At 47.0% G+C, this 140,195-nt stretch overlaps 7 protein-coding genes and 1 pseudogene across 34 annotated transcripts; 3 read left to right on the forward strand and 5 right to left on the reverse strand.

The window, feature by feature from the left end:
* Positions 1-660: 660 nt before the first annotated feature.
* Positions 661-10,522, reverse strand: ZYX (zyxin). Of its 7 annotated transcripts, none has more exons than XM_030931876.1 (10): positions 10,371-10,522; positions 9,996-10,220; positions 9,328-9,527; positions 9,092-9,184; positions 8,461-8,976; positions 3,381-3,501; positions 3,099-3,268; positions 2,832-3,010; positions 1,818-1,938; positions 661-1,206 (listed from the first exon to the last, which is right to left on the reverse strand). In XM_030931876.1, the coding sequence occupies exons 2-10, from the start codon at positions 10,201-10,203 to the stop codon at positions 1,102-1,104; spliced, it is 1,713 nt and encodes a 570-aa protein (XP_030787736.1). In that variant the 5' UTR covers positions 10,204-10,220; positions 10,371-10,522; the 3' UTR covers positions 661-1,101. The 7 variants fall into 7 exon arrangements, with proteins under 7 accessions (XP_030787736.1, XP_030787734.1, XP_030787737.1 ...); XM_030931874.1 differs by having other exon boundaries at positions 9,996-10,223; XM_030931877.1 differs by having other exon boundaries at positions 10,366-10,522.
* LOC104674922 lies at positions 9,491-28,006 on the forward strand. 10 transcript variants are annotated; one of them, XM_030931885.1, is made up of 4 exons: positions 10,694-11,220; positions 11,341-11,467; positions 15,945-16,013; positions 27,709-28,006. In XM_030931885.1, the coding sequence occupies exons 1-3, from the start codon at positions 11,003-11,005 to the stop codon at positions 15,981-15,983; spliced, it is 384 nt and encodes a 127-aa protein (XP_030787745.1). In that variant the 5' UTR covers positions 10,694-11,002; the 3' UTR covers positions 15,984-16,013; positions 27,709-28,006. The 10 variants fall into 10 exon arrangements, 9 of the variants coding, with proteins under 9 accessions (XP_030787748.1, XP_030787745.1, XP_030787741.1 ...); XM_030931888.1 differs by lacking the exons at positions 10,694-11,220; positions 15,945-16,013; positions 27,709-28,006 and adding exons at positions 9,491-9,856; positions 12,333-12,585; XM_030931881.1 differs by having other exon boundaries at positions 10,694-11,467.
* A 3,844-nt stretch (positions 28,007-31,850) lies between these two features.
* On the forward strand, positions 31,851-41,222 carry FAM131B (family with sequence similarity 131 member B). 8 transcript variants are annotated; one of them, XM_030931893.1, is made up of 8 exons: positions 31,890-32,027; positions 34,462-34,571; positions 34,841-34,876; positions 34,979-35,058; positions 35,189-35,282; positions 35,584-35,781; positions 37,198-37,341; positions 37,599-41,222. In XM_030931893.1, exons 5-8 carry the CDS (start codon positions 35,195-35,197, stop codon positions 38,069-38,071), a joined length of 903 nt encoding a protein of 300 aa, XP_030787753.1. In that variant the 5' UTR covers positions 31,890-32,027; positions 34,462-34,571; positions 34,841-34,876; positions 34,979-35,058; positions 35,189-35,194; the 3' UTR covers positions 38,072-41,222. The 8 variants fall into 8 exon arrangements, with proteins under 8 accessions (XP_030787749.1, XP_030787753.1, XP_030787754.1 ...); XM_030931889.1 differs by lacking the exon at positions 34,979-35,058 and having other exon boundaries at positions 31,851-32,027; XM_030931894.1 differs by lacking the exon at positions 34,979-35,058 and having other exon boundaries at positions 35,090-35,282.
* A 1,036-nt stretch (positions 41,223-42,258) lies between these two features.
* Positions 42,259-79,036, reverse strand: CLCN1 (chloride voltage-gated channel 1). The gene is made up of 23 exons (XM_030931985.1): positions 78,857-79,036; positions 75,335-75,455; positions 74,403-74,534; positions 73,728-73,856; positions 73,373-73,506; positions 71,836-71,913; positions 70,728-70,806; positions 63,866-63,991; positions 63,479-63,563; positions 63,143-63,244; positions 62,297-62,381; positions 61,883-62,032; positions 55,405-55,474; positions 55,079-55,189; positions 52,506-52,719; positions 52,143-52,276; positions 48,711-48,952; positions 48,234-48,345; positions 47,827-47,906; positions 47,539-47,577; positions 43,964-44,068; positions 43,786-43,872; positions 42,259-42,842 (listed from the first exon to the last, which is right to left on the reverse strand). The coding sequence occupies exons 1-23, from the start codon at positions 79,034-79,036 to the stop codon at positions 42,471-42,473; spliced, it is 2,967 nt and encodes a 988-aa protein (XP_030787845.1). The 3' UTR covers positions 42,259-42,470.
* Positions 79,037-82,209: 3,173 nt separating this feature from the next.
* On the forward strand, positions 82,210-82,586 carry LOC104674920 (annotated as a pseudogene).
* Positions 82,587-87,856: 5,270 nt separating this feature from the next.
* CASP2 (caspase 2) lies at positions 87,857-107,880 on the reverse strand. Of its 5 annotated transcripts, XM_030932071.1 has the most exons (12): positions 107,626-107,733; positions 106,943-107,036; positions 104,451-104,601; positions 103,660-103,827; positions 103,433-103,514; positions 101,660-101,754; positions 101,211-101,387; positions 95,252-95,380; positions 95,008-95,098; positions 91,387-91,536; positions 90,539-90,648; positions 87,857-90,381 (listed from the first exon to the last, which is right to left on the reverse strand). In XM_030932071.1, the coding sequence occupies exons 3-12, from the start codon at positions 104,580-104,582 to the stop codon at positions 90,250-90,252; spliced, it is 1,266 nt and encodes a 421-aa protein (XP_030787931.1). In that variant the 5' UTR covers positions 104,583-104,601; positions 106,943-107,036; positions 107,626-107,733; the 3' UTR covers positions 87,857-90,249. The 5 variants fall into 5 exon arrangements, 4 of the variants coding, with proteins under 4 accessions (XP_030787931.1, XP_010377697.2, XP_010377698.2 ...); XM_010379395.2 differs by lacking the exon at positions 106,943-107,036 and having other exon boundaries at positions 107,626-107,880; XM_010379396.2 differs by lacking the exons at positions 106,943-107,036; positions 107,626-107,733 and adding an exon at positions 106,503-106,928.
* A 224-nt stretch (positions 107,881-108,104) lies between these two features.
* TMEM139 (transmembrane protein 139) lies at positions 108,105-110,426 on the reverse strand. The gene is made up of 2 exons (XM_030932074.1): positions 109,917-110,426; positions 108,105-109,686 (listed from the first exon to the last, which is right to left on the reverse strand). Exons 1-2 carry the CDS (start codon positions 110,159-110,161, stop codon positions 109,284-109,286), a joined length of 648 nt encoding a protein of 215 aa, XP_030787934.1. The 5' UTR covers positions 110,162-110,426; the 3' UTR covers positions 108,105-109,283.
* A 14,895-nt stretch (positions 110,427-125,321) lies between these two features.
* On the reverse strand, positions 125,322-131,029 carry GSTK1 (glutathione S-transferase kappa 1). Of its 2 annotated transcripts, XM_010379391.2 has the most exons (8): positions 130,851-131,029; positions 130,269-130,350; positions 129,748-129,876; positions 129,332-129,432; positions 129,113-129,148; positions 126,708-126,824; positions 126,257-126,350; positions 125,322-125,646 (listed from the first exon to the last, which is right to left on the reverse strand). In XM_010379391.2, exons 1-8 carry the CDS (start codon positions 130,920-130,922, stop codon positions 125,597-125,599), a joined length of 681 nt encoding a protein of 226 aa, XP_010377693.1. In that variant the 5' UTR covers positions 130,923-131,029; the 3' UTR covers positions 125,322-125,596. The 2 variants fall into 2 exon arrangements, with proteins under 2 accessions (XP_010377693.1, XP_030787933.1); XM_030932073.1 differs by lacking the exon at positions 126,257-126,350.
* Positions 131,030-140,195: the final 9,166 nt, after the last annotated feature.

A 140,195-nucleotide genomic window follows, 5' to 3' on the forward strand; every position in this document is an offset into this window, starting at 1 on the left:
CAGGGTGACTCTTCGCCTGCCCAGCCTGAGCGGCTCAGATGGGATCCCGTATCGAAGCGTCTCTGAGTGGCTCGAGTCCATACGCATGAAACGCTACATCCTGCACTTCCACTCGGCTGGGCTGGACACCATGGAGTGTGTGCTGGAGCTGACCGCTGAGTAAGGAGCTGGGCTGTCTGGGCAGGGGAGGGCTGTGGGGGTGGAGCCTCCATACTCATGCCCCCACCCTTCCTTGCCCACAGGGACCTGACGCAGATGGGAATCACACTGCCCGGGCACCAGAAGCGCATTCTTTGCAGTATTCAGGGATTCAAGGACTGAGCCCTCCTCTCACCCCACACCCAATCAGGGAGCAAGGAGCAAGGACGAGGCCAAGGTCACTCATGGTCACTCCCTGCGCCCCTTCCCACAACCTGCCAGACTAGGCTCTCGGTGCTGCTCCTACCCACTCTCAGGAGAACCCTACTCTGCACCCCAGAAAACCTCTTTGTTTTAAAAGGGAGGTGGGGGTAGAAGTAAAAGGATGATCATGGGAGGTGAGGGGTTAATATATATATATACATACACATATATATTTTTGTAAATAAACAGGAACTGATTTTCTGCCTCCATCCCACCCACGAGGGCTGTAGGCACTACAAAAGAGCTGACTACTGAGAATTCTGGAAAACAAGGTTTTTTTTTTTTTATTTGTAGCTATAGCTACAACCTGGCAGCACGGGGGAGGGTGGGAATGTCCTGGAGGGTCAGGGCATCTCCCAAGCCTCCGCTAGCAGAGTACAAAGGCTGCTCCAGGGGCTGGCCGAGAGCGTGGGTGCAGCAGTGAAAGCAGCAGCACTAAACCTGGTGCCCCCCTCAGGTGGGGTGTCTGGAGGACGGTGGGCAATCCCTGCAGGATGGGTGAGGACTAGACCCCAGGGTGGGGACCCTGCCTCCCTAGGCCATCTTGGGCCCTGGGTCAGGGCACCTGGGATGCTCGAGTGGGGTCGGGAATGGGAGGGGCTAAACATCAAAACAATAACTGAGGTGAGGGCAGGTGGTCTCAGTGTGGGTGGTCCACGATGGGGCATGGACTGCGGTTTGAAGAGGGCCTGTCCTCACTCAGCTCTGGGCTCTAGCAGTGTGGCACTTCCGACAGAGCACGTGACCGTCCAGGGGGAAGCAGCCATTGTCATCTGCCTCAATCGACAGGGGCTTCCCGCAGTCCTGGGAAGAAGGAAGGGTGAGGGGCACTGGACCAGAAGGCCCCTGCTCTGCTCCACCCTACCCCACCCCATGCAGCTCCATCGTGGAATTAGAAAGATGCTTCATGGCTCACAGCTGGTGTCATCGCATTTTCCAGCCACACCCAACTCCCCATCCCTATCCTACTTCGTCACCCACTAGGACATTCCTGCAGGAGGGCAAGCAGTGGGTAGAACTGCTTCCAAGGTGTCTGCTCCCCTGCCCACCACCGCCCTAATAAAAGAGAGGTTTGGGGGCCTCTTCCAACCTGGCTCACCTCCATTCGAAGACTTCTCTCAACTCCTGTCTCCCCATCCCCTACCACAGTAAAACACCATGCCCTTCCCTCCTATTGGCTTGTCCTGTTTCTTGGCTCATCCATGACTCAAAGTGACCTCAGAAGTCCCACAGCCCTGTTTCCTGCAGCGGCAGGAAGCACTCAGGCAGGGCAGATGGGGTGCCACCATGAGCCACCCTCAAAATCACAGCCCTGTTTCCTGAATGCTGGTGCTTTCCACCACCCGGTTAGTAAGCAGCATCTCCCGCCACCTCCTGGTCGGAACCAGCCCAAGTAGCCCAGAGGGATGGCTGACCTCACACTTGTAACACTTCATGTGGAAGTTCTTGTCCAGGGCAACCACTCGCACAGTCTCATCTCGGCCAGGCTCAGGCATGATTGGCTCAGAGCAGACGGAGCACCTCGGGGCGTACTGCCTGAAGGGGCAGAAAGGGCCAGCAGTTAGCCAGGGCTTTCATCCCCTGTGTGCACACACATAAGCCAGGTTGTGCAGCAAGGAGGCAGACTTTTTTGCCCTGCATCTCTAGGTGGAGGAAGCTCACCAGAAGGGCCTAAGACTGAGCCACCATGACTGGCCCTCATCAAAGGGAATTTCCTGCCTCACCAGTCACTCTCCCAAAGCAAGGTAGCCTCCCACACACCTGCCACAGTGTTCTCTCCCACTAGATCCTTACTGTCCCATTCACACTGCAGCTCCTGCAGAAAGCCAGCCCTGAGGTACCCCTCCCATCCGAGCCTGGTTCCCTGACCCTCACCTTCCCCCAATCCTTCCACCCCAACGCACGTTGCCTCTGCCCTGACTGCCTGGCACTGTGGAGGGATATGAAGTTGGGGCCACCCCAGGTGGAATCCTAAAAGTGTCTACCCAAACACCCTATCAGAGGTGGGGGTCAGATTCTGCACTGTTCCCACAGCTGCACTGAGGTTCTGTGGGTCAGCCTGGGAAAGGAGTCGCCTTCTAAACACTGTTTCTGGGGAGAAACCAGAATTCCAAAAAGCTGATCTCCAGAAGCACTTTTAGAACCCAGCCTGTGTGAAATGAAGGCACTCCAGCACACTTCACGAAATGCTGACATAGACACACAATAAGCTTCAGTGATCAAGGGCGAGGGAGGGACCAGCCAGCAGCAGGACTCGATGTCCAGGCCTAAGGCCGCTGGACAGCTACATCCAGATGACTGGTCCCTGCTGTCTACACACAGGACATGGGACCAGAAAGCAACACCAAGGGTTTAGGGCTGTCCTGAGGCTAGGGTGACTACCAGACCAAGTGCGGCAGGAGCCCAGAAGGCAGATATCAGGTCCTCACTTGTGGTAGTCGGGGACACAGTGGGGCCGGTTGGCCTGGTCCACAATGAAGGAGGTGCCCTCCAGGGGGCGGGCACAGACCACGCAGGTGAAGCAGTGCGGGTGATAGGCCTTGCCCGTGGCCCTCAGCATGCGGTCAGTGATGGGCTCCCCGCAGGTGTTGCACTTCTCCAGGGTGTCCTGAGGAGGCAGCAGGAGGAGGTTGGCAGGGAACCGGCACCCCACAGCCAGCTTCCAGGGCCTGACTGCCCAGCACAGCCCAACTCACAGTGTAGCAGCCCTCGCAGTACGGCGCCCCCTCCAGGCTGTAGAACTGCTGGCCCTGGAGCTGCTGCACGCACTGGTGGCAGGTGAAGCAGGCGATGTGGAACAGCTGCCCCAGAGCGCGGACGGCCGGCTGCGCCCGGGCCAGGGGTTGATGGCATCGACCGCAGAGTTCTGGGAAAGCCGGAGAAGACAGCAGTAAATAGAAAGAAGTATGTAGGGCTGTGAGGTATCAGCCCGCTCGGATAGGGGGCAGAGTGGGGCTGTCCCGGTGAGGTGGGCTCACCGTTGACGGCCACGTTCTGCCTCTGAGGATGCTCCATGTCCTGCATTAGCTGCTGGGTCAGCTGCTCCAACTCCTCCACCTCCTTCAGAGTCAGGGGCCCTGGGGCCCCAGGGGAGCGCACCTGCAATCCCAACACTTTCTTCACACTCTTGAGGGTTGCTGCCTCCAAGAACCCCCCCAGGCCAGCCTACCCGGCTTCTTCCGATGAGGACTTAGCTCCCAGCTCATGTCCCAGATGCTCAGGCTTGACCCTTAAAGCTTCTCCCTTGTTCCCCTAGCCCCGCCATCCCCAGCACCACACAAGTAACAGGGGAAGAGGACCTAAGCCTGGATCTCGTACAGCAAGACATTTCCGCCCGCTCTGCCCAAACCCCCTGAGCAGTCACAGACAGGCCAGAATGACTGAGCAGACGGAGGCCACGCACACAGCAGCTCGGGTCACTGAAGCACCGGACACTCCAGGGCCACGCATCAACTCCACAGAGCATGCTCGGACATCGCCCCCATAGGACAGGGGCACGCAACAGGGTGCACACACGCACGCACACACACCTACCCGGCCTGCCTGCTGCTGAGCAGCCCCTGTCAGCGTGGAGATACAACACAGGCAGGAATTGCAGGTTAAACCCACTGAGCTGTCTGCAAGAACCCAGCCCCACCCCTACAGAGAGACCCTGTCCCTCGAGTGAGGGACTTCTGGACTACCTTACTCAGGTCCCTCCCAGCAGCCTCAGAGAAGGTCCAAAGGCCGTCCCCTAGGCCAGTCCAACCTTTCCATTTAGGGGATCCTCGGGACTGGGGTGGGGAATGGATGAAGGACAGCGCTGCCAGTAACCCTGAGAGGTAACCCTGAGAACTCCAGGAGGGGCTGTCTGACCTGCACCAGGACTGCCAGGAGACACGCCCACAGGAGCAAGTGCACTGGGTAGGTCTTTTCTATGTCTGGAAAAGCCTACCCAGGACGGTGTCCCCATCACCGAGTGTGCTACCTGCGGATGCCTTCACTCCCGTAACACCTGGAACCTCCAAAGACCCCTGCTACCTCCTCCCATAGCCCCTCTCCCCTCAGCCCTGGCTTCACTGCCCCTCACCCTGACCCCCATCTGTACCCAGAGTTGCATCCTTTCTGCCCAGTGAAGCATGCGTCCATAGAAGTCCAACTCCCCAGATCTTAGCCATTTTCCCTTAAGATCCTGCCATCTCTTAACTGACTCATTCCCTGGAACACTCACTTCAACTCTGTCTCCTCCAATCTTCCCTTCCTGGCATCTTGGGGACAGAGTGAAGGGCCTCAGTCAGTCCTTGCTCTCCAGTGCCATTCTAAATGCCCAGCTCCTCCTTCAGAAGCGCAGAATCCTCACCTGCATCACCTCCCATGGGTATTCCCGTTCATCAGGACCCTCTATCCAGAACTGTCCCCTCTGCCAGCCTGCACCAATGCCACCGCTTCAAACCAAACCTCCCTCCAACTCAGTCATCGTCCACCATGGGACATCCTTGACCTCAGATTTACCTCCAAGTCCCCTGCCGGCCATGATCTGCCTCTCCTCCTCCCCATCCACATCTACTACGTGAACCCAGAAAAGCCTTAGTCCCCCCACCCGCAACCCACCCCTGGACTTTGTCCACCATGCCCCAGCCTGGTCCCTTGACCATGTACTCCTACAAGGTTCACTGTCCCTCCGGGCACCTGCAGCCACCCGCAGCTATCCGGCCCAGTCTCTAACCCCAAGTCACACCACCGCCCGCTTCCTGTTTCTGCTTCCAAGCTGCAAAAAGCAGTGGAGAGGTTGCTGAACACTGCAGAATGAGCTCACAACACCGCAGCGCCCGCACGCCCTCCAGCCCGGCCTTCCCCACGACAGCTGTTCTAGACCTCTCCATCTCCTTAGCCGCGACCTGCTTCACCTGCTTGCTGGCACCATGACCTCACCTCCCACATGGCTGAGGACATGGAAGCCAGCCAGCTTAAGCTCCCTCATCGTCCTTCCTATCCACACCGCAACCACTCTGTCCCTGCTGTCTGGGATGCCGCTAGGGGGAGGGGACATCACCAAGATCTCTTCCAAGGACCGAAGCAGCCTGCCCCTGCTCTCCCACAACACTCACCCTCCATCACCTGCTTCCCCGGGTTACACATGTACTCGAGCCCTTCTCCCCTAACTTGCAAAAACCAGATACACTATACCACAAACTCTCACACCCTCACACATACATACCCACACACCACTCACATACACACACACATACAACACCACACACCACTCACACATATACCACACCACACATATTCACACTCACACATATACCATACCACACACACAAACACCACTCACATGCACACACACATTCAGATATACCACACCAAGCCAGGCACGGTGGCTCAAGCCTGTAATCCCAACACTTCAGGAGGCTGAGACGGGCAGATCACTTGAGGTCAGGAGTTCAAAACCAGCCTGGCCAACATGGTGAAACCCCGTCTCTACTAAAAATAAAAAAATTAGCCAGGTGTAGTGGCACGTGCCTGTAATCCCAGCTACTTGGGAGGCTGAGACAGGAGAATCGCTTGAGCCTGGGAGGTGGAGGTTGCAGTGAGCACGGGCGACAGCCTGCACTCCGTCTCAAAAAAAAAAAAAAGATATACCACACCACACACACCACTCACATACTGACATATATACACGTACACCACTTGTGTGTATATGTGTGAAAGTACGTATGTGCTCATTCACTTGTGCATACTTTCACACATATATACACAATGAATGTATATGCTCATTCGCTTGTGCATACTTTCACACATATATACACAATGACACACTATACACATCACACTGACACACCACTCACACATGCACACACCTTCACTCACAAATGCACACATACACTCATATACACACTTTCACACAATCACACCACACTCACGCCACTCATACATTCATGCTCACACATGCACATATACTCACATACACATATACCATACCCACACCCACACACTAACACACACACACCATTCACACACACGCGCCACTCATATATTCACATATGCATACACACACACACACACACACCCCACACTCACATCACTGATACACAGTCCTTCCCTTAGTCCTTTTCCCTGCCAATCTTTAAGACCAGGCTACACCAGTAGCCCCACTTCTCACCACCCACTCTCTCCTCAACTCCTCACATTGCGTTCCCACCACAGGGCACAAACAGGCCATCCCAAGACCGGTGACGATTTCCCAACAGTCTAATCTCTAGCCTTGAGTCCTCACTCCCTCAAATACTCCGCTGAAGAGCTCAGCTCTCTTCTCCAAGTGCGCCCTGACTCTCCTCCTGACTCTTCTTCCCACACCTCCCGGTCCCTGCTGTCTGTACTCCCTGGGAAGCTCCTCAGCTCAGACCCTGACCCTCCAGCGTCACAGTGTCACTGTGTCCCACTACCATGCTAGACATCTCTGGCCCTCTCCTGAAACCTGGCCCTGATTTTCTAACTGAATGACAGCCCCAGCTGAAAGTCCTCCTGGGACCTGTTGCTCAATACGCTGACAGCTGGACCCCTCCTCTTCCCGTCCAAACCATTTCCCCTTCTGGACTTCTCTATTTTGTCAGCAATCTTGTCATCCGCCCACACCCCCAATCTCCAAATTGCCCTGGAGACTTTGTTTTTCCTCTTCCCCTCACCCTTGTCTTCCAGTTGCTTATCCCTGGCTAAGTCCTGGAGGCTGTGCCTTCCCAACAGCTCTGGCACACAGCTCTCACACACGAGGCTTAATGTTCATTACAACTAATATTACTAGTCCCCAAAAGTGAACTCATACCCATCACTGACCTCCCTCGAATACACATCTCTGCTGGTGAAACTTTCCAGAAAGCTTCCAAAAACACTGCTTTCACCAGCCCTCCTGACCCACCCCACACCTACTCAAAAATCATGAATGCCTCTCCAGTGCTCAAGAGCTCCTTGGGCGAGCCACTTCACCTCCTACGCCCTCCAGCCCCGCTTGCCTCTCCAAGTATAGCTCCATCATTTTCCTACAGGAACCTGCCACTTTCTGTTCTCCAAACATCCCTCTCCTCTCAGGATTCTTACGTCCTGCCCATCCTTCGAAGCCTTCCCTAATTTGCCAGGCCCCAAGTGCACTCCCTGGTCTGAGTGCCTGTGACTCACAGGACTCTGCAAAGCTCACTGGTCCTTCCTGTGCTGTGTCTGAGTGTATGTAGACATCCACACTATCAGTGGACTCTATGGATGCTTGGACTAGATGACCGTCAGGGTCATCGTCACCAGAAATTGGACGATCTTACTTCCTGAACTAGAAGGCAAGAACCATTTTGTAATTACAGCTTTTGTATTTTGAGCGTTCATGTGCTAGATACAGAACCCAACACTCTCTAGGTATTAGCTCACCTAATCTTTACAACCACTGTATGGAGTAGATAATGTTAAAGATTGAGAAACTGAGGCTCAGGGTTCACCTAACTTGCCCAGTCTAAGGACTTGGGAGAAGCCCAAACCAGGAATTCCATTCCAGGTCTATCTGACACCTGAAGGCTGAGCTTCTTGCAGAGATCTCTTCCCTCCCATGTCCTACTCTCTTGAGCACAGAGCACAGTGCCTGGCACGTGGTAGATGCTGGCTCAGCCAGTGTTTACCGGGGCTGACTCTTATCTCCAAGCCCTCAGGCAGAAAGAGTGCTCAGAGGAGCAGGGAGATTAACTCAAGACCCAAGAATGGGAAAAACCAAGGTGGGACTGGTGATCTCATCCCTCCCTTTAACTTTCTGGGGTAAAGGCACAAGGAAAGGTCCACCAGATCCTCCTAACTCAGAGCCTGTGCTCTCTGTGCCCTCCCAGCCAGGCCCCACCCAGCCCCACACCCAGCCAGGCCTCTCCTCCAGAAGAGCATTTTCTTACCATTGTTCCATCAGGCTAACCTCAGAGGATGAAACTTCCTATCCTGCCACCCCCATGTCCACCCTGACTCTCCAATCACCTTCAAGCTTATGTTCTGGCTCCTGACTCTGCCCCGCCCCAGCACCCCGGTCCCAAGCCTTGTCCTATCACCATCCCTTACCTGGTTTTGGTTCTGAGCCGGTGGGGGCACGGGGTGCTGCTTCTCCTGCACTCGGGGCTTCTCCCTCTGCTGAGCATAGGTGAAGCTGGGAGGTTGAGGGGAGCCTGTGCTAGCGGAAAGAGCTTCGGGATGCCCCAATTTTTGATTTGGCTGTGACCCAGATCCACCTGGGGCTCCAGGACTGAACTTGGAAGCCACAGGAGTAAACTTAGGAGTCACTGGAGAAAACTTAGGGGCTGGAGCCGGAGATGAGGCCGGGGGACCTCGGGGCTGAGTGTTAGCCAAAGACACAGGCTGGGGCTGGGACTGGACATGGAGTTGGACCTGAGGCTTGGGCTGGGGCTGAACATGGAACTGTGTCTGGCTCTGAGCTGGAGCCGGAACCTGGGGCAGAGGCTGGGAGCTGGAAGGGGCCTTCCAAGGAGGCAGGGGTGCTGTGCCCCCAGCTGCAGGCTTAGTACTGGACTTAGAAATGAATGGAGTGGCCACTGGTGGGGGTACATATCCAGATGATACCTGCAAGGGGTGGGAGAGGGAAGAGAGATGCAGTCAGGAGGACACCATCCTCCATAGCTCTATCCCCAGTCTCTCTGGCCCTGGGCCCTGCTTTTCCTACTCTGCGGTCCCTTACCCGAGCTTTGAAAGGATCATTCTTGGTCATGTCATCCAGCAGTGAGGACAGAGAGTCTATCTCCAAATCAATACTGCTCACCTTCTCCCTGGGCTAGAGGATCAGAGGTCAGAGCACCTATTCCATGCCTCCATCCCCCCCACCCCCAAGGCAGAGGTGCAGGGGAGGTAAGAAAGGGCCCTCTTCTCCTCGCCTTGGGGGTGTCCGGTACAGCCGCCCCTCCCAGGCCTCCATACCTGCGGTGGGGACGGTATGGGGGCCTCAGGCCCTCCCTCCTCCTCCAGAGGAGGCGGCGGGGAAGGGAAGATCTCCTCCTCCAGAGGCGCAGGGGGAAATGATTCCTCGATCGGGGGAGGGGGCGGCGGGAAGGCACCTCCCAGAGCACCTTCCGCATCGTCGCCATCCCCAGCCAGGGGAGGTGGAGGCAGGGGAAAGTCTGGGGTAGGAAGGAGAAAGACGTCGCCCGGGGTCCCTCTACCCCTCACCCAAGCTCCCCTCGGTTTACCGCTCTAAACCATAACCCAAGAACTCTCTCGGGGGTCCCAGAGCGTGTGGGGACGCAAAGGCGGGGCGCAGGGCGCCCTGGGAGTACCAGGTCAGGAAAGGCCGGGGGCACGGCCGAGGAGTGGTGCAGCTCCCGTTACACTTCGGAAAACGGACCCGGAGGGGAAGATTCGTGCCCCACATTCCCGCCTCCCACCCCCAAGCCGGGGACTTGGAACGGTCCCAGGAGCTCTGGCTCCCAGCCACGAGCTCCACGATGAGGTAAGAACATCTGCTCGGGACAGGGTGGCTGCGCCCAGCCCCCTCGGCAACAACCTTTCCAGACATCCCCAGATTCCCGAAACCACTGCCCCCCACCCCGGCGCCCGCTGGGGTCCAGCTCCCAAGCCCCGCCGCATACCTTCCGGGGGCGGCGGGGGAATCTCGCCCACCCGGCCCATCTGTGCGCGCTGGGCCCCGGGTGCCGGGGGAGGCTCGCTGTCCCCGGGCCGGAAGGGATTCACTTTGGGCTTTGGGGCCACCACAGGGCCGAACTTCTTCTGCGGGGCGTAAAAAGCCGGAGCCGAGACCGAAACGGAGATCGCGGGAGACGGGCGGGGGGCCGCCATGGCCGGGCCGGGCCGGGCTGCTGGGGTGGGTCGCCGGGTTACGCAGCGCGGAGCCGGGCTCAGAAGCCCCGGGCGGTCCCAGCTCCCCTTGGCGACCCCCATGCGCCCCCTCCCGGCGCCCCGCGCCCCCTCCCCGTGGGGCCGCCCTGCCGCTCCCCGCACCTCACCGCGGGCCGGAGCGTGCGCGCCGCGTCTCGGGTGGCCTCCTCGGCGCCGAGTCCGCGGACTCTGCGTCCCGGTCCGGAGCAGCCTCCAGCCGGGCGGGGAGGGACACACGGAAGGAGGAGGGAGGGAGGAGGGAGGGGGCGGGGAGAGAGCGGCGCCCAGACCATACAAGGAGCGGCCCGGAGAGGGGGCGGGGAGAGCGGGGAAGGGCGGACCAGGCAGGAAACTCCCCCAGGAAGGGGCCCTGATCCTGCCTCAGGCCAGAGGCTCCGCCGGGGTCCGCCCGCCCCCACCCCACTCCACTCACTGCCGCCCCCGCCGCCCCGGCCCGGCTCAGACCCCCGCTCCCTGAGCACAGGCCTCTGATGTCATTTCCTGACCTGCCCTCCCCCCGCGCCCGACCCGCGGGTGCCCGAGATCTGACTCACCGTCCCCCTCCGGGCTTAGCCGGCGGAGGTAGGGCGGGTGCCGCAGAGGTAGCCACGCAGCCCCTGTGCGCCTCCGGCCCGGCCCAGCGACCTCCTCTCGGGCCTGCCGTTACCCGGTCCCCTCCAGCCACCACCCGCTACCCGACCACCTCCGAGTCCGCCTGGGGTGGCCGAACGTATGGAGCTGGGCTCCAGGGTGCACGAGAATGGGGGATGAGGAGCGGGGCGTTCTCCCACCCAGCACCCCCCAGCTGACTCTGTGCCCGGAGGGGGTGTGTGAGCCGGAACCTCCAGCATTCTCGGGGATACGAACTTCCAACGCTGGGCAGCCTCTTAAGGCTTCTAGGAATTCGCATCCTCCGCGCCCCCGCCAACGGATCGGTTGCGAGAGGGACCGTTCGGGCCCGCGGGGCCGGGAATGGAGGTGGGAGGGCGGGGCCGAGGCCGCGGCCGCCTGCGGACTGGGGACCCGGGAGGACGGACGCGGACGCGGGCTGCTAGTCTTTTACGGCTCTTCAGCGCCCACCACTACCCACTCCTCTAGGAGAACCCGGGCGACGGTGGGGCTCTTGGGCATTCTGAGACTGCGCTTGGTGGAGCCCCCTACTGGCCCGACCGGATTTCTCAGCCTGCTACTCAGCCCCAGGCTACGCGAAAGAGGCCGGACCCGGGTAATTCTTCTAGTTCTTCTTCTTCTTCTTTTTCTTCTTCTTCTTTTTTTTTTTAATTGCACTGGGAAACTTACCCAATCTCGGCCCCAGTTCTTTCCCACTCACTATCTGCAAACTAAGAGTCATGGCCTTTCGCCCGCTAGTCCAATATGCATCCCTAGGCGCTTCATTTTATCTCTTGTCAGCTTTTACTGCCTCCTGAGGCCTTCCTCTTGTTCACACTGAGTGTCCAGTCCCTCCAAATCTGACTACACTCTACTGGCAAGGAACACCTGGGCCATGTTTTAGAGATCATCCGAAGACTAACCCCAAAAGTTTATGAAGAGAAAGCGGAGGACAAGCTGGAGATGGACCCGGGTCACACCCAGGTAGAGGCAGGATCTAAACTGAAACTGGTGTCAAATCTGGTTGCCTTGCACCCCTGATACCAGGTGAAGCAACACTGGGCAGGATAGAGCAGAGTGAGGTCAGAGTGTGAAGATCCAGCCTGATGCCCAAACTGACGCCTCTTCATTCTCCCCCGCTCCATCTGTAAAAGTCAAGGGTTAATCCATCTACTTTATTGCATTATATGGAGAAATAAATGAAATGTCATAGCTGTATGCTCTATAAGACTTAGTATTATTATTCAAATTCCAGTTCTGCCCAGAATGAAAATTCTGACCCGGTTACACTAAGGCGTTTTCTCCCATATGTCCCTTTCTGGGTTGCCAGGCACATCTCTCAGGGGCCTTGGTATTTGTAATGTCCTCTCTTTCCTTCAACCTTATTAAGTCCTTAATTATACCTAAGACGACATCTTAATCACCTTCACAAACCCCACTGATCTTTTTCTCTACTATCTCATTGTCTTTGTCACCACCAGTATTTCTCACAGCCACAGGCATGTGTGGCCATGTATGATGGGAAGTACACAGTGCACACCTCTCTGACACGCTCAAGCCAGTCCTGGGCCTGTCTGAAGACCTGTTAGAAATTTGATACTGGAGTTCCTGTGCATGTTGGAGATTGTGTCTTGGGCTTCACAGACCAAAAGTCTCATCACAAATCCTTCAAAATATGGCCCCTTTGGGGAAAAAAAAGATAGTTAAGAAGATGATTTCCAGATAACTTCATAGGAATAAAAGCCATCTATCCTCTAAATGTCTCCTTAAGTAATGTGTGTGTGCAAAATAGAGTATGTGTAATTGTTAGGCAGCTGAACCTATTTATAAATCAGAAATAGAAGAGTGCGTAGGCAGGCATAGTTTTACTGACAACTAAGAGCATTCAGGATGCAGAATATTCAAACAAAGACTTTTAAGCCAGCCATTCTAAATACAACTAGAGACATCCAGAGTATCCCAGAAGAACAGAATCACTGCCCAAGATGTCTCAAGAGGAGCAGCAGAGTCATTGCTCTTAAAATGAAGACAATGGGCTGGGCACAGTGGCTCATTCCTGTAATCCCAGCACTTTGGGAGGCCAAGGCAGGCAGATCACTTGAGGTCGGAAATTTGAGACCAGCCTGACCAACATGGTGAAACCCCATCTCTATTAAAAATACAAAAATTAGCCTGGCGAGGTGGCGGGAGCCTGTAGTCCCAGCTACTGGAGAGGCTGAGGCAGGAGAATCACTTGAACCCAGGAGGCGGAGGTTGCAGTGAGCCGAGATCACGCTACTGCACTCCAGCCTGGGCAACAGAGTAAGATTCTGTCTCAAAAAAAAAAAAAAAAAATGCAGAAAATGAACAAGAGTGGTCTTAATGACTGGGCTTTTTTCTTAAGTAGGCAATTCTAATTGATATCCTTAGGCAGTATGTGCGAAGTACAGCAAATAAGTTCCTGATTAAAGAATGTCCAACAGCTTAAGACCAGGGCAGGGAGACAGTGAGAAAGTGGCCACTGCCCTTTACTACCTAAAACATCTCCACGCACCTCCAAGGATTTATAACCATCAGGTACCAGAAAGTTTTATTCAAGAGTGCACAGCATAAAGTACGAAGTTAAGAGCAGTCATGGAAGGAAAAGGAAAAGACAGTGTCACGACAAAAAATGATTTCTAAAATGGAAAGAGAAATGCAACCAGGAGGTTCTTTCCATATGCCAACTGCAGATGGATAGAGGTTCAATAATAGGCCAGGCACCATGCAAAGCATTCTGAAAACAGCAACAATAGCAGCACCCTAACAATGACATCAACAACTATAATAGCAGCACACGCTGAGAGAATGCTTAGAATATTGTTTGAGGTGAAATGCTAAGCACTGTAAATATATTAGCCCCGGCCAGGCACAGTGGCTCATGCCTGTTATCCCAGCACTTTGGGAGGCCGAGGTGGGTAGATCACCTGAGGTCAGGAGTTCGAGACCAGCCTTGCCGACATATAGTGAAACCCCATCTCTACTAAAAATACAAAAATTAGCTGGGTGTGGTGGTGTGTGCCTGTAGCCTCAGCTACTCAGGAGGCTAAGATGGGAGAATCACTTGAAACTGTGACACGGAGTTTGCAGTGAGCCAAAATGGTACCACTGCACTCCAGCCTGGGTGACAGATAGAGACTCTGTCTCAAAAAACAAACAAACAAACATATATATATATATATATATATATATATATATATATACCCCATCTAATGATCACTATAAACCTGTGAGGAATATACATCATTACCCCATTTTTAATTTAAGGAAACAGGCTAACTGGATGTTGGATTTTTCACTCTCTAAATTGCAAAAATTTTTTGCAACACAAATATTAAGACTCTCCTGCCCCATCCTTGCTTCTATCCTTGTATTCCATCACTTCTCCTCAGGCCTTCCTACCTCGTCCATCAACAGCCCCTTTCAAGTCTGCCTTCACCCCAACACCCCTACTTTATACCTGTGGGCCACCATTTTCTCTTTCTGTCTCATGACACCATCAAATTCTGTCTGTCTGTTTATGTATCTGTCTATCTGCATGTGAACACATACACACATTTTGTATATGCAAGCTATATGTATACGTGCTTTTGTAAAATAGCACATTTCCAGAAGACGTCAAGAATTGTTAACAGTACAGTCAGGTTCAGTGGCTCACACCTGTAATCTCACCACCTTGGGAGGCTGAGGTGGGCGGATCACTTGAGCCTGGGAGTTCAAGACCAGGCACGGCCAACATGGAGAAACCCCGTCTCTAGAAAAAATACAAACATAAGCTGGGTTGGTGGTGTGCGCCTGTAATTCCAGCTACAAGAATTGCTTGAACCAGGAGGCAGAGGTTGCAGTAAGCCGAGATCGTGCCACTGCACTCCATCCTGGGCGAAGGAATGAGACTGTGTCAAAAAAAAAATAAATAAATAACAAAGAATTGTTAACAGTAGTTAATGTTGGAGAGTAGATAGGGGAGGACAGAAGGCTTTTATACTGTTGTATTTTGTCCCTGTGAACATATATTACTTTATAATCTGAAAAAAAAAAAAAGAAAGAAAGGAGAGAAATGAAAGAGCCATTGTATCTTTTTCCTGATATCGGAGCACCTCCCTTGCACTGAGTACTGTGTGCACTCGGCCTGCGGCTTCCCACTTGCTACCAGATTTACTGCCCCCCTCATCCCACTGGCCTGCGTGCTAGTACAAAAGAATCTCTCCCTGGAGGGACTGCAGGCACGGTGGGTGATGAACCATGGATGGGTTGGGCAGGCATCAGGATGAGATTAGGGTGAAGCACACAGCAAGACCCAGAGATCTTTGCAGTCAAGGCCGAGGTTGAGCAGCCTCTTGCCCTGTCCAAGGGCCACTCCCCCAAGAAAGGAGTGGGACTGACAACCACAAATGCCCAGTTTTCCTTCTTTCTTCAGGGTCAGCCCAGGAGGCTGACATCAGAGCATCATCCCCCATACACTTTCCCTCCCATTCCCAACCTCAGTTCAGCCAACATTTACCAATTAACTTCTATATTCCAGGCACTCTGGATATAAATAAAAATAAACTCAGTTCTTGCCCTCAAGAAACTCTCCATCTTGGGGGGGAGGGGTGGTGGGAAATACTTAAGTAGATAGTTTTAGTATAATAAGTGTTAAGGTTAGAAAAAAAAAATTTTTCGCCGGGCGCGGTGGCTCAAGCCTGTAATCCCAGCACTTTGGGAGGCCGAGACGGGTGGATCACGAGGTCAGGAGATCGAGACCATCCTGGCTAACCCGGTGAAACCCCGTCTCTACTAAAAAATACAAAAAACTAGCCGGGCGAGGTGGCGGGCGCCTGTAGTCCCAGCTACTCGGGAGGCTGAGGCAGGAGAATGACGTAAACCCGGGAGGCGGAGCTTGCAGTGAGCTGAGATCCGGCCACTGCACTCCAACCTGGGCAACAGAGCTAGACTCCGTCTCAAAAAAAAAAAAAAAGAAAAAAAAGAAAAAAAAATTTTCTAATCACCCGCCCAATAGAGCTGGCTTGGTTTGGCTACTAATTACAATACCTGGATGGCCTTCTCACCGTGTAACCTCATTATTATTCCACCAGATCAGAAGCAGCAGTGAAGATTCCAGGACCAGGGAATGAGAGTCAACATAAGACATCCAGGGAGCAGAGGTCAGAAGGCAGGAGTCCCCTCATCCCAAGGGCTGGGCCAGCAAGCGTCGGCAGCCAGAAATGTGTGGTGGGTGGAAGGGGCAGAGTGAAGCAGATGGTCAGATGGCGAGGAGTCAGCAACCAAGGGAGCCCAGAAGGACGGACAGGAAAAGAGACCCAAGGCACCAACAGCAGCACAGCCAGGTTGCTGGCACCGAGGCAGCCGCTAGTGGAGCATCAGCTGCCTTCATCCTTCCTGCACCCAGAGGAAGCCAAAATCAGAGAGCCTGGCCCGGAAGCTGGAGTGTTTGTCACTGAAAATAGTCGACTAAGTCACTGGTGGGAGTAAACACTGCAGAGTAGAGGCTGAATGTAGGTAGATAACCCATCTTGCTTGACGTGACAAATACTAGTTGCTTCTAGTTGCTCCCCTACCTCCACTTCCTTTAATAAGGTGGGCTTCATATGAAGAAACCCAGTAGGCTGAACAGACACAGTAAGTGGGTGCTTCTCAGCCACCCTCAGAGCTTGCTCAAGCTTCCTTAGGCTGCCCTTCCTGCCACCCGGTTTGTAGTTATTTATGCCACCCACAGAGATGTGACCCATGTAGCCAATGGACACTGTCTCAGAAAAAGGGAGCAGGTGGACCCATTAAGGTCTACCAACAACAGCAGACTCAGACTCTCAACATGCCTGAGCAAGCCAGTAGACAGGCCTTTGTACCCAAGTGTGAGATACTACCAGAAGACACTCATGCCATTCAATCAGCTCCCTGGTTCCAGCAAAGTCGTTCCAGTGTGCCTAAGAATAGTGGAGTAGGGCACAGTGCGTTTGCTCTATACATTTGCTGACTGAAACTGAGTTCCAGAACCATTGAAATCTCACTCTAGATCAAGGCAGGCCCTGTATTTGGTAAAGCTTAAGGACCTTTATTGCATCACTAATTATTCATTCATTTATTCAGTAAACATTTATTGAGCACCTACTATGTGCAGGACACTTTGTTAGGTGCTGGGGACATAATAATGAGCAAAGACAGGCATGATCTCAGCCCTTGGTGAGTTCAGGCCTTTGGAGGGTCTCCTAGGGGAGAAAAACACTAATCAAATAATGACAAATGTGAAACTGTAACTGTTACAGAAACCTCAAGAGAAAGGAATAGGATGCATCTGGTAGAGCCTGTACGTGGGAGATGTGACCTGTTTGGGGAGTTCAGGAGAGAGATATCCAAGCAGAGATCTGAACAATAAGTAGAAGTTAATTATGCAAAGTGGGAGGAGAGAACTATTCCATGCAAAAGGAGAAGTGTTTGCAAAACCCTGTGACAGCTGTGGGCACACTAGAGACCCAAAGGCAGGTAGGTGTAGCTGGCGTGTCAAGAGGGAGATTCCTCACCGGAGGCACAGGCTGAGGAAAGGCTGGACAGGTGGGTGCAGAGAAGTTGCAGAGCATATGAAAGGATTTCAACTTGATCCTGAGAGCAATGGGGAACCACTGCAGAGTTTTGGGTTGAAAAGAGGGGCATGAAGAGACTTGGGAATTTTGGAAGTGTCCCCCTAGGGGCAGTGTGGAGAGTCACAGGAGGGGTCAGTGCAGATGTGTGTAGGACAATTAAGAGGTTCTGGTAGAGCTCGAGGTGAAAGGGAGGAGATTTGTGGAAATGGACAAAAGGGGATCGATTAGAGAGCTTTGTAGGACATGAACTCGTCCACAGAAAGAGTAGGATAGAGAGAAAAAGAGACATCACAGGCCCATCCCAGCTTCTGGTTGGTACCTATGTGGAGCGTGGTACTCTCCACTGAAAAGTACACGTCTGGGATTGAGATTGTGTGTTTCATTCTGGACGTACTGAGAACAAGTAGGCGTACAATGGGCAGTAGGATATCCAGGTCCAAGGCAGAGAACAGAAAATTATACTGAAGATCCACATTTATGAGTCATCTGACTCCACATAGCAATTTGAAGCTGTTATTGGCTGGAAAAAAAAAAATCACCTATCCTATCAAGTATTGCATGAGCAGTCGAGAGGGCTAGGATATGGGCTTTGCTGGATTCTAGCATTTTATGGATAGGTGGAAGAGGGAGGTATGCACTTTCTGAGTAAAAGTCACCCTTACTCAGATGCAAGGCACATCTGCTCTTCCCCAGACCTCTGTGTCTCTGCCAGGGGTGAAGAAAGGATGCTTACTCCTCCCACTTCTCCTATACTGTGAGTGTAGGAGTGCTTTGCCCACAGTTGCTCGCTTGGAGACCACCAGAGCTAATTTTAAGTCCCTTTTATTAACCCCAGAATGTCACTCATGGGAAGTAGCCCTAAATTCCTAGCTCCCGCTAAACCTTGGGCCCTGGCTCGACTCCTGAAAACCGGTCCAGGGTGCCTTCAGAGCATGTAGGCCCTTTTCAGCAAGCAGTCCTCTTTTTTTGAGCACCCTCTCTCCTTCTTACTCTAACCTGGATCATCCCCGAGGACACATCTCCTCGGCACCCGCCGCCAAGTGGCAGGCAATGTTTTCCCCATAGCCCTGAATGTGGAACAGATATCTCTTTGAACTCTCATTGCTACATCCAGACAATTCTCCCTCCCTCCTTCCTAAAATCCCCCAGTTTTGAATGTCATGTGATTAAACTACATAACTACTGCCCATCCTATATAGTCATCTGTTGCCCTGGGTCACACAACCTCATTACTTTCTCTTGCTCTATCGCCCAGGCTGGAGTGCAGTGGCGTGATCTCGGCTCACTGCAACCTCTACCTCTCGGTTCAAGTGATTCTCCTGCCTCAGCTTTCCGAGTAGCTGGGATTACAGGTGTGCACCACCACACCCAACTAATTTTTGTATTTTTAGTAGAGACGGGGTTTCACCATATTGGTCAGGCTGGTCTCGAACTCCTGACCTCAAGTGATCTGCCTGCCTCGCTTCCCAAAGTGCTGACATTACAGGCATGATCCACGGTGCCTGGCTGAAAGTAAAAATAAATGAATAAAAAGAAAAAAATAAATGAGTAAGCCTACATACCCAAACATGTAACTACTAGTGGTGTAACCACTATTTTTAAAATTATTTATTTATTTATTTATTTATTTATTATTTTTTAATGGTTTTGAGATGGATTTTTGCTTTGTTGCCCAGGCTGGAGTGCAGTGGCATGATCTCGACTCAACTGCAACCTCCGCCTCCCGGGTTCAAGCGATTTTCCTGCCTTAGCCTCCCAAGTAGCTGGGATTACAGGCGCCCACCACGATGCCTGGTTAATTTTGGTATTTTTAGTAGAGACGAGGTTTCACCGTGTTGGCGAGGCTGGTCTCGAACTACTGATCTCAGATGATCCACCTGTCTCAGCCTCCCAAAGTGCTGGGATTACAGGCATGAGCCGCTGTGCCAGGCCTTAAAAATTATTAATGAGGTATTTTACTGTTCTGGCACTAACTCATGGGAATTTGGTGTGCAGTTTACACTTACAGCATGTCTCAAGTCGCACTAGTCTCATTGCAGGTGGTCAAAGGTTACACATTGCTGGTGGCTCCCACATTACATAGCAAGTTCTAAATAGACCCTGAGCCATCTCTTTACAATCCTAATTTTAAGCCACACTTTCTCCAACCAGCTCCTTCTATTTTTCTAGTCATTCTTTTTTTGTGCTTCAACAATCCCTTGACCCACTGGGACCTACCGTTCTTGTCCATACCAGCTCACATTTCCTGGACAATCATTAGAGTCACTCCCTTGCATCTGTCTCAACTTCCTGTGCCTCTTTCTCACCCTGTGGTGCTCACTTGGCAAAACCCCAGCCTGGGCTGAGTCCAATTCTACCAACTCCATGCCTGCACCCATGCAGCTCGGTGCCGCTAGAGAAAAACACACAGCCCTTCTGACAGATCTCGTTGTAAACTCCATGGCTGTGAGCTGCAGATGACAACTAACCATTCTATGTCCTGATAAACATACCAGTCTCGTTTTTCCATCCAGTCTCCTACTCTCTCGGAAGGCTGCTAGACCTTCTCCTCTCTCTCTACGTCTCCTTCCACATCCTCATGCATAGCTGATGCCTTGCTTCCTGTTGCAAGGAGAAAATTAAACAAGTTGAAAAAAAACCTTTCCTAGGCTCCACCTACATCGAATCAAACTAATTCCACATGCTCTCTGGCCTCATCTCCCAGCAATCATTTTGCCTCAGCCACAACGGCCTTGTTACTGTTCCTCCAATGTGTAAGGCACATTCCCATCTCAGGGCCTTGCATTTGCTAGTTTCTCTGCTGGGAAGGTTCTTCCACAGATCTGTATGTTCTTCCACAGATCTGTATGGATCACCCCATTATCTCCATTATAGCCTTCCTCACATGCTGACCTCTCAGTGAAGCCTCCCGTGACCATCCAGTGTAGAATGACATATACCAGCCCTTTCATTATTATCCACCTGTTGTTTTTTTTTTCTTGTCTTTCTTTTTTCTTTTTTTTTGAGACAGGGTCTTGCTGTGTTGCCCAGGCTGGAGTGCAACGGCATAATCATAGCCCACTGCAGCCTCTACCTCCCAGGCCCAAGCGATCCTCCCATCTCAGCTTCCCAAGTAGCTGGGACCACAGGCATGTGCCACCAGGCCTGGCTAGTTTTCTTTTTCTTTTTGTAAAGACAAGGTCTCCATATGTTGCCCAGGCTGATCTTGAACACCTGAGCTCAAGCAATCCTCTCACCTCAGCCTCCCAAAGTGCTGGGATTACAGGCATGAGCCACCGTGCCTGGCTCTTCCTTAATTTTTCTTCATAGCAATTATCACCTTAAATATATCATTCCATCCTGGGTTTTGCCACCCCCCCAAACAATTCAGTCTCTTAATTGTTGTATTGCTGTTTCTTCCCCACCACTTCTCACTAGACTATAAGCCCCATGACAGCAGAAGTTTTGGACCATAGCACCTAGAGAAGTACTGACATAGAGTAGGTGCTCCCTAAATACTTGTAATATGGAATGAATGAATGAATAATGAATAATGGAAAAAACTAACAAAAAAAGACAAAGAAGGAGCAGTCGGAAAGTCAAGAGGAGAACCAGGAAAGAGTGTTTGGAAATGAGGAAGTAACCATGAGTCCCTCACGAGGGTATGAAATACCCCTACTGTGCCACTTAAGGTTAGAAATGAACAAAATATGTTGACATGGAGGCTAAGGGTGTTACAGGAAAGAGGTCCCAATCCAGACCCCAAAAGAGGGTTCTTGGATCTCACACAAGAAAGAATTCAGGGCGAGTCCATAGAGGAAAGTAAAAGCAAGTGTATTAGGAAAATAAAGGAATAAAGAAAGGCTACTCCACACGCAGAGCAGCCCTGATAGCTGCTGGTTGCCCATTTTCATGTGTTTTTTTAAAATTATATGCTAAACAAGGGGTAGGTTATTCATATCTCCCCATTTTAGACCATAAGGTAACTTCCTGACATTGCCATGGCATTTGTAAACTATCATGGAGCTGGTGGGAGGGTAGCAGTGAAGACCGGAGGTTACTCTAGTGGCCATTTCGGTTTTGGCGGGTTTTAGTCAGCTTCTTTACTGCAACCTGTTTTATCAGCAAGATCTTTATGACCTATGTCTTGTGCTAACCTTTTATCTCATCCTGTGACTTAGAATGCTATAACCGTCTGGGAACACAGCCCAGCAGGTCTTAGCCTTATTTTAACCAGCTCCTATTCAAGATGGAGTTGCTTTGGTTCAATCGCCTCAGACAGGGGAGTCCCCTGTGTGAGCTGCTTCAGTAGAGTGAAGATGCCAGATTGGGTGAGTTGAGGAGTGCAGAGAAGTGAGGAAATGGAGAAGATGAGTGTTGGCAGCTCTTTCAAGAATTTTGACGGTGAGAGAAACTAGAAATCCAGGAAGAGAAAGATCAAGGGGCAAATTCCAGCTCCCACCTTAGAAGGAAGACATTGCTTGCATTCCTTGGCCCTGCCCCCAACACGGTTTTCCACCATCAGTAATAAAATTCGGCCTTGACTACCACTAGCCACCTCATGCATATACATGAACAAAGAAGTTGGAAAGGAAATTTTTCTTTAAGTTAAAGACAGAAACACACCCATCACGTGGCATTCAAAATTTCCAGTGTCCTTTGGACTTTCCTGCCCATGTAGGTCCTCTGGCAGGATAACTGTGATTGATTGATTCAGTGAGTGAACAGCTTTCAAGTAGATCCCCACCCAGGAGAGTAATGCGTTGTCCCTATTAGCTAATCACCGTCACAAAACCTTAACCAAACAGTGGTCTGAACCTACACACTAGGATTACATAGCCATTCTTAAATGAGCTCTGAACCGCTAAGTTAGAAAGAACAACGGCTTTTCTTTTTCTTTTCATTTTATTGTGGTTGGTAAGAATGCTTATGAGGAGATCCACACTCTTAAAACTATTTTTTTTTTTTTTTTCGAGATGGAGTCTCAGTCTGTCGCCCAGGCTGGAGTGCAGTGGTGCGATCTCAGCTCACTGCGACCTCCGCCTCCAGGGTTCAAGCAATTCTCTTGCGTCAGCCTCCTCAGTAGCTGGGAATACAGGTGTGCGCCACCATGCCTGGCTAATTTTTGTATTTTTAGTAGAGACAGGGTTTCACCATGTTGGCCAGGCTGGTCTCGAACTCCTGACCTCAAATGATCCATCCGCCTCGGCCTCCCAAAGTGCTGGGATTACAGGTGTGAGCCACTGCACCTGGCCAAAACATTTTTTTAACTCGTTTTATCCGCAAGGAGTTGAACAGTCTCCATGAGCAAAAAGATTGTGAGGCCTGGGCTTATTTCAACAGGGCTTAATGTTATAATAAAAATCATAGAAAAATAATATAACATAGCTTTAGAGATGCATCATAGGATAGGGAGAAGAATGTTAGACTAAGAATTAGAAGACCTGAATTTTGGTTGCAGTTCAGCCACTTAGTAACTCAGCCACTTACTAACTGTGTGACTGTAAAAATCTGACAGGTGGATTTTCCTTGTCTGTGGAAGTGCAGCAAGGAACTTGATTTCTTTTCTTTCTCTCTTTTTTTTTTTTTTTTTTTTTTTTTTTTTGAGATGGAGTCTTGCTCTGTCACCCAGCCTGGAGTGCAGTGGCGCAATCTTGGCTCATTGCAAGCTCCGCCTCTTGGGTTCACGCCATTCTCCTGCCTCAGCCTCCTAAGTAGCCGGGACTACAGGTGTCCGCCACCACACCTGGCCAATGTTTTATATTTTTAGTAGAGACGGGGTTTCACCGTGTTAGCCAGGATGGTCTCGATCTCCTGACCTTGTGATCCGCCCGCCTCGGCCTCCCAAAGTGCTGGGATTACAGGCATAAGCCACTGCACCCGGCCAAGGAACTTGATTTCTAAGTACTCACCCAGTTTTAACACTCAGTCATCTGTAACTAATGCCCTATATATCCACCACTCTTTCATTGTCAGGAAAATGCCTTCACTGTTTTTTCTCTGGACTTGATTGTCTCACTTAAATAAGGACATAGCCAACTGAAGCTACAACTACCCATTATGTATTAAACACACTGTTTAGGAACAGGACCAGTTGCAGGAAAGGATAAAAGGTTTCGGGTAGTTAGACTTCGTAGCTGAAACAGATCTCCGCCCAAACAAGTGTTTGCAAGAGGAATCCAAGCTGAGGTTGCAGGATATTCCAAAAGCTAGCGAAGGAAAAGAATTGGGGAACCCAGAAGGAAAATATATCCAGGAATCTGAGAGGTAGGCTGTCAGCTGTGCCTGGTGATAGGGAAGTCTGACAGGTAGTAATAGAGCCTCAACCATCAGGCTGTGGTTTAGAGGCAGAAGCTGGGGAGGATGGCTTATAGGCGTAAAGCAGGAGCTCTCTCCTAGAGGAGTGTGCATCAAGGTGAGGGCTAAGGGGTCTCAGCAGGGGAGACAGGGAGGCTCCAGAGGTGTGATATGACATCCGCTGCCCCTCTCGCCTGAGTTCATAAGTACTAGACAGGCAGCCACGGGAGACATCAGGACAAGCCTTCCAGTTCCGGTTCTCATTGGTTCCCCATGGAGGAAGGAGCATAAAACTGGCAGATAGGCCTACTGAGGCTGGAACAAACAACTGCCTTGTATTCCATATTTGATCTTCCCCTCTCTTTGTCAATGCTCTGGGATTTGCTTGAGCTCTAAAGATCCCATCTGGTTCCTCTCTCTGGGATTGATGAACTCCATTTTTTACTGCCCACCTGACCTCTGACTCATGGTTGCCCAGACTCTATGCCCTGCCTCCTTGGTCCTGGCATCCTGCCTGGTCGCTGCTGCTTGTGGCCTGGTCATGGCAAGGACGCCTCGAGGCGCACGGTGTGCTTTGGGCCTGACCAGGAAGCAGCAGGAAAGCGCTGACATTCTTCCAGGCTCTCTGGCAGATATGCAGGATCCCTGGCTTGACCTTTCTCATCAGAGTGTTTGGATGGAACCCCTAAATCTGCAGTAGGGGTTGCAGGCTTTCCCACAAACCTGCTTCCCAAAGAAAACACAGGGCAAATGCATCCCCTTGGTCACCTGAAGCATAGGCTCTGTGACAGTCACCAAAGAAGCAGTTGTCTGGGCACTCTCTTCTGCTGAATCCTACGGAATGTGATTTGGGGACGTTGACCTGCCCATGCAGGAGGGCTTTGACTCATGGAGACCTGTGGACTGCACCAAGGAGAATGTGCCTGCCACCTTTGCCCATGCTGGTAGGCTTTCTTTTTCTTTCTTTCTTTTTTCTTTTTTTTTGAGACAGAGTCTTGCTCTGTTACCCAGGCTGGAGTGTAGTGGCGTGACCTCGGCTCACTACAACCTCCGCCTCCTGGGTTCAAGCAATTCTTCTGCCTCAGCCTCCTGAGTAGCTGGGATTAAAGGTATGCACCACCACACCCGGCTAATTTTTTTTTTTTTTTTTTTTTTGAGACGGAGTCTCGCTCTGTCTCCCAGGCTGGAGTGCAGTGGCCAGATCTCAGCTCACTGCAAGCTCTGCTCCCGGGTTTACGCCATTCTCTCGCCTCAGCCTCCCGAGTAGCTGGGACTACAGGCGCCCGCCACCTCGCCCGGCTAATTTTTTGTATTTTTTTTTAGTAGAGACGGGATTTCACCGTGTTAGCCAGGATGGTCTCGATCTCCTGACCTCGTGATCCGCCCGTCTCGGCCTCCCAAAGTGCTGGGATTACAGGCTTGAGCCACTGCGCCCAGCATACCCGGCTAATTTTTGTATTTTTAGTAGAGACGGGGTTTCACCATGTTGGTCAGGCTGGTCTCAAACTCCTGACCTTGTGATCCGCCGGCCTTGGCCTCTCAAAGTACTGGAATTATAGGCGTGAGCTACCGCCCTTGGCGATAAGCTTTCTTATCTAACTAAAAATGGGAGTGAGCTCACCTTAGATCCCCAATATTTTACAAGATTTCAAACTTTATCTAAAAGTCAAATGAGCATGACCTGTGCTGGTCTATCTTTCATAGTGTCCAACAGATCAGAGATTGGTAATGTGAGGCCTATTTGTCTCTACCACCAACACTGAAACCACAGAACCTCTGCCATGGACCCTCTCATCCTCTATAACTGGCTGAGCCATCCTTCCTCAGCAAACTTGCTGTGCCCCAGCACAATGGCCAGGACCCTCATCTGTTGATTACTCCGGAACCCAGCTGGGGATGGCAGGTAGGGGTCGGGGAGAGAACTATATCGACCACTAGGACAGATTCTGTGGCCACTTTCTACTCTGTGGGAATACAGCTTACACACTACAAACACCTGCACTCATCCATTACTTACCTCCGAGTCTGCCCCTGTGTATGAATGGGGTCCCTTGTCAGCAACCTAATGCCCCTAAACCCCACTCTTGGTCCCCCTGTTGACTGAGTGTTTAGGAAATCACTCTGATTTTAAAGAAAATAGACCTCAGGCTGGGTGCAGTGGCTCATGCCTGTAATCCCAGCACTTTGGGAGGCTGAGGCAGGCGGATCACCAGAGATCAGGAGTTTGACACCAGCCTGGTCAACATGGTGAAACCCCATCCTACTAAAAACACAAAAATTAGCCAGGTAGGTGCCTGTAGTCCCAGCTACTCTAGAAGCTAAGGCAGTAGAATTGCTTGAACTTGGGAGGCGGAGGTTGCAGTGACCCGAGATCTCACCACTGCACTCCAGCCTGGGTGATAGAGCAAGACTCCATCTCAAAAAAAAAAAAAAAAAAAAGAGAATATAGACCTCTGTTACTGACCCTTGTGATTTCCACCCAGTCCCCAAAACTGTTCTTACAAGTTCTCCAGCATCAGTACTCTCACTTCTGACCTTTAGCAAATAGGGTATTTGAGAACCACTAGGAGCGCCCCAAAGCTGACTGATCTTCAGGGCTGCCTGAAGATAGAGACTCTGACACCATACAAGGACATTGATAAGTAGGGACTAAGACACTTATCATCAGTATTTTATGAAAGCACCAAAGAGTTATTGCTACAAATCACTCTGAAGAAAGATCATTGCTTTTCCATTTCAAAATTCAGAAATGTAGATAGATGTATTCCTCTCTTCAGCTTATGGTCCCACCTTAATTAAAGAAAGACAAGCATGAAAGAATGTGTATCCACTTAAATGTCCTGAGCTGAGTAAGTTTAATTTTTTTTTTTTTTTTTTTTTTTTTTTTTTTTTTTTTGAGACGGAGTCTCGCTCTGTCGCCCGGCTGGACTGCAGTCTGCAGTGGCCGGATCTCAGCTCACTGCAAGCTCCGCCTCCCGGGTTTACGCCATTCTCCTGCCTCAGCCTCCCAAGTAGCTGGGACTACAGGCGCCCGCCATCTCGCCCGGCTAGTTTTTTTTTTGTATTTTTTTAGTAGAGACGGGGTTTCACCATGTTAGCCAGGATAGTCTCAAACTCCTGACCTCGTGATCCGCCCGTCTCGGCCTCCCAAAGTGCTGGGATTACAGGCTTGAGCCACCGCGCCCGGCCAAGTTTAATTTTTTTAAGTGAACAAATAAAGCACTTTCTCCAACATCCGGAATGGATTTTCCATCTGAGGAGCTGAGTTTAAATGCCAGCTCTTTTGGCCAGGTGCAGTGGCTCACGCCCATAATTCAGGGACTTTAGGATCCCACGGTAGGAAGATTGCTTGAGGCCAGGAGTTCAAGATCAGCCTGGGCAATACAGTGAGACCCCCATCTACAAAAATAAAAAGTTCAAAAATTAGCCGAGTAGGCCAGGTGTGGTGGCTCATGCCTATAATCCCAGCCCTTTGGGAGGCCAAGGCGGGTAGATCGCTTGAGGCCAGGAGTTCTAGGCCAGCCTGGGCAACATGGTGAAATCCCATGTCTACTAAAATATGCACATACAAAAAATTAGCCGAGTGTTGGGGCACATGCCTGTAGTCCCATCAACTTAGGAGGCTGAGGCAGAAGGATCACTTGAGCCCAGGAGCTCCAGGCTGCAGTGAGCTATGATCACGCCATTGCTCTCTGGCCTGGTGAGCGTGAAACCCTGTCTCAAAAACAAAAGAAAACAAAACAAAACACACACACACAAAAGGTGCTAGCTCTTTCTCTTTCCAACTGGGAAATCTTAGGGAAAAGGAAGTTAACTGAATTCTCAGTCCTAGTTCTCTCAACTGCAAGGCAGAAAGAGTATCTTTCTTAGAGGTTTGTAAGAATAGACTGAAAACTCTATTCTTTAAATCAATTGTAAATTGATATTTGCACTTTAAAGTGCGTTTTATTTTTTTCTCTATCTCTCTCATTCTGACTCTCAATAGATGATCTCGCCTCCTACTTGTCAGAGAAAGTAGATGACGTCAGACGGGAATCCCTCGTTCTCCCGACACCAAACATGCAGCCCACTGGCATCTTCCCTGCTGCTGGAAGAAGAGCTGGACTCCTCCCATATAGTCTTATCCCCCTCCCTGAGCTCTGCTCCCATCTCTTGAGGTGGTTTTAGGAATTTACATTCAATATTGATTAATCTTCCCCTCTCTTATACTTTGAGCCTCCCCTTCTCAATTGAATATTTTCATACACCTTTAACTTTGATCTAATATATCCCAATAAAATAAAAGGAACACTTGATTAAGTTGTGTTTTGGAGCCATCTCTCCATTTGTTGGGATGGATGTGAAGCTTTGGTACCTTCTTTCAATCCTGCAGGTACCACCGAAGTACCTACAGTTGTCCCTGGAGACCCCAGCTGCAAAATGGGATAAGTGTCTTGCTGATCATTTTATCTGGGGGTTAAGCCCCTGCAGAATTAGTGAACCCCCCCCAACTGAATATGTATTTAAAGTCCAGAAGTTCTTAAACATTTATGTGCCCCAGACCTCTTTGGCAACCTGGAAAGTCCATGCTTCCCTCTCAAAATAGTATTAAAAGTGTAAAGTAAAATACATATAATTACAAAGGAAATCAACTATATCAAAATGTAGTTATAAAATTGTGATATCATAATACATCTGCTTCATTTTATAGAAGCATTAAATCAGAAAAGGTAGAGGCAGGTTTAATACTACCATAATTTCAAAGTAGTGATGGACATTAAAGGATATTGTAAAAAATCTTCAGGTAATACAAACATCTGTGACTTCTATTGGTGATTAAGACACAGTATGATACAATACCTCAAACACTACTGTGGTTTTCTGTCTACTTGTATAACTGATGTAAATGGGGAATTCCAGTTACAAGTGACTGAATGTAAAAATGGATTTTTTCCCATCCACGGTTATAGACTCTGGGTTCTGTCCATGGGTCCTGGGACAAGAATCTCAGTTTTAGATAGTACTGTCGCTGAACTTGATTGGTTCCTTTTGTCCAAGAACTATCCACAGGAGATTAGGAACACACACCAGCAACAACAGAGAGAACGGAAGGCGTAGTCTCACCTTAGGGCTGTGTCTCAAAGGGGAAGGGTTAGGAAGTGCCAGCGCCACAGTGGGGGCATTCTGCCAAAGTCCTGTATTTTTAGACTTTGGAAATGAACTGGTTAATATACTGATTTCATTGTCGAACTAAAACCTTTGAGTGGCGGCAGAGACTTACATAGGCTTTCCCATAAACTACTTGGGATGGAAAGAACGACAAGACAGGAGGAATGTGTGTGTGTGTGTGTGTGTGTGTGTGTGTGTGTGTGTGTGTGTGTGTAATTTGTTTGTCACCCAGGCTGGAATGCAGTGGTGCAATCCTGGCTCACTGCAGCCTCGACCTCACTGGCTCAAGCAATCCTTCCACCTCTGCCCCCTGAGTAACTGGGCCCACAGGCACCTGGCACCACACACCCCGCTAAGTTTGTAATTTTTGTAGAGACAAGGTTTTACCCTGTTGCCCTCTGCTTTCAAACTCCTGGGCTCAAGTTATTTGCACACCTTGGCCTCCCAGAGTGCTGGGATTAAAAGCGTGAGCCACGGCGACTGCCTGTGTGTAATTTTTAAAGAAAAATGGGTATACTCTAATTCTTATAGCCTATTGTTTTACAGTGTCACAATAGGCCATGAACAAGTTTCCATGTCAACAAATGCAGTCATAAAATATTATTAATGTCTGCCTAATATTCTATTATGGACATATACCATAATTTATTTAATACATCCCCAAGTTTGAATGTATAGGTTGTGTATAACCTTCCTTATTATGTAAACAGTGCTCTGATGAGTGCTGTGGTTAAATTGTTGTCCACATTCTATTTTTATTTCTTTGGAATATTCCTATAAAGGGAATAGTCGTATGACAATTCAGTAACAACCACAACAGCGATGGATATTTTAAAGATTTTTTTTTTTATCAGTACTGTCAAATTGTCCTCAAGAAGGGTTGTTCCAGTTCATACTAGAACTAGGATCTTTGGCCTTGGCTTAGAAGATGGCAAGGAGACTGGGACAATGGCCCTAACTAGTGAGAAGTAGCAGAACCTTTGTATAAGAAGCCCTGCAGGGAGCAGGAAGGAAGCTGGCCAGGAATGTGCCTAGAATATTCTACTTCTTTGTGTGTGGGTAGCGGGGAGGGACTGGAAATACCTTCAAGACAGAATGAGAGATGGGACTGAGTCTCCAAGACCTGGAATCCCTCGTGTTAAATCATTTGGATAAATGCAGCCTTATATAGTTGTGTTAAGGAGACCAAGGGGAGGGGTTTGCATTCAAGTTGGGACCACAGTAAGAGATACATAGTCATATATAAATATATGTATTACTCAGGGAGAGCCATAAGGAGACAGAAGTTTCAGGTGGGAAGGCAAGAGCATAATGGCCATGTGGTCCATTGCCTCATTACCTGGTCAGTCCCCTGTCGTGTTTTCTCTGCTCAAATAATAGGGATGTGTGGGCAACTAGAATAATGGAGGCTCTTTGTTCTTTTTTTTTTTTTTTTTTTTTTTTTTAATCATCTCTCCATCTTCTTTCCTTTGCAACTGGACAGCATATTCCATGAGAGCAGAAACCATTTGATACTTCTTTTATATAACGAACAATGATAGATATGAAAAAAGAAAATGCTTTCTAATTCTCTCCACTGTTGAAATAAGGTAGCAGATCCTGCCACAAGCTACACTAAACGATTAAAATCTAAGCATACCTGCAACTGATTATTATCTCTTTCCTTCCCGCGGTTTTATAGATGTAGATTTGGTTTATTTCTTCATGCACATACACCAAAGATGGATTCTCTCACCATAATCCCATCTCCCCAATCTGCAATTCAATTGTTAGTGTCTTCACCCACATCTTCATCTGCCGCCCCATGGGATGTAGCTCTCCACTCACAATGTAAAGGTTACAAAGTTACATCCGTAAGACTTAGTTTCCCTGTTAGGAGCCCACACCAGGGACCCCTGGCCCGTTGCCTTCTCTCTCTGCAACCTCGGAGGGACCAAAAAGTCGGCGAGGTGCAGTCAGAGCCTGGATGGGCACTTGCTTCTGTGAATGCCCGCCTGCCCACTCTCTCACACCTTCGGCTTTCTGGGTACAGCTTAGACAAAAAGGTCTCCTTGTCCTTTCTCAAACATCTTTTCTGGACTCCACTTCTTGCCTGCTGTAACCAAAGTGCTCACTTAACCCTTGCAACTTAGACCTTCATCTCCTCCCCATGGGGCCTGAGGTATGTACCTGGCCCCGTCCCACGAGCCAGAGGCCAATCTTTCTCTTTGCTGCTTCGGGACCGCCTTGCTTTCATTTGTCCGAGAAGACCACGTCTCAGAAAGTTAAATTGGATTCAAGACGATGTCTTCTAGCCAGCCTCGGGTCCTGACATTGTTGTTAGTCTACTGCGAATAAACTATCCTCGTCATACTCTCCCATCCCCAACCAGGCCTGGAGCTCGACTATCTGCATATCCCCACACCCACCCCTGAATGTCCAGCGAGCATAGAGAAGTGGCCCACACGATCCACTTTCAAAGACTTCACGTTCTGTTTGGGTGGACAAAATAGCGCACTTGAAACGCAGAGCCCAAAGCTGTGTCCAATCACGTTTCTGTGTGTGTCCCAGATGCGGCCCCAGGAAGAAAACAAGTGTTTGCGGAATTTGGTGGCCAAAGGCCCTTCGGCCCGGCTTTATTCTCACCACCGCCCCCGCCCCCCCTTCCTCTCAGGGCATCCCCTGCCCCCGGCCCGCAAAATCCATCAACCAGAACCTCGGGGTAGGCCCTGGGTTCGTGCCCCTGCTCCTGAAACCCAAGCTGGGGTTCTCCAGGCGAGAGCCCCGGGAAAGGGGCTGGGCACGGGCAGGCAGGGGGGCGCGGCGGCGGGGGCCCCAGATCCCGGAGGGAGCGCCGCGGCTCGGCCGGGGCAGGGGCGGGGAGGCGTGGGGCGCAGCCAATCCCCGGGCCGCCCCCTCCCCGGCCGCGGCGAGCCGAGCCGGGGCGGGGGAGCCAGGCGGCGGCGGCGGCGGCAGCGGCGGCGGCGACGGAGCTGCGGTGGGGAGGGATGGAGAGGGGAGGGGGGAGCGGAGCCGAGCGGAGACAGCCGCGGCGCTGCAGAGCGGCTGGGGCGGCGGCGCGGCTCCCGGTGCTCCCCCCGGCGCGCGCCCCGAGTCGGTGAGGGCCCGGCCCGGCGGCCCCCGGAGCCATGGGCTGCATCGGCTCCCGGACTGTGGGTGGGTACCGCGGCCGGGCGGGGACAGGGCTGGGCCCCCCGGGCCGCCCTCCCACCCCCTCCCCCATCCCTCTCCTCGCGCGTCCGGGCGCCCCGCTCCGCACCCGCCTTGCCCTGCTAGCTCCTTCACTTTCCCTCCGTCCGCCCGCGGTCCCTCTGTCCCTCCTTCCTGCCCGCTCTCCTCTTGTGCCTCCGGGGCTGCCATCCCGCTCGGCTCGGTTCGTTCTCCCCGTCGCCCTCCCGCAGGCGCGGTCCTCTCCATCCTCTCCATCGCCCTCCTCTCCTCTCCTCCGACGCTCGGCCCGACGCTCGGTCCCCTCATCCCTGCCCCTCCAGGCCATCCACCTCTGCTCCACCGTCCCCAGCGCCTCCTCGCATTCCCCACTCCGGAGCAGCCCCCCGCGAAGGACCCCCGGCCTCCGCGCCAGCCCGGAGTCTCTTTCGCACGCCCCCCCACGCCACCCCCCGCCGCCGCCTCCATCTGGCTCGGGTGCTTTGCCCCATCTCTCTCCCTCTCCGTTGCCTTTTTCTGTCTTTCCTGCCTCCTCCGATTCGCTTTGTTCACGTGCGTTTTCCCTCTGGGGCGGGGGCGGGATGAGCCCGGGTTCCACGCCCGGAGGGACCGGGCCAGGGCCAGGTGGAGGGAAGGGGCTGGGGGACGCGGGGAGGAGGTGGGGGCTTCCAGGCGCTGAGAGGGGTCGGAAGCCCGCGGCCCGGGAGGGTGGGGCCGGCCCTGCCTCGGCAGCCGGGGACCCGCCGGCACCTGTCAGCGGGGGCCGGCGGGGCGGGGCAGGCTCTTTATTTACCTTTGACGCGGGGAGGGAAGAGAGGCGCCTCCTAATCCACCTTCTCCCTCCAGCTTCTGCCTGGCTACCTCCCCAGACCCCCACCCAGGCATCCACTCCACTCTCGCCGCTCAGGAATTCATCCAGCCCTCTCCCACCCCCCTCCCATTCTTCCCCTTTCCAGCTCCCAATTTCTCCCGCCCACACCTCCTGGTGACCTCAGGCTGAGAGAATAATTCGTATTATTATTGCAAACAAACTCACTCTCCAGAGGCCTGATTTCCCTGAGACCGGTTTATTTCCATGGATACCCCCTCCTCCTCTGCTTTCACCCCTTCTCCCTGGCTCTCTCCCTCCCCGCTGCCCCCCACAGCTCTGACTCAGCTCTCCGTCTCCCACAAAGGCCACCTCCCGCTCCCCTCTCCCCCCGCCGCTGCCCTCCCCTGTCTCCCTTCTCCTTAGGCTCTTCTCCGCCTGCCCCATTCCTGCTGTGTCCCGAGGGCCATCTTTTCTCTTTTCCCCCAGTCACCACCCCGCGGAGCCCCAGGGAAGAGCAGGCCAACTTTGGAGGGTCCTCCCTCCTCAGTCCAGTTCACCACAAGCCCCTTCCTTTCCCCCACCCCTGCTGATGTGCGGAACGCCTCCTCGTGCCCAGCCCCATTCAATGCTCCCCTTCCCAAAAATGGAGCCGACCTCTAAACTCACAATTGTAAAACCTCGTAAGTATAGAGGGTCTGTATGGTCAGATGGTTCAGGCAGCCATCTGATGCTTGAATAGTCCCTTTACGAAGACCCAAGCAGTTCTTTCCCAAGACTTCCCAAAGCACCATCCTGCCCTCAGTCCAGGAGTCTCCCTCCACCAGGAGCTCTGTCCCGGCTCTAACAAGGACCCTCCTTCCCCTGGGTCCTGCAGTTTCCCACTCAGCCCTCAGACCCTGTCCACCCCTCCCACCATCTTCTGTCTTCTCTCTGACTTGAATTCCTATTTTCTTAATTCCTATTTTAAAAAGTTCTCTTTTCTCCTTGTGCTCCCCACCTTCCCTCCACTTTAATCCATCACTTGTCTCCCCACAGTCAGGTGGAATGCCTCCAGGTCATCCTTGGCTTCTCTGTGCACTGTTTCTGGGAGGACACACCCAGCTCCTTGCTATCCAACTCCTGCCTCAATTCCCAGGAAGTCCTCTTCCAGTCAGTCAGACCCACGGACTCTTAGGAAGGGCCCACAGTGGGAGACACATCCCTGCCACCCTAAGCATAGAGAAAAGCCCTTCACTAGAGCAGTTCTGCCCTTACCTATAGACTTGTAATAGAGAAAAAGCCCAGCTCCCATACAGAAACCCTCCAAGAGTCCTCAGGAAGGAATAAGAATTGATTTTCTGATAAAACCTCTGACCCCTCTGACCCCTCCACATAAACAACAACAAATAAGGCCATATATCACTTTTTCTGAGTAAGCTATTCTTGGTTGAGCTAAAACTGGATATTTGGGCTCAGCTTTACCACTTGTCTCTCCTAGAATTTGGAGAGCGCAGGAATATAAGAAGAAATGGGCAGCTGGGGTAAGGGAGGAGTGTGAAGGGCTGACCCCAGGGTGTCACCTCGGCTGCACAGGGAGGTGAGGGCAGGCAGCTAACTTTCTGGCCCCCTCAGGGAACGAGGTGATTGCAGTGGATTGGAAGGGCCTGAAGGATGTCGATCAAATCAACATGGACAGCACCAGCTCACTGCACGGGAGCAGCCTTCATCGGCCATCGACTGAGGTGAGACCTCACTCAGCCACCCCAAGTCTCTAGCTGCCTGCACTTCCTCAATTCCAAGGCAACAACCCAAACACTCCTTCAGACTGACACTTCTACAGAACATTTCTCACAGCACATGCCAAGCAGTCCACACGGAGAACCCAGTCAGTGGTGTCAACCTCAGGAAAGCCCTCACATCCCGCACTCGTGGAAGACCCTCTGAGGAAGGGGGCTTCCTTGCATTCCTGCGAGTGACTGGGATGCCCATTCCCTTTCCTCTCTCCTCACAGCAAACTCGAACTGATTTCTCCTGGGACGGCATCAACGTGAGTGCAGCTGCCCCCAGACCTCCCCATCCTCCCGAACTCCTCCTCCTTATCTTCTCCCTTGCACCTTCCAACGAGCACGGTATTCCTTGGCTCCAACAGGCACTGTGAGCCTTCACACTCTCAACCTGTGCCCCAGCTTCCCAGGGCACTGGGGGTATATCCCTCCTTGGGACTCTTGGGTATAGTAGCTTTCCTTATCATCTGCCCTAGCTCAAATGCTTTTTCCTGGAAACCATGAACCTTCTCCAAGTATAAAGCACGCCCGTACCTTCTTATTTCTCTGCCCTTCCTCCCACGTTCCCATCCCAGCTCTCCATGGAGGACACCACTTCCATTCTTCCGAAGCTTAAGCGAAACTCTAACGCCTATGGCATTGGGGCCCTGGCCAAGTCGTCGTTCTCAGGTGAGACTCCCGATGTAGGAATGCCTTCAGACAAAATAATGCTGACAGACTCCTTGGCTCAGTCTCCCTGCTCCTTCGAGGTTGATGAAGACCCTCATCCTCACACCCTGACCTATTCACCCTTCTGTCAAGCCTCCCATCTTCCAGGCCATTCCCCCCACCACCCTATCTATGGAGTCCTTAGGGGAGCCTGCCCCAGTGGGATGGAGTCTCATGGGGCTGCCGTGGGAGGAATGGGGAGGGTCTGGTTATGGGTACTGTGTGATATTCTGGAGGATGTGGGAAATGTCTGGCCCTGTAGGGATCTCACGGAGCATGAAAGACCATGTGACAAAGCCCACAGCCATGGGGCAAGGCCGGGTGGCCCACATGATTGAGTGGCAGGGCTGGGGGAAGACACCAGCTGTTCAGCCACAACACAGCCATGAGGCCGTGCGCAGGGATACGGATGCCTACTCCGACCTCAGCGATGGCGAGAAGGAGGCACGTTTTCTAGCAGGTACGTGTACCCTAAAGCCTCAAGAGACACATTTTCAGGATGAGGTGGATGGCCTCCAACCTCATCCCCTGTGGCAGAATTAGCTCCATCCATATTTTGACCATGGATTCACATTTCCCAAACAGCTCTAATTCTAAATATTTTGATGTGCTAATTCAAATAAGTGCTCTTAAACATATTTTATAATCATCTCAGAAAATCAGTGGAATTAGATGGGGATTTGTGGGTTCACCCATCCCAGATGCCTTCTCTCCTCATCATGAGACTGTCCAAACCCTGAACTCCCTCAAGTGCAGGAAAAAAAATGGGCAGGCCTTGGTCTTTGAAAGAAAGAAAGAAAGACCTTGGGGATCTCTTTTAGCCTTTGCCGCTTAGCATTTCGAGTCATGAATTCGCCTACTAGACTCATTACTTGTGACAGCCACTAGAAGATTAAGGGAACTGTGTGAGGAGATGGGAGGCCTACAGAAGAGGTTTAATTCCAGGAAAGTAGTGTAGGTCTGATAACAGGCATGCAATGTGCCTACAAGAGTGGCCAAGCCCTAGTGCAGCTCTAAATAAGATGCCTAGAAAGGGATAGGTCTGGAAGAGAAAGGAAGTATCGTTGTGTTGGTGATATGGGTGGGAGGAGAAATATCAGTGAAGAGGGTCACAAACATGTAGGGTGGGGGGGCAGGAGCAGTACCAGCTTGAACGCACTCATGGATTTGACTAGAATAGGGATCCTCAAGTCTACCCATCCCCTTTTCCTTCCAATCCCTTGAACTTCCAGTTTTATATCATGGTGGACCCACAAGCCCATGATGCTCTCCTGGGGCTCTCTGTTGATCTTGAAATCTACTCTCTAGATTGCAATTCCTAAAAACCTCCAAAGATAAATTTCTGGAAATCCCGAACTTGAATCTCTTAGGATATCTCACCAGAAGACCCCTAACTCTTTCCCCTAGGAATCCTAAATCTGACTTTTTAGGAAGTCCCCCACAATACTCCCTTCTCTGGGGACATACACAAAGGCTGTGCTGTCCAGTACATTAGCCACTGGCCTCATGTGGTTATTGAGAACTTGCTATGTGGCTCTTCTGAATGGAGATGTGCTTTTAAGTGTAAAATACCAGCTGGATCTCAAATGCTTCATATAAATAAAAGAATGTAAAATATCTCACTAATGACTTTTATTTCGATTATATGTTGAGATGAAAATCTTTTTATATATCGAATTAAATAAGTTCTATTATTTCAATTGATTTAACCTGTTTCTTTTTAATTTTAAATGTGGTGACTGGAAAACTTAAAATGATATAAGTGGCTTGCACTGTATTTCTACTGAACAATGCTGCACTAAGATGTCTTCCTACCCCACGCACGTGTCTAAGGATTTCCTGAGGTATTTTGTGGTCGTTGCATTTCTTCCCGCAGGTGTCATGGAGCAGTTTGCTATCTCTGAGGCCACACTCATGGCCTGGTCTTCCATGGATGGTGAGGACATGAGTGTGAACTCCACCCAGGAGCCATTGGGCTGTAACTACAGTGACAACTACCAGGAATTGATGGAGAGTCAGGGTGAGAGATGTTCCGGAATCCAACCTCTGGAGCCTGAAAGGCCTCCCCAACTATCTCAGCTGCCTCCACTCAGCTCCATTCTTTTAAGACTTCCTTGTCCATCTCGGCTTTCCCATTGTCTTCCTTCCTCCCCGTGGGCTTTGTGTCTTACTCCCGGTTCTCTGTGCTGTCTCTTAGCTGTCTCTTGTGCTGTCTGTGCTGTCGTTCCTGCCCTTGACATTTTGTGACCCCACTGACCCCCAGGATTCTTTTTCCAGATGCCCTGGCTCAAGCCCCCATGGATGGATGGCCTCACTCTTACGTGTCCCAGGGTATGTACTGTCTGGGGTCGTCAGATGCCTGGGAAGCCAGCGATCAGTCCCTCATTGCCTCTCCAGCCACAGGATCCTATCTTGGGCCTGCATTTGATGACTCACAACCCAGCTTGCATGAAATGGGACCTTCCCAACCGGCTTCAGGATACTCTGCTCTGGAGCCTCCACCTTTGCTGGGGGGAGACACTGACTGGGCTCCAGGGGTAGGTGCGGTGGACCTGGCAAGAGGCCCTGCCGAGGAGGAGAAGAGGCCATTGGCCCCTGAGGAGGAAGAGGATGCAGGATGCCGGGATCTGGAGTCACTTTCCCCAAGAGAAGACCCTGAGATGTCTACCGCTCTCAGCCGGAAGGTGTCTGACGTCACATCCTCAGGTGTGCAGTCATTTGATGAGGAGGAAGGCGAGACCAACAACTAGCTTCCTCCCCCAATGCCCTGCCTTCCACTCCCACCTGAGGGCCATGGCTGTGACCCATACATTCCCTCCCCCCAGCAGTACAGCTGAAACCGGGCAGACAACATTGGGGAACCCAGGAGCTTCCAGTCCTCTCCCGGAAATGGAGGACCAGGATGGGATTTTATCCAGGCTTACACTCTAGAAACCCACAGGCCTGGGAACTGAGACCTGGGCAACTAGATGGCCATGAGCTTGATGTGGCTATGGAGAAGGACCTGGGCTGCGGGCTTCTGGGTTTGTGCTGACAAAGCCTCCAGTGTGTGCACCCTGAGGACGGGGGCAGTGCAGCTGTGCTCAAGACTGGATCGCAGTTCTTCACTCCCCGATTTCGTCTTCCAGGAGCCGTAACTGTGCTGTCTGAATGCCTCCTTTCTCCATTTCACTCTTGCTTTTCCCAACTCTGTTTTCTCTGGCTGTGGCCCCAGCTCATCCTTACTGAGAGAACAGAACTTAGGGGCTGTTGGACATGGCTGGACAGGCGCAGGGGAGGCTGCCTGAAGGGCACATCCATGTGGAGGGTGGAGAGGCTGCCTCAGCGGGTCATTTGGCTTCTGAGATCAGGAGTCGAGGAAGAGGTGGACGTGGCAGCTGAGATCTACAGGGGGCACAGACGTGGTTCTTTCTATCAAGGCTTGCCCAGAGACAAGAGAGTCACTGAGGAGACCAAGAACAAACACAGCCCCTTGCTCTGGGATCTTGAATATCCCATGGCTGAAAGGAGGATCCTAAGGATCTGGGAAAAGACCCAGCTGGGGCTGGCTGCTCCAGCTCTTGCTTCCCTTTCAGCTTTCTTCCATCCCTGCTCCCGGAGTCTGGCCCTGAGGAGGGTGCAGGGACACCCATCTTGGATACACCAACGCAGGATGCAGGTGTCGCCAACAGCGGGGGGAGCATGAGGGCTGTCTCCCCCCATCCACCCCTGTCCTCTGAAGCTGTTTACATTTTTCTCTTTGCCTTTTCTACATTTTTATAACTTCTTGGGCACTCAGGGTTGAGTGGGGTGGAGGGAGGAGTCCGGTGCTGTCACTCCCTCAGCCAGTCAGGGTTGCAGCTGAGGGCCAGGGTGGGCACTCGGCACCTTCTGCCCCTTCTTCAGCTCCTCCCAGGACTCCCAAACAGCTTCACAGCTGTCCTCCCTGCCTCCCCAGGCCTCCTACCGGAGGAAGACAGGAAAATTCACGGATTCTTCCTTCCAGGATGGTGTATGGTGAGACACAAGCTTGCCCTCCCACACTTGGCATCCATGCTGGTGGGGACTGAGCAGCATATGCACCCCAGCACTACTGTAAGAGCACAGGCAGAGGATGGGCGGAGCGAAGCAGCGGTGCTGTGGGGCTGGAGAGCACTTGGCCCTGCCACTGCCAGGGTAGTCCCTCCCCAGCCCTTGGCGCAGGCAGAGTTTGGGTAGGAGAGAGAGGCCTAAGAGGCTCACTGCCCTATCTCCTTCTTTCTTCACGCCCTTCCAAGGCTCCAGCTCCCAGGCTTGTGTCCTACCCACACTCTGTCAGGAGTTCTACCACTTGCATCCCCTGCTGGAAGGGAGCACTGTCGTCTTCTCCCAACCCTGGGCACAAACTTTGCCCTCACCCCCAGGTCCTGGAACTTATTATTTTATAATGAGGAAGTTGAGAGTTGGGGTGTTTCTGTCCATCTCTGATCCTGTTCTGCCACCAAGTTCATACTCTCCTACACATGCTCCTGGGATGCAAGCAGGGCAGGGGGTTCCGTGTCTTCTCTGGAAGGGGGACAATGGTTATCCTGAGGATGGTTTTTGGAGGAAACGTGGGCTTAGGCAAGGTGAGCCAAGGCAGGTGCAGTCATCGAACTGAATCCTGCCTGTACAGGGGAAGAGTCCTCTTGCACTTGCTAACATGTGCTAACTCCGTGTCCCAGGACCTCATTTCCAGGAACTCTGAGAGGTGGTCTAGCATGCCCGCCCTGGCAGCTGTTCCCCACCCATCTCCTGCTGCAAGCCCTGGGGTTTTGCATGTTCATGTGACCTTCCTTCCTCGGGGTCCCTGGTTCCTCACCTTCTCCAATGTGCGCTATTCCCACATCACCTCTTCCTGTCATCTCATCCTCTCAGTGCCCATATTATCCCCCCAGACCACAGTGGACATCTCACCCACTGAATGCGTTCATTCATTAACAGTTCCTTTTTGCTCAGGCCTGGGGGTTAGGAAAGGTAGATCACAGCAGCTTTCGTTCCTCCTTCCCTTTCCCAAGGAAGCCACATGGTCCCTGACAAAAGATGACTAAAGGTCTGAAGGACTCTAGCAGGGTTCATACATGAACCTGGTGTCCCCAGGGTGCTGGCATATTGCTGCAGACAGAAGTCAGGTGGGGGTCTGTCTTCTGCAAGGAGCTCCCACCCGCTCTGAAGAGAGAGACTGAGGAGCTGGCCTGGGACCATCTTAGGACTCTTCTGGTGCTGGGGGCAGGGTGCATGGGGGTTGCTTATCGCCTATTTCAGGGGGTGGGGAGGGGCATGTGCAGGAAGAGGCTGTTGCGGGGTGGGAAAGGGTGGCTTTTCCTTTGGGGTTAAGGCTGTGCAGCACGTTTTACAGCAGTCCTGGAACAGGGCTGTTTTTATATTCTTGTGAATGAAACTGCTCTTGCTAAATGATTTTCTTTTTTGGGGGGGGGTGCACTTTCATTTTCAAATGACTTTATTAAATGAAAATCCAAATCTTCCATTCCTCCCCTCCATTGCCCCCTCCACCCCCACACACCTTCCTTCTTGTCCTCGTGTTGAAGCGGGGATCCTGGGGAATGAGTTTAGTATCTTCTCCTCGACCTCACCTATACATCCCACATACCATCTTCCAGGTCTGGGAAATATCCATTTTTATGGCCAGTCTTAGCATGTTTTCTTAATGTGACATTCCCACCCCAGGCCCAAGAGAGATTCTATGACATATATTACAGAGAGAATTCTATATCAATATATATAAATACTATAGATTATGTACACAAGGGCATGGGCTCAAATGCCCACTGCCAGTCCCCTACCCAGGCTTCAGCGTCTCTCTTGGCCTGGGAAGTAGGAGGGATGTGATGCTGGAGAAGGTTACAGGCTGTGTTCAATGACACTAAACAGAACATGGTGGCATCCTCTGACTGTGACTGTCTTATTTGGGGGATGGAGGAGACTGGGAACAGGGGAGGCAAAGGAGGAGAATGTCGGAGTGGGGGCACAATGGCAGAATTAAGCAAGGCATACGGGATGGCAAGGTTGGGGAGAAAAACCTTGGGTACGGAGCAAGGGTTTGGGGATGCTCACAACACCTGGCCTCCCTTTGTAGAGAAAACGCGCTAATGGAGTGCACAGCCAGGCTTCCTGCTGCTGATCTGGGGAGGATGAAAATGTGACTGTCCCAAGTGCAGGCAGCACTCAAGAGCCCTGCCATCTTGACGCTTAGCTCCTAACTCTCCACCCCTAGGAGAGGCATCTCAAGAACCAGTCTAAGAGGGGGCTGGTGTCTGAGTGACCCAGTGACCTAGCTGCTCTGAGCCCTGATTCTTGGCAGGAGAGGCCCTGGCTAGAGCAGCTCCAGGGCAGAGCTGACCTTTGGCAGGACAAGTCAATAACTACAGTGGAGAGAGGGAGGATGTGTTTCCTAGGGAGTAACCTGGACACTGGAGGGCGAGGAAGCTGTGCTGTGGAATAGAAGGTTTTCTGCCAGAGGGAGTCAGCGGACACCATGGGGGCACGATTGTTGGGCAACAGGGCACCTGCTTCTCTCAGTGCCCTAGTCACGGCCTGGCCTGGAGACGCATCGGGGTCAGAGGCAGATTGCAGGAGCGGATGTGGGCCAGCGCAGGGCTCCAAGAGAAGCGGCTGTGGCTGGCCCGGAGGCACATTCTGGGGTGGTCAGTGCCTGAGGCCATAGGATGGTCCCATCCCCTCCTCCAACATGGCACTTACAGGGCCACAGTCATTCTGGGCCTCCCCTCACCCCACCTCTTGTAGACACTGAGGCACAGATAGCACAGTACTGGGACAAGAGCACTGGGGAATTGTTGCGGGGGGGCGGGAGGCAGAGAGAGGCAGGGGATTCCCTTCCTGCATACCAGGAACACTCAGGAAGCCCCATGGAATATCAGGGGTGCTTTGCTAGGGTTAGGGCCACCTGCCTGGCTGGGAATGGGGAGAATAGTCGAAATAATTGACCAAGGCTCCTCCCTGCCTAAATGCTGATTCCTCCTTTAAGACTATCACTATCACATTAAAAAAATTCCTGAAAGAGGCATGGAATGTGGCATGACCTCGCCACATTCAGGATGCACCCTGCCCCACACAAGTTCACCCTCAGACTGGGCCTCTGGACTGTCTTTATGAGGAGGTCGTGGGAGGGGGTCAAAGGATCAGTTCATCCTCATCCTCCTCGTCTGTGGATCGCAGGCTGGGGCCCTGCAAGATGTCAGCCAGCTCCTCTTCCACCCCTGGACTCTCCACCAGTTCCAGCTCCTCCAGCTCACCCTCTATCTTGCCTAGGGCCAGGGAGAGAGGGGGCTCTGGGGAAGGGGATGGCACAGGGGTCTCTGGGGAGGCAGCAGTCACATCCCCTGCTCCAGTGGCCCCAGGCCTATCCTCAGGCAGGTTCCAGTTCTCTGCAGAAGGTGGGGGTCCCCCGGGACTCTTTCGAGTTGAAGTCGTGTTCCGGAAGCTGGCAAGGGGAGGGCGGAGCTGCACCCCAGACTTGGTGTGCCCCTCAATGGCCTTCTGTAGCTGAAGAGCAGTGGGAAAGGAAAAGAGGGTAAAAAGTTGGAAAAAGAAAAAAGATGGGGGCAGTGAGAGACAAACAGAAAAGAACAGATACGATGAAAGGAGAAAAGAACAGGACAGATACAGAGTGGCAAAAGGGGGAGAAAAGAAACAGACAATAAGGAACAATCAGAGAAAGAAGACAGAAGAAGGACAAGAAAAGGGGCGTGACAAAAGATCCGCCTGCCCAGACTCAGACCCTTGGGTGAACTCTTCCTTCCTAGTCACCACCTGCAGCCACATCCCCCCACTGCCCTATTTCCACAGCTTTCCCCAAAGCACATCCCCGAGAAACAGTGACTCATGCCTGGAACCCCATCTCAAACCCACACTATCTACGGAAGATCACATGGGCCCCATCTGGGGTGGAGAATTCCATTCCCTTCAGGGCTGTGGCCATAACGGGCTTTGTAGTCTCCTCTACCTCGGCTGGCTGCTTCCTCTACCCCCTCCAATCTCCGCATAAGAAATAGAGAGGGGAGCCGGGCCCTGGTGGCTCACGTCTGGAATCGCAGCACTTTGGGAAGCCGAGGCGGGCAGATCACCTGAGGTCAGGAGTTCGAGACCAGCCTGCCCAACATGGTGAAACCCCATCTCTACTAAAAATACAAAAAATTAGCCAGGTATGGTGGCAGGTGCCTGTAATCCCAGCTACTCGGGAGGCTGAGGCAGGAGAATCACTTGAACCCGGAAGGCAGAGGTTGCAGTGAGCTGAGATCATACCACTGCACTCCAGCCTGGGTGACAAGAGCGAAACTCTGTCTCAAAAAAAAAAAAAAAAAAAAGAAATAGAGAAGGGAATCTGAGGGGACTTCTGAGATGCTAATATCCCCTCTGTCCTCCCTGCATCCCCTTATCCTGTGCCCAGCCTCCCTCCTGTTGCTCAAATGGGACACATCGTGATTACCTCCTCCAGGGCCAAGACGCCCCTGAGCTTCCCCATGCTGGTCACATAAGCGAGGTGGAGGCCGAGGAGTGAGAACAGGGTGTGAGTCTGAGGATAAAGAGCACAGGTCAGTGCATGTTCCTTGGCCCACAGCTCTCCTGCCTTCCCCGCAGCCCTGAGCAGTCAGCAAAGGACTCACCTTGTGCAGGGTTGTCTGCTCCACCAGCTGGAAGGGAGACTGGTCAATACAGCAGGAATCAAAACAGACAGGTTGGCTCAGCTGCTCCTGCTCCCAGGCCTCAATCTGTCAGCCAGAGGATGAAAGTCACGAAAATCACGGAACCTCCTTTCACCCCAGATACCTGATTTTCATCCCAAACAGCCCTCCTAACCCCTGCCCAGAATCTGGAAACATGCAAGAACTGATCACAGATCCCCCAGATCAGAGGCCCTCCTCCTTCTTCCCGGGAACAGAGCCTCTCTGCCCTTCCTCATCAGGAACCCCCAACCTACCCTGCAACCCCCAGGTACCCAGAACATCCCTCCCTGTTCTAGGCCCCAACTCTCCCATCCCCTGGCATCCCAAACATTTGTTATTCCCAAACTATCTTTCCCATCTATTTTCCACTACTACTATAAGATGTGGGGCTCCAATCAAACCAGACTGCTTTCTGCTCTTCAAACACGCCTTCCCCTTTGTCTTTGCTGTTCTGACCATCTGGAGTTCCTTTACCTGCCCTACCCTGTCCCTGCAGTGTATGTATTTCCTGACTCTCCCAATCAGACATGCTTCTCCCCTTTTTTAAATTCTCATAGTATTAGCTGGTCTCACCTTTTCAGAAATGACATTGGCCATACTTCCTGCTGTATTGGCATTTGTCTTACCTTTGCACTTGTCTTGAGTGTTATGTGGTATTGGCTGCTGTATATTGTGAAGAAACTAGCACATCACCTCTCATGCAGGGAACCATGGTGAGCACTTGTTGAAACTGAAGAGCTATACTGGACCTCATGGCACTTAGTTGACTTGAGCAAAGCCGGTTTTTGTTTGTTTGTTTTTGTCTATGACAGAAGCATTAAGGCACAAAGGCCAACCATCCTCTTGACTTTAGATATGCACACCAAAATTCCCAAGAGTCCAAATAATCCATTACATACCTGGCTCTCATACATTTTTCTAACATTTCTAAAATCTCTTTTCAGTCAGTACCCTCTGAATGATCTAGAACTCTATTTTCCTATTTGTCCAAATCTACACCTCTCAGACTTCAGAGAACATCACCAAAGGGCATTATATAGATTTAGGATCTAGTGTGTAGCCCATAGTGATGCTCACTCCACCTGTCCTGTCCTGATATTTCTGGATTATAATCATGCCTCCTCTATACTCTCATCTTCCTGACTAATGGATTACACAGGGTTACATAGCATAGGATGGATGACCACTTAGCAGGTGTGTTGTAGAGAAGATTTAGATATAGGATGGGGGCTAGACCTTGCCAAATGGTTTGGTCCATCCCGTCCTCTTGGTCTTTTCTATGATTATCTGTGGCCTTACGTTCCATTTTTGCCTTTCCTTAAAAATAACACGCCAACATTTTCAGTGAATGATTATCAAGTACATCCTCTTTGCCAAGCATTATTCTAATTGCCATACCCGTCTTAGCTCATTTACTCTTCTCCAATAACCCTATCATTATCTTCACTTTATAGATGAGGAAACAGAGGCACAGTGTGGAAGTCATTTGCCCAGGATTACACAGTAATTGGTGGAGCTGGGCTTCTAACTTTGACTGCTGTTTGTATTCCAGGTACATCTCCAGCTTTTGCCCAAGGGATGCAGGATGTTGCTGTTGAGGCTGATGTGTTCCACTACTTGAATAAGCTCGGTACCAGTTAGAAACAGAGCTCTGTGTGTACTCCAGAGTATGCAGAATTAAACAAATCCTAGTAGGGACTTCTGGCAACATATAATTGAATCTTTCAATATTCCCATACTGCCCCCATACTGTTTTTTGGTCAATATCAACATCTTGATATTGTCAAGGGTATCATCTGGTCTGAAAATTGTGTTCAAAATATCTTGAATTTCAACTCCTATTGGATCTTATCCCTCTAAAATGTCTCAGTGGGTCACATGGTAGTTGGTAGCTCCTTGAAGTCCTCTCTGGGAAAGACATAAGCTAGAAATGATGGTCTGTCTTATTTTTAATCCCTGGCTACACTTTATTTCCAGTGGTCATTTGATAGCCACACTGATAAACTAGCTGGTTTTCAATCTTTGGAGCATTAAATAAAAAAAAAAAAGAAAAAAAGAAAAGCTTATTATTATTGGTTTGAGCAACCTAACAAAGTACTCCTTAATTGCAGTTATGGCCTTTCTGATTTCTGCTTGTGGGCAGAAGGAATAGTTGTTCCTTTCCCTCTGTGATCATCTATTTGAGTTTTTCACAAGTCATTTGTCAGAAGTGTGTGTGTGTTTTGAGGGGTGGGGAAGGTTTTCCTTCTCTCTTGTCACTCACAACACCTTCCTCCAACCCTGTAATGCTTCTCATTGTCAGCACATATATATTCCGGATATCCAATAAGATGTTTATTTAAAAATCCTATCCGCTGTGTTTTTTTGTCAGTTTCATACTTTACAAGCTTTACGTTTTCAGCGTTTGCAGCAAACTGTGCATTCTTTTACCATATGGAATAGTTGCCAGTGGATTTTTTGTTGTTGTTTCTCCACAACCCCTTGGTATGTTCTGATCTGGACCGTTCAGCTGCCTACTTCCAATCACTATTCCACGTTCTGTTCCCTCCTCACAGCCAAGTGCATTCAGAATGCTTGACTTTTCTCTCTTGAAGATTGGATAACCACCTCTTTTAGGAAAGTAGGCATTTGTTTGTCCCCATGAGGCACCATGGTCATTATTTTCTTCCTTTTTCAATTCTTCCCAGTAGCAATGCCTAGCATTTTCCAGTTGTTCACTGTCTCAGGGCTCTGATCAATCCAGCACAGTAACCTCCACCAGGGGCAGATTTCCTCATTTTGGGTTTTTTTTTTTTCCTTTTTCTTTTCTTTTCTTCTTTTGTTTTGTTTTGTTTTGTTTTGTTTTTGAAGTGGAGTCTGGCTCTGTCACTCAGGTTGGAGTGCAGTGGTGCGATCTCACCTCACTGCAACCTCCGCCTCCCAGGTTCAAGTGATTTTCGTGCCTCAGCCTCCCAAGTACCTGGGATTACAGGCGTGTGCCATCATGCCCGGCTAATTTTTGTATTTTTAGTAGAAATGCAGTTTCACCATGTTGGCCAGGTTGGTCTCAAACTCCTGACCTCAAGTCATCTGCCTGCCTCGGCCTCCCAAAGTGCTGGGATTACAGGCGTGAGCCACCACGCCCGGCCTCCCATTTTAGTTTTGATGTTCTTCTTCCATGTTGCTGTTTTAGTGCCAGCCTCCTGGTGACATTTTACCTCCATTAAAGCTTTGCCTGATCCAGAAAGTCCATAATCTCTAAAAGATCTGGGGCTCATCTTAGCACCATGGCCCCATTTACTCATGGAGGCTCAAAGTTTTTCTCCTGAAATAACGTGTCCCTCCGAGAACACCTCCATGTCCCATCACACACTCATTAATCTCTCCATAATCATCCTTATTTCCATCCTGTCAAAATACTTCCCATCTAGATCACATTCTATTTCATGACAACACAATAAAGAAGGTAGAAACAAATTAGCAATATCTTCATTTGACAGAACAATCTACCCCAGGTTTTGGTTTCCCTTACTCACCTCTTCAGGTGACATGTTATCCACTAAATCTGTGGAATCCTAGAGAAGAAAAACACAGGCCCAAGTTCTTTCCCTTTTCTTCCCACGGTTCATGTGGTTCCCAATGAAACAATAGCCATCCCTCCCTGGCCAGGACCACCGATGCCTCCTTTCCATTAATCATCCCTTCCATATGATTAAACTCCTCCTCCTTGGTGGGGTCTCTGCCTTCCTGATTTAAGAACCATGGGTTTCTCACTCTTCAAGGGTAGGCTCCCTTTCCGCTGCATCCCAAACACATCTCCTCACCTGGGTTGCTTTCTTCTTTGAGGGGCGAGCTCTGCCCAGCAGGCAGTGAAGCAGGGACTGGAGGATGGAGGGTCTCTGACCTGAGAGGAAAGGTGAGTGGATGGAAATGGACACAAAGCAACAGGAAACGGCCAGGGGCCCCACTCAGTGCCTGACACTTGCCTCCAAAGAGCTGCACTTCCCAGGTACCTCACCCTCTCTTCCACTGTCCTAAATCACCCTCTGCTCCCACTCCCTGGGACAGTAACAAGGAGAATTGATGAATAAGAACCCTTTCCTCCTTCAATCCCCCAGCCTCACCCCCGACCCCACACCACATAGGAGTTGCATGCAGGTCAAGGTCAGGTCCAAGTGACCAGAGATAATCCACAAGGCATGAGTTGGGGTGCATGAGGGAAGAGCGTCACCTTCAGGCTCTGGTGCTTCCGGCTGCCGTTTGTGGCCAGGCAGAGGCCCATTGGGTTCTTCTGGGGACAGAGGGGCAGTAGTAGAGGGGTTGAGAGGAAGGGAAGGAGGAAGCTGTAAGGAAGAGTAAGAAATCTCAGCCTGGAAACAGAGACTGCCTGGGTGGGGCCTTCACTGCCTTTACCAGTCGGTGGATGTTCTGGGAAAGCGAACTCTATTCTTCTCCCCAGTTCAGAAATTCCTATATCCCTTTGAATTGTCGAGGAGACCGTCATCTGCAACCTTATCTTCTTTAGTCCCTGGACCCAGAGGCACTCGTCTCTTTGGTACCTGACCCAGAATTTCTGGCTTTCTCAGTTACCAGCCTTTCCCCTACTTTCAGGGAAACTACCCCTGTCCCAAGCCCAGCCCAGCTCAGACGACTCTTTTCCTTTTGCCCCTGATCTATCCCACTCCCTGGCCCTTCCTGGCGCGGTCACCTCGCTCTTCATAGAGAGGTCTTCGTCTTCATCCTCATCCACAAAGGCGAAGGACTCGGGCCGGCCTGGAGGCGCGCCGGGGAGCCCCTCCCCAGCCAGCCGCGCCTTCCCGTCGTAAGGCAGCTCCGACAACTTCCGCGCCATCTCCTGGGCCGCGTGCAGCCTGCGCTCAGGACACAGGTGGCGCTGCAGGAGGGCCTGCAGTTCCGACCGCTCCACCGAGCCCAGCAGGATCATTGAATCTGAGGGAAATCGACGCCCTGCCTGAGCAACCCCTCCAAGCCCTCCCGCACCACCGCGCTCCGCACCCCTGAGAATGAACAGGAGAAACGCCACCCCGCCCCCCGTCCCCATATCTTTCTCAGCTTCCTACAAACTCATTTTAAGAATCCAGCAAGATTAACCTCACTCAATCCCTTTTATTTCATCCATTTCGCAGGTACGCGGCCAATTCCAATTGGTAGAGCACTAATTGGGCTAATTTGTATTTATTTTGATGAGGCCTTATATAGATTTCAGATAGGTGAGCTGATAATTAAGTAGGCTAACCAATGCTGTCCAAATAAAAAGAAACATGAGAAGCCATTTAAATAAGCTGAGGCGTGAATCACGCTTTGAAAGAACTCTATAAGCAATACAAACATTATATCTCTCCGTGGAAGAAGGGAAACAAGGGAACTCTCCCCTTTGTATCTGACATTTCATCACTTAAAAAACCTGGGCCGGGCGCGGTGGCTCACGCCTGTAATCCCAGCACTTTGGAAGGCCGAGGTGGACGGGTCGCCTGAGGTCAGGAGTTCGAGACCAGCTTTGGCCAACATGATGAAACCCCATCTCTACTGAAAATACAAAAATTAGCTGGGCGTGGTGGCAGGCGCCTGTAATCCCAGCTACTCGGGAGACTGAGGCAGGAGAATCGCTTGAACCCAGGAGGCAGAGGTTGCAGTGAGCTGAGATCGCACCACTGCACTCCAGCCTGGACAGCAAGAGCAAGATTTTGTCTAAAAAAAAAACCCTGCTAGGATAAAAACAAAATGCCTACTTTTCCTGAGAAGATTCTTTTATATGATTATGGAAATTCTGCTACTATAATTAACATTTTTATTAAGTTTTAAGGCCATGACATCGCAGCAGTGTTATGGAGATGAATTCTACTGTTAGGTCTCAGTCATTATTATGAAAACCTTGCCCCTCACTTCTTGGCTGTGCCCCTGCTCTAATAAAGAGCCTCTGCTGTAGAACGTGGAAGGTATCTGAGATTTGGGGAAATATTTGAATTACTCTAATTTGAGAAATTTGGATATTCTGATTATCAGAAATCAGAACTAACAATCTTAATGGCTCTAAATGGCCCTACATAATTTTTCTTAATTACACTAATTCAAACATTAGGAAAGAATTCATTTAATATCTAGTAGATACCTATAACAAGGCACTCTGGGTATATAGAATTCATAGACTCTATTCTCAAGGAATGCCCACTTAGTGAGAAGACAAGATATAGATACTTAAACGACAATAAGAAATCATACAAAGCAGGATGAGGTGTCAAAGGATGGTGAAGGCAGAGAAATGTGAAATTATTGTTTACTACAAACCATTCACTCCTCCATATGAAACAGTTCAAGCCAGGCGCAGTGGCTCACGCCTGTAATCCCAGCACTTTGGGAGGCTGAGGCGGGTGGATCGCCTGGGGTCAGGAGTTCGAGACCAGCCTGGTCAACACGGTGAAATCCCGTCTCTACTAAAAATACAAAATTAGCAGGGCATGGTGGTGCGTTCCTGTAATCCCAGCTACTCGGGAGACTGAGGCAGGGAAATCACTTAGAACCCAGGAGATGGAGGCTGCAGTGAGCTGAGATGTTGCCATTGCAGTCCTGCCTGGGCAATAGAGCAAGGCCCTGTCAAAAAAAGAAAGAAAGAGAGACAGAGAAAGAAAGAAAGGAAAGAAAGAAAGAAAGAAAGAAAGAAAGAAAGAAAGAAAGAAAGAAAGAAAGAAAGAAAGAAAGAAAGAAAGAAAGAAAGAAAGAAGGGAGGGAGGGAGGGAGGGAGGGAGGGAGGGAGGGAGGGAGGGAGGGAGGGAAGGAAGGAAGGAAGGAAGGAAGGAAGGAAGGAAGGAAGGAAGGAAGGAAGGAAGGAAGGAGAGAGAGAGAGAACTCTTCCATAAGTTGGGCATTAAAGAACAAGCATGACTTACTTAAGCATCAAATGGAACCATGTAAGAAGCTATGGGATTTACATTAATTGTCATTATTCATGGATTCCCTATTTGTGAATTCAGCTAGTCACTAAAATATATTTGTAACACAAAACCAATAGTAGAGGTGCTTTCAGTGTAATTCGCAGACATGCATACATAGAGCAACAAAGATTTTTAGTTGCCTGATGCCCCTGTTCGCAGCTGAAGTTGAACAAAGCAGTGCTTTGAACAAAGCAGTGCTTTGAACAAAGCAGTGCTTTGAACAAAGCAGTGCTTTGAACAAAGCAGTGCTTTGAACAAAGCAGTGCTCTACCTTCTTGTTTCAGTTTTCACATTGTAAACAGGTGCTCATTTTGTAGTCTATTTAATGCCATCCTTTTTGCATTTTTGTGCTTTGTGTTGGTGATTTTGCTGCTAAAAATGGCCACCAAATATAATGTCAAAGTGCTGTCTACTGTTCCTAGTGCAAGAAGGCTGTGATGGGCCTTATTGAGAAAATATGTGTGTTAAGTAAGCTTAATTCAGGCAAGGGTTACAGTGCCGTTGGCCACAAATTCAATATTAATTAATCAACAATATCTATGAAATAAGGTGTCTTTACCAGAAACACACATACAACAAGGTTATGTATTGATTGGTTGATGGAAATGTGACCAGAGACTCACAGGAACCCAGGCCTGTATTTTTCCTAGGAGCAATTGTTCAGTATAGTATTTGAACTTAAAACTTAATTGAATGTAACTACCATGAATTATGAGAATTGACTGTATTTAGTGGGATTTTTTTTTTTTTTTTTTTTTTTTTTACAGAGTTTCGTTCTTGTTGCCCAGGTTGCAGTACAATGATGTGATCTTGGCTCATTGCAACCTCCGTCTCCCGGGTTCTAATTACAGACATGCGCCACCATGCCCAGCTAATTTTGTATTTTTAGTAGAGACAGCGTTTCTCCTGTCTTTGGTCAGGTTGGTCTCGAATTCCTGACCTCAGGTGATCTGCCCACCTCGGCCTCCCAAAGTGCTGGGATTACAGGCATGAGCCACCACACCCAGCCCTTTTAATTGGATTTTTAACTGTCTTTTTGTGCTTGTGTATGGCTTAATTTTTCTTTCCTTGTACATAGCACATTGGATGGCCCCTAAAGACAAAGCGCCCACCACGGGGCCTCCTCTACCTCTCTGTGACACTTATTCAGGTCACCAGCTCTGGAGTCTGCTTCCTTCCTTCCCACTGACCTTTTGAGTCAACCAGTGGTAAAGTCTTGACTGTGGTGGTCTGGAGCAGGGTTCGCAACTCCCCATATGTGAAAGAAGCTGAAACAAACTTCACATCACGTACCATGATGTCCTCAACAAAGATGGTATATTTGCTATGGAGGGAGAAAGCGTGGTGGGTTAGCCCCACCGTATACCTATCCCTTCCATTCCTCCCGTAAGATTTGCCATACTTTCAGTCACTCACAATACCTATTAAATGCATGAGAATATAATAATAATTTAAAACAGTGTTTCCAAACATTAGCCCTAAGCTCTATCTCAGCCTCAGAACCTCCCACTCTCCCCATCAGATCTGAACTAATTCCATCTAGTGCCCCTGACCTGAGCTGGTTCCAGCCAAGGTCAGGCAAGTAGGGTAGCTTCTTGACCTGGATGATGCTGTCATAGAGAGAGGGCTGCAGGCTCTGAGCCACCATGTTGGCCAAGATAACAGCCACCATCATGGGCAGGATGTGAGCAATCTGACCCGTCAATTCGAAGCAAATCACAGCTGTGGAGACTGTGTGGGACACGGCACCAGTCAGCGCTGCTGCTCCTAGAATGACACAGGAATACACCTGTAGGTTAGGACTACCGTTCTTAGCAAGGAGGGCATATGGGAATGGGATGGGAATAACACGGAATGAGAGACAAGATCCTGGTCAGTGCCAACACTCATAATGATTTGTCAAGAGTAGGGACTAGAATACTGAACTCTTAGAAAATCATCATTTTGATCTCATTCTATAACCTTCACCAAGTTACAAAATCTTTGTGTGCACCAAAATTTTCATTTGTAATATGAAGATAGTGATGTCCTATCCATTCCTTGCTTTTAAAAGTTTGGTTGATTATTCACTGAGCATTTTATTTTATTTATTTTTAATTATTATTATTATTTGAGACAGAGTCTCACTCTGTCACCCAGGCTGGAGTGCAGTGGTGCAATCTTGGCTCATGGAAACCTCCACCTCCCAGGTTCAAATGATTCTCCTGCCTTGGTCTTCCAAGTAGCCAGGACTACAGGCACGCACCACCACACACATCTAATTGTTGTATTTTTAGTAGAAACAGGATTTGCCATGTTGGCCAGACTGGTCTCAAATTCCTGGCCTCAAGTTATCCATCTGCCTCAGCCTCCCAAAGTGCTGAGATTACAGGCATAAGCCACTGTATCAGGTCTCTTCACTGAGCATTTTACAACTCAGTTATGACATTTTTTTTTACGTTGGGCTTTAGGTATTAATGCCAACAATTAATGAGTACATAGAGTGAAAATCCAAGAATCGTGCTGTGGACTTGGAGCAATGAGACTGTGTCAGATCCTGCTGTTACTATTTCTTAATGGAATGAGTAGAGCTTAATTCCTCTGGAATCCCATGCTCTCAACTATAAAGTGAAAGGTGTCATTCAGGTGATTTCTAAGGCCCTTGTAGATCTGAAACTTTATAATTCTATAAGCTCCCTGAAGATAGAATCTATCTTGTTAATTTTTTATTGTTTTCCCACTAACCAAAATAGTCACTTGTGCATTAACTATATTTCTTATTTAAATATGGAAGAGATATCCTATGGGGGAAATGTAGAGGAAGGCACATATGAAAATGTAACAAGAAAAAGTCAGCCGAGCGTGGTGGCTCATGCCTATAATCCTAGCACTTTGGGAGGCCAAGACGAGTGGATGACTTGAGGCCAGGAGTTTGAGACCAGCCTGGCCAATACAGTGAAACCCCATCTCTACTAAAATTACAAAAATTAGCCAGGTGTGGTGGCATGTGCCTGTAATCCCAGCTACTTGGGAGGCTGAGGCAGGGGAATCACTTGAGCCCAGGAGGCAGAGGTTGCAGTGAACCCAGATTGTGCCACTGCACTCCTGGGCAACAGAGCAAAACTCTGGAAAGAAAAGAAGAGAAGAGAAGAGAGAAAAGAAGGAAAGAAGGAAGGCAGGAAGGCAGGAAGGCAGGAAGGCAGGAAGGCAGGAAGGCAGGAAGGCAGGAAGGAAGGAAGGAAGGAAGGAAGGAAGGAAGGAAGGAAGGAAGAAAGAAAGGGAGAGAGCAAGCAAGAAAGCACCACAAAAGGGAAATATAGGGAGGAATGACACTACTGGATATTGCATACAACATACTTCAGAACATAAACAATCACAGGACATGTATACAAGGAAATGTTCACAAGGGAGGCATGTGTACCAGGGAGTCATGAAGATGGAGAACAAGAGCAGTGACCCTCATTGATGAAAGAGGGTTTTATAAAGAAACTATGTCAGGTGAGCAGGGTACCAAGTGAGCTAGAAAGCTGGTCAGCAATTCTCTATCTAGGGAAGGCATGGCCTTAGATGCTATGGAATTTTGGTGAGGAAGGGAGGAAGCACAATAATCCCAGGATTCTATTGGTGTTAGACATAGCTCTATCTCAGAAGTATTTTAGAATAAAGAAACTAGGACTCAGAAGCAGCTATCTTGCTTCATGGTCACTGATAACAAGTGGCAGGAGAAGTCTAGAGCCATGTTTCTGAGCTCTTAGTCCTGTGCTCTTAACTCCCCATCAATATAAACACGTCTCAGGTTGAGTCAATCGCCTGCAACCTGAGCCAATCACCTGCATTGTTGGTTCCATGATTCCTAGGAAGGAAAGATAGAACCCTTATCAAACATCCAGACACAATCCTAGAATCTTACGATCTGATTTGATCCCTATGACCCTTTTCCACATGAGGAAACTAAGGCTCACAGAAGTTCAATAAGAAACAATGAGATTCAGAGTCATAGGTATGTTATCTGAGTATAAGTTGAGTTAAGTAGCACTAAATTAAAACTGTATTGTGTAGCCTAGAATGAAGACCCAATGGGAGAGTTTAAGTGTGGGAGTCTGGAGTACTCAATGTTTGATTATAGGGAAGTGGGAATGTTTCTCACCAATTACTGCATAGCCCCCAGGTAGGATCTTATAGATGATGTCATCAAATAAAATACCATCAGGAAACAGCATGGCCATGATCTCTCCTACCAGCCTTCCAAATGCAGCTCCTAGAGGAAAGATAAAAGGAAGTTATCTTAAAAAGATGAAAGAAAGATAAAAGGTGTTACAAGATCCAAGTTCCTTGCTCTCTGTTTTCAGAACCAATCTCTCCTAGGGTGTTAAGACCAAATACAAACTCCCAGCGTCCTGGGCCTTTCCTTATGTTTCCCGTATCCTAGATTGCAACTCTCAGTAAGACCCCAGGCTTCCCATCAGAACTTACCTAGCACAAACACAGGCATGAAGCCTCCGCAGGGTATGGGCATAGTGGTGGCCACGATGGACATCCAGAACTGGAGTAAAAAGAAGCATTGGAATACCCTTTCAACTCTGCCCAGTAGACATGCACACACACATCTTCCTTCCCACTATCCTCCTTTCTGCAGAAATCCTGGGATAGCTGATCCTTCTAAAAGCCACTTTGTCTGTCACCCTTCTTCCAGAAACAAAAACCATAGAGCTCTCAGGCTGAGAGATTACCAAAGACAATACAGGAATACTATCAGAACGTTCCTCCAGATGACTAGACCAAATCCCTCCTACTTTGAGTGCCTGTATTTGCCTTTCAGCAGTCTAGAACAAAGAATGGAGCCCCAGAGTACTTCTCTTTCTCTGCCCCAAAAGAGCCCCAGCCCATGTACCCTTTTAGTCCAGAAAGTTTGCCTCAGCAAAGTAGCCTGAAACTCTTGAAGCTGGAGGAAAACTTTTCCTACTCAGGTTATATTTCTGAAAAGGAGCTCTAGTTCTTTCTTTATTTTTTATTATTTTTATTTAGTTATTTATTTATTTTGAGACAGGGTCTCGCTCTGTCACCCAGCACCCAAGCTGAAGTGCAGTACTATGATCTCGGCTCACTGCAACCTCTGCTTCCAAGTTCCAAGCTATTTTCCTGCCTCAGCCTCCCGAGTAGCTGGGACTATAGGTGCATGCCACCACGCCCAGCTAATTTTTTGTATTTTTAGTAGAAATGGGGTTTTGCTAGGTTGACCAAGCTGGTCTTGAACTCCTGACCTCAGGCAATCTGCCTGCCTCTGCCTCCCAAAGTGCTGGGATTACAGGTGTGAGTCACTGCGCCCGGCCGAGGAGCTCCAGTTCTAAGTGTCAGACATTTAAAGTCTGAGTGACTTATCTGGTCATTCATAGAACCATCTATATGGTGAAACTCACAGTAGAACCCGGAGAGAAGACTTACTTGCCTGAGCCACTTGCTTTAATCATCAGATCACCTTAAACAAGGATCAAAATTTAGATCTGTCCTGGCTATATACTGGAAGGGTAAATTGAGAAAGCTTGATAAGTCAGCCAATGTAAAGGAAAAAAAATCTCTAACGCCAACTTTGTAAGCTAGAACTCCAATAGAAATTGAGACAATTTTACAAAAAGCAATATGTACATTTTGAGGCAAAGAGTACAAAAGAATTGGCTGGGCGCGGTGTCTCACACCTGTAATCCCAGCACTTTGGGAGGCCGAGGTGGGTAGATCACAAAGTCAGGAGCTCGAGACCATTCTGGCTAACACGGCGAAACCCAGTCTCTACTAAAAATACGAAAAAAAAAAAAAATTAGCCGGGCGTGGTGGCGGGCACCTGCAGTCCCAGCTACTCGGGAGACTGAGGCAGGGGAATGGCATGAACCCAGGAGGCGGGGCTTGCAATGAGCTGAGATCTTGCCACTGTACTCCAGCCTGGGTGATGAGTGAGACTCTGTCTCAACAAAAAAAAAAAAAGAGTACAAAAGAATTGAGAAATAGAATGGAAAAAAGGCTAGTTGTTGAACTTTTTAAGTATCTGTAAAAGAAATAAAAGTATGAGACGTAATATGTAAGCAAAGCAACAAGTTTATATAGCCCTTCCAAAATAAGTAAACCAATTTCAGAAAACGATCTCAAACTTGTTAGGTATAAGAGGGCAGCTAAAGTTCAGACAAACTGCCAAGGTGAAAGTATTCACAATTTTAGAGCTGTGCGCAATTGCACTGTAAGCTAATGAGAAATATATTTCTTAATTTTCAGAACCTTAGAAAGAAAGAACTTCCCCCATCCAGGGCTGACCTCAGGAAGCAGCGACAAAGACTCAGAGAAAGTCTCGTCCCAGAAGCTCTGAGATGAGGCAAAACACACACTCCTTCATGTCAGAATATGACTATTCAAAACAGTTGAGAACTATAAAAATAAATGGGCAAAATGAAGAGAATAGACACTGAGAATCCCCTGAGGACAGAGGGTACATCATGTCCTTTCTGCCTTCTCTCCGCACTGGCGCACAGTGCTCAGTAAATGTAGGAAGGATGTAGCTAGGTGAGTAGGTAGAAAGGAAGGAAGGAAAGAACAAAGATGGGCTGAACAAATAGTATTCATGCAAAGGAGGAAAAGCTTCTCAGAGCTAATATTTGCTAAAACACTAAAGAGTAATGCTCATCCAAGGGAACCTGTTTTAAAATGCAGATGACCAGACCCCACTGGAAGCTACCACATCAGATTGTCTGCAGATAGGGCTATAGGCACTTGTAATTTAAGCTTCTTAGGTGATTCTGACATTTAACAGTTGGATACCCCTTGAACTATCCTGTACCATCTCTTTGAAATAAGTACATAAGAGCCATAAGAGATTTTTGTAGGCTCAGGTTAATCTGAAAGCTCTAGCAATTCATATAACAGGTGACCAATAGGTCTGTTTCAGAGGATGTACTTTAGATTATCCTCCAAGATACGTGTAAGAACAGTATTAAGATCAGAGGACATTGAAGTTATTAACTCCTGTAGTAAGGATGTTGACGCATGAGATTAGCAAACTTTTTTAGCTATTGGCACGTGAAAGAAAAGATCCAGAAGTAATGTGAAACACAAATAACTCCCAAGACGTTCTTCTTTCTTTCTCTTTCTTTTCTTTTTTCTCTTCTCTTCTTTTCTTTCTCTCTCCTTCCTTCCTTCCTTCCTTCCTTCCTTCCTTCCTTCCTTCCTTCCTTCCTTCCTTCCTTCCTTTCCTCCTTCCCTCCTTCCCTCCTTCCTTCCTTCTTTCCTTCCTTTTTCCTTCTTCTTTTTTTTTTTTTTTTTTTTGACAGAGTCTTACTCTCTCACCCAGGCTGGAGTGCAATGGTGTGTCAGCTCACTGCCACCTCTGACTCCTGCATTCAAGCAATTCTCCTGCTTCAGCCTCCCAAGTAGCTGGGATTACAGGCACCTGCCACCACACCCAGGCAATTTTTGTATTTTTAGTAGAGACGGGGTTTTGCCATGTTGGCCAGGCTGGTCTCAAACTCCTGACCTCAGGTGATCTGCCTGCCTCGACCTCCCAAAGTGCTGGGATTACATCAGCTTTTTTTTTTTTTTTTTTTTTTTTTTTTTTCTTCTTCCAGATCTAGACCTACAGAACTCCCAACATCTGAAATACTGAACTCCAGGGAACTGGAATACTGGAAACCCATTATTTGGACCCTTCATTAGAAGGAGTGAAATGAAGGATTCACCTCGGGAGAATGAAATGAAAGGAGTGAAAAAAAATTCTACAGAGCCTCAGGCTGTGCAGAGAACCTAGTGATACTAGGTAACAATGTTAGACTTACTAAAAGCGAACTGATGATTTGGAATGGTATTCATACTCATTGTAAAAGCTCTTCTCTTGGTGTATAATGTAATGACGCTTTCCATGTCATGAGATTGAGGAATATGGAAGTTCCCGGGCAAGTTGGCGGGCGCCTGTAGTCCCAGCTACTAGGGAGGCTTAAGCAGGAGAATGGCATGAACCCAGGAGACTGAAGCAGGAGAATGGTGTGAATCCGGGAGGCGGAGCTTGCAGTGAGCCGGGATCGCGCCACTGCCCTCCAACCTGGGAGACAGAGCAAGACTCCATCTCAAAAAAAAAAAAAACCCAGCTGAATTGAGAATATTACCTGCCTGTACAGATGCTGCCAGAAGACCACATAGACTACATTTCAAATTAGACACTGGAAAAACTGTTTCAGTCATGTTTATATTTTAATTTAGCTACGTATCCTACCTAGCTAAAAAATAAGAGTATGGTTATTGTGTTCAATGACAGTGAAAATGCTGGGAAGTGGTGATAACCAGGGAATATCATAGATTTGTAGCAGTGAATGGTTTTATGCTTATAAGTATTATTATAATACTTTATATTATTATTATATTAATAGCATATATTATATTATAGGCCGGCTGCAAATTGTTGGGCTTGAAATATAGTCTAGGAAGTATACGTTTCTTTTCCTGATACATGTATGATGTAACATTATCAAGGATATAATCTAGTGAGAAATTAATAAAAGTGGCATACAGTTGAGTCCTCTATATCATCTAAGTAGATTTCTCCCAATAAGCTTGAATTTGTGAAGTGGAATCCAGACACATACTTAGGAATCTGGGGAGCTGGGATGAGGTTTAGGGGAAATGTTGAAAAATATACAGTATTTTGTTTCTACAGAACTTTTCAAAATCTTGATCTTTTAAAGGTACATATGATGCCAATATTGCCATATAGCTCAGTCTAGAGAAATCTCAGAAAAATACAGTTATAATCATTGGACTACCATCCAATTCTGAGATCCACCAACATTTGTACTTGGTTACTGTAGGTGGGTTTGTGTATTCAACAACTAATTATAGGAGGTTGGGATTTATAAAGTAGAGAAGATGAACTCTATAATGAAAGTCTAAAAATCAAATCCCTAACAAGACACTGATAATTTCTTTTATGATAAAAAAGGAAAATCTTTTGAAGAAAGACATTTTAAAGGGATTAAATTAATAAAGTGGATGTGCAAAATATGAATGCTATAGACCCAACTAAACCATCTAAAGTGGAATGGGGAAGATCATTTGCAAATGCAGTTTCTAGAAACCCTGGGAATATGTTATAGAGTTGAAATCCGGTGTTTCAAATATCTGCCGTCTCTAGTCATAACATCACTGGAAAGTACATTAAATAAACAGCAAAAAATAGAAGAACATTTCAAAATATTTTGAATTTTTTTTCTGTTGCAGGCATAAGATTAGCTAAAGGTTAATGATGAAATATTATGTACTTGGCACATAGTAAAGGCTTAATAACATTTATTGAACAAATGAATACACGAACTCACTGTAGCTATTGCAATATAAATATAACTTACTGACTCATATCCTGGGAAAACATAGATTTATAAAAGGTATCATAAATAAGTTAATAGCAGGGTATTCAAAAGCTTGAAAGTTCAGTATGGACAGACTTATAAATGAGAACTCTAATATACAGAGGAAAGTGTTGTGGTATTTAGGCAAGACATACTATTAGTAAAAAGATAATCACCACAAAAGAAAAAAAAGGCAATCAACTTTTTTTTTTTTTTTTTTTCTTGAGACGGAGTCTTGCCCTTGTCACCCAGGCTGGAGTGCAATGGCACAATCTTGGTTCACTGCAACCTCCACCTCCCGGGTTCAAGCAATTCTCCTGCCTCAGCCTCATAACTAACTGGGATTCCAGGCGTGCGCCACAACACCTGGCTAATTTTGTATTTTTAGTAGAGACAGGGTTTCACCACGTTGGTCAGGCTGGTCTCGAACTCCTGACCTCAGATGATCCACCTGTCTCGGCCTCCCAAAAGTGCTGGGATTACAGGCGTGAGCCACTGCGCCCGGCAAGCAATCAGCAATTGTAATAGATGTCACAACCAGGGGTAGAAATAAAAATATCTTATTACAAGGCAGTAATTGAGAAGTCTATAAATACATAATCCTTGATGGGCAGATATGAAAAAAAAAGTGATGTAAAAGAGATCATCTTTTATTGCCCAGTTGAAGCCAGAAGAATATGGTTTGGGAATGGCAAAATCCTCACAGCTTCATCACCTAAATAGAGAATAATAACATTTATAAAAATTATGTGTAGTCACTAATACAATTAATGTAAATATTTTATCCCTTTTGAAGCTCCACAAAAGAGATTATCGACAAGCCTGGGGAAAAAAGATGCTCAAATCACCTAAAAATGGATCATCAGATACATGGAGAATGAAGTAATTATCTAATAAGTGGGGGGATTTGCTTAATTAATCCAAGGCTTTTACAGTTATTTGTAATGCTTAACTCTATCTTGTACTTTTTTACTTGGCTATTGTGATGGCTTAGTAATTTAACAAGAAGAACAATTAGAAGGGTTAGATAACTATGCCAAACAACACTGAGTTGACGTGAATAGAGCAATTAACTCAGATACTCGTTTACTTCTACAGCAACTTACTACTCTATAATTTTTTTTTTTTTTTTTTTTTTTTTGAGACAGAATCATGCTCTGTCACCCAGGCTGGAGTGCAATAGCACAATGTCGGCTCACTGCAACCTCCACTTCCCGGGTTCAAACGATTCTCCTGCGTCAGTCTCCCGAGTAGCTGGGATTACAGGTGTGTGCCACCATGCCCAGCTATTTTTTTTTTTTTGAATTTTTGGTAGAGATGGGGCTTCACTATGTTGGCTGGGTTGGTTTTGAACTCCTGGCATCAAGTGATCCGCCTGCCTCAGCCTGCCAAAGTAGTGGGATTACAGGCGTAAGCCACCATGTCTGGCCAACTCTATGGTTTTCAAATGACTTATTTTTAGGTTGGATGAAGACCAAATGAAGTTCTACCCCTTCCTACCCTATGCAAACCCTGGATTCCTAGATGGAAAACAGATAGAGCTAAGTTTAGGGTGTTGCTAGTGTCAGGAGCAGTACCTTCATGACGAAGAAGAGAAAGATGATGATGACAACGTTGACGCGGGGGTGAATCCACACAGCTGACTGGCCCAGGCTCTCAGGATCACCTGCATGTTTCACCCATGTATTGTTGTCAAACAAAGTACTGATGGCTTCACGGGGCATCAGCTGGGAGAGGAAGAAGCAGAAGGGGTGGGTTCTCCAGGGATCTCCTGTGCTTCCTTTTTTAGAGAACTTATTCCCTAGCCTCATTATTCAAGGGTCTCTTTTGCCCTTTTCTCAGGGAGAATCTCAAAAGTCTATCCTTGCACAAAACTACTTATACTCTGAAGCCTGAGGGATGTCTGTGCTGTTTCCTCTTTCCCATGCGGCCCCAGTAACCTAGTCATGTGCTCAGTGACCCGATCCCACCTCAGCTCCCCAAGAGCTGACCTCTCCGGCCATGAATTGACCCATTCCTGGTGGGAAGGTGAATGAGGCAATGACAAAGGTAACAATCCCAGGATACAGCAGGCGGCTGAAAAAGAAACAGAGTTAACCCCCACAATTCAGCCAACTCACAGTAAATACCATACTGAACGTCGGCAAGCTGAAGCTTCCTGTCCTCCACTGTAGTCTCGTTTATTCAACCGAAATTCTCTTCACACACACAAAAAATTTGAGGCTGAGTGTGGTGGCTCATACCTGTAATCCCAGCACTTTGGGAGGCCAAGGTGGGCAGATTACCTGAGGTCACAAGTTCAAGACCAACCTAGCCAACATGGTGAAACCCCGTCTCTATTAAAAATACAAAAATTAACCAGGCGCGGTGGCACATGCCTGTAATCCCAGCACTTTGGGAGGCCAAGGAGGGTAGATCACCTGAGGTCACAAGTTCGAGACCAGCCTGGCCAACATGGTGAAATCCCATCTCTACTAAAAATACAAAAATTACCTGGGTGTGTTGGCCCACGCCTGTAATCCCAACTACTCAGGAGGCTGAGGCATGAGAATCGTTTGAACCCAGGAGGCAGAGGTTACAGTGAGCTGAGATCGCACCACTGCACTCCAGCCTGGGTGATGGAGTGAGACTCTGTCTCAAAAAACAAAAATAAAACAAAAATCATCTTTAAATGGGAGACCACACAATTCACCCCCTAACCACAGTATCAGGGCTTCCTTATATTTTAATGCAAGCCACCCAGAGGCATTTAATACCTTTCCCAAAGATAAAAAGGGAGGAACTCTTGGAGAAACCAGAAAGTAAATGGGTAGGGCAAAAGAAGGGCAGTGACTCACTGCTTAGCAAGAAACTGGCTGAGGGCCTTATGATTTCGGACACCGAGCATGACTTGGCGATGCAGATACACAAATACAGCTCCCAGGAGCCCACAGCAAATCCTGAGGGTGTAATTTATAGAGTTGGAATCTTACAGACATGAAATCCTCATCTCTTGGACATGACTACTGCAGGGAAACAAATAGCAGGCTTCCGTCTTTCCTATCGGCCCACATCCCCCCAGCAATGTACTCTATCTGTGCCAACCCCACCTTCTTTCTGGCTTGGGTCCCTTCCAATCTACAGCCTCACCCCACACCCTGCTCACCACACACAGAGCAGGTAACCCCACTGACCCGATGGCAGCAAAAGCTGGTAGTTCCTTCAGGTCAAAGGGGAAATCCATTCGGAAATTGGTTCTGAACAGAGCGGTGATGGTGACTGTAGGATGGAAAGGCCAGGATTATGGTGGGAGCTATGTAGAAACCCAACAGGGAAACAGAGGTGGGCAGTTTTCAGGATTAATTCCTTCCTTCCTCCAATCCCAGTTTCTCCTCTTGAATGTATTTTCCCTTTTTCTACGCACACCCCTCCATGGATATACTCTCCCACTCCATGACCTGTGTCTTTGTCATGATCCCGCCCATTAATCCTTTTCTGAACTGCCCCACAGAGTTTGCCTCTGCACCTCATTCCCAGTCTTTCTATTTCACACAGCCTCCACCCCAGGCCTGCTTGGTTACCAGCATCCTTGTTCCACACTGCCAGCACTCGGAACACGAAGGCGCTGAACGTGGCTGCAAAGAATCCTCGCCAGTAGTTCCGAACAGCAAAGTAGGTGGAGGTGACCTCGATGCTAAATAGCACTCCTGCAGGGGCACAGAAGTGTGATTGGGGGCAGACAGCAGTGAAAGGGCTCCCCCACACTCCCCGCTCCTTGGACCTAAGGAGCTTTTGCTGAAACATGAATCTGGGAGGAAGCAGTAGTGGAAAGTAATGATCTCTTGGATTCCCATGCTCAAAACTACACAACTGATCAGGCTAGGAGTTTTTTATTTTTATTTTTATTTCAGACAAGGGATGGGTTCAACAAGACATAGAGAAGGTTGAAAATGAATGGGCCTTCAACTTCCAAAACATGAGGATCAAGTGTCCATGACCTCTGCATCCCTTAGAATGTAGGGTTGAATGGGGTTCACAACTGTCAGATATCCACAGGGACTAAAAGGTGGTTGAAAAAAATCTGCAGAAAAGTTAAAAGAGAGAAAGTTCCAGAGCAGGTCCTCAGTAGAGTTGCCAAGCAGAGCTCAGGATTTACAGGGATGCTCCTTAACACCCTCCTCTGGACTTTCCTACCGCTCTACATATACCATGTACCCTGGGGCAACCTTATAAGGAAGACAGAACAAAAATAGAAGGGGACTTTGCAGGAGCTGACAATTCTCGATAGTTCAAGAAAAGAAGGTAGAGGAGTCATACAAATAATAATAATAATAATAATAATAATAATAATAATAATAAACTAATACTAGGCCGGGCGCAGTGGCTTATGTCTGTAATCCCAGCACTTTGGGAGGCCGAGGCGGGCAGATCACCTGAGGTCGGGAGTTCGAGACCAGCCTGACCCACATGGAGAAACTCCATCTCTACTAAAAATACAAAATTAGCAGGTTGTGGTGGCGCATGCCTGTAATTCCAGCTACTCGGGAAGGCTAAGGCAGGAGAATCGCTTGAACCCGGGAGGCGGAGGTTGCGGTGAGCCGAGATGGCGCCATTCCACTCCAGCCTGGGCAACAAGAGCAAAACTCTGTCTCAAAACAAACAAACAAACAAAAACAAAAACGACAACCAAAAAAACGAATACTAAAAACCTGACTTAAAAGGACCAACGCAAGGGGAAAAACCAAGAGCCTAGAAGAAGATAAAAACAATCATGCTTAAGAAAAGTGGGTGAGGCAAAAGGAAAGCTAAGTAGTAGTTCTAAGTAGTACTGTTTCTGAGCGTAGGTGCTGGAGCAGAAATTGAGGGGGTAGATCTACAGAAAAAGAACAAGGGTTGGTAGAGACAAAGTAAGGAATGCGAGTGAGGGCATAAAAAGCAACACTCAAGAAAGGCAAAGAAAAAAAATCTTTCAGCATATTAAGAATAAGGGGGGTGGACTTTAATCTGATGCAAAGTAAAAATTGATGACAAAATTATCTAAAACCTGGCTAAGCCTCATCTTTATCAAAAACGAGGAAAAAGAACCAGGGAAATGCAACCATGCACATAATTGGATGAATGGAGATGAGGCTTGACCTCAGGAAACCTTGAACTAGGCCAGTTTGTCGCCTTTCTCTCCATGAGTGAACGCCCTCTTCAGGCAGCATCTCACATCCTAGTAATTTTCTTCTCCCTGTGCTATACTCAAAAGTCACATCTCTTGAATCCCCCAGACCACCACCTTCTCTTCTATAGGTGACAGTCGACTAGTTACATCAGGTCATTTGCTCCAATGGGAGGGTGGCCTAATGGTTACATCAGGTCATTTGCACCAGGGGGAGGGTGGCCTAATGGTTACTCCCGAATACAGCAGCTGCTGCAGTTTGGCAGAGGATTTCCAGTGGTCAGTCCCAACTCCCCTTCCCTGGGAAGCCATCCTCAATCCTCCTCTTCAGGTCAAAACCATCTGTCCTTCAGCCTGCGCTCTCAGAATTTTGGGTTACTATAGCACTACCACTTTCAGATCCAGATATTTGTTTACATTTCTGAGATCCCCTAGGATTGAAAATTCCTTGGAGGCCGGGTGCGGTGGCTCACGCCTGTAATCTCAGCACTTTGGGAGTCCGAGGCGGGTAAATCATGAAGTCAGGAGTTCGAGACCAGCCTGGCCAACATGGTGAAACCCCATCTCTACTAGAAATACAAAAATTAGTCAGGTGCGGTGGCAGGCGCCTATAATCCCAGCTACTTGGGAGGCTGAGGCAGAATAATTGCTTGAACCCGGGAGCCGTAGGTTGTAGTGAGCCATGATCGCGCCACTATACCCCAGCCTGGGTGACAGAGCAAGACTCCGTATTGAAAAAAAAAGAAAAGAAAATTCCTTGGAAACCAGCACCTAGTATGGTGTCTGGTGCATAATCAAGGCTGAATGTCTATTCTAGGGATGAGCAGGGGAGGAGAGGAAAGGACAGGATGAGGATAAAAGAGAGCAGAAGTGAACAGAATTTCAGGAAACAGAGCAAGGCAATGGACAATGTGGGGCAGACAGAGCTCCGTCAATCACCCCTTCTGCCCTGCTCTTCACATCACATCAGGTAAGCAGCTACCTCTGGGGCCTAAAAGGAGGATTTGACACAGCAGGAATCAGGTAGAGTGTCTCTCTCCTTTTCTATACCAGTAACAAAAGCAGTCAGCTTTGATTTGCCTGGGTGTAAACTATCCAACTGATGAATATTTTACAACAAGTTTTTTGAAATCCTGGGCTAGGTTTTCTTTCCCATGACGTGGTTCTGGGACACTTTCCCTAGCAGTCTGTCACTGTATGCTCTGGAATGAGAGCTAATTTTAATATTAGCCTGAGCCAAACATAAAATGTGCAGTTAAAAGGAAACAAAGCATTAAAAACAAAAACAGCTTTTGGAAACTCTCTGCTCAGGTTCTGGAACATTGCTCTCTTCTCCCACCCTGGATTCCCTCTCTACCTTCTCTGCTGCTCCTGCGCCTCTGCCCAACCCCAGCCTTTGTCCTTGGTCTCCTACTCCTCCTATTCACAAACACACTTTCTCTCTCAATTTCATGTATGCTCGTGCCATCACCTACACCTATATGCTGCTGATTAGCAAAGCTATGTTCCTGAGCTTCAGACTCGTCAACCCTGCTGCAAAAATGGTATCACCTAGATATGTCACAGGAACATCAAACTGAACACACTCAAAGTGAAATGTATCAGCTAGCTCCTCCCACCAGATCTGTTTCACTTCCCATATACCCAATCTGGTTACTAACACCACTATCCACCCAATCGCCCTTGTAGGAAAGCTGGGTGTTAGCCTAGATCCCTCCTCTCTTTTACCCCACACAAAATTAATCACCAAGATGCCAGGCACAGTGGCCCATGCCTGTAACCCCAGCACTTTGGGAGGCCGAGGTGGGTGGATCACTTGAGGCCGGGAGTTTGAGACCAGCCTGGCCGACATGGAAAAACCCCGCTTCTACTAAAAAAAAAAATACAAAAATTAGCCAGGCATAGTGGCATGCGCATGTAGTCCCAGCTACTGGGAGGCTGAGGTGGGAGAATTGCTTGAACTCAGGAGACACAAGTTGCAGTGAGCCAAGATTGCACCACTGCATTCCAGCCTGGGCCAGAGAGCAAGACCCTCTCTCAAAAAGAAAAAATAAAATTAATCACCAGGTTGTATCAATTTTACTTTCTGTCATTCTTCTCTTTCTCTTCTGCCTCTGTCCAATGCAGTCTCTTATTACACAGCATCAGGACTATGACAATCATCTTCTTGTTAATCTTGGATTAATCCTGTTAATCCTCAGGCCGATTTTGTCCTGCACACATCTGACAAAGGGATCGGGTGGACACTCAAAGCTGGCCATGTCACTTCCTTGTGCACAAGTCTTTCATGGCTTTAATTCACCCATGACAGCATTTCCCAAAGTCAGGTCTGTGAGATACTACAAATTCCACGAGACAGGGTTCTGTGGGAAATGCTGCATTAGAGCCACATTTTGGATATTCCCAATGCATGTCACCATATCAAATGTTCTGGCAACTTTTTCTTTTCCTTTTCTTTTTTTCTTTTGAGATGGAGTCTCACTCTGTTGCCTAGGCTGGAGTACAGTGGTGCAATCTCAGCTCACTACAACCTCTGCCTCCCAGGTTCAAGCAATTATTCTGCCTTGGCTTCCCGAGTAGCAGAGACTACAGGTACCTGCCACCACGCCCAGCTAATTTTTGTATTATTAATAGAGGTGGGGTTTCACCATATTGGCCAGGCTGTTCTTGAACTCCTGACCTTGTGATTCGCCCACCTCGGCCTCCCAAAGTGCTGGCATTACGGGCATGAGCCACAGTGCCTGGCCACTGATAACTTTTCTAGTTTCAAAAAGAACTGTCTCTCTAACCAAGCACTTTCCAACTGATTTATAGAACCATTTTTACACATTAGATCTACAAAACCATGAAACACATTTATGCAAATCCTAGTCTAGAGAATAAATTCCATCTTCTTATACATAGCCATGAGGGTCTCCATAATTCAGTCCCCCTTTACTTGTCCAGACTCATTTGCTATTATTCCTTCCTCTGTATCCCCTGGTAATACGCAGCTACTACCCCCATCTTGACTTTGCAATGCTGGTTCCTCTGTCCAGAATACCCTGCCCCCACCATCCTCCTTGTCAGTCCTACTTATTATTCAAGCCTCATATCAAACACCACCTCTTTTGTGACACTTCATGGGCTCTCATAGGCAGGTTAGCCTAAGGTTCCCACTGCACTTTGCCCCAGCTGCCATTGGGCCACTTTTTCGAGTGGGCTATGACAATAGGTTTGCCTGCCTGCCTAGCCTCTCAACCAGGAGCACCCTGAGTGTGCAAGATCCAGCACAGGGCCTGGCACAGAATGGGAGCAAGATGCTTGTCATTCTAGCAGAATGCTGAATTCTATTTATTTCATTAGTGTAAGAAATTAAGAGCTGACTCCATAATGAATACATCATTTCGATACTAATTTTCCTTTCAGAATTATTCGGTATTCATTTTAAAAAATCAAGTAATGGGCCAGGCACGGTGGCTCACACCTGTAATCCCAGCACTTTGGGAGGCCAAGCTGGGTGGGTCACTTGAGGTCAGGAGTTTGAGAGCAGCCTAGCCAACATGGTGAAACCCCGTCTCTACTAAAAATACAAAAAATTAGCCGGGTGTGATGGTGCGGGCCTGTAATCCTAGCTACTGCGGAGACTGAAGCATGAGAATTGCTTGAACCTCGGAGGCAGAGCTTGCAGTGAGCCAGGCTGGAGTACAGTGGCACCATCCTGGCTCACTGCAAGCTCAGCTTGCTCTCTTTAGAGCAAGACTCCATCTAAACAACAAACAAACAACAACCCAAAAAAACTAGGAATGCCACCTGCAAATACCTTTGTCATTTACAAACAGCCTAAACATAGCACCTTAATTTTTAAGTTCTTAACAATTTCTTGTGTCAACAACAATGCTTTATCTGTGAATTTTTTCTTCCCTTTTCTACCACAATGGTTTCAGAACTGTTGCCTGTAACTTCTCTATGATCTTTACCTCTCCCATACTTGACACAGGTCCAAGAAGAACCTTTCTGATTCTTCTCAGAAATTCCAATGTTATGAGGAAAATGCAAATTCTCTTCACATTAAGAGAATCTGGCTGATTGAAACGAAACAACAAGAGTCTCCCAGTCTAAAAATATTCTTCAGACCGCCTGGATTTGAAAGGCTAAAGAGTAAATAAAGGTGAAAGTGGGTACAAATGTAAGTGTGAACAGTTAACATGTGCAAAAATCCAAATACACTATCCTCCACTGACAAGGATTAGTGATTTTAATGAGTAGAGCTGAGGACAGAAATGTAAACAGGATGCTAGCTGGTATGCTTGCTAACTTGGGCTCCTAAGTCTGTGCTTTGCCACAGTGTTTGCGTAAGTTAGATCATGCATTTGCATTAACTTTAAACTCTTCTCCATTTATCATTCCTGCGCCAAGTCATTTTAGTTCCCTGGAAGACTCTATGAAAAGATTGCTTAACATTTCCATAACTGAAAAGAAATCTCTAACAGTGGGTCTTTTAAGAAGCAAATGCCCTTCCTGCAATTTTGTTTCTTCACATATCTACTTAGTGTCCTTTTTATCATCAATGAATCCAATGAATGACCTGTATAATTCTGCCCTGCTAATCTAGCTATAATTGATTTTGATGAGTCAATACACAGATACGACTGCTTTCTCCGACTACATTCATTTGTTAATCATCCATGATAAGGAAAATAATCTGAGAAATCACTATTTGCCTTATACTTGGAGAAAGAGCTAAACTTAACTTTAAATTGCTATCAAGGGACATTTATCCTTTGAAACTCTCCTAACTATTCCTCACTAAAAGCTTACCATTAATCTAAATAAGGTCTACCTGAATTCCCATGCAATTAGTAAAGCACAACAAAATGGAGGTCTTTCCCTTGAAGGAGGAAGTTCATAGAGTTCCCCGTTAGAGATGTCATCAGCATAGGGCAAAAACATCCAACAATACAAACAGGTTTTAAAATAATTAAGGGAGCCACGGAGACTGCCTTGGCTTTAATTCCCAGCTTGGACCTTACTAACAGAATGAACTTGCTCAAGTCACTCTCCCTCTCTGTAATTCAGTTCTCTCCTCTTCCTCCTCTGGAATATCAGTTTCATATGGCTTTGGCCAGGAGTAAAAGTAAGTGCTTAGAACAGTTGCCTGGCACATAGCAAACGCTTACTAAAAGTCAGCTATTCTTGTAAATAACCTGGTAATACCAGCACTTATGGATACTGATTGAAACTGTTTTGGGAGTCAGGCCAGGCAAGATGATTGATGGGGGAGGGGGCCAATCACTTGCCTCCAAGTGGTGTCCCAAAACAACAGCCGACTCCCACAGCACAGCCCACCGTCAGGATATCAGAGTAGTAGTATGGCTGCTACTAGGGGAGAGACAGACAGAAAGACAGGTGGAAGAGAGGGAGGTGGGCAGGCAGAGGACAGGAAAACAAGCAGGGATGGGGAATAAGGCAGAATGAGAGGCCTAAGTCACAAGGAGTCCTTGTGGTCCCATGTCCCCTATGATTCCCAGGCCAAGAGAAACTCAGTGAGTTTCGCAAAAAGGAATTAACCTCATAGCACAGCACCAAAATGAAATAGAAAGTAGAAAATGAAATAAAAGTTAGGCAAATATATGCCAGGCATGTAAATCAACAAATGATAAGCAGAAAAGAGACAGCAAGAACTCCAGAAAGCAGTACTAATAAATCCTGCACCAAACAGCAAGCAGCCTCAAAAGAATACACAGCCCTTTGGTGAAAAAATACAGGTATCTGGATCCTAGGGGCTGTGATCCACAGTCATTCTCTGGATGCCCACTCCAAAGCTTGTGGCAGCCACCCAAAACCCCCTTCTAAGTCTTGCTTAGGCAATCGGGATAGGGAGGAAGTGCAACTTGCCTCCAACACGGGCTGCAAAGCAGCATCCCACGCCCACCGCACAGGCCGACACCAGGAGGTCAAGCTGCCCAGGCACGGTCTGCAACAGAGAAGCACGCGGGACAAGGGGGTGGAGGGGTGGGGCAGGTGGGGCGTATGTAAGAGGTGGGGTGAGGGATTGGGAGCTACAAGGGAAGGGAGAGCACAAGAGGGAAACATGGAGGGAAACTGACACAGAGGGGGTGGTATGGACTAGCAGGGAGCGCATGGGAGCAGACCACAGGCCAGACCTCCATGTGGGGGCACAGGTCAAAGAGGGATGGGCATTCAGAGGACAGGCACAGGCTAAACAGAGGCATTATGTGGCTAGGGTAGGCAGACAGGGGGACGAGGAAGGGAGCGTGGATTAGTGCGATGCTCCTTCAGCACCACAGCCAGCCCAGAGCAGAGGCAGCTCTCCCAACACCCTGGACACACAACCAGACTCCTTCTACCACCTGGCCCCTGCTCATTTCATTGTCTCAACCTTACCTCATATACCCCACAGAACACAGACATGAACTTGCTGAGGACAGCAGCACAGATGCTGGCAATGTGGACGAAGGGGCCCTGGGGGAGGGGGAGCAAGGGGGCAGAGGTCAGAGGCCAGATGGAGGCTCTGCAGCACTCACTGGACTAATAATCCTTACTCCAGGCACTGTGCCAGGGGCTGGAAATACAGGAGTTACACTGAGGTCCCGTCCTCACGAGGCCTCATCCCAGGGAGGAGGAAGAGGAGAAACCAGTGTGTTTCTCCTCTCCAGAGAGCAAGGGTGGCGGAGGGTGGGAGGGCACGTGTTTAGAGGAAAGAACCTGAGGGGCCTCCCTCAAGTAGAGCTTTGAATGATAGGCGGGAGGGATCCACGCAGATGTCAGGCGGAAGAATGTTCCAGGCTGGGAAAACAGCACACAGGGGCCCTGAGGGGCCCAGGGCAGAGTGACTGAGGGATAGATAGGAAACCTGTGAGCCAAACACAGGCAAGCAGGGGCAGAGGCCTGGAGAGAGGAGCAGCCGGAGTTCACGGTCTCGAAGGCCATGTAAGAAGCTCCGATTAGGCCAGGATGTGGTGGTGCATACCTGTAATCCCAGCACTTTGCAAGGCCAAGGCGGGCGGTCACCTGAGGTCAGGAGTTCGAGACCAGCCTGACCAATATGGTGAAACCCTATCTCTACTAAAAATACAAAAATTAGCCAGACGTGGTGGTATGTGCCTGTAGTCCCAGCTACTCGGGAGGCTGAGGCGGGAGAATCGCTTGAACCTGGGAGGTGGAGGTTGCAGTGAGCCGAGATCGTACCACTGCATTTCAGCTTGGGCAAGCGAGCTAGACACTGTCTCAACAACAACAACAAAAAAACTTTCAATTTTATTTTAAGAGGCATGGAAAACCTGAAGAAGTTTTTGACCAGGGGTCAGATGAGGCTGATCCCATTTTTAAAAGATGCCTCTGGCTGCTGGGTGGAATATGGCAGTAGGGGCAAAGGTGCACACCAGCAGAGAACGGAAGGAGGCTGCACCCTACTGAGCAATCTTGAAAATAGCACAGCCTCGTTCTCAGTCCTGGTTTTCTCAGATTCAAGCAAAGGAATTGGTCTGGATGATCTCTAAGACAGTGTTCTCAACCAGGGGAGATTTTGTCCCCCAGGGTCCATATGGCAATGTCTGAGGACATGCTGGTGTCACAACTGGGGGATGCTGCTGGGCATCTAGGAAGGGTCAGAGGCCAGCAGTGCTGCCAAGTCCCTTCCACTGCACAGAACAGCCTCCCCACGGCATAGAGTTTTCCAGCCCCAAGCGTCAGGGGTGTCCAGGCTGAGAGCCTGCTCCAAGCTCCCCAGGCTGTGCGGTTTTTGTCATTGGACCCCAGGTGGAGGACCTTCCAAAGCATTTCCCCTTCCTAGTGTCCCCTGGCCCTGGCCTTGGTCCTGTCCCTCTGATCCTCTTCCACTCCCAGAGCTCCCTCTAGAGTTGGTGCCACCCTGGCTCCTGAGGGCCCTTCCCAGCTCTTGCTTCTGTCATGCCAGGCCTACCTCTTTCCCCACAGGAATGCCACTGCCCAGGCCTGCAGTCAGGGCGACAACCTTGGCCACAAAGGCTTTTATCGTGAGGTATTCCTTCAGGACAACCCCACGAAGTATTGTCTTCATTTCAGGGATTCCAGAGCCTAAAAGCATTGAAAGATTATGTGCAGAGTCAAGGTGGAGGTTAAAAGGGAGATGAATGTCCAGAATATGGGAATGGGAATTGGAGAGGGCTGAAGAGGCAGTGGTGGGGAGAGTGGGGCCAGGCAGCACAGGACTGTGGGTGGGGCTGGATGATGGGGGAGACAGACAGGGCCCCTCTCAGGCCATCCAGCTCAGGCTGAGTCTGGTGGCAAGTTCTCACCAACAGCCTGGGGAGAGATGAGGTGGCAGAAGAGGGCGCTGAAGAGGATGAGGACGAGTGGGAAGGTGACCCAGACCAGGAACTGCAGAGGAAGGCTGGGCCGCATCTGCGCGTAGGACCACTTGTAGGCTGCGGAGACACATGCCTGGGGTTAGGCAGCACGTGGCTGAGCAGCTGTGTCCACAGTACCAGGAAGTGTACCCGGCGTGTTCTCAGGCCACGCTCCTTCTGTGTGCCCCTCCCAAGATGATGCTGCTCTCATTTGACACATGGGAAGCCTGAGTTATGGGAGGTGACGTGGCCTGTTCCAGTTGGTAGTTGGTGGCTGTGTCACGAATCCCACTGGAGTACCGGGGCTGGAGGACTGGGTGTGACCAACCACCCGGTGTGCCCAGAACCAAGGGCTTCCTGGGATTCAGGATGTTCAGTGCTGAAACTGGGAAAGTCCCTGGGAAACTGGGGCAAGTTGGTTACCCTGTTAGAGGGGCATCCACTGCTTGGGTGGCAGTGAGTGGAGGGGCGTAAGAAGGGGAGCAGGGCTAGGTCTGGTCTTTTCTGGGCCTAGAGTCCCACCTGATCCCTCTCTGTGCAACATTCGCTTCCCATAACACACCCTGCTTACCCTAGGTAGAAACTCCAGAAACAGCTGTGGGCAAAGGTCCAGGTTAAACCTACCCTGAAGGCTTTTGGCACTGACGTAGTCCATGCTCCAGCTGACCAGAGCCATCAGCAGTCCTAGAAGCACCAGAAAGATCCAGTCTTCCCCTAACTTTCTTCTCACCACCTGTCCCAGGCGGCGGACACAATCTAGGAAGAGATGAGGGGGGGAAAATATATATATATATATATATATATATATATATATAGAGAGAGAGAGAGAGAGAGAGAGAGAGAGAGAGAGAGAGAGAGAGAGAGAGAGAGAGAGAGAGAACAGCTAACCAGTCACTACTTTGGGTGCTAGACCCAAGATGGGAGGGGAAGCTTTGGGTCCTCAGGGTCCATACAGTTTACGCACTGAGTTTCTCATTACCCCTCTGCTGATCGCTGCTCTGGCCCCGGCAAAAGGCACCAAAGTCCAATTCCCCATGAATACTTGAATTCCTTTCTAAAACTCATTTCTTGAAGTTGTGGGAGGAATAACAGGGAATAGGCAAAGTGCAAAGGAGGTGGAGAGAGGTGCGTTTTCCTTAATACTTAGAGGGGCCAAGCATGGTGGCTCACACCTCTAATCCCAGGACTTTGGGAGGCTAAGGCGGGAGGATTGCTTGATGCCAGGAGTTCAAGACCAGCCTCAGCATCTCAACAAAAAAAGTTTTAAAATTACCTGGGCATGGTGGCATGTGCCTATAGTTTTAGTTACTGGAGAGGCTGAGGCAGGAGGATCACTTGAGCCCAGGAGTTCTAGGCTGCAGTTAGCTATGGTCACTCCACTGCACTTCAGTCTGAATGACAGAGTGAGACCCTGTCTCTTAAAAAAAAAAAAAAAAAAGAGTAGAGTTTTTGTAGCAGGGAAAAGAGTACGTATGTGCAATGGGATGCCCAAGTTATTCTCCTAATCCCTATACCTCTTTCTACTCCAGATTTATTTATTCCTCAGTCCCCATCACCTTGACATTTAGAATAGTGATCCTCATCCTTGCTGTCCACGGTAGAACTGGAGCCCGTCTTCTTGGGCATCCCTATGTCCCGCTCCCTGTCTGAGAATTGTTCTTTGTGATGGCCATAAATCTAGACAGAGAGAGAATGATCAGTGTCTGCCTTGTTGAAGAGTAAAAAAAAATAATAGACAGAGGGCAGCAGACAGACTCACAGAAGAAAAGAGCAACAGCTTTTTTGAATTCTGGGAGTTGACTGCAGGCAGGGTGACTTTGTGGTCATCCCTGCCCTCTACTCTCAACCCTCCATTTCCACATTTCCCACCCTTTCCCTTGTCCATTCATCCTACCTTCTCTCCACCCATTCTCCAACCTGTACTCACCTTGATCCAAGGTAACCTTTATCAAGGAGGCCAGTTTCTGCTTTGAAGCAGAGGTACAGGACTGTGCTGAACCTGGCAGCCCATATCATTCAGGTGTTTTGTGTCACTGTGCTCTCTGTATGTCCCACAATTTCCCCAGACCACCTGCATTAACTTTCCTCCTAATATGAACGGCGAGAACAGACTGGGCTATCAGGGCAGTCTTGGTTGCACTTTGCCTTGGTGTGTCTAGCCTTACCTGAGATGCCTCAGGTCCTCTATCAAGCTTCAAGCCCATCTACCTCATCTCCCAGCGCTTGTATGCATACACAGGAACTAGCTTGAAAAGGCAGGTCAATCTACTTCTTCCTACAGCCAGATAATTAGACCCCCACCTGCCCTACATGTGAAGGGGGCAGAGCAGCTCCCTCAGATCTGGTGGCCCTCCACTGCCATCCCCAGGCAAAGCATGTGTGTCTGTGTGGGGTATGGAACAGCTCAAACTGCTTTTAGCCTGCCCCACTCCCACTACACTAACCGTCCTCTGGGGCCAGGGTCAGTCCAGGCCATGTTGCTGGATTCTGGGAGAGCCTGAGTAGAAGAGATCTGATTTCACAATATGAGCAGCATTTTACGCCACAGTCCTGAACAGGCACACACATGAATTACCCTGCTCATGGCTGTTTGTCTTCTGGGTTAGTGACCGAGGAAGGCAGTGTTTCCTTCCAAACCCTACCTGGGACCCAGAGAGAGAAGATACTTCCCAGTGGAAGTCAGACAGCTGAGGCTGTCTCAGCTCCTCGAGGCCCCAGGCCGGTGGAGACGAGGAAGGCGGTTGCTTCATATCATCACACCTGCGCTGAGAAAACACTTCAAGGGCCAGATCTGTTCTAGCTGGTCCCATGCTAACCACCACACCAGGGCAGGGCGAGGGGAGGGCAAGGGAGAAGTCAAAACTCAAGTCTACAAGTGATACAATGTCTGGGATTTGTTAAAAAGTATTCCACCGTGTAAGCCAGGCTCGGTGGCTCACGCCTATAATCCCAGCACTTTAGGAGCCTGAGGCGGGCAGGTCACCTGAGGTCAGGAGTTCGAGATCAGCCTGACCAACATGGAGAAACCCCGTCTCTACTAAAAATACAAAAATTAGCCAGGCGTGGTGGCGCATGCCTGTAATCCCAGCTACTCGGGAGGCGGAGGCAGGAGAATCGCTTGAACCCGGGAGGCGGAGGTTGCGGTGAGCTGAGATCGCGCCATTGCAACTCCAGCCTGGGCAACAAGAGCGAAACTCCGCCTCAGAGAAAACAACAACAACAACAACAAAAAGTATTCCACGGTGTGTAGAGGGGTGAGGGTGGGGAAGGGGAGAATAGATGGAACAATAGTGACAAAATATTGATAACTGGGGGGGGTGGTTCTTGGGGCTTCACTGTACCATTTTGTTTTTGTGTAAGTCTGAATTTTCCATAATAAAAATTAAACAAAGAAACACTAATCCAAACTCTTGTTTGCTTTTGAGACCTGTAGAAAACAGCTCAATTTTACTCCCCAAACTAACCATAGCTTCCCAACACGAGGCTTCATGCTCACCTGGCCAGTCTCCTCACTGTCACCAGGAAGTGCCATAATGGCACTGTTACTCAAGTTGTCATCCCACCCAGATATGACCACGTACATCAGTGAGAGCACAGGGCCAGGGGGAGGGGTCTTCCCCCTACTGATCCCAAATGGTGTTCAAAGGCCTAGTCAGACCCCACTATCTCCAGGAAACCTTCCCAACGCTCGATACCAGCCTACACTGGCCTGTATGTCCCTGTTCCCTACTGGGTCCCTGGTGCTGCCTTTGCAAATACTCCTGGGGGTTGGTCAGGGACTGAAAGCAGATCCTTTTGACCCCCAATGTTGAGATTCCCTGCACAGCTCATGCCTCAGCTTCCCAGCTGTAAACCTAAAGGAACTATAGGCTCCCTATTTAAAAAAAATTAATTAATTAAAAAAAAGTATTTTAAGTTATGACCAGACGGGGCACAGTGGCTCACAGCTGTAATTCCAGCACTTTGGGAGGCCAAGGCGAGTGAATTACCTGAGGTCAGGAGTTCGAGACCAGCCTGGCCAGCATGGCAAAAACCTGTCTCTACTAAAAGTACAAAAATTTGCCAGGCATGTTGGCGGGTACCTGTAATCCCAGCTACTCAGGAGGCTGAGGAAAGAGAGTTGCTTGAACCCAGGAGGCAGAGGTTGCAGTGAGCCCAGATAGCACCACTGCACTCCAGCCTGGGAGACAGAGTGATACTCCATCTCAAAAAAAAAAAGAGAAAGTTCGGGCCAACTGTCCGCTGGACAAATTCTATCCTCTGTTGTTCTCTGCATTCTTTGGAGGGAGAGGCACACTTACTTATTAGCCATGACCTATCTTTTTCCATGACAATTTCACAACCTTTCCTTTAGTTGTGCCCATCCCCATTCCCTCTTTCCTTGGTGGTCATATCCCACCAATCCCACAGCAGGAGGCTGCTCATCCCTAGACACTCCTAATTAGTCTGCATGCTTCTGTTGCTGGGATCACATCTCTGCACTTTTCCAGGTGCCTAACACTTAATAGGTTTTCACTTGATCATCTTGCCACCTAAAAGCTTGATTACATCTCTGCTCATTTTGACGTTGGTAGATATTTGATCACTGTTATGCAATTCAGTCTGTTTTCTACACTTGCCCAATTCCTTTCTTCTGCCTTTCACAGAAAGATTCATGTGTTTGTGTATTCTGCAGAGGGTCACAGAGGCAGAAATCTGGCAGTGTCTGCCTGGGGGTGAGGGTGTAGGAGACAGCTCCCAGCACACTGCAGTGTGGGCTCCTACGCAATCCACTCCACGTAGGTTATGTAAGCACGAGCTATTCGTGCATGTGAGGTTCTGCTGTTTCCCCATAAGATTTGGGTTCTCTGTTGGTAAAGGTTGTATGAAAGTGCATGCATATCTCTCTAAGTGCATATTTAGGTGAGCCCAGACTTTGAAAGATTTTCATATTTTGAACATATTACCATGTACTTGTTTTTTAAGTTAAAAAAATGTGACACTGCTCCCTCTTTTCACCCAATTCCTAATTTTCACCAGTCCCTGGCACCACTGTCTCCCCTCATCCATGGCTCCCCTCTCCCCTTATAGCACTTTACCTGTGTGGGGTGGACGTTGTGGCGGGGGCCTGCATCCTTCCGGAGCCTGTGCTGGAGACCCCCGTTCTCAGAGGGCAGTCCGTAGCTGGTGCAGTGTTCAAAGGGCATATACTGGTACTGGGGGTCACTCCCCCACCAGCTTTGTTCACCCCCACGCTGCTGTGACCGGGATTGCTCCATGTTCCCTCCCCCCGAGCCCCGGCCAGGCCTTGGCCTGCTTGCCCCTGTCCTTCCCCCAGTGTAGCTCCTTAAGCCTCTGCTCTTGCTGTCCCCAAGGCGTCTGGGGCAGCATGCCCACCTCCAGCTATTTATAGCCCCCTCTCCGTCACATGATCCCCCACTGCCACATCTGATCTGCTTGGGGTCGAAGCAGGTGTGAGTGCAGTGTGGGGGTGGGGGTTGGGATGAGGACCTGAGGGACAGCCCCACAGGGAATTCCCTCTGCTGAGCCAGTGGCATTGTCCCCCTCCTTAGTCACCAGTAGTAGGCTTCCATCTCCATATCACTGGTCCCTCTATAAATATCACCTGGACCTGGATGAGAAACTGCTGAGTATGCTCTCAAACCTATGTGTAGAGCCAGATCTGCATGGAAGCCCTCCAGCTGTCCATCTCTCTTCTTCAGGATTCGGAAGGTGAGGGGTGGGTGCTGGATAAAGATGAAGTGACTCGAAGATCTGGAAACACTGGAGCGTTAACTCACCTGGGAGAGTAACTGGCGCCTCTCTGCCACCTCTCCTGGCTGGCTTGTTCCCAACTCTCTGTCCGCCCAGGGTTCTGTCTGGCCAGCTCTGCCAGCCCATCCCATGTCCAGCGTTCTTCTCCAGCTCTTTGCCCTCCTGTCTGCCAGAGGCTGCTAATAACAGCTTGGGGGCATCCCCTGATCCCATCCTTATCACCCGCTGGGTGTGGAACGCTTATGGGAAGTGGGAAGTCAGGGGTCGGTAATAGACTTGGGTTCTAGAATTTCTCCCACTTCCCAGACTGTTAGGTGTCAGCCACACTGCTAACCTGGAGGGACTGAGCTTCCATTTGGACTGTGGAGTGCCCACACTGGCTCCATCAGATAGATTACAGGGGAGATAGCAGAGGAGAATCGAAAGTAGACAAGAGGCACAGGGAAGGGAGAGGTGGCAAAGGAGTGAGGGCTTCTCATGACAAACCCGACAAACGTGAAAGATGATGGGGAAGTGCTCTCTGCTATTCTTCCCTTTTCAGGTCAATAAATACTTTTTGGCCAAGGACAAACTTTTCTTCCTGGCATCACATTATAAAACCAATTTTCCTATGACATATCTTCCCTATGAACTTGTCACTATGGGAGAAAAGTTATAAACTGGGCCAAAGTAAAGTTTAGGATCCATTACCAAGTGGGGTCTGTCCCAGGACAGTCCAAGTTTAGGGACTGCAGGGCAGGGACACCAAACATCTGGTCTACAATGTGATTTTGACCTAGGCTAAATGGAACCACCCAAAGCAAGAGGGAAGCCAATATCATTAAAAGTACTTTTTCTAGGGCCTCAACATCATTAATCATCAGGAAAATACAAATCAAAATCATAATGCAATATCACCTCATACCTATTAGGATGGCTATCATCAAAAAAGCAAGAAATAGCCAGGTGCGAGGGCTCATGCTTACAATCCCAGCACTGTGGGCGACCAAGATGGGCAGAATGCTTGAGCCCAGCAGTTCGAGACCAGCCTGGCAACATGGGGAGACCCTGTCTCTATAAAAAACACAAAAATTACCCAGGCACGGTGGTGCATGCCTGTAGTCCCAGATACTTGGGAGGCTGAGACAGGAGGATCACTCAGGCCTGGGAGGTGGAGGCTGCAGAGAGCTGGGAAGCCACCACTGCACTCCATCCTGGTTGACAGAGTGAGATTATGTCTCAAAATAATAAATAAATAAAAAGATGAGAAAAGGGAACCCTTGTGCACTGTGGGTGGGAATATAAACCGGTATAGTCATTACAAAACAGTACAAAAGTTCCTCAAAAGGTAAAATCAGAACTGCCATATGACTCAGCAACTCCCATATATCCAAAGGAAAGGAAATCAGTATCTCAAAGAAGCATCTGTACTCCCACGTTCATTGCAGCATTATTCACAATAGCCTAGAAACGGAAAGAACCTGTGTCCACTAACAGATGAATAAAGAAAATGTCATGTGTACATAAATATATGTAATGGAATACTATTCAGCCCTGACAAAGAAGAAAATTCTACTATTTGTGACAACATGGATGAACTTGGAGGACATTATGCTAAGTCAAAACATGACATTATGCTAAGTCAAAACATGACATTATGCTAAGTCAAAAGATTGCAGACACAGAAAGAAAAATACCGCATGATTGCACTTGTATGTGGAATCTAAAACAGTCAAACTCATAGAAGCAGAAAGTAGAGGGTAGTTGCCAGGGGCTGGGCTGGAGTAGGGGATGGGAGAATGGGGACATTTGGTCAAAGGATACAAAGGTTCAGTTATACAAGATGAGAAAGTCCTGGAGATCTGATGTACATGGTGACTATAGATAGTAATACCACATACTTGAAATTTGCCAAGAGGGTAAATCTTAAAAGCTCTCACCTCCCTCTACTCCCACAGCAACTATGCGAGGTGATGGATACGGTAGCCGGCTTGATTGTGATCATTTCACAATGTACCCATATATCAACACATCAAGTTGTGCACTGTTGGAGGCCGCACAAATGTTTCTTATGATTAGGCACAATTGAAGCCTGTCAGTAACAATATGAACCTGTGATCAATTAAGCAGCTGACCAATCATGACCTCCTTCTCCTTGTTCTTGTTACCCAGTAAATATCAAGGGCTGAGAAGTCTGGGGGGCTGCCTTTGCTCACCAGAAGCAGGGAGCTCTCCTCTTCTCCATGTTGCCTTTCCTTAAAACAGTTTCTTTTGTCTTAAGTTTTCATTTCTATATTCGTCCCTTTGTTCAGTCATAATGACAGTTTCAAGTGGTAACAGTAGTAACTGCTGTAATCACGGTCTCAAGTACTAGTTGTGGCAGTCAGCCACAGTACACCTTAAATATGTATAATTTCTATTTGTCAATTATACACCAATATAGCTTAAAAAAATCTGCTCTAACAACAATCCCACAAACCTCAAGGCCTATAAATCTCTCCAAAAAATTACAAGTGAATTGAGATACTAAAGATTCTGTGATGATACCCACCTTTTCTGCAGGCAGAAAATAAGGACAGACATCTACGGGATTGGTAGGAGCAGAAAGGATTACTTTCTTAATAAAGAAAATAGAATCCATGGGTTCCGCCCTCCCTCCGAGCCTCTACCCTGGCTGCTGCGTGGGAGAGAGGCTGAGATGGCAGGTGAGATCGCCAAGGCTCAGGTCACTCGGCCTGGTGGCAACACGATCTTCGGGAAGATATCTGCAAGGAAATCCCAGCCAAAATCATTTTTGAGGATGACTGGTGCCTTGCTTTCCACGACATTTCCCCTCAAGCACCAACACATTTTCTGGTGATACCCAAGAAACATGTATCCCAGATTTCTGCAGCAGATGATGACGAAAGTCTTCTTGGACACTTAATGATTGTTGGCAAGAAATTTGCTGCTGATTTGGGCCTGAATAAGGGTTATGGAATGGTGGTGAATAAAGGTTCAGATGGTGGACAGTCTGTCTATCAAGTTCATCTCCATGTTCCTGGAGGTCAGCAGATACACCGGCCTCCTGGTTAACCACGTTTTGGGGATAATTTTCCCTTCTCTAGGCAATGATTAAGTTAGGCAAGTTCCAGTATGTTAAATAGCACACTTATTTTTGCCTGTGTATGGAGAGATTCAAGAAATAATTTTAAAACCACAGACATAACAAAAGACATTGTTGCATGAAAAAAAAAAAAAAAAATAGAGTGCCGAGGTAACATTGCATTCCTTGGAGGGCTTCAGAAACAAGATTCTCCCCTGTTTGTGGAGTATAGCTCTCCTGAAGGTAATCAGTTGCTGTCGGAACTTGATAAATATAAGCAGCAAATATGAGATGCAATTACGATTTTCTTACTATTTCTGAGAAAGTCAGGTCCCTAAAACAGAGCAGCCTAGTCCTGGACTCTGAGATTTGAAGGCAGAGACCAGTGGAGTGAGGAAAGTACTCACATCCAACCAAGCTGAGTGGAAGTGTGTGGTCTAGAAGGAAAGCACCAACTGCAATGCTTAAAACCAGATTCTGAAATTAGGAGGGTCAAAGACATCTACAGGCTGCCAGTGCTGGAGGACAAGGGTTTGAGAGCAAATATCCTGTGTTTGAAATTAGGAATAGTTGGCCGGGCGCGGTGGCTCAAGCCTGTAATCCCAGCACTTTGGGAGGCCGAGACGGGCGGATCACGAGGTCAGGAGTTCGAGACTATCCTGGCTAACATGGTGAAACCCCGTCTCTACTAAAAAAAAATACAAAAAGCTAGCTGGGCTAGGTGGCTGGCGCCTGTAGTCCCAGCTACTCGGGAGGCTGAGGCAGGAGAATGGCCTAAATCCGGGAGGCGGAGCTTGCAGTGAGCTGAGATCCGGCCACTGCAGTCCAGCCGGGCGACAGAGCGAGACTCCGTCTCCAAAAAAAAAAAAAAAAGAAATTAGGAATAGTTTAAATCCCACGGGTTTAAATCCCTGCAAGAGAACAAGAAAAGAAAATGTAGACCATGCCCACTCCCTCACTCCATCACTCCGCTGGGCCTAGAAGCTTAGGTTCTTATCTGGAGGCACAAAGATGGGCTTCCGGGACTTCTTATGAAGCTCTTGAATGTGGAAGCAAATTCATAAGCATGCATAAATGGTAGATATTCTGTCGGGGTTTATTTATTTACTTATTCTTTGAGATGGAGTCTCACTGTCACCCAGGCTGGAGTGCAGTGGCACTATCTCTGCTCAGTGCCACCTCCGCCTCCCGGGTTCAAGCAATTCTCTCACCTCAGCCTCCCGAGTAGCTGGGATTACAGGCACTCATTGTCATGCCCGGCTAATTTTTGTATTTTTGTGGAGACGGGTTTCACCATGTTGGCCAGGCTGGTCCTGAACGCCCGACCTCAGGTGATCTGCCCACCTTGGCCTCCCAAAGTTGTTGGGATTACAGGGGTGAGCCACTGCACCCGGCCTCTTTTGGGGTTTTAAATAGATCATCCTAGGGTCCATTATACAAAAAGTTTCAAAGCCCATAGGCTTATGGAATTGCTATTTGAAGGAAAATTGTACAAAGTCGCCATACAGGATACATGGACGGGAAGTTTTGTGTTGGGTATAGGTGAATGCATTTTCTTTCCGGACTATACCCTTGTTTTCAGAATCTCACGTCTTCCAGTCTGGCCTCCCCAGCATACTGGGCAGTAAAACCCTTACGCTCTTTAAAGGTGTTTTCAGTCATCATTTTCCCTTGTGTATCCAGGCAGCCATGGAACCCATGGCCACCTACTTTCTGAAATTTTAGCTAAGCTACAGCTTCCTCTGAAGACACTTTCTCTGTAGTGCGCTCCACTGGTGGTCATGTCTCCTCTCCTCTTTATTGTGCCTTGCCTCCTTATTCTTTTTATTTTTTTTTTTTTTTTTTTGAGATGGAGTCTCGCTCTGTCACCCAGGCTGGAGTGCAGTGGCGCGATCTCTGCTCACTGCAAGCTCCGCCTCCCGGGTTCACGCCATTCTCCTGCCTCAGCCTCCCGAGTAGCTGGGACTACAGGCGCCCCCCACCACACCCGGCTAATTGTTTGTATTTTTAGTAGAGACAGGATTTCACCATGTTAGCCAGGATGGTCTCAATCTCCTGACCTCATGATCCACCTGCCTCAGCCTCCCAAAGTGCTGGGATTACAGGCGTGAGCCACCGTGCCGGGCCAGCCTCCTTATTCTTTGAGCATCCTTAGTCCTTTCCCATCCTCTGCACTCAGGCTTTCCCTGTAGTATTCCACAGGTCTCTTTCTCCCCCTTCTGGCTTTCCAAACATGATACATTTTTTTCCCCACACTCCTACCTAAGTAGGACTTAAGATGGAATAAGGTTTTGGGTCTCAGTTTCATTCCCCCAGCCTAACGGGAGGAATCTTACAGCCCAAAAAAAAGTGAGGAGGAAGAATCCTTCATGCCAGAATGAGTCACAGAAGCAAGGCTGTTAGCATATGCTCAAACTGACAGCTTCGGTTTCACATTCTGACCTCAGTTTCCTCAGAAAGGCAGTAACTAGAGGGTTAAGAAGATAAAATAACGCACGCAAAAAACATGCTATAGGCCGGGCGCGGTGGATCACGCCTGTAATCCCAGCACTTTGGGAGGCCGAGGCAGGTGGATAACGAGTCAAGAGATCCAGACCATCCTGGCCAACATGGTGAAACCCCGTCTCTACTAAAAACACAAAAATTAGCTGGGTGTGGTGGCATGTGCCTGCAATCCCAGCTACTCGGGAGGCTGAGGTAGGAGTATCACTTGAACCCGGGAGGCGGAGATTGCAGTGAGCTGAGATCACGCTGCTGCACTCTAGCCTCGCGACAGAGACTCCGTCTCAAACAAAACAAAACAAAAATGTGCTATAGTGTTTGACTAATAGTAAGAACTGTTCACTCATATTAAACTGAAGCTCATTCTGTGAGTTAACATTTGTCAAGCATTTTTTATGCATTAACATCATGTGATTTACATGCATCGTCACATTTAATCCTCATGGGGACAGTGGAAGGTAGACACAATTTTCCTCATTTTTAAATAAGGGAAATTGGGGCTGTGTTAGCTACCTTGATCAAGGTCTCCAATATCTTCAAAGGCAGACCCAGCACTCAAAATCAGATCTACTGAATTCTAGAGTCCATACCATTAAAGCTACATTTGTGGACAGGCGCAGTGGTTCACGCCTGTAATCCCAGCACTTTGAGAGGCTGAGGCGGGTGAATCACCTGAGCTCGGGAGTTTGAGACCAGCACGGGCAACATGGTGAAGCCCCATCTCTACTAAAAATACAAAAATTAGCTGGGTGTGGTGGCGAGTGCCTGTAATCCCAGCTACTTGGGAGGCTGAGGCAGGAGAATGGTTTGAACCCAGGAGGCAGAGGTTGCAGTGAGCTGAGATCGCGCCATTGCACTACAGCCTGGGTGACCAGAGCAAAACTGTTTCAAAAACAAAAGGGAAAATGACTCCTTCACAGAAGCATGGGGAAGATGAAATGGAAAGCTCCTCTCAGAACAGTTGTAGCTACTATTAATGTCTTCCTCTTTCTCAGATTAGACACCTTTCCTCCTGCCCATTTTTTTTTTTTAAGATGGGGTTTCACTATGTTGCTCAGGCTGGTTTTCAACTCCTGGGCTCAAGCAATCCTCTCTCCTTAGCCTCTTGAGTAGCTGGGACTATAGGTGTGTATTACTGTGCCTGGCCCATTCTTTATTTTTTAGAGACGGGGTTTTGCCATGTTGCCCAGGCTGGTCTCGAACTCTTGAGCCCAGGTGATCCACCTGCCTCAGCTTCCCAAAGTGCTGGGATTACAGGCACGAGCCACTGTGCCCGGCCAGCCTGGCACCATTCATAATATCACAGCTTTGATTGGGTGTGGTGGCTCATGTCTGTGATCCCAGTACTCTGGGAGGCCGAGGCAGGAGGATCACTTGAACCCAGGTGTTTGAGACTAGCATGGACAACATAGTGAGACCTCATCTCTATTTTATAGAACAAAATTTTAAAAATAAAAAAAAAAATCAACTTTGGTCTGATACTAGTTTTTCTTTCTTCCTGTTTTCCTTTCCCCATTAGAGGAAACAGGATGGAGGAGGGCAGCAGAGGGCAGCCCCCAGCTCTGGGAGGGGGATAATTTTAGAAGAGAATCCTCTGGCAGAGGTAAGCAGAAGGGAGCAGACTGTGAAATTCAACCTCATACCCTTATTCAAGGGCAAGGGGGTTGGGAGGCGGGGAGGACACGGAATCCAGTTCAGAGATACTGCTCTGTAATTCTCAAACATTATCACACTTCTGAAAAGCCTTCCTATCCTGAAAATGGGTATTTATCTTACTCCCACTATTTCCATAATTTCTTTGCCTGTCCTAGATTTTGTATCCCTCCCTTGAGGCTATCCCATGGTTGTTTTTCTTACAGTACAATCGACCAGTTTCAGTCCATTTTTCATGCCCTTTTGTCTCCAGTGTTCTGTACCAAATTCTGCTCTATTTGCCAAGGTGCTTCAGCTCACCTCAATCCCTTTCTGCTCTTCCTAGACAGCCACTCCCTTCTATCACTCAACAATGTTTCCAGCTCCCACAGCTGTTTCCTACCAAACAAAAAAGTTTTGTTTCTGGCTGGGTGTGGTGGCTCATACCTATAATCCTAGCACTTTGGGAGGCCAAAGCGAGCTGATCACTTGAGGACAGGAGTTAAAAGACCAGCCTGTCCGACATGGTGAAACCCCGTTATTAAAAAGAAAAAAAAGGTTTTGTTTCCTACTAAAACTTCTGTAGAAAGTACCTACAGAACATTCCATCTCTTGCCAAACTTCCATGGCCCATCTGCACCTGCACTTACCTCTCAGGCATATCCTTTAGATACAACGCACCCCCAAAATATCCCAACTTACACAAATCCATTGCTTTGATCTCTTCTATGCCACATTAGAATTCTCTTACAATCTATGCCCACTCTAGAAGACCTTAAATGCAACCAGGTAAGAAATGGAATTTTACTACCTTCATTCTCCCATTCTTTTATTCCAGCCCAATCTGTTATGGCAGCCTACATCTCATAGTCTAAATAACCAAGAACCAGCACTGGTTGCTAATGACTTCCATTTCATCTATGAGAAATCCCAGGACTAGGCCAACTGAGATGGACCCACACCTGCATATATTTACAGGACTATGGCAGCAAAATAAGAAGGGGTTTTCAGGTCTGGGTATACCTTGTGAGGTGGTGAGGAAGGCTGCAGTGTAAGGGGCTAAGGAAACAAAATCTGTGGACTTCAGAGGACTGAGTATCTACAGAAACAGATATTGAGCACACAACAGTAATAAATATGAGCATTTATTTGGCACCTGATGGCAATACAAAATCCTGGCAGTGGGAGTGGAAAGGTTATCTCACTCAAATACTTCCATCCTATGTCGACCCAAAGGCAGGACTTGGCAGCAAGGCTTCAAACCACCCAGCTCACAGAACAAATATTTATTGAGCACCTTGACTACTACAGGCCTAGCATTTTGCTAGGGACCATGGGAGATGTGAAGGAAGTTATCTCACACATGAAATGTCTTCAAGGAGCTAAAAATGCCAGCAGATAAAAGCAAAACACATGGAAAAACAAAGAACACGTAATAATCCGTGTATATTGTCAAAAGGAACATTTTATCAAAAGGTAGGATTGCAGCTAAGGTTGGCTTGCCCTCTTCCCTCTTTTATTCAACAAACATTTACTGAAGACCCACTATGTGCCAAGCACTTGGTACATGATGATGAATAAAACAAACAAGGTTTCTGCCCTCATTTACAGGCTGGTAGGGGAGACAGAAATGAACAACTAGAAGTAGCATACATATAAACTGCAAGAAGTGCAATGAGGGGAAAAGACAAGATGTGGTGACAGACACAGGAGTAGACTGCTCAGGGACTGAAGGGCCCGGGAACGGTCAAGACTTGAGGAATAAGGACACCACCTGAGTCAAGAGTGGTGGGGGCGGAGAGATGAGAAGGCCCAGGAAGAGGGCAGGAAAAAGCACAAAATTAGAAGCTGAGGAGGCCATTCGGGCTGGAGCTTAGCAAGAAATCACCATTTAATGAGGTTCAAGGGGAAGGCAAGAACCAGTTCTCATAAACGAAGGTGAGAAGTTTAAATTTTAAATGAGGTGTAATAGAAAGCAGAAGGGTTCTAAGCAGGGAGGTGACATAATCAGATTTATATTTAAACAACCAAAACCTGGCCAGGCGTGGTGGCTCACACCTGTAGTCCCAGCTATTTGAGAGGCTGAGGCGGGAGGATGGCTTGAGGCCAGGAGTTCGAGACCAGTCTGAGAAACATAGTGAGAACTTGCCTTAAAAAACAAAAAATACCAAATAACCAAAATAAAAATAAAAATAAAAATAAAAACTACTCTGTTATGTGGAGAATAGACTAGAGGAAGAAAGAAGTTTTTTTTTTAAAAAGGTCTTAAAGAACAGGGAAGTTTCAGATAAGCAGGGATAAAGGTTTCTAGATTGAAAAATGACACGTATAGCACTGAAATAAAGGCCACATAATATCAAAGGAGAGTTTAATACTGAAGCAGAAAGCAGGAACAAAGAACTACATTACATCTTTGAGTGTTTACGGGATCCAGTAAAGCAGGATTCTAGACAGATTTGGTGGCAGCAGTCAACAGGATGAAATGAAGGTAAAGAGGGGACAGATATGAAGCAGGGAGATAGCTAGCAAGTTTTTCTAGAAATCTAGATATGAAGTGCAGGTTGATTGAATGAAAGTGGGAATAGTAAGGGAGAGAGATGGACATTTCACGGGAAGGAAAGAGAGAGAGAGAGAAAGAGAAAGAGAGAGAGAGAGAGAGAGAGAGAGAGAGAGAGGAGAGAGAGAGGAGAGAGAGAGGTGGTTATAGAGTCTAGGGAAACACACCATTCTTCCTGGCCTTCTCTGATGCTCCCCACGAGGCTCATTTCAGTAACAAAGCTCAGAGAAACAACCAATGAAAGATCTTTGAGACTTCCATGGGCAAAGATCAGTAAGATACAGATGCAAGGCAACGTCGGCTGACAGGCTGCAGAGCCTTGAGCCCAAACGAGGCAAGAGTGTCCTTCCACTGGGGGACCCTGCAGTACTGAAGGGAACGCAGAAGCCGCTTCTGCACACTGCAGCAAGATGTGTCTCTAGTCACACTGCAGCAAGGTGGGTCTCTAGTCATGTTTGCCCCTTCAGAGCCAAAAGATAATGTCTACATTAAATCTGGACACCTTCCAAACTCTCACTCTAGGACAAAAAGGGTGGGGGATATGAATGAAATAAAAGATAGATGATCTCTCAGACATCTTAACTAATGTAATAAAAGCAATTACTAAAGTGCCCTCTACAAAAGCTGGAACTGAACACAAATATGGGGAAGTTATATGCCCTCTCCCCATAATGACACTGGGTTTACAACTTCACTTGTCAGGCTCTTCAACTGCAGCTGAAACATTCCTGGCAATAGGTCTGACCAAGGCTGGCTCTACAGGCAGAGGACTTCACAGAAGAGGAGCTGGCCTGGAGTCCCACACTCAAAGGCAGAGATGATGGGCACAGGAAACAAGTCTGGGAGATTCCCACATTCCTGAGGGGGCAGAACAGAAGCTGTGCATCCTGAAGATCAAAGGCTCTATCACACCTCCTGTGGTCCAGTGGCTTCCACTTGGCGTGGATGATGGGGAGGTGGCATCATGTGGGAGGGTGTCCTGGGAACAGGTAGAGGTGGCGGCACAGAGTGCTGCAGTATTCAGACATCTCCTTGCACCGGTGGAACTCTGTGCCAGGGGCATAGCCTTCCCGATCCTTGATAAGTGCATTCACCTGGAGGGGCAGAACCAACAGGCCCAAGTCTGAGAATCTCGAGCTTCATGAGAGCAGCACGATGGGAAGGGGAGACGGACTATGAAAGAGCATTCAAGGGAGAAGGAATGTAGAGCACTGTGGAGACGCACAGGGGTCACGGAGCCCGCCGGCTCACCTTAACCAGCATGTCCGCCACGTGCATATCGCAAGCCCGCTCAGAGAACACTTGAGCGAGGGCCTCGATGTACCAGGAACCGCGTTTGGTGTTCCGCATGGCGGCAGTCCCTGCAACCAAAAGGGCATTAATCACAGTGTGAATGCCCTCACACAGCTGGACTTCCCGAACTAGACTCGGCCATGGCATCTGCACCCTCCCCAGTCAGAGAACCCAGCATGAAGAATCCAAGTCTAGGAGGGTACACTCTTTTGAATTATTGGCATACTCTGGAGATACTGTAGGTCTGTTTCCAGACCAGCTTAAGAAAGTGAATATGGCAATAAAGCAAGTCATACAAGTTTTCAGGTCTCCCAGTGTGTATGGAAGTTATGGTTACTATCCTACAGTCTATTAAGTGTGCAACAATATTATGTCTAAAAAATGCATATGCTGTAATTAAAACATACTTTATTGCTGAAAAATGCTAACAGAGGCATGCCAATAGAAAAATGGTGCTGATTTTAGACGCTTGAAGGAGGATTGCCACAAACCTTCAACTTGTAAAAAGCAGCTGAGCATCCCAAATCCAAAAATCTGAAATGCTTCAAAATCTGAAACTTTCCAAGTGCCAACATGATGCTCAAAGAAGGTGCTCACTGGAGCATTTTAAATTTAGAATATTTGGATATGGGACACTCAACTAGTAAGTATAACGCAAATATTCCAAAATCCAAAAAAACAAAAAAATCCAAAATCTGGGACCAAAAAAATTCTGGCCCCAACATTTCAGATAAGGGATACTCAACCTGTATCTGCAAAGCATAATAAAGCAAAGTGCAATAAAATGAGGTTGGAACTCAAAGTACCTTTGAGGCAGGCATAGCCGCATATCATGTCTGAGCGCGTGGGCAGTCTCATCTTTGGCAGCTTTTCTTTACCGGCATCACTCTCCTCGCACCCCGGGGATCCTGCGTGGTTCTTTCCATCTTGTTGGTCAACCCCGTGATCAGTCTCATCTGTACCAAAGGCAGACAGAGTGGACAATGATGTTACTTCTTCTGTCTCTCTTGGGCCTGTCACAGGCAAGCCCACATTCCCTACAACATTGAAGGGGAAGAGCCATTTCCAGCTGTTGCCTCCAACCTATGGCTGATAAACTAAAAATAAATAAATAAATAATAAAAATTACTCTCCCAGCATGCATCTGTTACTCAGGGGATGTCTCATACACACTGGGCACCACGCTCAAGCACATGCACATCTGTGTGGTTGGAGCAGTTCCCGTTCTGTGTAAGACAGGGAAAATGCCAAACCAAATACTCCTTGTAAATGGAACTGAAAATCATCTAAGTCCACAACACACTTGTTCGATTAACAGTATGCCTGGGAGTCACAGTGCTTTTTATTGCAATACATAATAAAATATTGATATATTTAATTACATAAACAAGAAAAAACAAGGTAATAAATAACAAATACGGTTACCACATGTATGCTACATAAAAATCACAACCTCAAACTATCTATCAAAAAAATAATAAAACTAAGTATGATCAGTTGTTTCCAAGGTGGTTTTGATATCTTTGAAGCACTATTTGTTTGTTAATTTCATAAGATAAATTACAGCAAGCATCCAAGATTTAAGAAAAAAAAATTTTAATTTATTTTTAAAAACAACTTTTTAAATCTTTTTTTTTTTTTTAATAGAGATGGGGTCTTGCGACATTGACCAGACTTGTCTTGAACTCCTGGCCTCGAGTGATCCTTCTGCCTTGGCCTCCCAAAGTGTTGGGATTACAAGCATAAGCCACCACACCTGGCCTTATGAAAATTTTAAGAGGAAAAACTTAAAATGGGGAGAATTTGACTATGTTCTCCCAGAAAATTTAAAAAGATCATCCTTATTCAACTTCAGCAGTACTTTCTCAACATACCGAGCAGATCCTTGCTCTTGATACAGGCCTTATGTATCCCAAGACAGACTCTTATTTTTGATGATGATATTTTATTTTGGGTATGGGCAGGGGTGCTGTCAGTAGGAAAGACAGATAGGGAGGACTCTCAGGTCAACACATAAAAAGTAAGAGTATGCTCTATTACAGGACTTCCTGATCCATGCAACATGAAGGAGCCTAAGAAAGATGGGAAGCTTCAAGAATTGGGGGGAAAAGAACCAAAGCATAGATAATAATAAAAATTGTCAAGCAACTGCCATGTGTTGGGCACTGTCTTACTTTAAGGCCTAGGGATAAAGTGAAGAGAAAATTCCTGCCATCATAGAGCTTACACTCTAGTTTAGAAGCTGACTGGCGCAGGGGGGTGGAGCTTTTTATAGACATTAATTATATTAACCAAATACAGCAGGAAGACAGGTGAACTCAAATTTTCAAAAGAACAACTGGCTACTGGTCATTCCTTGAAGGATTTAATTTCAGAAAAGTTAGAGAGACAGAGCCAAAAATTCAGATTACTCCAGAAAAGAGCAATTACTCCTTATCCAGATCCAATAGGGTATTAAATCCCTGGATATAGGAGGAGAAAATGACCATTTAACTGTCATTTTGTTAGTAAAGACGCCTAAAGGAAACAGGCTAAGCTAAAGAGAAAGGAGAATTCCTCTCTCACCTTTATATCACAGATCCATCAATCAATAAATGCCACTGGTTCTTCTGTCACTATATCCTCATATTTGTTTTTTACGTAATACCTACAGTTTTCCAGGCAGATTAATTTTCATCCATTCATTCAACATTTATAAGTGCTACCATGCGTCAGGTAGTGCCCTGGGCCTGGGGATAGAGCAGGGAATGAAAAGTGAAGTTTGTGCCCCATAACCTTTTTCCTTAGTGCAGCCCCCTCCACGGCAACCTTCCTGGAAAAAAATTTCATCACATTATTTCTTACTTAAGCTTCCAACTGTTCCTTACTTTTACCGGCTGATGTCCAAAATCTGTTATGACTAAAGGTTTGAAATGAGGTGAACCTACTTTGTTATGACCAGCCACATCTCACATACTCATACAGATGCTGTTTTAAAATCAGATCCGAGCATTGGTTTGGGAGGAGGGGAAACACAACATGCCCTTTGAATCTCAGTGTGCTTATCATGTTGTATTGTTTCCTTCTCACGACAGACTCTAGATACTACTCTACAACTATGTAAATTAAATTACTCCGGGTACAAATGAAGCCGTATCCTATCCACAAAATCTCTTTAAACTACCCTCACTTAAAATGATCTACTCTTACTGCATACTTCTTTCTAAGTATGGTTTGTATCTTGCTAATTTCACGCTTGCTTACATGAGACCTGTGAACTAGTCTTAAGCTACTTCATGTATATTTACTTTATTTTCCTGAGTAACTGGTCTGCTCCTTAGAGAGGCCACACTTCCTTCTGCTTTTGTGGCATAACTGCTGTAGTCTGAGTCATGTTGCAGGATCTCAACAGACTATATTCTGCGGTAATATCAGATCAGGATGACAATAATATTAGCTATTTACATTTGGCCACATGAGAGATTAAAACAGTAATTATTTGAATGTTTGGACAAAGCGACCTTTGAAGCAAACTATAAGCCCTTTACAGCACTGATCGTGTTTTAAGAGTTATAGCTGGCATATTTTGTGGATGTGCTGTGAGCCAGGTACCGAGCTATGTAAGCCCTTAAATGCATAATCTCATTTAACCATCACAAGCACCTTATGAAGTATGTACAAAGACTATTTTCGTTTTATATTGAGCAAACTGAGATGGACGGATGCCATTTAACTTAACTTCACGTAACTAGTAAATGGTGAAGTCAGAATTTGACTCCAAAGTTAGGGCTCTTAATTACTATTATTTTCCTCCAGGATGAGAAGCATGCCTATGTGTCTTTTATCCTCGTCCTGCAGTCCTGGCTCTTAAAGGAGTAAAACAGACTGCATGAGAAAAGAAGGGCAGCAGCAGCTCATGGAAAAGGAAGAGTCAAAGGCCAACACGGATTCTGTTCTGCTATCCTGCATGACCCATGAATGGTAAGAAGAAAGGAGGCAAGAGCGGAAGTGTAGGTAAAAGGGAAGTACATGGAGCAAGTGAAAAGGAGAAAGAGTGAAAGAAAGGAGATAAAACAAGGACGGGGAAAAGACAGATCAGAAATCCATAACTGGAATGAGTAACCAAACAAAGGGCACCGGCATTAATAAAGCAGAGAAGAGTAAGAGTTCTCAGAAAGGAAAGCAAGGACACTGATAAAAGAGTCCTGAGAACAGGATATGGTGGTGCACGGAGAGCTGACCAGCCTGAGAGCCATGGGCTGCCCAAGTCCCAGCACACCCCATGCATTCGGAGACACTTACAGAGCAAGAGAGGCGGTGGCAGCAGTGAACAGAAGGAGGTGCCCAAGGGATCCAATAGCACCTGAGAGGAGCAAACAGGAAAGTGAGAGCTGGTGGGAGGCCGCCCAGGAGCCACCACCCAGGTGCTGGTCTGCCAGGGCACTCACCTCCACGGCAGGCCTGGATGAAGAACATTTTCGGTTTGTTCTGTAGGCTTGGGCAGTTGGCATTGTCAAAGAGTCGAAAAACCTCTTGTAGCTGCCAGAAAGAAATAAGGAAGAAGGGAGGTTAAGCATTGGGTGGGGCCTCCTGAAGTCCTACACATGCAACAGTCACCATCACTGGACAGACGGCAGGCAGGAGGTGAAGCAGCCTGGTTTCAACAGCTGGCTTCCACCATGGTATCCGCACCTGGAGCAGTTTCCCATCCACACCATAGATGGCGCCCTCCACACCATGCGAGAGGAGTGCTACGATGCAGGAGTCTGTAACTCGGTGTGCAGGTAACCGCGCAAAATTCTGGAGTTTCTCTTGCATTTCCTAAAAGAAAGGAGTGTTTAGTGTTGTGCACTAGAGTCAGCACCAATATAAGCATCAAACTTTGGTTTCTTTTTGAAACCTTAAGCTATTAGAAGATAAAATGCTTTCTGTGTATTCCTGTGGTCAATGATAAAAGAAGAGACTTTTTGAGAGACTGAAGAAAGCTATGGACTCACCAGAAAAACGCATGTGAGTTCTGACACAATATTCTGAATACAGATTCAGACCTACTGAGACAGGCAAAGAGCTCCTGGATTAAAACAAGTTACTGAAGAAGCTAATCATGAGTTGGTCAACTCTGATTAATGCCCTGTTCATAACCAGATCCTTCATTAGAGCAAGTGCCCTTGTATATAAACGGCATAAGGGTGACTCAAAGTGAGCTATGAATATGTAATATGCATATTCAGCTACAATAAACTGTTCTGTGACAGCATCATGATAGTAGAGAATAGCAATACTTGTAATGTTGTCTTCTGTCTAAGATTCTAAGTATTCGAGAGATAGTGATGATGTCTGTATAAAACGCTTTATTTCAGCAAGAGTGCGCTATAAAGAAGGATTCTATATAGGGCAGTAATTACATACACAGGCCCTAGGATCAGATTGATCTAGGTTTGAACCTTGGCTTCATGAGTCGGAACAACTTACTCAGATCCTTGAGACGCCAACTTTCACTTTATAAAAAAAAAAAGTTATGAGGACATTTTCTCTAAGTTTGTGAAGATTAAAATGAGATATTATGACAAAGGACTTGGCCTGGGCAACCTAGCAAGACTCCATTAAAAAAAAAAAAAATTAGCCAGGCATGGTGGTGCATGCTTGTAGTCCCAGCTACTCTAAAGGCTACGGTGGAGGGATCACTTGAGCCTAGGAAGTAGAGGCTGTGGTGAGCCATGATTGCACCACTGCACTGTAGCTTGGGTGACAGAAAGACACCCTGTCCCAAAAAAAAAAAACAACCAAAAAAACCCAAAAACCAATCGCTGTGTCTGGGACACACTGCAAAAAATCTGCCGTTATTACAATGTACACGTCTAATAAAGAGTATTTTTCTCAAAGAAATCTATTACTGGTCAATACTGTAGTCCAACTTAAGAACTCTCTGTTCCTGTTTATTTATTTATTTTTTTTAAAGACAGGATATCGCTATGTTGCCCGGGCTTGAGCATACTGGCTATTCACAGGTGCAAGATCACTACTGATCAGTACAGGAGTTTTCACCTGCTCCATTTCTGACCTGGGCTGGTACACCCCTCCTTGGGCAACCCGGTGGTCCCCCACTCCCAGGAGATCACCATATTGATGATGAACTTAGTTTGGACACCTGATCAGCATAGCACACTACAGCCTAGAACTCCTGGGCTCAAGGAATCTTCTTGCCTAAGCCTCTAGAGTAGCTGGGACCATAGGCATGTGCCACCATGCCTGGAGAATCTTATTTATCTTGCACTAAGTTGTGATACATGAAGACCACTACCTTAAGCATCTGGTCCATCCGTCAGAAAGTTATATTGTGTACCTAAAGAGCATAATAATCGGGCACACATTTTTAAACCTATGCCTAAACCTATGCCTCCCTCTATAATTCACGATGTCTGGGTCTTCTATCTGAGATGGGGCAGAGAGAAAACAAGTTCATTTTATTATAAACTTTAATAAAATGTAATGAAAATAAATAATCTGGGTGGAAGAATTAAAACACACATATTTAATCACACACACTGCCAAAATAAAAAGCACACTTCTATAACACACTGCAGTAGCTCTCAAAGTGTGGCCCCTAAAGCAGCAAGAGCAGCATCACCCAAGAACTTGTAAAAAACGTGAAATTAGGCCGGGCATGGTGGCTCACGCCTGTAATCCCAACACTTTGAGGAGGCCGAGTCGGGCGGATCACAAGGTCAGGAGTTTGAGACCAGCCTGGCCAATATGGTGAAACACCGTTTCTACTAGAAATACAAAAATTAGCCGGGTGTGGTGGCGGACGCTTGTAGTCCCAGCTACTCAGGAGGCTGAGGCAGGAGAATTGCTTGAACCTGGGAGGCGGAGGTTGTAGTGAGCCGCCGAGATCGGGCCACTGCACTCCAGCCTGGGAGACAAAGCGAGACTCCATCTCAAAAAAAAAAAAAAAAAAAAAAAAAAGCGAAATCTTGGGCCCCAGCAAAATGTGTTTTTGAACAAGTCCTCCAGGAGGTTCTGATATGTTAAAGTTTGAGAGCTACTAATTTATCTGTTCGGAATACTTCTGTTTGTAGATAATTGAGATGCAATTATATAAAATATTTGAAAGTCTGCAATATAACTAGAAATAGATTGGTGTTGTTGAAAAGTATGTGTATTTTCTAAGTAGAAGCCAACCATAATAATAGAAATCTTAAGGTAATGACAGATAATCAAAAAATTCTTCCAAGAAAATATAATTTCAAGAGAATACATAACTGTGATTGTTCCTCTGGAGCCGACGCTAATAGAATTTTAACTTTTTTTTTTTTTTTTTTGTGAGACAGAGTCTCGCTCTGTCGCCCAGGCTGGAGTGCAGTGGCCGGATCTCAGCTCACTGCAAGCTCCGCCCCCCGGGTTTACGCCATTCTCCTGCCTCAGCCTCCTAAGTAGCTGGGACCACAGGCGCCTGCCACCTCGCCCGGCTAGTTTTTTGTATTTTTTAGTAGAGACGGGGTTTCACCGTATTAGCCAGGATGGTCTCGATCTCCTGACCTCGTGATCCGCCCGTCTCGGCCTCCCAAAGTGCTGGGATTACAGGCTTGAGCCACCGCGCCCGGCAGAATTTTAACATTTAATACTTAAAGAAGTTAATTTTGCTCAAAGAAGAAAACAGAAATTATACACCTGGGCACCGAATCACGACCATTTTGCATTTAGTGAGATTAGGTCAGTAAATAGAAAACAATGTCCAACAACAGAATACACGCACTTTGTAACCAAACTTAGTAAGACTAAACCATTCAATAAATGGGGATTAGACATTTGGAGGAATTTTTCCACAAGTAGAATAGCTTAAAATAGGATCTGCAGATTTGTTTTTGATAAAATTACAGTACTTCTATAAATAGCAGAGTTCTTAACTCCTAAGTGTATTTTTGGCTAGGGGTTGGGGGACATGTGAAGAGAGTAACTTGTGAACCCTCTGAAATTATATGCTAAATTCTATGGGCAGCTGCATTTTCCAGGGATGACCCATAGCTTGTCCCTACATTTTCAAAGTGGTCTGTGACCCAAATGCAAGCTAAAAAAAAAAACAATACACATGGTAAAAGTAAATTTCCACTTTGAAGAGTACCTCGTTTCCTAACATAGGGTCAATCATAATTCTAGAACTAGTAACCTCATGAAGTAGATGCAATCAAAAGTTGGTAACAAAGAGAAAAGTGAAAAGATTAGGGCAGGGAGAATGCCCATGCTCATTGCAGCACTATTGGGGAAGAGGAGTCTCTAAGACTAATTCTACTATTTCCTGTTTTTAAATGGAATTCCTCTCTCAAGTAAAAAAGATTTGATAAGGAAAAGAAAAGAGCATCTTATTTTTTTTGGTTCTGTTTCTTTGCTTGCCAAATAGCTATATGATAAATGAGTTGAGTCTCTACAGAGATCCCACCAGGAAGAGTATTCTGTGCAGATGCCCAGTGCACCAAATTATGACACCCATTGCAACTACCTCGTTTATAACACACACACATATCTTGTCCACATACTGTTCTCCCTGCCTAGGGTGGCTTCACCACTCCTCTCTGCTTTAGTAACTTCTATCCTTCAAGGCCAGCTTAAGTCCTGCCTCCTCCATTTATCCTTCCGATCATATCTACCTAGGCATTTCTTCTTAGCTATGACAGAGGATATTTTCTCCAATCTTGTTTAGTCCTTAGGAATATAAGAGGACACATTTCCTTTTCTGCTGATGTCAAAACTCCCTCATCTGATCTTTAAAAAAATCTGTGGCAGCTCACATAGTCCCCCATCATAAGGTGCTCGAAGTTCAACTCTACTCAATTCCAGTTATAGAGCAATTTGACCAAAGAATTAGAATCCAATAGGTCACTTAATATGTATCAGCTTAGCATAAATGGAAATGGTATTTAGAAAGTGAGCTCATCAACTCACCAAATCTACTGACGGTCTCTGAAAAAACAGCAGTATATAGCTGACTTAGTGGCTCAGTATTGCACCTTTAACTATTAGACATCTAAGATCCTTTATCAGCTGCATACAAGCTGAAAAACCAAGACATAATAGATTTCTAGTAAAAGAAATGGCTAGACCAAAACCTCTAAGAAAACACACACAGCGCACATTTTGTTAAGTGACCTGTAGGAATTACGGATGGTATCCTGCCCTTTGTCTCTTTATGCCCAGCAGACTTCTCAGGAAAGCATATAAACTACCTGAATACTTGATGACTGAAGCAGCTGTTCCTGCCGTGGCTTTGAAGCAAGGGTGGATTTAACTACATTGCATGTGCTACAATGGGGAAGCTGGTAAAAATAGCATGCAAAGGACAACACGCAGGTACCTGTGGATGAAACCAGCCTTGCCAAAAATACAGTAAATACATAATTATTCTCACAGGAGGGCAGCTGAGAAAGAGAAATGAAGACTACAGACAATGCTGAATGGAAAACAAAGATCCTCTATCCCAACAGATCAAAGTGAATCTCCTAGAAATTTTAATTTCACCACTGACAACCTCAAAGCAAGTTTAAGAAAGTTCTATTATTCTGGAATGAAAATAAAGAGTGAATACGAATCTACAAATAGGCCGTTATTGATTGCAACATAGAAACCCTAAAGGTCACAAAGTCAGTTGTGCAGTACAGTAACTGAGGTTAATGAGGAACAGCCCATAATGAAAATGCTCACAATTTCTAGCAATCTGGTCCAAAAACAATTCACCCTATGATATAACTTGTGGTTATATAACTATTAAGAATACTTTCCCAGCCAGGCGCAGTGGCTCACACCTATAATCCCAGCACTTTGGGAGGCCGATGGGGGTGGATCACCTGAGGTCAGAAGTTCGAGACCAACCTGGCCAACATGGCAAAACCCTGTCTCTACTAAAAATACAACAATTAGCCGGGCATGGTGGTGCGCGCCTGCAGTTCCAGCTACACAGGAAGCTGAGGCAGGAGAATCGCTTGAACCTGGGAGGCGGAGGTTGCAGTGAGCCGAGATCATGCCATTGCACTCCAGACTGGGTGACAGAGCTACTCTGTCTTAAAAAAAAAAAAAAGTGAGAACCCAACTGTGGACTATTATTACTTTATGAAATCACAACCTGAGATGTCAACACTAAAATGGCTGGCTGAGGCCGGGCGCGGTGGCTCAAGCCTGTAATCCCAGCACTTTGGGAGGCCGAGACGGGCGGATCACGAGGTCAGGAGATCGAGACCATCCTGGCTAACACGGTGAAACCCCGTCTCTACTAAAAAACACAAAAAACTAGCCGGGCGAGGTGGTGGGCGCCTGTAGTCCCAGCTACTCGGAAGGCCTGAGGCAGGAGAATGGCATAAACCGGGAGGACGGAGCTTTGCAGTGAGCTGAAGAACCGGCCCCACTGCACTCCAGCCCCCGGGCAACAGAAGCGAGACTCCGTCTCAAAAAAAATAAAATAAAATAAAATGGCTGGCTGGCCGGCCCTAATTCTTTCTATTAGATTGCAAGGTGAGAGGCAGAACAGAGTGAATAAAACTGTAAGTAGAGTAGACCAACTTTTAAGACATATCCCAGCAGGCACAAGAGCAAAAGACATCTCTGGTCCCAAAGTGTTGTTCAGTCCTCTAATTTACACGTCAATTTTTCCTGCCTCAGGTACCTGTGCAGTCTGGTCACGCAGAACATGGACGTCATAGCCCAAAAGCTTGAAGAGGGTGACTAGAGTACTGTGGTCCACATCCCCTCCAGAGCGAAATTCCAGTTCTTTCTCTCCAGTGAAGTGCACATTGCTCAACACCAGTGCTAGGCCACGAGGCCGAGACTGCAACCTATAAGCCTGGGAAGGAGAGGCCAGTTAGAGGATGAGCATCTCGATGACAGAAGATTCCCCGGCTAGATTAGACATTTCAAGAAAACAAAAACATTGTAGTTTTCTTCTTAACCCCCAGCAGGTAAAAACAGACAAATGCTCACATAAGGCATTTAACCAGTAACAACTTTCTGACTAATAAGGCAGAAAGGAAATGTACATGCAAACTAAGTTCAGGTTCCCTGGAAGGGTGTCTAATTTCCCAACTCTCTTCCTCTTGTCATTATGCAAAAACTCACCAGCTGGAAGTGTGTTTGATAAAATTCAGGAGTGCAAGGCTTCACCTGAAGGCAGACAGGACCATCTTTATTGTCTAGGGAGTATTCCACAGTATCTGTGGTATAGACAGAAAACCAAAAAACTAGTATCTAACTTAACCACCAATCTTTTTTTTTTTTTTTTTTGGAGACGGAGTCTTGCTCTGTCGCCGGGGCTGGAGTGCAGTGGCCGGATCTCAGCTCACTGCAAGCTCTGCTCCCGGGTTCATGCCATTCTCCTGCCTCAGCCTCCCGAGTAGCTGGGACTACAGGCGCCCGCCACCTCGCCCGGCTAACCACCAATCTTAAAATGTCATTGTAACTTCAGACATCTCTTGGAACTAGGTTTTGATAAATATTGGTCTCACTCACTCCCCGAAACTGTAGGCTTCATGAGGGCAGAGACTCTTCGTTTTAGCTCACTAAAGGATTCTCTGCACATAGCTTGCATGTAGCAGATGCTCAACTGGCTGAATGACTAAATGGGCTAGTTGATAAAAGTCTTGTTCCAATCACTAGGCTGCTCCATCAGCAGGCTGGTGGCCCCAAATGTAGTCTTTTCTCTTTCAGCTTTATAAAGGCCAATTGAGCATGAACTTCCTGCCTATATACATGCTACTCAAAGGGCCAATTATCATAAAAACTGTTATCTCGGGTGGAAGAGAAATGGGACCACCTATTTATAATACCCTGCCTAGGCGGTGACTCACGCCTGTAATCCCAACACTTTGGGAGGCCGAGGCAGGCAGATCACGAGGTCAGGAAACGGTGAAACCCGTCTCTACTAAAAATACAAAAAATTAGCTGGGCATGGTGGCGTGCGCCTGTAATCCCAGCTACTCAGGAGGCTGAGGCAGGAGAATCGCTTGAACCCAGGAGGCAGAGTTTGCAGTGAGGTGAGATCGTGTCATTGCACTCCAGCCTGGGCGACAGAGCAAGACTCCATCATAAGAGGGGGAGGTGGAAAACAAAAACAACCTCCTGCCTAAACTGTCCTACTAGCCCCTTAACAAATTCACTGACAACTGTTCCCAGTATAAAATATGTCTCAGCTGGGTGTGGTAGCTTATGCCTATAATCCCAGCACTTTGGGAGGCCAAGACAGGAGGATCACTTGAGGCCAGGAGTTTGACACCAGCCTGAGTAACAAAGTGAGACTCCTTCTCTACAAAAAATTTAAAAGGGAGCTAGGTGTTGTGGCATGCACCTATAATCCCAGGTACTTGGGAGGTTGAGGCAGGAGGAGCCCTTCAACCTAGGAGTTCGAGGCTGCAGTGAGCTATGATGGTGCCACTGCATTCCAGCCTGGGTGACAGAACAAGACCCTATTTCTTAAAAAAAAAAAAAAAAAGGCTCATGTTAGGGCAAAGCCAGATACCAGACAAGAAAGGAAAAGTCAAACTGGGATCTGGGACACCCCCTCTCCTTTTTTTTTTTTTTGAGACTGACTCTCACTCTGTCGCCAAAGCTGGAGTGTGGTGGCATTGTGTTGGCTCACTGCAACTTCCGTCTCCTGGGTTCAAGCAATTCTCCTGCCTCAGCCTCCCGAGTAGCCGGGATTACAGGCACCCACCACCACGCCCAGCTAGTTTTTATATTTTTAGTAGAGACGGGGTTTCACCATGTTGGCCAGGCTGGTCTCAAACTCCTGACCTCAGGTGATCCACCTGCCTCAGTCTCCCAAAGTGCTGGAGTCGACTATAGGCGTGAGCCACCGCCCCCGCCTGGGACCCCTTTTAGTCCATCAATTCTCACCTGTCGACAGGCGGACCTTCTTGTGAAGTGGACAGGACTCACACACCGGGAAAGGGAGACTCAAGTCGTAGTCACAGCTCAACTGTAAGAAATCAAAACTCATGACAGACCTTAGGGAGATGGTCTGCTTCAAATGCAACAAAATCTAGTCTCCCTCACTCTGACTTATAAATTGCTTTCCAGTCAAACTTTCCTTCCCAACACCCCATATTACTAAAGCTTCATACCGGTGGGAGTACATGCTGAAGCCCGGAAAGGGTGGTGAGCAACATATCCTCCAGGTGGCCTTGCTTGGTCTCCCTCAGTGCTTCACAGAAGGCATCAAAAGCTTGGGGACCCCTCTTAGGCAGCAAGTTGAGGAGTTCCACGTTCTGGCTGAAACTGCCCACTTTGGCCTAAGACACAATAATAAAACATGAAATCGTATTTACTTCTCTACCTATAATTCTATTTCTCCACGTGAGTTTCCTAGTAGTGTCCTCACTCATCTCAATAATTCTTTTTACAGGAAAAGATATGTTTAGGTGAAGTCCTTCCTGTTATTCTTGAATTATATGTCATTTCTGTCAAATGCTCTATGGTAGAAGGGCACTTCCATTTCTTTAGAAAGGTACGACATCCAGCTGGGTGTGGTGGCTCACACCTGTAATTCCAGCACTTTGGGAAGCCGAAGCAGGTGGATCATGAGGTCAGGAGATTGACACCATCCTGGCTAACACAGTGAAACCCCATCTCTACTAAAAATACAAAAAATTAGCCAGGTGTGGTGGCACCCGCCTATAGTCCCAGCTACTTGGGATGCTGAGGCAGGAGAATCACTTGAACCTGGGAGGCAGAGGCTGCAGTGAGCCAAGATCGCGCCATTGCACTCCAGCCTGGGCGACAGAGACTCTGTCTCAAAAAAAAATAAAAAATAAAAAAAAAAAAGGAAGAAAGATACGACATCCTTTTAATATTTTCTCATGCTCTGTTCCCACCCCTATGATCAATTTATCTTCTCTCTTCTGCCTCCAGATACCTGGATGAGCTCTCTCATTTCCAAGGTGATGATGTCCTTCTCCAGAAGATGTTCTAACAGTTCACTCAACAACAGCTGTTTGGCTAGCACCACTCGGTTCTTTTTTAGAGTTTCCTGATGGTGAGGATGCATGCCACACACTCCCAATATCCTACAGATAAAAGGTAGAGGGAAAGGCTGTCAAGTACACAATTTGGCACAGAAGAGTGGAGTGGAAGAGGCATGAATAGGAAGAACAAAAAAGAGTAAGTCTTCTAATAACCAAGATTATGCATATTTATTGAATCTGGTTAAATCAAAGATGTACTAAGCAGTAACGTATTGATCATAAGAAAATAATGTCTAATTCCTTATGGTTTATGTTCAGCTGAGATCATCTGAGATGAATGGTCTGACTAGGGGAGGGAAATGTCTAGCTTAAGCAAAATAATACCCCCAAACATACTTATTTATGAGAAGAAATACTTCTCTGATAGACCAATTTTAATTAAGAGAACTATTTCAGAAAACATCTCACATTATTTAAGCTGGTGAAAGTGACAGAAGTTTATAATGATCTTGGATGAGGGCTAAAATAACGCTATGACAAAAACTCAAGCCAACGGCTTTAACAGAAAATAAATGAGGTTGACACTAACTCTTTCACTAATGATATAAACATATAATTACATGTTTTTTTAAAACTTTAAGTTCCAGTGACAAAATGGCACTAGAAATTATCAGAATCCCATTAAGATGTGGATAAGCAGAAAGTATGACAGAAAGTCATAGTGGGTAGGTACTTATCTATTTACTTTAAAAGAGACAGAGTCTCACTATGCCACCCAGGCTGGAGTGCAGTGGCTCTTCACAGGTATGATCCCATTACAGAGCAGCACAGGAGTTTTGACTCGCCCAGCTTTTGACCTGGGCTGGTTCACCCTTCCTTAGGCAACCTGGTGGACCCTGGCTCCCAGGACATCACCACACTGATGCTGAACTTAGTGTGGACACGTGACTGGTACAGCACACTACAGCCCAGAACTCCTGGACTCAAGTGATCCTCCTGCCTCAGCCTCCCAAGTAGTTGGGACTACAGGCATGTGCTGTCACCTCCAGCTAATTTTGCCACGGGCTTGCAAAGAGATCAGCTTCTGCTTATAAACTAAAATAATCCTATTGCCAATATATGTCATCTACATGCCTACTTTACATAAATCCAGAGTTCTCTAGCCTGCCAAGTCACATTTTCCAAATATGTGACAACAGGAAGGGTGGCACCTGATAGCAGTGAAGATATAGTAACTTCAGTTTATAACTTCAAAACCTACTCTAAAATGCATCCTGATTTCTAAGGTGTTAAAACAGGAAGGGAGGCCGGGCACGGTGGCTCATGCCTGTAATCCCAGCACTTTGGGAGGCTGAGGTGGATAGATCACCAGAGGTCAGGAGTTTGAGACCAGCCTGGCCAACATGGTGAAACCCTGTCTCTACTAAAAATACAAAAAATTAGCTGAGTGTAGTGGTGCATGCCTGTAGTCCTAGCTACTGGGGAGGCTGAGGCAGAAGAATCGCTTGAACCTGGGAGATGGAGGTTGCAGTGAGCTGAAATCATTCCACTGCACTCCAGCCTGTACGACAGAGCAAAGACTCCGTCTAAAAAAAAAAGGGGGGGGGAGGGAAAAAATGTGTATCTTAGAATCAGTGAAATACCACATATCTATGGAATGGATGCACTTGGCTTGGAGATGTTATTGGGTGAGAGATTTATAGTTAGAAGAGGGAAGAGCAGGGTCTTGGAGGAACTGAGAGACCTAAGATAGCAGGTGGGATCCTAAAGCAGACAAAGTGGGTTGGAAGCAGTCAACGAATCTGAGGTTTGGAAAAGTGAGCCTGAAACTCCATTTTTCCTTATTTTTACTGTAATATTTCCGTTACCCCAGACTTTCAGTAAACACCGGCTACAAGAAAAAAAGCTATACAAATAAAAAAATCCACTTAAGAATGAATCACTTTCGAATACATCAAAGCAGTAATAACGATCACATATAACACTGCAGCTGGGATACCAACCAATGGTGCAGCAGATTTCTTCCATTAGTTTACCAGTAGTATTCGCTCCTTAAATTGTTCTCTTCCTCTTTTTCCATGACAGCATCCGGGAGTCTTCTCTCTGCCTACCCAATTCCTGTTTTCTTTAGAGGGCCTTTGGCCTCCCCTTAATGTTGATATTCCATTAGGGACGCCCCTTCAAAGAGCCTTTCCCTAGACAATCTCACCCATACTTGCAACTTACTGACTTACAGTTCTTAACTCTCTCGAGTCCCAGACTTGAATTTTCAATCAACTCTTTAGTTTTAATCTGAAGCATCAAGCACTCTGCACACCCGCTCCTTCCTCTACTCCATAGTATGAGTCTTAAACGTGAACATTACAAAAGTTTCCAATCATTTAGAATTTCAGGACAGAACTGGAAGGGGAGGAGGGGTGAAGGGCACCACGGGAGTTCCTACGTCTTAATTCTGTGTCCTTCTGCAGGTTCCCTTTGCGAAGACCTTAATCTTCAGTCTCGAGCAGGAGGCATTACAATGTTCTCCTGGGTGATGCCTGCCATGAAATGAAAAGACCGGGGCAGAGGCATGGACACTTGGAACCACAGGAACCCCCCTGTTCTGCCAAAAGTACTCAATTTCCAAACCCTGTACTGACTTCTTCGAAAATCCGGTGATTGTATGCAAAGCCATGCAGATCATGATACAGTCGACACAAATCAAATGCACACCAGGCAGAGCACCGAGGTCTGCAGAAGGTCTCGGCGGTTTTTAAGGGGGCAGAGTATAGTCTTTTTATAGTCTCCCTCATAAGGGAGCCAGAGGAAACGATGAAGAATCTTCAAGAGAAGCCAAGAGCGGGCAGGACTGCAAAGAGCTCCCCTTATTTAGAACCCTCGTGGGTTGAACAAAGGGAGGCTAGGGCAGTCTTTTCCCACGAGGGACAAGGCCAAGAGGTCCGCCCGCGGGCCCCTGCGCAGTCAGGCTCGGAGCTGCTCGGCGGGGCCTCCCACCCTTGGCAGGAAGCGCGGACAAGGCTGCTTTCCGGGGCTCCGAGGGGAGGGGGCTGCAGGGCCGCACGCCTGGGGCCAACGTTCCCCTTCCCTGGACCCCCCTTAGTAGCCCTAAGACTGTTCCTTACTTACCTGCGTCCCCTGTCAGCGGCCATCAGCTCCTTGTGCTTGAAGGTAGACCAAGACCCTGTGCTCGGCGCCGCCATTTCCCGCTTTTCCCGGGCTCTGCACTGTGCACCGCCCACAGCCCAAACAAACCGGGGGCCGTCGCCTCGCCCACATCCCTCCCCCACACGCGGACACACATTGCGCCTGCGCCTGCGCCCCGCCGCGCCCCCACGCCAGGCCACCGCGTCCCCCCGCCCGGGGCGTGCGCAGGCGCAGAGCTCTAGCGGCGGCCGCGCGGGCCAATGGGGTGAAGTGGAGAGCTGGGCGGAAAGACAAAAGGAAGAGAAGGAGCGGGGCGGGGCAAAGGGCGGGGAAAGAGCGAGGGCGGGAGGGTGTGCGCCGTTAGGCCTGGGAATCCGATTGGTTATCGATTCCCGCGGAAATCACCCCGGTACCTCTCCCGCCCCCTGGCCGGCCTATGGCGATAACTTCACGGAGACTTGTGTGGCTGGAGTTTTGCTTTATTGAAGTTGAACGGTTGGGGCCAGGCTGCGGAGGAGACTGAGAGCGCGACAAGGTGCTGGGCAGATACCCGCGCGGGGAAGGAAGACTGGCTTAGGAGGGGGCGTCAGCTATGGTTTAGCAGCTTCCTGCGACCGAAACCTACATCACAGCCGCAGCACACAATTCCAGGAAACCTGGTGCTCAATATTGGGATCTCAGGAATCCGGACCGGCGGCTGGGGTGAAAGTCTAGCGGTCAGAGCGCAGGAGTGAGGAAGAAGCTATTAGAGACTCTTCGCAAGTGGCCCCAGGGCTTCATATGGATGATTCAAGAGGGAATCTCCTGGCCAGAAAAGCTCACATGTTTCACTCTTTCTGGCCTTCATACCCACCCTCCACCTAGGGCCACTGACTCCACTGTTTTCAAATACATTGGGGACCCTGCACTGGGGACTGCTCTCTAGCACCTGGGCAGGAGAGGCACAGACACTGCTACCCATGCGGAGCAGGGATCACCAGAGCGTTGACTGAGTTTGCTCGTCCAGGAGGCTGGGGACATGCGTGCCCATGCTCAGCCCACCCCCTCTGTAGACACAATTGGTCCCCCATTCTGTTTATAGGAAGTCTTCCACCCTGCACCAGCAGCTGTCCCTAGATAGGGATTGGGAGACATGCATGTGGCTTGGCTTCCTATTACCTTGTGTTGAAAACACAATAGGCTTTGGGATCAGGAGTTAGTGTTATTTACTAGCAGTGTGCCCTCGTGCACATTGTCAAACTCCTCTGAATCTTGGAATCCTCATTTTTCAATAATAACTCACAAAGCTGGCAAGCCTAAGGGATCTAACAGCTCGAACAGCACCTGGAACAGAAGCAATAGCCGCCACTCAGAGGTTACGTCTTCCTTCTCCACCTTCTCTGCATCACCTCCCTACCTCATCCTCAATTTAACGCTGGAAATATTGGATATGGGGTAGGTCACCAAATGTTGCCATAAAACTCAAATTATGCCACCCACATCTCAGCTGGGAAGGGCTTACCGTGGCCTTTCCTCAGGGTCCAAGTCCCCATTTATGATATTCAGCCAGAAACACTGTTTCTGACATAGTACGCACTGGAAAATGTTGGTCAAATGAATGAGGTCTGGTATGGACAGAAGAGAAATCTTGGGAGAGTCATTTAAGGGGGTGCCCAGTTGTCTTCACAAAAAACACTATCATCATCAGGTTGACCAAAGCAGACGTCATAGGCAGGGGGTGGAGTCAGAGGCTCTAATCTGGGGAGTGTCCCCAAGCTCTGCAGATCAGGAGCAGTGGACACAGCCCGTGGTCCCCGAAGCCGAAGGCTGATTGGAGCTCTTCCAGGGCTTCCTTCCTGGGCCATAGTCTCTGAGGCCATTCGCCTCTGTTCCAGTCCGGCTCTCCTGGACCCCTCTGGATGGCTAGGTTGTTCATCCTCAGGTGCTGGGGGTATCACAACAGTGCTGTAGGGGGGTGGTTGGTCCAACTCTTGGGGGCGGCACTGGGATTCCAGTCCCACCACGGCCTCTTCATAGGCTGGCACTTCAAAGGCTTCATTGTCCCTGAGGGAAGAGAAATAAGGCCATCGGTGGCTTCCATGAAAGAAGCCCTTTTTCCCTTTTTTTTTGGTCTGCTACGGGCAAAAGATCCTCTGTTGGCCTCTGACCCCTCCTCCCGCTGATGCCAGTGACAGAGAAAACCAGAGACTCTATGCCTCAGAGACTACAGAGAGAGAGGGAGGGAAGATGGGCCCAAGGTGTATTCCTCTCATGATGCCCACCCCTTAACTCACCGTGCATTGCCTGAGGGCCCTGGGCTCTCAGTCTGCATTGATTGGAGCTGCGACCGAAGCCCGCATTCCAGAAACCGGACCAGGAGATAGGCAAACAAGAAGAAGCCACCCAAAGTGAGAAAGAAATAAGCAACAGGGGTGATGTCCGTCTTTATGCACAGCAAAGCCAGCCCCAGTAGGAAGGAGGCGCAGCACAGGAGGAGAAGCAGCTTTTCCAGCCTCCCCAATAAGTGCATTGGCACCATGGTCCCTCCCCAGGCTCCTGCAAAAAGACACACAGCTATTGTGTCTAGCACTAGCAATTGGTGTCATGGCTGTGTCAGATACCCAAGTAACCATATGAGATTTCCTTGTTTGGTTTCTAGGTTCTTCAATCTCAAATCGAATAATCTGTGGAGGCCCTTCCAGCTCTCTAGGTCTTGGCGTGTGTGGAATAGCCAGGAAACCAGCCCAGGAGCCTTGACTCACAGCCATTCTGTAAGTTGACTGTGTCATGGCTCTGCCTTCTTTTCTTTATCCTTCCCTGTAGTCTCCCTTCCAGCTCTGTCCCTCACCACCTTCCAGGATCCGGTCCTGGGCACACCCTGCCTGGGGCTTCACTGCACACTGGCATCTCTGGAATGCAGGTGATGGGGCAGGCCCTGCCTTTCCTCTGTTATTGCTCCTGGATCTCCACCCCCAACCTCCCCAGCCAGAGGCCCTCAATCCAGCCCTGTTAGAGCAGAGGGGAGGGACCCCCACTTACCCTGTCTGACTCTGTCTTTTCCTTTCCTTCGGTGTCAGCCCATGCTCCAGGTGGAGGGAGAAAGTGCACACAGGCGCACCAAAGTCACTGGGACACGACTGCTTGAGAAACAATTGTACAGGCAAAGGCCCAGCACAGTGGCCAGAGGCCCTGATAACTGCTGTCCTCTTCTAGATAGACCCCACATCGGCCAGGGCCTTCCTCTACCCTCTGCTGATCCTAACTCGTTAAACTTAGTTTGCAAGTTTCCTGCCAGGAATTAGCCCAGTGCCTGGGAGGCGGTAGGCAGGGGAACCCTTTTTCCTTGTAACAGCAACAACCCGAGACAGCCCATACCCCAAAAACAGCCTGTCAGCCAGCACTCTGTGTAGCAAGGAATTGCAGATTCCCTCCTCACACCTCGGTCCCGGTCCCGGTCCCGGTCCCGGTCCCGGTCCGGTCCCGGTCCCATGACCCTCCCGACCCTCACACCCACACCTGTCTCAGGAGTTCGTGGCTCACCTGTCTCCACAGACTGCAGAAAGTAGATGGGGTGGGAGGTGGGGGGAAGGGCCAGAGCAGGTAGGTGGAGCTCACTGGCCCCACCCTCTTTTTCTGTTCCAATCCCTCTGTTCTGGCCCAGTCAGTCTCTGCTCCTTTTCTCCCTAAGGGTGACTTCCAACTGCTGCACCTTGATTTGTTCTGGTTTTTACTCTCTCCACCCATCCCTACTGTGCCCTAATGAGAGTGCACCCCTTACTCCCAATGATCTTTGTACTTAGGACCAGAGTTAGCATTAACCTTTCCCTCTCAGCGCATATTGTATGTTAATTACAGCCCTGGGCAGTTTGCCTTCTATTTGGTAATTTATCTTGTGCCTCTCTCCCAAGTGACTGGAAGCAGAGACCTCGGCTTATTTAATCTCTGTAGATAAGCACACAGTGCATTGCACACAGGAAGCAATGCTGTGGGCATGGAGTGGTGTGTCCTGCTTCCATTGCCCAAGTGCTATTTTTGTGGACTCCTCGTTTTCTGCAGATCTGTCAGAAGTGTTTGTGTGTATACTTCTTCACCCAGTTAACTCCTGAGTCTTCAAGATCCTCCTCCGAGGTGATGCTGCTTTGGAGCCTGCTCCAGTGTATCCACACTGTTCCTTCCTAAATCTGTTCCACCATTTACCTGGTTATGTAGCATTTTTCTGTTTACTGATTTTCCTTCCACTGTGAGTTTCTCAAGGTGCATGATTATTTTTAATCATCTCTGAATCCTGGAACTAACATGGTTCCTGACACGTGGTAGAGCACTAACTAGAAGGCTCCCCTCTCACCAGGCCTCACCACACCTGTGAAGATCCAGGAGCCATTCTTTTCAGTTGTGGGTCAGGCAGTTAAGTCCGAGTAGGGGAGGTGCTTGGAGGTAGAGGGTGGGTAGAATCATACTTTGTCCTTGAGCCAGAGGGTTAACAAGACTGGGTCCCGTTCCTTCAGAGGGTGACCAGCAGACAGACCGAGGGGAGTTGCAGACCATGGGCACAAATCCAATCCAGGCTTCCCAGGGACAGCTGGGGTGGGGGAGCATAGCAGAGGATGTGTGTGTGTGTGTGTGTGTGTGTGTGTGTATGTGTGTGTGTGAGAGAGGAGACAGTATGAGAATAAGGATAACTGTGTCTGTAGTGGTATATATATGTGGGCACTGGTGGGATATTGAAGATTCTCTGTCCCATAGCCCCAGATCGATAGCGGAGAGAGGAAGGAGACATAACAGGAAGGCTGTGGGAGTCTAAATGAGGTGTGCCTCTACGCAAAGTAGGCACGGAAGTAAGAGGGGGCTGATTGTTGTTTTGTTTTAGCCAATTCCTCACTGTTCTGCTCATAGGGGAAAGTACGGCTGGAATCAGGACTTCAGTCTACAGTTAACATATGAATAGAAGGAAATTGGCCAACGGTCATTGGTGTGTGTGATAGGAAAGGGGTTTGTTAAGGAGTGAGTTGTGGGGATGGGAAGGTGTAGGCTAAGTGGCACAGGGCCAAAGGGTATGGGCCTGAGGTGTCAGGGGAGAGTCTGGGAGAGGCTGGACCTTTGTAGCTTAAGTCTCTTGGTTGCCTGAAGGAGAGTGCAATAGATAAGAACTGGATCCCAACTGGAGAGGCTAGACTGCTGACTGGCTGTGCCCATTCATACAGTCTCAATTCCAGTAATGTAAAATCAAGTTTTTAAAAATTGCATTTGTTAAAAAATAAACATGACAATATTTAAAAGCTAAATAAAAATAATCATCTACTGTTGCGGGAAGTCAGGGACCCCGAACGGAGGGATCGGCTGAAGCTGCGGCAGAAGAACATAAATTGTGAAGATTTCATGGACATTTATTAGTTCCTCAAATTAATACTTTTATAATTTCTTATACCTGTCTTTACTGCAATCTCTGAACATAAATTGTGAAGATTTCATGGACACTTATCACTTCCTCAATCAATACCCTTGTGATTTCCTATTCCCGTCTTTAATCTCTTAATCCTGTCATCTTCTTCGTAAGCTGAGGAGGATGAATGTTGCCTCAGGACCCTGTGATGATTGTGTCAACTGCACAAATTGTTTGTAGAGCATGTGTGTTTGAACAATATGAAATCTGGGCATCTTGAAAAAAGAACAGGATAACAGCAATGTTCAGGGAACAAGGGAGGTAACTTTGAACAGGCTGCCAGTGAGCCGGACAGAACAGAGTCATATTTCTCCTCTTTCAAAAGCAAATAGGAGAAATATCACTGAATTCTTTTTCTCAGCAGGGAACATCCCTGAGAAAGAGAATGGGCCCCTGAGGGCAGGCCTATGAACGGCCCCCTTGGAAGCGTGCTGTCTTTTTTTTTTTTTTTTTTTTTTTGAGACAGAGTCTCGCTCTGTCACCCAGGCTGGAGTGCTATGGCCGGATCTCAGCTCAGTGCAAGCTCCGCCTGCCGGGTTCACGCCATTCTCCTGTCTCAGCCTCCCGAGTAGCTGGGACTACAGGCGCCGCCACGTCGCCCGGCTAGTTTTTTTTATTTTTTAGTAGAGACGGGGTTTCACCGTGTTAGCCAGGATGGTCTCGATCTCCTGACCTCGTGATCCGCCCGTCTCGGCCTCCCAAAGTGCTGGGATTACAGGCTTGAGCCACCGCGCCCGGCCGGGAAGCGTGCTGTCTTTTACAGTCGAAGCCGAAGGGATGAAATAAGCCCCGGTCTCCTGTAGCACTCCCAGGCTTATTAGGACAAGGAAATTCCCGCCTAATAAATTTTGGTCAGACAGGTTGTCTGCTCTCAAACCCTGTTTTCTGATAAGATGTTATCAATGACAATGCATGCCGAAACTTCATTAGCAATTTTAATTTCACCCCATCTGGTGGTCCTGTGATCTCGCCCTGCCTCCATTTGCTTTGTGATATTTTATTACCTTGTGAATTATGTGATCTCTGACCCACACCCTGTTCATGCACTCCCTCCCCTTTTGAAAATTGCTAATAAAAACTTGCTGGTTTTATGACTCGGAGAACATCATGGATCCTGCCGACATGTGGTATCTCCCCCGGACACCCAGCTTTAAATTTCTCTCTTGTGCTCTTTCCCTTTATTTCTCAAACCAGCTGAGACACTTAGGAAATAGAAAAGAACCCACACAGCCATCGGGAGCGGGTTCTCCCGATAGTCTGCCATCTCATTATCCTAACACGGCCATTTAAAATGTTTATATAGTTCTTCCAGACTGTCCACAGGCAAACCAGAATATACTAACTACTTTGTATCTTTAAAAAGTTTTATACTTTATATTGTATATATTTCACCTTGATAAAGACTTTATTGTAGTAATTTCAAACAGCTATGTAATATTTTATTCAATCAATATGCCATCATTTGATTAATATACCCTCATGATACATTGCTCAATAACACTGAGCCTATTTCACTCAATATTTTTGGCCATTAAAAATAATGCAGGTTTCTGGGCGCGGTGGCTCATGCCCATAATCCCAGTACTTTGGGAGGCCGAGGCGGATGATCACGAGGTCAGGAGTTCAAGACCAGCCTGGCCAACATGGTGAAACCCCATCCATACATGGAGATGCATGCCTATAATCCCAGCTACTCGGGAGGCTGAGGCAGGAGAATTGCTTGAGCCGGGACCCGGGAGGCAGAGGTTGTGGTGAGCCGAGGTCGCGCCATTGCACTCCAGCCTGGGCAACAAGAGTGAAACTATGTCTCAAAATAATAATAATAATAATAATAATAATAATAATGCAGACTGGGCGCCATGGCTCATGCTTGTAATCCCAACAATTTGGGAGGCCGAGGTGGGCAGATTGCTTGAGTACAGGAGTTTGAGACCAGCCTGGGCAACATGATGAAACCATGCCCCTCCAAAAAAATATACAAAAATTAGCTGGGTGTGGTGGCACGCGCCTATAGTTCCAGCTACTTAGGAGACTGAAGTGGGAGGACTGCTTGAGCCCTGGAGGTTGAGGCTGCAGTGAGCTGTGATCATGCCAAAAAAATACAAAAATCAGCTGGGGGTGGTGGTGCACACCTATAGTTCCAGTTACACAGGAGGCTGAGGTGGGTGGATTGCTTGAGTTATGGAGGTCGAGGCTTCAGTGAGCTGTGATCATGCCACTGCATTCCAGCCTGTCTGCATTCCAGACCCTGTCTCAAAAATTAATATAATAATAATAATATAATGCAAGAAAGTAGATTAGAAGTTGCTAGGGGTGGGGAGGCAGAGGGAGAAATGGAGAGTAACTGCAAATGAGTTTCATATTGGGGTGGTGAAAATTTCTAAAATTACATAATGGTGATGCTTGCACAAGTCTGAATAATTCTTAAAAAAAAAACCCACTGCATTGTACACTTTAAAAGGATGAATTGGCTGGACGCAGTGGCTCACGCCTGTAATCCCAGCACTTTGGGAGGCTGAGGCGGGCAGATCACAAGGTCAGGAGTTTGAGACTAGCCTGGTGAAACCCCATCTCTACTAAAAATACAAAAATTAGCCGGGTGTGGTGGCAGGCGCCTGTAGTCCCAGTTACTCGGGAGGCTGAGACAGGAGAATGGCATGAACCCAGGAAGGCAGAGCTTACAGTGAGCTGAGTTTGTGCCACTGCACTCCAGCCTGGGCAACAGACCGAGACTCCCACCTCAAAAAAAAAAAAAAAAAAAAAAAAATTGATGAATTATACCTTTGTCAATCAAGGAAAATGACTGAGGCAAGTCTCAATCATTCTAGGAGGTTTATTTGCCAAAGTTAAGGAATTGCACCTGGGAGACAAGTCTATGCTTTTCTTTTAAGATTATTTTGGTGGTTTCAATATTTAATGCCTTTGTCTGGCTTAGTGAATCTGCATTTTTACATAAGATAATGTAGATAATAGGGCAGAGGAAACAATCAGATATGCATTTGTCTCAGTGGGCAGAGGGATGACTTTCATTTCTGTCCTGTGTCCCCCGACCTGTGAAGATAAGCTATGAATTTACATTGCCCTGGTGAAGTTTAGCTGAAATGCTTTAGGGTAAAGATCTTGGGTACCACAGGGAATCTCCTTGTGGTCAAGATGTGAGGGAGGTGTGTAGCTTTTCATCTTTGTAGCCATCTTATTTAGAAACCAAAATGGGGCTGGGCGCGGTGGTTCATGCCTGTAATCCCAGCACTTTGGGAGGCCGAGGTGGGTGATCAGGATCACGAGGTCAGGAGTTTGAGACCAGCCTGGCCAACATGATGAAACCCCATCTCTACTAAAATTATAAAAATTAGCCAGCATGGTGGCATGCGCCTGTAATCCCAGCTACTCGGGAGGCTGAGGCAGGAGAATTGCTTGAACCCGGGAGACGGAGGTTGCAGTGAGCCGAGATCACACCACTGCACTCCAGCATGGGCGACAGAGTGAGACTTGGTCTCAAAAAACAAAAACAAAAACGAAAACAGAAACAAAAACAAAACAAAACAAAACAAAACAAAACAAAACAAAACACCAAAGAAACCAAAATGGGAGGCAGGTTTGCATGACCCAGTTCCCAGCTTGACTTTTCCCTCTGGCTTAGTAAGTTTGGGATCCCAAGATTTATTTTCCTTTCACACCTTAAGAAAACTGTTTAAAAAATAATACAATGAATATCTTATGTATAGTTTTCCTTTTGCTTTGGATTATTTCTTCAGGATGAATTTTAAGAAATGTCATTATCGAGAGAGAAGCAATAGGAAAGTTTTTATTGTCCTGAATGCATATGGCCAAATTGCTTCCCAAAAGTTTTGCTTTCCTTTATTTCTTCATCAGTGTAATATCCTTAGCAAAACAGGAATGCACCACTTAATTCAATTGTCATCCACTTTCTACTTGCCTGCCTTTGACAAACCCTACTGGAGATGGAATTACTTCTCCTTGACCACTGTTCCCTGCTTGTTTGGGTGGATGACAGTGAAGGGAAGTGGAAGGGCAAGGAGAACAAGGGAGAATTCAAGCTTACTGCCTCCCACTGTGTGCTTGTCTCTGTGGCTTTGTATTTCTGTGATTTTTGTGTTTTAGAATCCGGGAGTGCTTTATAGTATCATCATGTGTAGAATGTTTTGTGCATACTCCTCACCATGTTAAATACTTTACACTAATTAAGTAATTTAAAATACGTATGCCATACTAAGAGGTAGTTACTGTGATTATGTCCATTTTATAGATGAGGTCAGAAACTTGAGGAATGTGGGTAGCTAATTAAGGGTGGGGTCAGGATTTGAACCCATGGTCTGAACCCAGAATCCTGGCTCTTAAGCATCTAAACACTCTCTTGGGCTGCTCTCAAATGATAATTTAACAAAACACTAGAGGCATTCTGAATCATTATTCTGTTCTTCTCTGGAGGAGTGGTTAGATGCGATTTTCCCCCATCATTTGGCATTTTAAGAAAAGGCTGATCTTTAGACAGCAAGGGCAGCCAAGGAGATGATCAGAAGGTAAATTAAGGTTATTGACATATAAGGCAGGATAAGGAAATGAAGATTGCAAGGTCTGTATTGGAAGGCTTACCTTTTATCATCTGATTAAGACAACTAAAAAATAGATCACTCTAAACTGAATAAGCATACAACCCACTGCTGGTGACTTCTAAAAAGATATTGGTGACAACAGATACATACCTTTGTGTAGAATCAATTGATTGGCCCCACATACACGATCTCATTTGATCCTTATTAACAATCATTTGGGCTGCCTGATTATCCTTTACATTTTACAGAGGAGGAAACAAGCTCAGAGGAAGTACATGATTTCTTTAGTTAGAAGGAAACTCAGAACCTTGACCTTTTAATTCAGCTGGGTGTGTTTTCCCCTTCAGAAATTGCCTTAGTCACAGCTTCTACAAAATGTGTAAGGAAGGTGGATAAATGGTTTATCATGACATAGGTGAGCAACATTGATATTTTCTAGATGGAAATGCTTTCAACAAATAATAAAGCCTCCAGTATGTAAGAATAAATACATGCAATCATCCCATCAACTACTTTTAATATTGTACAAAGCTCACTAAACAAGAACTGAGTCATCAATGGGGTTGAGGCAGTCAGTCTAGCTCAGATATTCAGCATTAAGCCCAAAAAGCTTCTGGAATTTGAGAAATTGAGTGTGGTTGTTGCTAAGTTGCTAACAACAAAAAGAGCATTGTGTTTGTTAGAAATGTCTACCGATAGTGACAGCAGAGTCCCACATGGATATTCCTGTAAATACTAGCAAACAGGAGGCCGTGCAGTTATGCACATGTGTTTTGGCCAACCCTGGTTTTTAAATCTCATTTCTACCACTTACTAGCAGTGTGACCTTGGACGAGTTACTTAACCTTTCTGAGCTTCGGTTTCTAATCTGTAAATTGGTGAAAATAAACTCAAGTATATCACCCCTTTCCCACCCTGCTCCTCCAGCTTGGGGAACTACAGCCAAAGTGAGTCTGAGTCTGCCTGTAGTGTGTACAACTGTGTGTGGGACCAGCGAGGGGCACCATCTTGTCACTGGGACCTGATTTCACCATGGAGCATTTGTTTGTAACCACACTGTACATAGCCCTGTGCTAACTTCTAAGGGCATCTACCCAGGAGAGGTAACATATTTGATTGTGGTCTCCAGGATTTTCTGATATGGACAGAGAGATAAGACATGCATATAAAATAATTAAATAACAATTAAAGACAGTATCTGACAGCCTGGGCAACATAGTGAGACCCTGTCTCTACACACAAAAAACATTACAAATTAGCCAGGTGCAGCGTTGCCTGCCTGTAATCCTAGGTCTTTGGGAGGCTGATGGGGGAGGATTGTCTGAGCCCAAGAGTTCGAGGTTGCAGAAAACTATGACTGTGCCACTACACTCCCACCTGTGTGACAAGGCAAGATTCTGTCTTTGAAAAAAAAAGAAGAAAGAAGAAGAAGACAGTATCTGAAAAAGTACTAATGTATGTGCTGGGCAAGGCTCACGCCTGTAATCCCAGCACTTTGGGAGGCCAAGGCAGGTGGATCATGAGGTCAGAAGTTCACGACCAGCCTAGCCAACATAGCGAAACCCTGTCTCTACTAAAAATACAAAAAGTAGCTGGGCATGGTGGCACGCGCCTGTAGTTCCAGCTACTCGGGAGGCTGAGGCAGGAGAATTGCTTGAACCCGTCTTTCCGTGCCTGGCTTATTTTATTTCAGATTCCTCTATGTAGTTGCAAATGACAGAATTTATTCCTTTTTTAAGACTAAATAATATTCCATTGTGTGTGTGTGTGTGTGTGTGTGTGTGTGTGTATCTGTGTATACAGTCATGCACCACATAACAATGTTTCCACCAGACTACATATAGGACAGTGGTCCCATAAGATTATAATGAAGCTGAAAAATTCTTATTGCCTAGTGATTTGTGTTACAATTGCCTACAGTACTCAGTGCACTAACAGGCTGTACAGGTTTATAGCCCAGGAGCAATAGGCAATACCACATAGCCTATTTGTGTAGTAGGCTATACCATCTTGGTTTGTGTATGTTCTGTATACTCCATGATGTTCACACGATTACAAAATTGCCTAATAATGCATTTCTCAGAACATATCCCCATCATTAAGCAATGCATGACTGTGTATTATACACATCACATTTTTTAAACCATTCATTTGGGTTATTTATTTAAAATTTAATTAAAATAAAATAGAGATGAGGTTTTGACATGTTGCCCAGGCTGGTCTCGAACTCCTGGGCTCAAGCAATCCACCCACCTAGGCTTCCCAAAGTGTTGGGATTACAGACGTGAGCCATTACGCCCAGCCTAACCATTCATTTGTTGATGGACACTTAGGTTGACTTCATATTTTGGCTATTGTGAATAAGAGCAAGATATCTCTTTGATATACTGATTTCATTTCTTTTGGAGATATACTCAGAAACGGGATTGCTGGATCATATGGTAGATCCCTTTTTAGCTTTTAGAGGAACCTGCATACTATTGTCCACAATGGCTGTACTAATTTCTATTCCTGCCAACCCTTTTCTCCACATCATCACTAAGTTATCGTTCAGCTTTTTAATGATAGTCATTATAACAAGATGTGAGGTGCTATCTCATTGTAATTTTGATTTGCATTTCCCTGATGATTAGTTGTTGAACATTTTTCATAAACCTGTTGGCCACTTGTATGTCTTCATTTGAGAAATGTCTGTTCTCGTCCTGCAATCGTTTTTCAGTTGGGTGATTTGTTTTCTTGCTATTGAGTTTCTTTTATATTTTGGATATTAACCTCTTATCAGATGTATGGTTTAAAAACATTTTCTTAATCTTAAAAAATATAATCTTACCAACCTGTGGGTCTACATTCTTTTTTAAAAACATTTTTATTACAGAAATATCTCAATACACATAATAGAGGATAGTATAAATAACTCCCCATGTAGCCATCACTCAGCTTTAAAGATAATTAACATCTTGTCACTCGTTTCATCTATTCCTTCTGATCTCCCACATTTTAAAAAGCATCATGTCATTTCTATCCTAAATATATATATTTTGAGACAGAGTCTTGCTCTGTTGCCAGGCTGGAGTGCATTGCTGCACTGCTGCGATCTCGGCTCACTGCAACCTCCGCCTACCGGGTTCAAGCCATTCTCCTGCCTCAGCCTCCCAAGTAGTTGGGACTACAGGTGCATGCCACCATGCTCAGCTAACTTTTGTATTTTTAGTAGAGATGAGGTTTCACCATGTTGGCCAGGATGGTCTCAATCTCTTGACCTCGTGATCTGTCTACGTCAGCCTCCCAAAGTGCTGGGATTACAGGTGTGAGCCAGCACACCCGGCCCTATCCTAAATATTTCAAAATGAATTACAACCAATGAAAACTTTTTTTCGTGCACAGTCACTCAGCTATTATCGCATAATGAAATTAACATTAATTCTTTAATATCACCTAATATTCACTCCATATCATTTTCCCCATTGTCTCAAAAATGTATTTTTACAGTTTGTAAATTCTTTTAAAATCTACTGTTAAAACATGAGAAATTTTCAAAGGAGTCTAATTAGAAAGTAGGCAAAAGACATGAACAGACATTTTACTGACGACCATATACAGATGGCAAGTAGCACATGAAAAGATGTTCATTAGTCATTGGGGAGATGCAAATTAAAAATCACAATGAGCTATCACTACCCACCTATCAGAATGATTAAAGTAAGAAACATTAGTAACACAAATGCTGGTGAGGCTGTGGACAAACTGGATCACTCATGCGTTGCTGGTGGAAAAGTGAAACCAGCTACTCTGGAAAACAGTATGGCGGCCGGCCGGCCTTCCTTCCTTCCTTCCTTCCTTCCTTCCTTCCTTCCTTCCTCCCTCCCTCCCTTCCCTCCTTCCTTCCTTCCCCCCTTCCTTCCTCCCTCCCTTCCCCCTTTCTTTTCTTTCTTTGTTTGTTGTTGTTTTTGTTTTGTGAGACAGGGTCTGGCTCTGTCGCCCAAGCTGGAGTGCAGTGGTGTGATCATAGCTCACTTCAACCTCCGCCTCACAGGTTCAAGTGATCCTCCCACCTTAGCCTCCCAATTAGCTGGGACCGCAGGCACACATCACTGTGTCTGGCCATTTTTTTTTTTTTTTTTTTTTGGAGATGAGGTTTTGCCATGTTGCCCAGGCTGGTCTTGAACTCCTGGGCTCAAGTCATCCTTCTGCCTTGGCCTCCCAATGTGCTGGGATTACAGATGGGAGCCACCATGCACTCAGCCTTGACAGTTTCTTCTAAAACTAAACATGCACTTACCATGGGACCCAGTGGTTGTGCTCCTAAGCATTTCCCCAGAGAAATGAAAATAAAAACCTGTACATAAATGCATAGAGTAGCTTATTTGTAAGAACCTGAAACTGAAAACAATCGAAGTGTCCTTCAACAGGTGAATGTTTAAAAAAACTGTGTTACATCCATACTATAGAATATTAATACTATTCAGCAATAAAAAGGAATAAACTCCGGATACATGTCAAAACCTTGGATAGATCTCAAAGGGAATGTGCTGAAATCAAATCTGATTCCATTTATATAGTATTTTTGAAATGACAAGATATAAAGAACAGATTAGTGATTGCCAAGGGTTAGGGAAGTACGGGAGGGAGGGAGGTAGCTGTGGCTATCAAAGGGTAGCATGAGAAATCTTTATGCTGAAGATGTTTTGTATCTTGGCTGTGGCGGTGGTCATCAGCCTACATGTGATAAAATTATGTAGAACTAAATACAGACACACAATGAGCATGTGTTAAACTGGTGAAATCTGAATAAGGTGTATGGATTATATCAATGTCAATTTTTTGATTGTGTTATTGTTCTATAGTTATGCAAGATGTTACCACTGGGGAAAGTATATGAAGAGTATATGGAATCTCTCTGTATTATAGCTTACAAAACAGATATATAAAAAATAGAGAGTAGGAATGAGAATGAGAAAGGGAGGACTCTTCACTTCTTACTTGATACCTTGCTTTCACTGTTTTTACCACATGCATGCATTATTTTTTTAAATTACCATGTGTTTGGTTCTGTTAAAAAAATCATGTCTGGAAACTTCACCTAAGAAAATACAGATACAATAAGATTGTTTTGGAAACATAAAGCTAGTTGTTAACATTGGAATTTGAATTACAATGCAAGAAAGTAGTTCAGTATTGAATCTGAGTATTGGCACAATTACAAATTTCATATTACATTACAATTATTGATCAGAAGGGAAGAGGGCAAGAAACTAAGAAAAAGTATGAAACCCGCCTTGGATTAGAAGAAGAGTGTTCCATTATTCACAGACAGTTGCTTTGAGAGGCTTTCCCCCTTCCTGTTTTGATTCTATTTGGAAGAAGGATTTCAGAAATTAAAATCTGGATCATGAGTGTAAGCATTAGTCTAGAAACTGTCTAGTTCTTCCAGAGAAGATTAAAGTCAGCCACTGGATTCAGAAAATAGGATGATAAAGTCTTCAAAGAAAGACTGAGTAGAGGCAGGAAATATGCATCTACAATAAAACATTATCCCATTAAGACTGGGATAAGATTCAGGGTTAAGTTAAGTAGTTAATAATACATTTAGAAATCAGTGGGCAAGATGCACAATTGTACTGCAATGTGAATCCACAATTTTTTTTTTTTTTTTTTTTTTTTGAGATAGAGTCTTACTCTGTCGCCCAGGCTGGAGTGCAATGACCTGATCTCAGCTCACTGCAACCTCCGCCTCCTGGGTTCAAGCAATTCTCCCACCTAAGCCTCCTGAGTACCTGGGATTGCAGACGTGAACCACCACAAACAGCTTAATTTTTGTATTTTTAGTAGAGACTGGGTTTCACCATGTTGGTCAGGCTGGTCTCAAACTGCTGACCTCAAGTGATCCACCTGCCTTAGCTTCCCAAAGTGCTGGGATTACAGGCATGAGCCACTGAGCCCAGCCAAATTTTTTATTTTTCATTTTTGTTATTTTGTGTATCAGAATACATTTTAAAGAATGAAAAATTTTAAAAGTATACAAATAAAATGGAAAGATTTTGATATATTTTATCTCAGAATAATGTCCTCTGTATTGTTTTTATTCATCAAGACATTGAGATCATACTATATAGTTTCATCTTTTTCCAATCAATATTATATCCCAAGAATTTCCAATGTTCTTAACAATTCTTCACAAATACAATTATTATTATTTTTTTTGAGACAGAGTTTCGCTCTTGTTGCCCAAGCTGGAGTGCAATGGCACAATCTCAGCTCACCGCAACTTCTGCCTCCCGGGTTCAAGTGATTCTCCTGCCTCAGCCTCCTGAGTAGCTGGGATTAACAGCACGTGCCACCATGCCTGGTTAATTTTTTGTATTTTTAGTAGAAACAGGGTTTTACCATGTTAGCCAGGCTGGTCTCGAACTCCTGACCTCAGGTGATCCACCTGCCTTGGCCTCCCAAAGTGTTGGCATTATAGGTGTGAGCCACCATGCCAGCCCTCAAAAAATACAATTTTTGATGGCTGTAAAACATTATCTCCTGAATCTGTCATGATTTATTATTTTCCTCCTAATAGGTGTTTAAGTTGTTCACAATTTTTGATATCAACAAATAGTGCTGAGACAAGCATCTTTATTCATAAAACTGGTTCCACTCACCCTGCTCTGGGCAGCTTAGTTTTGTCTCAATTTGTCCTTATGATTTTTAAGATCGGACATCTTCCTATATTTTTATTTTATACTAGCTGTACATCCTATGAAACTCCTTTGAATAAAAGGAGTACTTAATCTGGAGATGTTCTTTTGCCATTACTTCACAGATAAGCTGGGTAAAGTTGAATTTAAATCCTGGAGGATGCTAGAGGCATGGGAAAGGTGAGAGAGGAAGACAGAAAGTAATGGGAGATAAAAGGGGAAAATGGAGTATGGGAAGAGCCAGACCCAGAGGGAGGGATGAAACTCCTCTGGTCTATGTAAGGCTCTGTACTTGGTTCCCAACAATGGGTCCAAGTGAGGTTTCAGCTTCCAAATACAGAGTATTCTCAAGGAAGTCAAAATACTATTGAAACAAGGGATTTTGATTGTTGCACAATGGGCACAGCTAGAGGCAGGGACTTTGGATCAATTACTGGGGGAATGGAAAAGTTACATGTATGTAGTAGGGAACAGGGGTTATATACTAGGTTAGGCAGAGAAGCCTTGGAGTTTTCTCAGAATCTGCACTGAGGGTTAAGGGAGGTATCTATGAAAAGGTATGCAACTTCTCCAATCCCCAGCAACTCCAGCCAGTTTCCCAGTACTGCCTTGCCCTGGTCCTGCAGATGTGGCTGGATGCAGTTTAAATATCTGGGCACAAGCTCAGCCAGACTCTGGTTCCCTCTGCTGTTCACTCCCACTGGGCTTCTGGTCCCAGCCCCATCTCAGTCACTGTGGCTGGTCAGAAGACAGTAAATCCCAAACTGGTTAGTTGCAAAGTCCATCTGGCTTGATTTTCTGTTGCTGATAGAGAGACCAGGGGAGTTTCTGTGTGAGAGAATGGGGGACTATTCTCACTTCTTCCACTGCACAAGCTGCCCAAGGAGGGCTGGATGGCTGGTCTGGCTGGAAGTACCAAAAGAGCTCTCCTTCACCTATCCCTAGAGTAGGCAGGATGTGACCCCAGGAATGAGAATACACCAGGGCGATACAGACACAGAAACATTTTGCCTGAGGGCATTAGGTTTATTTTGTGGGAAAGCAGAGTGGGGGCTCTCTGAAAGGCACTTGTGAGGCATAAAAGTAAAGGTTGCCACATGGCTAATGGTGGACCCCTTCTTGGCATCCTTGGGGGTAGGGAAAAGACAGACAGCTCCCAGGGCCACAGAAAATACCTCTATCAGATAGAGAAATCCAAGTCCCAGTGCCTTATGGTGGAGCTGGGGTCAAGCAGATGGCCTGCTGTTTTTATGCGAAGAGTTTGCTTCCTCCGGGCAATCTTAAAGTCTGGCATTCACTGCTGGAGGCACAGGGCCCATCCACTTCTCTCCTGGATGAAGGAAATAACAGACTCTGCACACTGTTCTCAGGTGTGCTGGCAGGAGTTGGTCCCACAAGGTCCCAGGGGTTTTCTAATAAGACCCTTGCTTGGCTTCAAGGTACAGAAGGCTTCCTTCTCTTTACGGCGATGAAGACAGCCCCTACCCGTTCAACGTTGAACAGCACTGACTGCATAAGGCTTTGCTACTGGAAGTACCAAGAATATTTTTTGCTCTGAGCCCCTCCTTCCAGTCAACTGATATAGTGGGGGTGGAGCTGGGGTTAAAGGCAGTTCAGTGTTGAATCTTTTTATTTTTTGAGACAGAGTCTTGCTTTGTCACCCAGGCTGGAGTGCAGTGGCGTGATCTTGGCTCACTGCAACCTCCACCTCCCAGGTTCAAGTGATTTTCCTGCCTCAGCCTCCTGAGTAGCTGGGACTACAGGCGTGCACCACCACGTCCAGCTAATTTTTGTATTTTTAGTAGAGATGGGGTTTCACCATGTTCGCCAGGATGGTCTCAATCTCCTGACCTCATGCTCCGCCTGCCTCAGCCTCCCAAAGTGCTGGGATTACAGGCGTGAGCCACTGCACCCGGCTCAGTGTTGAATCTTTAACTTACCCAGCAGGTATGCCAGCAGCTCCATCCGGTCAGAGCCAAATATCATGTGGGTTTGGCCATCCACATGGGCCACGGTGATGGGCAGCCCAAAGGCCTGGAGAAAGCAGTTACAGTGCAAGGAGGAAGGCAAAGGAGCAGGTATTAGGCAGGGGTTGAAGGCTTCGAGTCAGTACTTTTTTGAGTTCACAGATGGAAAGAGGTATAAGAGGCTCCGTGGCCCCAGGTGCCTTCCTGTTTCTAAGATGCTGTCTTTTCTCTCACTATCCATCTCCTTCCCTTGCTTTCCCTGAGCCCAAGGAAAAGAAGGGAAAAGATGAGGGTTGTCTAAGAGCATTGAGGAGAATACTTGGAAAGCGAGCTTTTGCACAGAAGCATGGGGACTCACACCTAGAGATTCTCAAGTCTCCATCTTCAGGATGGGGGCTGGGAACACACATAAAGAGCTGCTCACCCCGTATCTGCAGGCTGCCTCAGTGGTCTCCTTGAGCTGGTTCTTCACCTTTGGCGTTGAGATCTTTTCCAGAAGCCCCTGGGCTTGTTCTGCAGACATGCCAGCCTTCTCTGCAGCCTAAGGGAATATAGTAGGGAATACAACTGTGGCTGCATGATACTGGATGGGGATCTCAGAGGAAAACTCTGGTCTTTTTATTTTCTGCCCCCAAGTTTTCCTGGCAATGCCCTTACCTACCCACAAGTGGAGATCTGTCCTTGCCAAGAGGAACTATTTCCTTTCTCCCAAATCTTGAGATGGGTGGAAAAGGTAGATGGCACAGAGTCAATCACAGAAATTGACACCAGGTGACATCTTAGAGACCAGCTAGATAGACCTCTTTATTTCACAAATGAAGAGCCTGAATCCAGAGGTGATACATTACTTGCTCAGAGTTACACAGTATGTTGGTAGCAGAGCCAACACTAATATCGAGGTCTCTAGAATTCAAGTCCAGGGCTCTTTCCTTCCTACTTCTCAGAGTTCCTGAGTATCTCATGCTTTTTTCGAATCAAGAGCTAGGCTCTAATTCCAGTGGAACTTCCTGAGGACCTTGTAACAAGGCACATGGCTGCAGCCACCTACCTGGCTTCAAGTCAAAGATAAAGGCTTCAGTTTGTGGTTTGGGTATAGTTTGGGATAGGTGGTTCTTAACCTTGGCTGCCCATTTGAAACTCCTGAGGAGCTTTAAAAAATCTCCACGTGAGGTCATCCCTTAGAACTAGAGCCAAGCACTGTGGCTTATGCCTGTAATTCCAGCACTTTGGGAGACTGAGGCAGGAGACCGCTTCAGCTCAGGAGTTCGAGACCAGCCTGGGCAACATAGTGAAATCCCCATCTCTACAAAAAAAATTTTAAAAAATTAGGCATGGTGGCACATGCTTGAAGTCCCAGCTACTCATAAGGCTGAGATGGGAGATCACTTGAGCCCAAGAGGTTGAGTCTGCAGTAAGCCATGATCATGCCACTGCACTCCAGCCTGGGTGACAAAGCAGGACATTGTCTCAAAAAAGAAAAAAAGAACAAGAACAATTACATCACAATTCCAGGGGGAGAGTTAGCTCCAAGGTACTCCAGGCGATTTTAATTCACAGCCAAGATTGAGAACCACTGCAACTTGACTTCATAGATCAGAAGTGGGACCCAGGAATTCATGTAGCCTGTCCTAATGAGACACTATCTTTGACTTGGTTAAATTAGAGAATTATGTACCACACAAAATGTTTACAGAAAAATGGTTAAGTAAAACAAAAATAAGTCCACTCAATAGAACCTCTATAGAAACAAAGAACTATACTTTCAAAGAGTTAAAAATTGCATGGAGACCAGGCACAGTGGCTCATTCCTGTAAACACAGCACTTTGGGAGGTGGAGGCAGACAGATCTCTTGAGCTCAGGAGTTCGAGACCAGCCTGGGCAACATGGTAAAACCCCTTCTCTACAAAAAATAAAAAAGTTAGCCGGGCATGGTAGTGTGTGCCTGTAGTCCCAGCTACTCGGGAGGCTGAGGTGGGAAGATCGCTTGAGCCCAGGAGGCAAAGGTTGCAGTGAGTCGAGGTTGCGCCACTGCACTCCAGCCTGGGTGACAGAGCCAGACCCTGTCTCAAAAAAAAAAAAAAAAAAAAAAAAAAAAAAAAAAAAATTCACGGAAAATGATTATTAAATATGAAGTAAAAAAGCAAGCTAAAAATTACACATGTACTTTGCAGGAATATAGACTGTAGAAGATATATTTGCCATTCCTTATACATTTAACTTTTGTGTGATTTGTCACTTGATATATTACATTTGAATAGGTTTCAACTATTTTTTTTTGTAAGCCAGAGGAATAATACTGTTTTGAATTTCCTAATTTAATCCTGAAGATAAACTTACTTATCTGTGGCTCACTGGTCAATGTTTTGAACTATTTCCATTTGTTCTCACTCAGGCTTCTATATACCCTGGCATTAGTCAGTTATCTCTTTTTGTCTTTTTAAAGCCTCTTGGAAAAAGTCTCCTGTCTTCCACTCTGGATGTGTTGGTGAGGTTTGTGTTGCAGTCTGTGGAGACTTGTGAATACTACATCCCTCCCCGTCCAGGGGTTCCGACACTGAGCTTTTTTCTCTCACTGATGTCTTTCAGCAAATAAATTCTACCCATATGTTGTTCCTTTTGCACTTCCCCTTTCAACTTTGAGATATCCTTTTGAGGATCCTTAGTTCTGACTTTTCAGTCATTTGTCCCCTGAATCACAGATATCCTTTCCTCCCCAGTAATTATAACCTTTTCCATGCAATAAGAGACCTATTGTATTCTTTACCCCCAACCGCCAACTGTTCTCCGATTCTCTATGAGTACAGTTGAGGTGGAGCCAGGACACTCACCGCCAGGATGCTCTGGGGCTCGGTGATGTCTTCATCCTAGGAAGAAGAGAACACTCAGCAGGAAGGCAATGCCTCTCAGAAGGAGAGGGGTGTGACTGGAGGACAGTAGATCCTCTGGGGTAGTGGGGAGGGCAGGATCATGACCCTGAAAACATTTCTGGGGAAGGTCAGAAAGTCATCCAAGGTCCTCCCAGAGGATTCCCAGAGCCCCACACTCACCTTTGACCAGATGCGCATCCATAGCTCCCGGGACACTTTCTCCAGCATATCTGGATGCTCTAAGCTCACGGCGGTGAGGAAACGCATGGCAGACAAACTTCCTGTGGGGCAGAGACACCCAGAGGCAGGGCTCCTCTTGCTGCTTTCCTGGTGGAGGACTAGCTCTTCCTTGCTTCTGACATCCCCCAGAGCTCCTCTGCCCTCAGCCTCTCACCCAAGGTTCCCATGACCTATTTGCCTGCTCTTCTTCCCTTTCATGCCCGGCAACCTTCAGCTCCCTCAACGCTGATCCTGAGGTTTCCCAAGGCAGGCTTCACTTGCTTTAGTCTCCTGTAGCCCCTCCATCCTATCAATCCCACAATCTCCCACTTCTCTGTTCTTCACTGGATACCCTGTCTGCATCCCACTTTCTTCACCTTTTTCAATAATCACAGAAAAGAAATCCTTGGGGAACTGGATGGGAATCTGGAAATGGTGTCTCAGGAGCTTTATGTCATTTGCCATGTATTGTCCTTTGCGGGGAAGCAGCGCTGGAGGCTTGTTTCCTGCCAGGAGAAGGTTGGGCACATTAAGTGAGAAAAGGCCTAAGGGTCCCAGGTTTGGGGACCTCGACCTGGGTTTTGGGCAGAGGGCAGCTTTCTTTTTTCTTCTCTTTTTTTTTTCTCGTTGTTTCGCTCTTGTTGCCCAGGCTGGAGTGCAATGGCGCGATCTCAGCTCACCGCAACCTCCGCCTCTTGGGTTCAAACGATTCTCCCACCTCAGCCTCCCGAATAGCTGTCTTTTACAGGCATGCGCCACCACGCCCGGCTAATTCTGTATCTTTAGTAGAGACGGGGCAGAGGGTAGCTTTCTAGCTGCCAGTGCCAATACAAGGACCCGCTGGGGTCGGCTCTCTTGGGCCACTGAAATCACCCTTGCCCCGACCCTCCCTTCCTACCACTGTCTTTCATGATCCCTCCTATGAGGCTGGGCCGCAACTGCAGGTTGATGTTCCAGATATTCTGATACCGGCATAGGACCTGCGGGCAGAGGTCGAGAACGATTGCCAGTGTGCAAGATGGAAAAGTGAAAAAAGCCGAGGGAAAGGGAAGGGAGGCGCTAAGTGCAGAGCAGGCGTTATGCGGACACCCTACATTGTTTGGTTTGAAATTGACAAAACTCTCCACCCTACTAGAAATCTATTCCAGGATCTTCGCTCCTGTGGCCAGTTTTCCCCAAAACTGCCATCGTTGAGCTAAGAGGTGGCCATGTTCTGCATTTCTCCCCGAATGTTTGGAGCCGCCCCTCTTTCCACCACCGTGGGAAACTGCAGTCGGGATATAAAGGCTCGGGTTGGAGCCAGCGACTCTATTCCGTTTAAAAGCACAAAGTGACCTTCAGCCCTGGAGCTCTCCCTGCTTGCCCTAACCCCGTGGGCGGCGCCAGGAGTTTCACGAGACCTCTGTATCTGTACCCTGCGCTCACTCTTCCCTCCACCCTCATGCCCCAGGCCCCGCCGAGGCGGCCCCCTCAGCGTCACCTCGAAGCCCAGCCAGGAGTAGGGGGACAGCACGTCATAGAAGAGCTCCACGGTGCGCAGCAGGGGCCCCATGCTGCAGGCTCCGGAAGAGCGGCGGCAGCAGGAGCTAGTTCCCCGGAACTTGGCACAGGCAGCCCCGCATCTCGACCTGCCCGGGACCGCCCACCGCCATAGCGCGCAGCCTCAGAGAGAAACTGCCGTGGCAGAGGCCCCCCTCCGGCGCAGCGGGGCGGGGCCAGCCTACGGCCCCCAGCCAGGGGCGGGGTGGGTAGGGACCCCTTGGGGAGCGCGCAGGTGTGGACAAGAGGCGCTGCAACCGCCTTTGCAAAAATTTTAACAGTGAGGAAATTACCAAGGTGAATCAGATCTGAATTCACCAACTCCATCGTGCCTTTAACCTCCAAACTGCCCTTGGTCATTCCTGAGCATGGGACGAGCTAATATAGGGAGAAATTTAGTATATAGTTTAAGTGATAATAGCCTTTCCCCAAACTAAACCAGTTTTATAAAACTAATAAAAGTCCAACAAGTTTAGGATTATGAGAGGGGTCTGAATTCTGCTAAGATGTAGGCATTACAATTACCAGACATTGTTCCAGAGGTCACAAGCTCTGCAACTTCCCCCGTTATCCCTGTAAATACCCACATTTGTAGAACCTAAGACTGGCCTTTGAGGATACCTTCTCAGACTTTTCCATTTCTGATGACAGGATGACTCCACCTGGATCAGTGACTCCTCTGTGGCCCTCATCCAGATGCAACTCAGTGCACTGAGGACGGTTTTCCACACCCCTGTGATTGCATCCCCAACCAATCAGCAGCACCAGTTCTCTAGCCCCTTGCCCACCAAACTATCGTTAAAAAACTAGCCGGTGGGCATGGTGGCTCACGCCTGTAATCCCAGCACTTTGGGAGGCTGAGGCGGGTGGATCACTTGAGGTCAGGAGTTCAAGACCATTCTGGCCCACATGGTGAAACCCTGTCTGTACTAAAAATGCAAAAATTAGCCGGGCATGGTGGCACGTCCTGTAATCCCAGTTACTCGGGAGGCTGAGTCAGGAGAATTGCTTGAATCCGGGAGGCAGAGGTTGCAGTGAGCCAAGATCATGCCACTGCACTCCAGCCTGGGTGACAGAGCAAGACTCCATCTCAAAAGAAAAAACAAAAGCAAAAACAAAAAAACACAAAGCCCCTTAGCCTCTGCCTCCGAATTTTGAAAGGTTAATTTAAGGAATAGTAAAATTCTGGTCTCCTGTTTAGCAGGCTCTATGTGTATTAAACTCTTTCTCTATTGCAATTCCCTGGTCTTGATATATCAGCTCTATCTGGGTAATGGGCAAGATGAACCCATTGGGCTGGTGTCAGGGTGACTGTCCTGCTCTGCAGTGAAGTCTCTGGGAAGGAGATAGTTTGAGATGTCTATAGTGCCTTTCACTTAGCTGTGCCCCTTGGGTGAGCCACTTGACCTTTCTGAACCTATTTCCTCATCCTGCATACACATGGGGAATATCTAATGATAACACCGGCCTTACGATGAGTTGTGAGGATTGAGGTACTCCAATAACTGCTAGCTCTTATTATTGTTATTGTTACTTGGCAGTTGCGTGAATCTCCTGAACTGGGGCAGAATAAGAAGTTCTCAGAGTACACATTTTCTTGTGTTACCTTTATCGATTTGCACAATGTCTGGGACACATTTGACCATTGATACATATATTTTGAATGAGTGAAAAAAAGAGGGACTGGTAGAAGATGGAGAGGCCTCACCATAGATAATTGTAGTGATAATGGGAACGATTGGCCCTATTCGTTTTCACAAATATGTGAGTCATATTGTCTTATATTGGGATTACATTTACTGCAAAGAAACAGAATTGTAAAATAATTCCATTTAACTTTGTTAAAATTATTTTTAACATTACTAATTTAATAAATTGGAAAACATATAAAGATTTCACTTTTAATTTGTATCAATAAGGAAAACAACTCCAGGCTATCAGAATACAGAGATACAAGGTAAACCCCTACATGGAGAAGAGCATGCAAAATGGAATGAAAAATGATGTTATCATTACCTACTTGCAGAGTAAACTAATTGTTTGACAATCACTGAAACTAAACATTTTTTTTTTTTGAGATGGAGTCTTGCTCTGTTGCCCAGGCTGGAGTGCAGTAGCACAATCTCAGCTCACTTTAACCTCTACTTCCCAGGTTCAAGTAATTCTCTCTGCCTCAGCCTCCCAAGTAGCTGGGATTACAGGTGGCCACCACCACGCCCAGCTAACTTTTTGTGTTTTTAGTAGAGATGGGCTTTCACTATGTTGGCCAGGCTGGTCTTGAACTCCTGACCTCAGGTGATCCACACATTTTGGCCTTCCAAAGTGCTGGGATTACAGATGTGAGCCACCACAGTCTACCTTTTTTTTTTTTTTTTTTTTTTTTTTTTGAGACGTGATCTCACTCTGTCGCTCAGACTGAAATGCAGTGGTGCAATTTTGGCTCACTGCAACCTCTGCCCCCCAAGCTCAAGCAATTCTCCCACCTCGGCCTCCTGAGTAGCAGGGACTACAGGTGTATGCCACCACACCCAGCTAATTTTTGTGTTTTTTTTTGTAGAGACAGGGTTTCACCATGCTTTCCAGTCTGGTCTTGAATTCCTGGGCTCAAGTGATCCTCCCACCTCGGCCTCCCAAAGTGCTGGGATTACAGGCATCAGCCACCATGCCCAGCTACATTTTTGTTTTCATCCAGTAATCATAATTTTAAAGTGTCCAAGAGCTAATTCAGCATGGTAATTTAAGGATTCATTTCAAAGGTAGATCAATCACTTATTTTAAAAAGCTTTTTATATTTGGAAATATTTTAGATTTCGTGAAGACTTGTAAAGATAGTGCAAGGTTTCTGAATACCCCTCATCCAGCTTTACCTAGTGTGAAAATCTTACATAATATGGTACAATGATATAAACCAATACATTAACATTGGTACATTAGGTACATTACTTTTTTTTTTTTTTTTTTTTTTTTTGAGACGGAGTCTCACTCTGTTACCCAGGCTGGAGTGCAGTGGCACAATCTTGGCTCCCTGCAACCTCCGGCCACCATGCTCAGCTAATTTTTTGTATTTTTTAGTAGAGACGGGGTTTCACCATATTGGACAGGCTGGTCTCCAAGTCCTGACCTCATGATCCCCCTGCCTCAGCCTCCCAAAGTGCTGGGATTACAGGCATGAGCCACTGCTCCCAGCCTGGTACGTTACTATTAACTGAACTACAGATTTTACTCAGATTTCACCAGTTTTTTCACTAATGTTCTTTTTCTGTTCCAGGATCTAGTCCAGCATACCACACAGAATTTTGTTGTCATGTCTCTTTATTATTCTAGTATCTATGAAAGTTTCTTGGCCTTTTCTAGTGTTTTATGACTTTGACACTTGTGAAGAGTGTTGATCAGCTATTTTAGAGCATGTCCCTTCATTTGGGTTTGTCTGATATTTCCTCAGAATAAGACTAAGGTTGTGGACTTTTGGGATTGCCACAGAGGTAAGGTGCCCTTCTTGAATCATGTCATGAGGTACAGGATATCAACATGACTCATCACTGGTGATGTTTACCTTGGCCACCTGATTAAGATGGAGCAACTGGCAAATTTCTGCACTGTAAAGTCACTATTTTTCCCTATCCAAACCCTAGTTTTTGGAAGGGAGTCACTAAGTGCGGCCCACCCTGGGAGTGAGGGTTGAGTAGATTAAGTCCATCCACTGGAGGGAGGAATATTAAAGAAGGTATGGATATACGTTAACACCAACATGGTAACTAATAAATATTTGGGGAAATACTTTGAGGCTATGCAAATATCCAGTTGCTCCCTGAACTTTCACCCATCAGTTTTATTGTTTTTCAGTGGATCTTGCCTGCAGCAGTTGTTACTGTGGTATTCTAATGGTGATTCTCTATTTCCTTAATTTTTTACATTTATTAATTGGAATTCTTCTGACAGGAGAATTGTCCCTACTTTCTATTTATTTATTTATTCAGTCACTTATTTATATGAGTATGGACTCATAGATATTTACTTTAAGAATCGCAGAATAGTAAAACATTGATCTGCATTCTTGCAGTCTATCCCCACACACTATTACTGTTGTTATTATGTTTTTTTTTAGTTTGGGCCCTGTTGAGAATAATATGGAGTAGAGACAACAAAAAGAAAAATATATTCACTTCTATGGGCTATTATCTTCCTATTACTGAGAGGGGTACTTAGTGTTAAAATAAAAACCTCAGACAATTTAAATTTAATGGAGTTCATTTGAGTAAAGAATGATTCATGAATCAGGCAGTACTCAGAACCAGAAGTGGTTCTGAGAGCTCTGCAACTGTAGGCAATGGGTATTTCTAAGCAGAACAGGAAAGTAAAGTACAGAAATAGTTTGATTTGTTGTAGCTAAGTGTTTTGCTTGATTTAGACATGAGCCAGTCAGTTGGCTGCTTGCACTTAGCTGAAGCTTGGCTGCTTGTGATTGGCAAAGACCTAATTGTCTGTTATAAAAATGAAACTCCTAAGTTAAGTTTCAGTTTGTTTACATACTAAGTTAGGTTGCATTTTGTTTCATAGGAATTCAAAGCATGGAGAGTGTCTCAGGTCAATAGCCTCCTGCTCAGTTAATTTTACTCTAGATACTGATTAGAGCTATTGAAACAATAAATAGTGGTATAAGTAAATTATTTGAAGTGGGAAAAGCACTAAGTAGAGGAACAAAACATGATATAATTATCAAACATTGGAGGAGGCAGAAGAGGGGTGGTGTATGTGATCCAAATTCTCATCTTTCGTAGATGAGCCAGTGGTATTATCTACATTTGAAAGCTCAGTAAATAGCGCTTTAATCATGTCATTTGGAATTAAATAATTGATACTGGAAAGCTTTAAATAAGTTGCCTTTTCAAATAAACAAAAAATTGACTATTCAATAAATGATATTGGGGCAACTGAGGGCTTTTTGTTGTTGTTGTTGTTTGTTTGTTTGTGTTTTTTTGTGACGGAGTCTTGATCTGTCGCCCAGTCTGGAGTGGAGTGGCATGATCTCGGCTCACTGCAACCTCCGCCTCCCAGATTCATGCGATTCTCCTGCCTCAGTCTCCTGAGTAGCTGGGATTACAGGCGCATGCCACCACGCCCAGCTAATGTTTGTATTTTTTAGCAAAGACAGGGTTTCACCATGGTAGTCAGGCTGGTCTCGAACTCCTGACTTCATGCTCCCCCTGACTTGGCCTCCCAAAGTGCTGGGATTATAGGCATGAGCCACCGTGCCTAGCCCAAAAATGTATTTGGATCCATACGTCACATCTTACACATGGAACACCTCTAAATGGATCAAATATCTAAATGTTATAAAGAGGAAGCCAATAAAATGCCTCAAGAACTTATGGAAAAACTTTTAAAACATCTAAGAGCAGAGATAGTCTTGTTAACTGTAATACCAATACAGAAACCTTAAAAAATTGATAAATTCAATTACATACAATTTTTTAAAATCTACTTGGCAAAATCCAATGAGTCAAAAACATAACTGGGAAAAATATCTGTGCTTATTTCATAATCAAAAAAGCTAATTTTAATTATTCTACTGTAGAAAGAGCTAAAAATCGATACATTAAAAGAACAGAAGCCCAATGGAAAAAAAATGGGAAGATGAAGAAAACACACATGAAAATGGACATATAGATGGTTTACAAATACTAAAAATTTTAAGACACTTTATATACTTGACGATAATTGTCAGTTAAAACTACACTGTGATAAGCTTTTGTCTATCAAGTTGACAAAACTCAAAAAGTTTGATGACTCAGTGTTGGCACGGAGTCATGGAAAATCATTCTTTTATTTAACCAGTGGCAGTGTAATTGGTACAGCTTCTGCAGAGGGCAGTGTAGTGATGTCTTCTGTTTTACAAATGTACCCTTTGATCCAGCAGTTTTAAGAATTTAGATATAAACATGGTTTCCACCTGTGACATGATATACTATGAAGTCATTATTATTTTTAATTGACAAATTATAATTATATAAATTTATGGGGTACAAGGTGATGTTTTGATGTAGGTATAAATGCATAAGTCAAGCTAATTAACATATCCACCACCTCACCTATTATTTTTTGTGATGAGATATTTGAAATTTACTCTGAGCAATTTTGAAATATACATTAACTATAGTCACCATGCTGAGCAATAGATCTCAAAAACATATTCCTTTTTTTTCCTAATAGAAACCTTGTACTCTTTTCTACAGTATCTTCTCATTTCCCCTCCTGTAGTGAATTCTATTTTATGTTGCCTTGGCATCGATTTTGAATACAAGTTTAAGTTTCTCACACCAGAAGGAGAACTCAGTCTGCTTGAGCCGAATGGCTCAAGCACTTTGGGAGGCCAAGGCGGGCGGAGCATGAGGTCAGGAGTTCGAGACCAGCCTGACTACCATAGTGAAACCCTGTCTTTACTAAAAAATACAAAAATTAGCTGGACATGGTGGCATATGCCTGTAATCCCAGACAGAATTTCTGGTTCTACCTCACATCCAAATGGCTCAAGCTGGTGGCCAGAGATAAGAATTCAGAGACATCTATCCAGCCTAGAAGACTGGGCTCTCTCCTTTCTTACTGCTTCTTTTAAATGGGCCATTCAGGCATTTTCCAGTGAATTTAAAGTGCCCCCAATCCTAGTCCTCACATATACAGCTAGTTGCCATGGGCTTCTCTCTCTCTGCCTAACTCTTCCTTCCTGCCTCTCATGACCCAGGGATGGAGGATTGCCCTTTTCATTCATTGCATCTCCTTGCCCAATATCTGTAAGCAAAAATCGCTGAACTTGTCTTCTATTTTGGTGGTGCATTGAATTTGTGCCTCCCCTCTGAAGGACTAGCATATGCCCCAAGTTGGGTTTTCCCTGAGATGCTGAGGAGAACACAAGGTCAGGCTCCCAGCACCAGACTGATCGCCAGGCAGGCATAAACTGGGCATGGGTCAGACAAGGGTCACAAGAGTGTCTGCCAGTATAAAAGAGTGTGAGGGATCCCCTGAACCCAGGCTGAAAACTAGGCATTAGTCTACCCCCTGGTTAAAAGAAATATCCCGTGAAAGGACATGGTAAACATCCCTATCCAGTTCCCCTTCATTTCCTGTTAGGGGCAGTGTTGCTAGCCACTCTGGTACTGGAACACCAGTTTGGCTGGAGCTATCAAAACACCTCCATGCTGTTTTCTATAATGGCTGTACTAATTTACATTCCCACCAATAGTGTGCAAGGGTCTCGTCTTCTCCACATCCGCACCAACACTTGTTTTTCATCTTTTTGATAATAGCTATTCTAATAGTGTGAGGTACTGTCTCATTGTGGTTTTAATTTGCATTTCTCTAATATTTAGTGATGTTGAGAATGTATTTATTTATTTTTATTTTTTAGAGACGGAGTCTTGCTTTTTCGCTAGGCTGGAGTGCAGTAGCGCCATCTCGGCTCACTGCAACCTCCGCCTCTCGGGTTGAGGGGATTCTCCTGCCTCAGCCTCCTGAGTAGCTGGGACTACAGACGTGTGCCACCGTGCCCAGTTAATTTTCATAGTTTTAGTAGAGACGGGGTTTCACCGTGTTGGCCAGGATGTCCTCGATCTCTTGACCTCGTGATCCGCCCACCTCAGCCTCCCAAAGTGCTGGGATTACAGGTGTGAGCCACCGCACCTGGCCACATTTATTTTATACATATCTGTTGGCCATTTGTATGTCTTCTTTTGAGAAATATCTACTCAGGTTCTTTGCCCATTTTAAACTCATGTTATTTGTTTTCCTGCTTTTGAGTTGTGTGAGTTCCTTATATAGCCTGAATATTAACCCCTTCTCAGATGTGTGGTTTGCAAGTATTTCCTCCCACGCTGTGAGTTGTCTTTTCACTCTGTTAATTGTTTTCTTTGCTGTTCAAAAGCTATTTAGTTTGCTGCAATCCCATTTGTCTATTTTTGCTTGCGTTGCCTGTGCTTTTGGTCATAGCCAAAAAACTGTTGCCCAGGCTGATGTTGTGGAGGTTTTTCTCTATGTTTTTTTCTAGTAGTTTTATAGTTTCAGGCCCTATATTTAAGTCTTTAATATATTTTGTATTAATTTTTGTATATAGTGTAAGATAATAATCCAATTTTGTTCTTCTGTTTGTGAATATCCAGTGTTCCAACACCATCTTTTGAAGAACTTATCTTTTCTCCTTTGTTTGTTCTAGGCACCTTAAGCAAAAAGGAAGTTAGCCACAAAATGGTGGCTCGTGACTATAGTCTCGGCTACGTGGGAGGCTGAGGCGAGAGGATCTCTTGAGCCCAAGAGTTCGAGGCCAGCCTGGGCAATGTAGTAAGACCCTGTTCTTAAATTTTTTAAAAAAGCAATTGTCTATAAATGTGTGAGTTTATTTCTGAGCTCTGAATCATGCTGTGTTGGTCAGTGTGTTTGTTTTTATGCCAACATTATGCTCTTTTGATTACTATAGCTTTCTAGCATGTTTTGATGTCAAGAAGTGTGATACCTCCAGCTTTGTTCTTTTTGCTCAAACTTGTTTTGCTATTTGGGTTTGTTTTAATGGTTCCATACAAATTTAGGAATTTTTTTTCTATTTCTGTGAAAAATGACACTGGAATTTTGATAGAGATTGCATTGAATTTGTAAATTGCTTTGGATAGTATGGACATTTTAATGATATTAATTCTTTCATGGGACAACATTCCATTTATTTGAGTCATTTTCAATTTCCTTTTTTTTTTTTGAGACGGAGTCTCCTCTGTCGCCCAGGCTGGAGTACAGTGGTCGGATCTCAGCTCACTGCAAGCTCCACCTCTCAGGTTTATGCCATTCTCCTGCTTCAGCCTCCCTAGTAGCTGGGACTACAGGCACCCGCCACCTCGCCCCGCTAGTTTTTTGTATTTTTTAGTAGAGACGGGGTTTCACCGTGTTAGCCAGGATGGTCTCGATCTCCTGACCTCGTGATCCGCCCGCCTCGGCCTCCCAAAGTGCTGGGATTACAGGCTTGAGCCACCGCTCCCGGCCTCAATTTCTTTTATTAGTGTTTTACAGTTTTCAGTATACAGATCTTTTACCTCATTTAACCAATGTTTTAAAATTTACACCTAAGTATTTTTTTGCTGTTTTTGTTGTTGCTACTATAAATGGGATTGTTTTCTTAATTTCTTTTTCAGATAGTTCACTGTTAGTGTACAAGAATGCTACTGATTTTTCTATATTAATTTTGTGTCCTGCAACTTTATTGATATTGCTTATCAGTTCTAACAATTTTTTGGTGGAATCTCTATAGAGT

This window comes from Rhinopithecus roxellana, chromosome 6 (assembly GCF_007565055.1).
Source record: "Rhinopithecus roxellana isolate Shanxi Qingling chromosome 6, ASM756505v1, whole genome shotgun sequence".
Taxonomy (NCBI): Eukaryota; Metazoa; Chordata; class Mammalia; order Primates; family Cercopithecidae; genus Rhinopithecus; species Rhinopithecus roxellana.

Bases quoted from the DNA above. Each gene is read 5' to 3' on its own strand.
- ZYX (XM_010379402.2), bottom strand. From the start codon at position 10,305: ATGGGGGTCGCCAAGGGGAGCTGGGACCGCCCGGGGCTTCTGAGCCCG. The intron at 3,502-8,460 runs GTAAGGGATGGT...TTGGGATTGCAG, and splicing joins CGGCTCAGAACCAAAACCAG to GTGCGCTCCCCTGGGGCCCC. The intron at 1,207-1,817 runs GTCAGCCATCCC...CCTTCTTCCCAG, and splicing joins TGAAGTGTTACAAGTGTGAG to GACTGCGGGAAGCCCCTGTC.
- LOC104674922 (XM_030931879.1), top strand. From the start codon at position 11,003: ATGGGGGATGAGGAGCGGGGCGTTCTCCCACCCAGCACCCCCCAGCTG. The intron at 11,468-12,332 runs GTAATTCTTCTA...TGTCACCACCAG, and splicing joins GCGAAAGAGGCCGGACCCGG to TATTTCTCACAGCCACAGGC.
- FAM131B (XM_030931889.1), top strand. From the start codon at position 32,000: ATGGGCTGCATCGGCTCCCGGACTGTGG. The intron at 34,572-34,840 runs GTGAGACCTCAC...CTCTCCTCACAG, and splicing joins TTCATCGGCCATCGACTGAG to CAAACTCGAACTGATTTCTC. The intron at 37,342-37,598 runs GTGAGAGATGTT...TTCTTTTTCCAG, and splicing joins GGAATTGATGGAGAGTCAGG to ATGCCCTGGCTCAAGCCCCC.
- CLCN1 (XM_030931985.1), bottom strand. From the start codon at position 79,036: ATGGAGCAATCCCGGTCACAGCAGCGTGGGGGTGAACAAAGCTGGTGG. The intron at 73,857-74,402 runs GTAGGTTTAACC...GTGTCTCCGCAG, and splicing joins CAGTGCCAAAAGCCTTCAGG to CCTACAAGTGGTCCTACGCG. The intron at 63,564-63,865 runs GTAACCAAGCAG...TCCATCCTACAG, and splicing joins AGTGTGGAACAAGGATGCTG to TCACCATCACCGCTCTGTTC.
- CASP2 (XM_010379395.2), bottom strand. From the start codon at position 107,699: ATGGCGGCGCCGAGCACAGGGTCTTGGTCTACCTTCAAGCACAAGGAG. The intron at 103,828-104,450 runs GTATCTGGAGGC...ATTGTGTCTTAG, and splicing joins AAATGAGAGAGCTCATCCAG to GCCAAAGTGGGCAGTTTCAG. The intron at 90,649-91,386 runs GTACTTTGAGTT...TTTTGGTTGCAG, and splicing joins CGGCTATGCCTGCCTCAAAG to GGACTGCCGCCATGCGGAAC.
- TMEM139 (XM_030932074.1), bottom strand. From the start codon at position 110,161: ATGGTGCCAATGCACTTATTGGGGAGGCTGGAAAAGCTGCTTCTCCTC. The intron at 109,687-109,916 runs GTGAGTTAAGGG...CTCTTCCCTCAG, and splicing joins GGGCCCTCAGGCAATGCACG to GGACAATGAAGCCTTTGAAG.
- GSTK1 (XM_010379391.2), bottom strand. From the start codon at position 130,922: ATGGGGCCCCTGCTGCGCACCGTGGAGCTCTTCTATGACGTGCTGTCC. The intron at 130,351-130,850 runs GTGACGCTGAGG...CTCTGCCCGCAG, and splicing joins ACTCCTGGCTGGGCTTCGAG to GTCCTATGCCGGTATCAGAA. The intron at 129,149-129,331 runs GTGAGTGTGGGG...TCTTCTTCCTAG, and splicing joins GGATGCGCATCTGGTCAAAG to GATGAAGACATCACCGAGCC.